Raw genomic sequence first — 144,179 nt, 5'->3', positions numbered from 1 at the left:
ATATTTTCGACCGTAATGGTCTATCTTATGATCGTCTTCTCCAAGAATATAATTGGACTGTTATTAAGTGTTATCTGTGGTTGTCGTCGTCGACGCTGTGTCCTTTAATTATTTACTTTCACAATAAGCACTGTGTAACACATTTTCCTGTCTTGTCGATTACACATACATACTGCTTGTGATCATTGTAGAGTCATATTGCTAGAATTTCTTCCGTCTACGAAGAAGAACACACTTCGTATACTGATTCCAACTGTGTGGATTTAAATTACTTAAAATTGTACTGTAGTTCTTGTTTAACTATTGATATCGACGTTCCTGTACAATGATGTGTTCTGCCGTCACCGAGGTTGTGCTTAACGTTGGTCACAGAGTTCGCTAACAACCTTCCTATGACATCTTAGCCGTGGTGGACCGTTGCGTAGCAGTTACATCCCTATTCTCTCGAGTACTTACAGTACCAAAACGAATTCGTTCTGTGAGTTATTGACTAAAACGATGTTTAATTTTGATTCATGCTTTATAGTGTTGGATTTTGTTTTATCTGTCACCTACTTATTTTTCATATACTTCTGCATTTAGAATATCGAATAAGCATTTAGGTGAATGTGTATGTAATGGAAAAATACTGGGAAACTGAAGCATAACGGCATAGTGTGATATGATTTCGCAACATGTTATTAGTAATAGGACTGCATTTGAAAAGGGAAACACTCTTCGCTTTAGATTCCAGGGCGTTGTTTTAATATTTAATGCAGCTTCAAAAGGTTCCGATAATGTATGATATGTAGGGACAGATTTCTCTATTGAGTTGACAACGTTCAAGTGCTAGAATAGTGTATTCTCAAATTTATAGCTTAGTTTCACGATGAGAACGGCGTCACCTCTCCCTCGTTTTCTATTACATATACGCATGGTATGTTTCATTGTTGGTTCGTGCTACTGTTATTTTCTGCCGTCTGCGAAAAAGAAAACTCGTAAATAGGTTCTAGTTGCGTAGGGTTACACTGAGTTGACATGGCAGCCGTAAAAATCGTATTCTAGTCATACACCGCGGAAGAGTTTCTAATATAAGCCACGAGATTGCATCGCAGTTTATTAATTAGTGACTGTATTCCACCACCAACACAGTGATGTACATACATGCGAAACAAATTTCTGTTCCTGCCTCAGAGTAAGATAGTTATTAAATCAAGCTGTAACAGCTGACAAATCCAAAGTTGTAAAAACTGAACTAGGTATTTATCTGAAACTAATGGAGTTTTGTACTGTCTGGCTAATTACTTTTCCGTCTAATAGCGATGCTTTCAGATAGCTGCTATGAAAACAAGTTTATCCTTTTCAGAATAAATATACCACATAATGAACACGCCTTTGCCGACTGCAAAGAAATGTTGCAGGTCTACAACTTTGCTTCCGCCGTTTTTCTCGAAGTTCGGGGCTTTATTGTGAAAAACTTACAAAAAAATTATAATTCGTAGTATTTCCCATAGCTGGCCACTACATTCTCCTATCTTTCGGATAGCATACGAGTCCCGTGGCGATAGAACTGGGCGTCTTTTGTGGGGATCTATGACTCGACTCAATTTGCACTTGTTCGTATGATCGGAAGTGCTGGTCAGCCAGACTGTACGCAACTGATCGAAAAAGGTTATAGTCAGACAGAGCAACGTATGGAGAATAGGGCGGGAGGGATAGGACTTCTAATGACTTCTAATTTCAACGTTTCCATGGATATTTTGACGGGTTTCGCGACATGGGGTCGAGCACTGACCCGCTGTAAAATTACCTTTACGTGTCTATCGCTGTATTGTGGCCGTTTGTGTTTCAGTGCTGGGCTCGAACGCATCAATTGCTTTCGATAATGGTGTCCTGTGACTGTCTTTGTCTGTTTCAGTAGCTACGGAAACGTTCTGTCTTCCACCGATATGCCTGTCTTTGACATCAAAATCACCGTTATTAAGGCGTTGAAAACATTCTCTGCACGTTCTTCCACTAATAGTTCCCTCACCATTGGTCCTACCCAGCATTTTAAGAGCCACAGCCGCAGATTTCTTTATGTTAAAGTGGAAAATTAAAACTTCCCGCAAATGGCGAGAAATGAGTATTTAAGATGACGTTATTAATCGAGAATAACCCTATGATGCAATGACAAATCGACTAATATTTTTATGGTATTATGTTTACAGATGCCTAAGCTTATTGTATTACACCTATGACCAACCACCCGAACCCCATATGCCGCTGCTACCGTCTATTGCAAAACGGTAGAAGCAAAGTTGTATACCTAATATTTTGATTCATCCACTACGTGTTACTGAAAAAAATAATTAAAATAACTAATTCTCGACTAGTGACCAATGTATAAGCGTAATGAAATGTATGGACTGCATATGTCGGTGATGTCAGTGACAGCTGCTTTTATTACAAAAGTTAAGTTTACAGAGATGTCGTCACGGTCCCAGGTTTTTCTTGCGATCCAGTAGCGAGATACTGCTGTAAGACTTACTCGTGGACACAGTCTGGCCAGATCTAACGTGCTGTTTGTTATCGTTACAGCAATGTTCCGACGCATGAAGAAGTTTTTCTCCCAGTGTGTTGGAGGGGAGAAAGACGATCTGCGACTGGAGGAGAACTTGGTCGCTGTTCGGGGTACTGTACAGGTGAGCCACGTCACATTTCATCACTGGTGACGTAACATGCAAAGCAGTAAAGTCTGAGAGCTATCTGATTGTACATAACATGGTCATTAGATATTGCAGACTGTCACGATTTACTGTAAATGAATATTTGGTTCGCTACAAACAACCCACGTGACACGTCATTGTAAATAGCACGCCTCAGGTAGGCATCTCTGCTCGAGTGATGACTGTGACGATTATATAAACTACCAGCTAACTACCTAACTCCGTCCAAACAGGCCTCTCAAGTTCCAAAGGTACCGATCGACCGCCTCGTCATCATCAGCCGACAGACGTCACAGTATGGAGGCGCATGTGGTCAGCATACTGCTCCTCCGGACATTGTCAGTTTTCGTGATCAGATATAAATACCGGCAGTTATGAATGTCACTGGTGGATGGATGGATTTGTTGATCACTGGAGCATAAACGTCTTCATCCTAAAACTTGACCTTGTCTCCAGACCTACATAAAATCTTTAAAATTTGCCATAGTCGTTTCGACTTCAAGTAAAAAAAAGAGCTGGAGTCCTCTTAAATTTACTTCTGATTTCGCAGAAGCGCCGTAAAATATGGAGCACAAGAATTCTAACACTACATGCGTCACAGATCTAGTGGTCGTTTAACATTAGTATGAAGCCATTAGAAATGTGTCCTATTCGGATGGGGGCGAGGCTGACTTCAGCATGTCAGAGTCGTATATTCTCTGACCTGCCGGGTAGCCTCAAACTGTGTGTCTCGCTGTGTTCCCTGCAGGCCTCCTTCGCTACGTTATCTACTGGCTCTTTTCCCCAGATCCCATTGGCCCAAGCTCTTCTCCTCCGTGTTATTATCAAATTGTATCTGGTCTTGTCGCATTAGGTAACATAATGTTGATAATCGAACCTGCAGGCTGATTAAACAATTCTGACAACTATATTGAGGCCCATTAAAATTAACACTGACCTAAGACATGGACAGTTGATTCTAACCATTAATCACTCCGGGAAATTAGGTGTGGTATTTGTTAACACTGGACAAATAACTATGAGAGAGGCTTGAGAATGGTAATATCCCTCTCAAGTTATAGATAATTATGCTGAAAAATATTTTAGGAACAGATCTTCACTTAATATACTTCCAACACTATCGACTGGTTGAAGATGACATTTCAGACCATCTGGTTGCTCAGCCAGTAACCTGCTGACCGTGGTTAATATGAGACTGACAAAAGGAAATGTACGGTGTAGTCAGAGAACAGAGAAACAAGAACTGTTAGCAAAACTTGTTACAGTCCCATTTAATATCATTTTCAGAGAAAGAACAAGGAGGAGCTCGTAATAGAAAGACCATGGCTCAAGTAGTAACATTGTAGGCCTCTGTCATTCCAGTCTAACTCATCGTACGTAGGATAATGGTAGCGAATATCGGAAGAACAGAATTCTAGATGATACTACAGATAGTCGGTGAATACTCACTATCACTATCTCTAGTCCAAAAATTCGAAATAAATGTAATAATTTGTAACATATGTATATGTAAAGAGCTAGCGCTACCTCTGAATTACTAAGCACACTCTACCACTCATCAAACTAATAAGTTCTTTTCCAACAGGAACGTCAGTTCACCCTGGACTCGTTTTTTGAGGAGGTGCTGCAGAAGCGGCTGCAGGAAGAGAGAGAAGTCCGTCCTGCTCCGGTTAGTATAAATTCGAACAGTACAAGGAATAGTAGCATTTGGTTTCAAAGTGAATTTTTCGCTTTCTCACTACATGATAACCTACTCTCGAAGATGGTACTAGTTAATGGTCTGCTTCCGGTTGTTAGGCCGAATTGTTGTGCTCATTTTGTGCATAATATTTCAACGGACGTCCCAGCGATCAGCTTCATGTGCTGCGAACTTTGCGGTAATGTACTCTCTGCTTGACCCAAATCAGTCAGGAAACGTCTCACGGTCTGGAGAAGATGACTCGGTTAGTTGTTGAAATTTTGACCATAAAGCAGGGACAACAACACGGCATAACCTCAGAAGCACACCATTAACCAGTCGTATCCAGAAAATGTTAAAGATAATGGGATATTAGTTATTTGTTAGTATTAATAGTATCTGAGAAGTGAAACGAATTGTGTTAGTTGGATACTAAATTGAATTACTATATTCTTAATTTCGATACCTGTACCATGCTAAATTGTGGTAAATATATGATAGCAACTAGCACAAATTCAGAATCATTTTACATGTTAGATAACATGAAAGTAATAAGATATTTTCCAACAGGAGCGTCTGTTCACGCTGGACGCTTTTTTTGTGGAGTTGCTACAGGAGCGGCTGCAGGAGGAGGATTAAAGCCGTGCTGTTACGGTGAGTGGTACTTCGATCTGTGTAGAGAACAACAGATTTTGGTTTCTAAGTGTATTACTCGTTTCATGACCACATGGTAGCTCTCTTCAGAAGGGGAATCTTGAAGATATTTTCCGAGTCTACAGTTTTACTATTTTTAATATAAATGAGATGCTATCAGCTTAGATATATCACCATGGCTACCAAATTCTATGGTCGACCCATAAATTTTGTCGTTACCCAGAGACTGCCCTTGTTTTATACCAGTTGTGAACTATGACCAGATACATAATCCTTTCGCGACCTACATATCTTTTCGCTCTAGTATTGGTAGGATATACTTAATCTCAAGAATCAATGGTACATACAGTACGGTTGGCTACCCTTTCACATTACGGAGAGCCTTTCAGAAAACATTCTCCTATGTCCCCTCCTACCCATAAAACAGTTATTAAGTTTTCAGCACAGTGTAACCTTGAGCGTCCCACGATTATGCTTGGTATTTTGATCCGATTTCTTATGTAGCATGATCGTTTATTTTTCTGTTATCCTTGAAGCTCTCCGAATTTGAACTGAACATTTACACTACTTGTTTTAAGAAACTCTACTATTTTGGTATGGATGGATTTAGCAACAGTCACAATTCTCTCCGTTCCTTAATGAATATAGTTCAGGTGAGGATAATACATGCGTCTGCGTGAGATATCGACTAACTCACAAATATTCTGGTCCATGTAACAACTATCTACCATCATGATGCAATAATTTAGTAGATCATTTCACCACAATAGACCACACTCCGGGAGGAGTAAATAGGCGAACATTCACTGTCGGTAGTTTTCATATTTTCGATAATTAGTATTCTAGGGTTCATGAGTTGGCGCGATTGAAACACCCCTTCTATGGATACAGAAAACGACCATTTATTAGCGTGGAGAGGGGAGGGGGGGGGGTCCTACGATAATATATCACTTTCCTTTACAGATGTCGTATCAACCCACCATAACAGGATGACGTTTATAATTTTGAAATTTATTTTTGTCGGCAGATCACTCCAGTGTCCTCCGCGCCCACCTTGGAGGTCTGTACATCACACCGCGCAGCTCTTGAGAGCCACCATGCCAGACGCTGGATGTGTTCACGCGTGGCCACCAACGCGACGTCTAGAGAAGACCGTCTGGCTGCTAAAATGTGCGACCGCCATATCGTGGCCAATACCACCTGAAACCACAGTTACCAATCCAATAAATCTTTGGATTAATAAAACACCTCGTTATTTCTTTTATTTGCAACAGTCGGCGTTGTGGTAATGCAGTTGACTCGCATGACGGTGGTTGAAGTTCTCTTTCGACCAGCAAGTTCTAGGGGTCGATGGCTTCTCTTAGTAGATTAAGGCAAACACAATAATGGTTCCTTATGAATAAAAATCATTCGATTTTCTCTCCAATGCGAGCCCTGTCTGACATTACCTCTCCGTCGATGAAAGTGGAAGTTAGACGTGCAAAATTCCCACTTGTTATTTTTATTAGAGTTACAAAATGAATATAAGCAATAACAGTAATAAAAAACTGTTGTGACAATGGCAATCTAATGGAAAAATCTGGAAGCCACAGGACTTCTCTTTCAAAATTTGAGTATGAAGCTTAACAGGAATATCATTGACACTAATGATAACACACAAAAGACTAGAGTGACTACAAAATGTCTGCTCCTAAGAATAACAAAGTAGCCCATATAATACCGATATTTACTGTTCAACTAACTGAGCCACATATAATATGGCCCTACACACGCAGGAACAAAAACGTAATCAAAATTTGACGCCCACAGCATACATTGTTCACTCATTAACTACTGTCTATACTTGTACATAGAAAACTAATCTGATCAGCCAGAACATTAAGACCATCTACCTAATAGCCGGTATTACCATCTCTGGGACGGGTATCAACGGTGACGTGTCGTGGCAATGATGGAATGAGGCATTGATACGTCGCTGGAGTGCGTTGGCGCCACATCTGCACACACAGGTCACCTAATTCCCGTAAATTACGGGAGGGATGCGATGAGCTGTGACATCACGTTCCGAGATGTCTTCGATCGGGTTGGGAGGGCCAACACATCAACTGGAATTCAGGACTGTGTTCCTCGAACCACTCCACACACTCCACTCCATCAGACTCCTAGCCTTGTGATATGGCACCTTCTCTTGTTGCAAAATGCCACTGCCATAATGAAACACGATCGTCGTAAAGGGATATCCGCGGTTTGCAACCAGTGCACGGCACTCCTTGGCTGTCATGGTACCTTGCACAAGCTCCACCGGACCCATGAATGTTCCCCAGAGCGTCATGGAGCCGCGTCCAGCTTGTCGCCACCCCACAGTAAAGGCATGAAGGAACTGTTGCCCTACAAGAGACGGATTCGCGTCCTCCCATCCGAGTGATGATGAAAGTATCGAGATTAATCAGACCATACAACGCTCTGCGACTGCGCCAATGTCCAGTGCCGATGGTCACGAGACCAATTTAGTTGTAGTTTCCGATGTCGTGGTGTTAACATTGACACATATATGTGTCGTCGGCTATGGAAGCGCTTCGTCACTAGCCATCGGTAAGCTGAGTTCAGACACACTTGCATTGCACTGCGTCCAGCAATAAACTCTAATGTTCGTTTTGCGATAGTTAGTCGTCAGTCCTATTTTACCAGTCTGCCCAGCTTAGATCTCCGACATCTGTAAAGCGTAGTGGCCGCGACAATTCCTGCAGTTTCAGAAACGCACGAACAGTCTTGCTCAAAAGTATCCGAACGACCTGGATTGCATTTCACCTGATCGTCATAACACAGCTGTCTAGCAGATACTCTAATCGCTCCTTGGTACAGTCGTTTGACTATTGAAGATGGTTCCAACAAATCACTAGAAAACAATGCTCTGTTTCACAATAGCTCAAGATGTAAAGTAATACCACGATACGACAAATATCAGGGAACACCTTATCACAGATAAGACTGTCCTTAGGGATTGTAAGCTCACATTTATTACAATAAATGACATACCTGAAAGGTTACCACTCTCATTATTACGTCAGATAGGTAATGCACGTAGTAAGTTCGTCCAACTCATGATTTCCTCTTCAAAGTAACATACCGTACTTATTATTTCATACAAAATGACATTAAAAATTTAAGTTGTTCACGAGCTGCTAGTTGAGAATATGTATGAACTTGAAATGACACGACGAACCGTCTCGTTCAGCATATGGATTCAAACCCAGGTCATGCAGACTAAGCAAAGATTTCGTGACTGGCGAAAACTAACAGTCATTCCTGACTAGGCATACAGAGAGTGATAGACCTCGATTTCAGACAGTATCAGTTAGCAAATATCAACTATAAATTACATAACGTAAACATTTTTAATGGACGCGAATTCCTACCCAGCATCTGTTGTCCCTGTTAACGAACTACGAGAGATGTTAAATATTGCTTCTTCACAAGTAACTTACTTGAAATGCCGCGAGGTAAAGCTTTGTGTTGGACAGGGATTCGAACTCAGAACCTAATCGGATTGTTATCGAAGCACAATCAACTGTGACATGTCGGATTTTCTCGGCAGTACCAAGATGTTTTAACTGAAATGACGAGACGAAACATTAATTTTTTCATCCCAGGACTCCAACCCGTCACCTATCGCTTTTATATTCTCGAGAAAACAAATGTTAAATATGGGTTTGTTACACCAGCAGCGACATGTGAGCATGTTTGAACTAGAAATAATGCGACGAAGAGTTCAGTGCTGACTGGTAATCGAACCCCACACATATCGTTGTTGACTACACACAAAGAGACGCCAGCTACCCAATTTTTCTCCACCAGCAGCTCGGAATAACATTCTTGAACTTACAGTGCTCTCGCAAATAGTTCTGTGTCTCACTGGGAGTAAAAAACGTCAGATATCGTTAATGTTGACAACGAATGAAAATACATTAAATATAAAAATTATTATACACCAGCAAATAGGTATTCTCATGCTAGCGCCTGGTCAGGATTCGAACCCATTCACATACAGTATGTGGAGATGTTGAGGAATATGCAGTTTTGAACAAACAACAAATTGTAGTCGAGCTGTATTGTCAGGAAGGGACCAAATTCCGCGTTAAAGTCGGTCTGAGTTGCATTCCCAGTTCAGAACCAATTTTATCGACATACAGAAGCTCAAATAAAAGGTGGAGTAAGTGTCCTGTGACCCTACAGAGCGTTTGTTTCGTCACTAGAGATAAATAACTAGTGTAAGAGAGGTTACTGGTGATAGAGATTCTACATGTCGCCACTCCTGACTTTATTGTGGTTCAACCTAATGTCTACTTGGTAGAGAAGGAATATCATGTTTAATGTGAATTTCAGACCACAGTGCCACTATGCCTTCTTCACTTGACGCAGCCAGATGAGAATAGAACCTGTCGCTCCCTATCAAATGTCATTGGCAGAAGTTGGAAACGAACCCAGACCCTGCGTATATGAATCTACCAGCAATCCAACAGCCCACCAAATCCTCTTGTCTGTGTCTCATTTATCTATTGTAATGCCGTTGCGCCACACTGGGTGACAATTGTTACACACAGGCTTCCTGTAGTGGTTTGCAGTATGTTCAGTACATTCATTTACTTGGTTGACCGAATCGCCATGAACTAGCTGCTATAACATCCACGAGATATATATATATATATATATATATATATATATATATATATATTACGAGTGGAATATGAATGTGTGGATAATATTCATTCAATTATGTAATTATTTGTTGAAAAGATTATAATTATGTAAAACAGAGACAATATTTGTCTTACATTCTTTCTTAATCTATGTCGTACTTTTCTTTTGTTTTGTACCCTTTTGTCGTCTTCTTCTGATGTACATCGCAAGACGCGAATCGATTTGAGGTCTGTTAAATGAAAAACATCTAATGTAAAATTATTGTACTTTTATGTTCATTTGCTGATAAAAACAAATAGAGCCAAATACGTTGAAACTATTTATGATTAATTATTGAAAATTCACTTCCTGTTTTTATTATAATTTTGTATTAATTGTTTTATCATAGCTGTAAGAAGCGCAGCCATTGTTAGTTGCGATTATATAGCAACTTCGTCTGCACTTCTAGTTGAAAATAGCAGGGGTTTGTGGTAAAATAATTTGAAAAACAATTTAATCATTTTTCTTATTCGTAGCATCAATTTAAATGATTTAAATGATTTATTGGGAAAAGAAAAATCTTAATTAAAAAAGAAATCCTCTATCTTTTGTTGGCCGCCATCTTAACTTTTATCATAGCAGCAAATTTAAATTACTTGAAACTGCAAACTTTCAATATTCGGATGTGTAAGAAATAACTGTGCACTGGTGATACTGAACTCTATTTATAAAAGAAAAAATTAATCGAATTAGACTGCATTTTCTAAGAACAGTGCTGATGGTATTTATTGTTGAACAAGACTAAATTGCCGATGTATGTGGCCAAAATTAAACTACGCACGAATCACGGAGAAAATATTTCTGGTAGCATACGTCAGTGTTGTGTGCGGGTGGTATTCTGTGGTTCCATTTCATGATCTACTTGCTAAGAATAATTAAATCCATAGAAGAAAAAAAAATTATAAAGGCTCTGATGTACGATCTGTAATTTTGGTGATATGAACACAGCTTACAGTCAACATTATTCCACTGCGTCAGGTGGAGTTCTTGTGCAATTTGAAGAAAATAATTATCCGAGAGAAATTGTAGTATGACTAATGCATTATATGTGTGTATAATATTGTCAGTATCATTTACAAAAACAAATCAATGCAACTGCTAAAAAAATAGAGTGAATTCAAACCGCAGAATACCATAGAGTATCGTATCATACATATTCATTGGACTTGTCGATGTTGACGATACACAAAAACCGTCACACTGCCTTGGAACCCAGTGCATACATTCGACTCTACTTTGTAATCACCGAAATAAAATCACGTAACTGCCACCTACACAGAACTGCCAACATTGTATGATGCAGAAATTTAAATAGGAAGTGTTCCTTTGCACTTCAGCTACTCTATTGCGCTATCTGTTTGTTGAAAACGTCGTGCAGTCCAAAAGAAAAGCTGTAACTGTGTCTCTCAGAAGTCTACATCCGGCCATATGAATTGTCTCACAACACTGTGGAATGCGGAAGATCTGGAGGAATTGTTGTTGACATCTGGAGGTGCAGTAACTATGGTTCAGCTAGTAGTGTAATGGTCAGTGTAGTGTACTATAGACAAAACGTCACGAGGTCAAATACGTTCACTGTATCATTTCTTAAACGCAATTCTGCTGTCTGCTGAAGTTATCAATCTAGTGGAACTTCGAAGATAGTTCCCTTCACTTGTCAACCCAGAATTGTTGCATGTGGAAAAAGGAACAACTACTGCGACATTTTGTTCTTTTCATGTTTAATAGATGGCCAGGTAGCAGATGCGTCTCGAATCTTTTGTATTATGTATGAGGAGAGGGCATCGTACCAAAATACGTCAGAAAAGTATTTTCTACATTAGCTGTCGTGTGTTAGTGGCATTTTATTCTTCTTCAAACCTTGTTTGACAGCTTTAACTCAGAATAAGTTTTCTACATGCATGTGCATTGTCAGACTGTTAATAGATAACATCAATGAATTCGCATTTATCGTTGATGATTACTTTCTCTCTCATCTTTACTATTGTTTAAACAACACTAAAAGAAACCCTACGAAAATTATGCACTGTATTATAAGAAATGAAATAAAACTACCCACGATAACCTTACGACGAAAGTCTGTTTTAATAAAGCTGAGTATCTGTACACAAGCGTGCCTCTATCGACCGAATTAGTAAAATACTACTCACTTAGATTTCGATTGGGACGGTGTTTAATTGGTACGCTGTGTCATTCTCAAGAGGTATGCAAATGTAGCATTTCATAAATAAAGTTATGTATTCCTAGAAACCCAAAATTTGCTTGTCAGCAACGGAAAGAGGCATTACCTGTTGTGCAGCACTGTACGTTTTTCACCATTGCACTATGAGCCGAAAGTATTTTCTTGCGTTTTCTTGTCGATGTTTGATCTGACTGCTTGTAGGTCTTTCGCAGAAGGGATAAAAAGGTCTCTGTCACCGAGAACCAGAACAGACGCTTTCTTTACACGTCAGTGTGTTACCACAAAGCTAGCGAATAGGTATGTGTCTGGGATTCCTATTATGAGGCTAATAGTGGCTAGAACTCGTAAAATCGTTATTTAACGGACAAGATTAGTTGCGATTTCCACGTGCAACGACTTTCCTGGGCTGAAAACCGTAAATTTACAATCTTTTGTTACAACTCAAGTGATAATAACTCAGATTATTCAATGGAAATGACAGGAAAAATCAAGTGAACTTCGAGGCTTAATTCTGTGCACACCAGGAAGTAACTCGTCGATCACAGAGTTGCCAAACATACCTTGCCTTGTTGCCAAATCTCAGCTACAGTACCAGCAAGCAGAAGACGAACCGATGTGTTCCTACAGAGGGCTGAGAAGTGACCATAGCTGGTATCTCAAAGACGCGGCTAGCACGGCCTGGAATACCTAATGCATCTGTTTCTTGTTTCTGTAACTAGGTTTAGGGACTGGAACGTAGTTACTAATAATACTCAGAACTGTCTGCAAACTAAGCATCATAAATCAGTAATTCTCATAGTTGTTTCTATATTTCTTTCGTAAGTGTACTCGAAACTAAGAAACTCATTCATGGACGTTTCCGTGCCTGGCCGGTAGTCGACAACAGCAAACAAATAAAAATAAAAAACAAAGTGCGTGTGTATGTGTATGTATGCGCGCGCGCGCGCGCGCGCGCGTGTGTGTGTGTATATGTGTGTGTGTGTGTGTGTGTGAGAGAGAGAGAGAGAGAGAGAGAGAGAGAGAGAGAGAGAGAGAAATATAAAAATAATGAGAGAGAGAGTAAATAATTGTTGTAAAGAAATTGCATCATGGTATGTAAAGAAATCTTTCATTAAAATGACACGTTCTACATCCTTACGAAATGTCATATTCATGATCTATGGAACAAATATTAATCTAACTAATCTAATCTAATCATACTGCTGACCATCCATGAAGAGACACTTCACAGTGGATTTTCTCGAACTAAGAAATTTGCTGAATTATTGAAAATTTCAAAATGACTTTACATCGAGGCCACGGTTCTGTTGACATGAGAATAGCATAATGTCCGCGTCATAAGCTTGCTTCGGCTTAAACATGTAATAGACTCGCATTTTTTCCAGCGTGACTAATCTTGTAAAGCAAAGCATATCATCCGTTACAGCACACACCTAGGGGATGGAAAATGTGGCCACAATGGTCTGGTAGAACGAACTACCTCAGGTGCTATGCGTTGGTAAAGGCATTTACTTTTAAGAGGCACAGACAGATTTACTTTACCTCTGGTAACCTCAAGAGAAGGACGTTATAATTCAGAATCTGCATTAAACACCACGTTCCTTGATTACCAACTGGGCAGATCTGGTTTACGCTGTGAATTGACACAGGCGGAAGTTATGGTAAACAGAAATACTGTCACCACCGTAAACTTACTTACATTAGGAAATTTTATTTTATTTGATGAACCGCAAGCCATTGAAAGGAACAGGGCTCTTATTTTACCTGTACTTCATTGAACTACAGATGTTGAAAAATTTGGTGCTGGACTGTGATTTGAATACGTATATCCTCTATCAAGGTTCTGAATCTCTGGGAACAGTAAAGTTCAGTCATTTCGTAACTTTTACCAAACCTGAAATATTCTCTAGGTCTCCTCGAAAAGTAAGTATGAGGGTCCGAATACTGATCAAGTACAAAAATGCTCATAATTTCATTTCAAGCCCTATCACGTATACACCGGTCTGCTAATTAAATTGACGTGCATTTTTAATGTCTGTTCATGTGTTGCCAACATTCACAATACGTGTCGTTATTTCTGGTCAAACACGCACACCTCTTACTGTTGGTGAGTAACCAATTGATGCTTAAGCTATATTCGTGGATGATACAGAAGGACGGCAGGTGTGCGGTTCGATTGTCGCTCAGGCACAGAAATTTGTATCCTTATTTTAGATTCAAACACCTACCAGCAGGTAAGAAAAACCGATGCATAACATTTGATTTTACTTAGTTAACAATCGGTTTACGAGTTGGGTTCTTATCTCCATCACAGAACTTCACATCATGCGCTTCATCTTTAAATGGATGCACACTTTGTGACTTCTGTATGGAGGTATATAAGACATATTTCGTGGTTAGTTAACAGGGACGAAAGCGTGTTGACAGGAGTCCCGGTTTATTACAAAAACTGTGGTCTTTTATTTTCACGTTTAGACGTGGTTACTGATATTGGCGAAAATTTCAGTAATTCATGTCTCTTCATGGCTAGTAAGCAATATGATTAGATTAGATTAGTTTAATATTTGTTCCATAGATCATGAATACATTTCGTTATGATGTAGAACGTGTCATTTTAATGAATGACTTCTTTACATACCATGATGCAATTTCTTTACAACAATGATTTACTCTCTCTCTCATTCTTTTTTATATTTCTTTCTCTCTCTCTCTCTCTCTCTCTCTCTCTCTCTCTCTCTCTCTCACACACACACACACACACACACACACACACACACAAACACACACAGACACTTTCACACACACAGACATACACATACACTTTGTTGTTTATTTTTATTTGTTTGTCGTGCTCGACTCGACTCAAAGTTGACTTGATTTTTCTTGTCATTTCCATTGAATAATCTGAGTTATTATCACTTGAGTCGTAACAAAAGATTGTACATTTACGGTTTTCAGCCCAGGAAAGTCGTTGCACGTGGCAATTGCAACTAATCTTGTCCTTTAAATAGCGATTTTACGAGTTCTAGCCACTATTAGCCTCGTAATAGGAATCCCAGACACATACCTATTCGCTAGCTCTGTGGTAACACGCTGACGTGTAAAGAAAGCGCCTGTTCTGGTTCTCAGTGACAGAGACCTTTTTATGCCTTCTGCGAAAGACCTACAAGCAGTCAGATCAAACATCGACAAGAAAACGCAAGAAAATACTTTCGGCTCATAGTGCAATGTTGAAAAACGTACAGTGCTGCACAACTGGTAATGCCTCTTTCCGTTGCTGACAAGCAAATTTTGGGTTTCTAGGAATAAATAACTTTATTTATGAAATGATGCATTTGCATACCTCTTGAGTATGACACAGCACACCAATTAAACACTGACCCAATTGAAATCTAAGTGAGTAGTATTTTACTATTTCGGTCGATAGAGGCACGCTTGTGTACAGATTTTCAGCTTTATTAAAACAGTCTTTCGTCGTAAGGTTATCGTGGGTAGTTTTATTTCATTTCTTATAATACAGTGCATAATTGTCGTAGGGTTTCTTTTAATGTTGTTTAAACAATAGTAAAGATGAGAGAGAAAGTAATCATCAACGATATATGCGAATTCATTGATGTTATCTATTAACAGTCTGACAATGCACATGCATGTAGAAAACTTATTCTGAGTTAAAGCTGTCAAACAAGGTTTGAAGAAGAATAAAATGCCACTACCACATGACAGCTAATGCAGAGAATACTTTTCTGGCGTATTTGGCACGATGCGCTGTCTCCATACATAATACAAAAGTTTCGAGAAGCATCTGCTACCTGGCCATCTATTAAACATGAAAAGAACAAAATTTCGCAGTAGTTGGCCCTTTTTCCACATGCAGCTATTTGAGGTTGAGAAGTGAAGGGAATTATCTTCAAGGTTCTACTAGATTGATAACTTCAGCAGACAGCAGAATTGCGTTTAAAAAATGTAGTAGTGAATGTATTTGAGCTCGCAACGTTTTGTCTATGGTACACTAGACTGACCATTACACTACTAGCTGAACCGTAGTTACTGCACCTCCAGAAGTCAGCAACAATTCCTCCAGAACTTCCGCATTGTACAGCGTTGTGAGACAATTCATATGGCCGTATGTAGACTTCTGAGAGACACAGTTACAGCTTTTCTTTTGGACTACACGACGTTTTCAACAAACGGATAGCGCAATAGAGTAGCTCAAGTGCAAAGGAACACTTCCTATTTAAATTTCTGCATCATACACTGTTGGCAGTTCAATGTAGGTGGCAGTTACGTGTTTTTATTTCGGTGATTACAAAGTAGAGTCGAATGTATGCACTGGGTGCCGAGGCAGCTAGTTCATGGCGATTCGGTCAACCAAGTAAATGAACGTACTGAACATACTGCAAACCACTACAGGGAGCCTGTGTGTCACAATTGTCATCCAGTGTGGCGCAACGGCATTACAATTGGTAAATGAGCCACAGAGAAGAGGATTTGGTGGTCTGTTGGATTGCTGGTAGATTCATATACGCAGAGTCTGGGTTCGTTTCCAACTTCTGCCAATGATTTTTGATAGGGAGAGACAGGTTCTATTCTCGTCTGGCTATGCCAAGTGAAGAAGGTATAGTGGCATTGTGGTCTGAAATTCACATTAAACATGATATTCCTTCTTTACCAAGTAGACATTAAGTTGAACCACAATAAAGTCAGGCGTGGCGACATGTAGAATCGCTATCACCAGTAACCTCTCTTATACTAGTTATCTATCTCTAGCGACGAAACAAACGCTATGTAGGGTCACAGGACACTTATTACACCTTTTATTTGAGCTTCTGTGTGTCGATAAAATTGGTTCTGAACTGGGAATGCAACTCAGACCGCCCTTAACGAGGAATTTCATCCCTTCGTGACAATACAGCTCGACTACAATTTGTTGTTTGTTCAAAACTGGAGATTCCTCAACATCTCCACATACTGCATGTGAGTGGGTTCGAATCCTGGCCCGGCACTAAAGTTTTCATTATGTGTTATCAAGCTCTAGCATGAGAACACCTTTCTGCTGGTGTATAATAATTTTGATTTTTAATATATTTTCATTCGTTGTCAACACTAACGATGTCTGACGTTTTTGACTGCCAGTGAGACACAGAACTATTTGCGAGAGCACTGTAAGTTCAAGAATGTTATTCCGAGCTGCTGGTGGAGAAAAATTGGGTAGCTGGCGTCTCTTTGTGTGTAGTAAACAACGATATGTGTGGGGTTCGATTAAAAGTCAGCACTGAACTCTTCGTCATATTATTTCTAGTTCAAACACGCTCACATGTCGCTGCTGGTGTAACAAACCCATATTTAACATTCGTTTTCTCTAGAATATAACAGCGATAGCTGCCGGGTTGGAGTCCTGGGAGGGAAAAAACTAATGTTTCGTCTCGTCATTTCAGTTAAAACATCTTGGTACTGCCGAGAAAATCCGACATGTCACAGTTGATTGTGCCTCGATAATAATCCGATTAGGTTCTGGGTTCGAATCTCTGTCCAACACAAAGCTTTACCTCACGACATTTGAAGTACTTTACTTGTGAAGAAGCAATATTTAACATATCTCGTAGTTCGTTAACGACAACAGAGGCTGGGTAGGAATTCGCGTCCATTAAAAATGTTTACGTTACGTAATTTAAAGTTGATATTTGCTAACTGATACTATCTGAAACCGAGGTCTTTACCTCTCTGTATGCCTAGTCAGGAATGCCTGTTAGTTTCGGTCAGTCACGAAATCTTTGCTTAGTCTGCATGACCTGGGTATAAATCCATATGCTGAACGAGACGGTTCGTCGTGTCATTTGAAGTTCATACATATTCTCAACTAGCAGCTCATGAACAACTTAAATTTTTAATGTAATTTTGTATTAAATAATAATAACGGTATGTTACTTTGAAGAGGAAATCATGAGTAGGACGAACTTACTACGTGCATTACCTATCTGACGTAATAAGGAGAGTGGTAACATTTCTGGTATGTCATTTATTGTAATAAATGTGAGCTTAGAAGCCTTTAGGACAGTCTTATCTGTGATAATGTGTTCCCTGATATTTGTCGTATCGTGGTATTACTTTATATCTTGAGTTTTTGCTATACAGAGCAGTTTTTTCTAGTGGTGTATTGTTGGAACCATTTTCAATAGTCAAACGACTGTACCGAGGAGCGATTAGAGTACCTGCTACACAGCTGTGCTATGAGGGTTGTATGCGAATCAGGCGAAATACAATTCAGGTCGTTCGGATACTTTTTAGCACGACTGTACATGGCCATTTTGCACCTTGGAACAGTTTTGCACATTTGGAACAACCTTATTTTTTCTGGAGAAATATTTGCAATATCAGATAAAGGCTTCAGCACACGTGAAGTAAATGTTATCGTTTCAGTATGAGATAAGAAAGGACATTTAACTTTTATGACAAGGCTGATTAGAGGAAAAAAACTAAAAAGTTTTTCCAGATAGAACACTCTCTTCTACTATTTAAAAATAGCTTCACAAACATCCTACCAGCTTTTGGTAAGATTTGATAGTGGTACGAAGATTGGAAACTTGATTTATAAGTTTAAAACGCAAAACTCTGCGCTTCACAAAAAGCGGGAAAGCAGTATACTACGATTAAAATATCAGCTACTCTCAACTGGGATCAGTCAACTTAAACAGCGAGCATGGTGTTGCCTTTTTTAGGAATATGAAATAAAACAAACGCATAGGGTGAATCGCAGGCTAACTTCATTACATCGGTAAGACACTGGAAAAATTCTGTCTACAAAGGAGACTGTTTCCAAACCTAAGACTAGTGCTAAGTGAATAATCAAGAAATATACGAAGCTCCCCGCTTATCGCTCCTATATGGATCTCGAACGCTAGGCTAGATACGAGGACGGAAAGGGAAGAAACCCTAATAAGTAGGACAATGGGAAGTATTCCCTGCCGTACTTTCACTTTGATAACAATGCAGACCTAGGTAAGTGGTTCACCCATGAACTATTTCAACATGAAGTACGCCGTGTGGGGCGGCGGATGAGTTTGTAGAAAATAAACTAATGCTGTATAAACGTTCGCATGTTGAATCAGTTTCTGGCTTTTAGAATGTTGTTAATGCTGTCTTTCGCCGTTCTCAACACTGGCTCTCTATTTACTTTTTGGCACCCAGAAAGTGATTTAATAAAACATGGAACCAGTAATTAGAGATCCTAGTGCCCACTTTATCTGAGAATGTTATTATAGCTGCAGCTTATAGCTCTGAGGAATTAGGAGATTGTCCGGGATTTCTAATCAAAAACGGTTTTCCAAAATAGTTGAGTATATTCTGAAATTCACTGATAAAAACCACAAGTATCCCTACAACCTAACTAACAGAGCAGTTCAGAGTCTAATGCGCTGATGCAATTATAAATGTCCGAATTAAAAGTTAAAAAGAATGCTCGCCATAATTTGATGAAAATACTTCATCAAACGCCACGCTAAATATTTGGTAGAATGTCTGTCCCGCGACGGCACGTGAAAATACGACAATACGCAAACTGAAACTAGATAATGAAAATCATCCCAGAATTAACACTTCACATGAAATGTTTTCATGGTTCCGCGTATCTCTAGTAACTTAATATGGCACCCGAGGCTGTTTGTAGCAGTGACACTGATGCGACGCGGCTCCCGACACAGATGGCGTGTCATTCAGCGTCTGGAGAGAACTGGGGCCTTCCTTCCTCGCGCAGCGTTCTTATATATAAAGCCGCGGTGCGGACGGCTGAGGGAACGCCTGATCAAATCCGCTCTCCCGACTAGCCGCTGGGCTAGTAACGCACCACTTCAAGTTACATAATAATTTATAGCTTCTTTTGCTGATGGCCGAGGAAGCTCTTAATTCAAACGTGCATTCAGCACGCAGGTAAGTATTGATAATAAAATTTTGACGTGGCTAAGTTAAATATTTCGGGCGAGAGAATTAATTAAATTACACTGCACGCAGCAGATGAGCTCTGAACTGTCCCTTTTGAGATCCGCTATCGCTATAATTTCATAGGTATTCAAAAGAAACTTTTCACATTTTCATAGTCATAGCGGACCTCCAACCTATTTAAATCTAAACATCCTAGCCTTATTTATTAACCTACTTAATCTATCTTGCTTCCTTCAGTTTTGAGACGAAAACCAGAAAATCATGAATTTCCACTAAAGTCTTAATTTGTGAAATCCAAAGTACTGTTTTTATTAAATCATTATGAAAGATGAATCTAAATATAAATTTTGAAGTCTCTAGCTCTTTTCTGTGGTGCCAATGATTTTTTTAGAAAAACGTCCAAATTTCGAAAATGGCTGAAGTTATCGAACTGATATTTAACACACATTAATTTAGTATTATTCCTGACATGCTAGAAAAGTTTTAGGTCATTTGCTTGATTTTTAAGGTATTGCGCAACATTTATGATGTCAGAGCTAGTTACAGCAGACTGGCTGGCACACAATGGAAACTGATGTGAATTTACTACAGCGTGAGTAGGCTGCTTCCCTACATCACCCTCTACTTAAATTTTTTGTTTATGAATGTTAATGAATGAAAAAAAAATTTAATTACAGAAAGGGAAGCAAGAGTACAGTTTAACTCCCTATGAAAATCAAAATTGAAATATAAACCTGTAGAAACATTAAAGAAAACTGATTACCTACATTAATTATTTAAATTGTAGGCATGTTCACTGCCTTTTAAACAATGTCATTACTCAAATTTTTAAAGCAAAGTCATGAAATATTTTGGCATACATATTACCTTAGACAAACAAACACATACAAATTGAAAAATTATGAAAATCTTGGATCCATTAAATACATTAAATACATTTTTACATACACATATTCAAAGAAAATAACATGATACATAAACAGATGATTATCTCTTAGCAGTCTTTTCTAAACCTGAAAGAAAAGTTCACAAATAATTTTTACACATGTGGTTGTAGCCGCTTTGGCTGGCGTCCTACACTTCCATTCACAAGGGTAGAGGAGGGGAAGCTGCTATGGTGTGCGTCCTTCACGTTCACTCTAAATTACATGTGGGAAAGGGGAGGGGTCACTGTGAGTTGTGTCCAAGTCACTCCACGCTTTCACGCAGCTACCAGGCCGCCATTATCTGGTTTGTCCTGTAGAACAAACAAAAAGAGTTCCTCAGACTCTGTTCACTTAACATCTATGGGTGGGTCACAATGAAATGGGGATATATACATTTTATCCTTTGATATTTTGTTGGAACAAAGTTAACAGAACTTTTTCAATATCACTCTCGTGGTTACTTAATTGTCATAAAATCGTTAAACAAATGGCTCAAAACGCCTTTAGTCATGTATTAGAAAAAATTTATGCTCCTAAGGCATATAATCATAAATCATATTTAATCTGAATTTATTATTTCTGGGCCGGAACACTGAACCAATGCTCGGTACATTCCTGATACATTTGCATTTTAAGCACTTAACTGACTCATCTTTGATTACCTTATTCTTAGAGATAGTATGAGTATGATTAGTGGTTGTTTTCTCAGCTTCTTAGTACATGTGAGTAACTTTTGGTAATAGTACAGTTCTGAGTGTCCAAATCACACTACGTTTAGTTGACTACAAAATCCACTTATTGGTCCTCTGCTGTTGTCAGTTTCACATCTGCAATTAGGTACTTACTTACTTTGAAGTGTATTTAAGCTGAGCTAAAATAATGTTTCACGTCTGTCAGTATGTTATTTATTTATTTTGCTAGTGTATGTACTTATTTAACTCTCACTCTATTAATATTTAAAGCATAGGATAGCACATTTATTTCATATTCATAGTGTATTGCAGCTGATTAGTTTGCTCACGTGGCAATCCATTTCCACTCGATCGGACGCTGAAACCTCAGGTAGTCTCTCTCAGACCTACCACTAAAGTGCATCAAGTAATTATGGACGAGCGTAATGCTAAATTCCTTAAACCTATAGGACACCATGAGCTGCTCTGTCTCATCTAATATAAGGGTACCTATGGTCGCATTCACGCCTCCAACTCATAACCTCAATACGTGTAGGTGTATCCTGTCACACACTACACTAAAATAATGGCCAGCTCCAACCTTATAAATACTTCAGGGACGTGTCCTTCACGTCTCAACCACAAACACTGCTCAATTCTATTACACTGCCTTTCCTTGCTACACCAGGTGAGTTTAATCTTACAACTTATCTGCATAATTTTCATAACACTAAGCAATCTCTTTCTTACTATTAATTAGTTAGCTCTACAGCATACACTAGGTTTCACTACCACTTCAGATCCTGCTTGTACATGAATTCATATATCTTTTTAAATTACTGTTGGTGGACCATTTCCAATAAAACAACACTTTGTACTTATTATATTACCAGGGTACTATACATACTTGTTACTCAAATACATTTTATATCTTAATTACGTCATACTCCTCTATTGTTTGTCACTATTAGGTTTGCCACTTTAGGTATTTTTCTTCACTAATCGGTAGATAGAATGGTTACATAACTCATGGCTTGATAGCCATGACAGAAAATTTTCATGTCTGGAAAGAAGAGGTCGAAATTTTTGTGGATAGGAAAGATGAAGAATGAGTGAGACCTGAAATGGAAAGAAGATCTCACACAGCTGGGACTGCACAGCTGCCACCCTGTGTAGAGGTTACAGAACAACCTCCTCCCTACAGCATTCATTGGTTTAATGCTGTAAAGAAGAGTTAGCAATTTTAGGTGGATAGAAAAGATGAAGAGTGAGTGAGACCTGAAAGGGAAAGAAGATCTCACACAGCTGGGACTGCACAGCTGCCACACTGTGTAGAGGTTACAGAACAACCTCCTCCCTACAGCATTCATTAGCTTAATGCTGTAAAGAAGAGTTAGAAATTTTAGGTGGATAGAAAAGATGAAGAGTGAGTGAGACCTGAAAAGGAAAGAAGATCTCACATAGCTGGGACTGCACAGCTGCCACACTGTGTAGAGGTTACAGAACAACCTCCTCCCTACAGCATTCATTCATAACCTTTGACCACGCCACGTCGATCTGAAAATACTTTATGATGCCTTTTTAGAACCTGTCTCAGTTCTTCCTTCTGATTGGCTGAAATCCTATCGATTTCCTGCAATTTAGCTTCTATTTTGTCTAAAATAATTGCTTCTTCTTCTTCTTCTGTGTTCAGCTTATTGTTATTAAGATTAACACCTTCGTCCCAATATCTCCTGTTTTTCAGAACTCGTATAGGCAGCTCCCAAGTTTCATGATCAGTTACTACATGTTTATCACTAAAAGGTACTATAATTACTCCGGTTATTGGGAAGACCATTTTTAACTGGCTTCTTTCAAAGTCAACAACACTCTGATATTTTGACAAGAAATCTATGCCAATTAAAACCTCAATACTGAGATTGTTTACAATTAAACATGGATGATCAATTAAATTATCATTAATGTTAAAGGGTAGTAAAGCTTCTTGCTTTACCGTTTTTGAAACCTTGCCAGTAGCACCAATTATTCTTAGTCCTGATACCCTCATTACTGTAAGCTTGTCTTTACCAGGTAATGCATCAAAGAAGGACTGAGATATTGCACTCACCTCACTTCCACTGTCTAAGAGACAACGTACATTGATACCCAACATATTCACTATTATTATAGGGTGGCTTATTCTAGGTTGTACAGGTGGTTCCTCAAATTCATCTAGTAGTTCCTTTTGGATTTGTCTCCAACTAAAGTGATCGACATCTGTCTTCATTACATTTAGGTCACAGTGTGTAGGGGTTTCCTGAATTACATTTTCAGCTGCCTTTTCCAGTCGGTCTATTAATTTTAAATCGAAACACCGCACGACTTCATTACATTTAGTTTGCTGAACATGACCCAAATTACTGTAGTCTGAGCGATTCTGCGCCTCCAGACCGGGCATAACATTAGTTACAGCTAAACCACTTTCACCATTATCGTCGGTTTCCTTCTCAAGTGACAACTGGTCACAGCTACTGGGTTCATTGACCCTCAACAGTCTACCCTCTACATTCTCACTTACCTCCTGTCCTAAATCTATTAGTACATTATCAACATCCTGCACAGGCACTTTAGATAAGAGCACATCATTCTCATCGTAAATATAAGCATGAATTTCTTCTGCTTCTTCACCTGACAATTCAGTATTTTGTAGCTCGTCCCTATCGTTACACAGCTGCACCTTCTCATTCTCTTCCCACATAGAAAGCGTCTCTAACACGGTATCTATCAAATACTGTGAGTGATCTAATATTTCTGTTGTATCCTTAGATGCTACCGACACTTCATCCACCTGTTCAGTTTGAGTATTCTGATCTGTCTTACCAATTCCCTTAACTACTGGCATAGGAAAAGTAACCGCCTGGTGAGCGCCAGTGTCCTCATAGACGGGAACTAGTTTTCCTGCCTCGGCCTACTGCTGTTTCCTTTATTTTCATTATAGTTGACTGGTACAGCATTACTTTCCGTACTGTTGTTTACATGCATATTTCTGTTTGGAACAACATTATTATCCTTTGGACACCATTGTTGGTTCTGATAACTATTTCCCCAATTCCTACCTCTCTTAGGATGGCGAACACCTACTGTTCTGATGTTTACATTGCCATTTTGCTCGTTCCTAAAATTACTATTATTGTTATTGGCATTTCGGTTATTATGTGCTTGCTCCTCATTGGCAGTAACACGTTCTACACGTTCCAAATACTCAATGAAACGATCCAGATTGTCTCTAGGGGCAGATATAATTCTAGTTTGCCAGTACCATGGCAGTGTGGCTTCAAGACCTAGTATATTCATTTCTGGTTTTAGCTTTTCCGCCAAATGTGACAAACGTGAAATCCATGACCTAGCAAACTCTTTAATTGATTCCTTGCCTGCATTGAAGCGTTTCCCACTCCAAAATTCTCTCAACACTTCATTTTGCTTATTGCTAGACCAATACTCATTAATAAAAGCTGTTTTAAATTCCGCTAATGTTTTACACTTTAACATAACATCAGCTGACCAACGCATGGCGTCACCTGCTAAATGACTTCTAATAAATGAGATTTTCTCTCGTTCAGACCAAGTTGGTGGAATCACATCTTCAAAATCGTTCCAGAAATCTAGCGGGTGGATATTTTTATCTGGATCGAACCGCAAGAACTGCCGACACCCGATAAAAGCGGCGTTTGCAGCTACAACTTGTTGTATATTACCATTACCAGAAGTTACTGAAGCTACTTTACTCTCAATGTTAGTAGTTATATTTTCTACTTTCGTTTCAACATTATCTACTCTTTGCACAATATGAGTAGTGTCAGTTTTGATTGCTTCTACTTCTGCTTGACATATGTTTACTTTTATATTAACATCTTTAAATCTATCTGAGCACAGTTCAGATCCCGCCTCGATCTTTTCTGTTAACGTGTGCTCCATCTTCGCATCTTCCATTTGGAAGTCTTTGCGAACCTCAGCAACTTCGGATTTAACTGTTTTATACATTTCAGAAAACTGTTGAGCAACCTTTTTCTTAATATCTTCATGATTGTAATCAATTTTATAATTCAAACTGTCTAGATCCTCTTTCAACTTATTGCAACCAGCCTTGAAGGTATCGTCCATTACCTCCAATCGTTTATTAAAATTTGTTTGGCTGGCCACAATTTCAGACTTTAATTCAGCATGTTGAATCAGTTTCTGGCTTTTAGAATGTTGTTAATGCTGTCTTTCGCCGTTCTCAACACTGGCTCTCTATTTACTTTTTGGCACCCAGAAAGTGATTTAATAAAACATGGAACCAGTAATTAGAGATCCTAGTGCCCACTTTATCTGAGAATGTTATTATAGCTGCAGCTTATAGCTCTGAGGAATTAGGAGATTGTCCGGGATTTCTAATCAAAAACGGTTTTCCAAAATAGTTGAGTATATTCTGAAATTCACTGATAAAAACCACAAGTATCCCTACAACCTAACTAACAGAGCAGTTCAGAGTCTAATGCGCTGATGCAACTATAAATGTCCGAATTAAATGTTAAAAAGAATGCTCGCCATAATTTGATGAAAATACTTCATCAAACGCCACGCTAAATATTTGGTAGAATGTCTGTCCCGCAACGGCACGTGAAAATACGACAATACGCAAACTGAAACTAGATAATGAAAATCATCCCAGAATTAACACTTCACATGAAATGTTTTCATGGTTCCGCGTATCTCTAGTAACTTAATACGGCACCCGAGGCTGTTTGTAGCAGTGACACTGATGCGACGCGGCTCCCGACACAGATGGCGTGTCATTCAGCGTCTGGAGAGAACTGGGGCCTTCCTTCCTCGCGCAGCGTTCTTATATATAAAGCCACGGTGCGGACGGCTGAGGGAACGCCTGATCAAATCCGCTCTCCCGACTAGCCGCTGGGCTAGTAACGCACCACTTCAAGTTACATAATAATTTATAGCTTCTTTTGCTGATGGCCGAAGAAGCTCTTAATTTAAACGTGCATTCAGCACGCAGGTAAGTATTGATAATAAAATTTTGACGTGGCTAAGTTAAATATTTCGGGCGAGAGAATTAATTAAATTACACTGCACGCAGCAGATGAGCTCTGAACTGTCCCTTTTGAGATCCGCTATCGCTATAATTTCATAGGTATTCAAAAGAAACTTTTCACATTTTCATAGTCATAGCGGACCTCCAACCTATTTAAATCTAAACATCCTAGCCTTATTTATTAACCTACTTAATCTATCTTGCTTCCTTCAGTTTTGAGACGAAAACCAGAAAATCATGAATTTCCACTAAAGTCTTAATTTGTGAAATCCAAAGTACTGTTTTTATTAAATCATTATGAAAGATGAATCTAAATATAAATTTTGAAGTCTCTAGCTCTTTTCAGTTGCGCCAATGATTTTTTTAGAAAAACGTCCAAATTTCGAAAATTGGTGAAGTTATCGAACTGATATTTAACACACATTAATTTAGTATTATTCCTGCCATGCTAGAAAAGTTTTAGGTCATTTGCTTGATTTTTAAGGTATTGCGCAACATTTATGATGTCAGAGCTAGTTACAGCAGACTGGCTGGCACACAATGGAAACTGATGTGAATTTACTACAGCGTGAGTAGGCTGCTTCCCTACAGCTGGAAGAAGCTGAACAGTCACAATAAGGACGTATGCTGGAGATAACATAGAGGAGGGAACCAATGACCACAAGGCGGTTACAAAGTTAAATGGAATGGTAAAAACGCAAGAGAATATTTGTGCTCAGCGTGTGTTACACTAGGCATTATGGGGAATATCTCACCAGTCAACATCAGATGTTCATCTCCAGAGGTGACGGTCTAGATTATCACCTGAAAGAGCTCAAGAGTACTGCATAATGTGTTTAGTCAAGTATAGACCAAGGGAAGTTGGGTGGCACGGAAAACGTGGGCCGTGTTTCAATAGCAATATTAGAAAGTTGCCATGAAAGCAAAGAGAGCGCCATCGCAGATTTAAACCAAGTTGATCTCTTGTTACCAAACGGAAACTGAACACCCAGCAGAACATAGCACTATGTACAAGGGAATGTTGGGATCAGAAGAATGGGCAAAGACTGCCCGTACTGACGTGTTTCCGTTCAGCACCAATATCAATTAGCAGAACAGCAATGTAAAGAGTACTATTATATTGCAGTCAATGAATTATGCATCATGTCACCAAAAGGTGAAAAGAGACCCTCTTTTACTAAGTTACAGTATGATTTATGATTCAGTGACTTATTTTTACCACTTCATGACGTCCAGAGGGCACAATTGCGCAACTGTTACTGAATTAATCACAGCTGAAGGTGGTAATAAACAGCCCAAACCACTGCAGTGAAATCGTAGTAATAAGGAGATCTTGGCGTAATAAGGGATTAAATAACATTTATTAAGTTATTTCTTAAAAAAGTATTTATCAGTTTTACAGATAATGGATGTCTGAGTAAACAACCCTCTGAGAATACCGTTATCATTTGTTAGGATGAAACAATGCAGTGGCTGTTGTAAATTAATGTTGAGATTGTTGAACACGCCAGTCAACAAACCGGATCTGTGCTAAACGACATAAAAAGCTAACTGCTGAATATTGTCAAAGAGTGCAACTCGCGTTTTGCGACTGGGCTAGGAATAGGGTAAGCGCCGTGCCTCATGTATTTAGTTGGTAGAAAAATATTTAATTTTACTGATGTATGTTATACCAGTTTAGTAACAGTGGCCTATGATTCGTGAAATGTCAGTTAATCTGATGACATGAAGGAACAACGTATACGAAGCAAAAATCGCTTATATTACTGGTGGATTCGTAGCTGATGATGACTCCATTCCCCTTCCGCAAGTGTTTCTCCACTGTCATGTTGGAGGGAAGCTTCTAACATGGCGCCTCGCATCTGGATTCGTGCCATCGAGACAATGTTCGAAGACGAGAGATGCAGTAGAATGACGAATGCAACAGCATCAGTGTCGTTGCACGTCGAATGGAGGATCGAGTCATCACAGGAAAGAACTACAGAAAAGATTAGAAAATAGATCAGGATCAGAAATCAGTTAGTAATTTTGATGTATAAAGTGCTGACTGGATTAAGGGCAGATGGAGTTGATGTTTGAATCAGGGCATTTGAGAGTCTTAAAGACAATCAAATAATACTGTGTTTATTCCCATGATATGATGTTCAGTGGGACAATTCAAGAAAGATGAGGCCATAAAGAGGGCCAGTCATGCTAATGAAGAGTAGTAGAAATAGCGGAGGCAAACGGCTGAATGTTCTGCAGGCAAGACTGCAGCAGAGGCTGAGTGAGATAGGTAGCTTAAAACATCTGCCCTTTGGCAGGAGTATGCTTTAGGGGAGCGTCACTGTCTGTCTGCAGGCAGACGCGCGAGGCAATCACGTGGCCTCTCTCCCACGCCTCCTTATTGGTTACTGAAAAAAGGCTGGACTCTTCTGCGTGTTCCTATGTGCTCTATACTGACCCTTGATTTTGTTCCATCAATTCAAAAATTGCGTAGCAGCACCTGTATCTTTGTATCTGACTCCAACAATTTGGCACACGACGTAAAATCTGAGGACAAACGTAAGAATAATAAAATTTATAGATTTCTAAGGATCAGCATTGAGACTGACGACTGCGGTTACACGTAATTCACAAATCTGATCATCTACGACGGAAGAATCAGCAACGTAAAAGTATAGGCACGTTGCTTTTAAAATTGCACAATGTAGAAATTGCACTTCATTTTGAGGTATCGCAAGAGAATGTACACTGCTGGCCATTAAAATTGCTACACCCCGAAAATGAAGTGCTACAGACGCGAAATTTAACTGATAGGAAGAAGATGCTGTGATATGCAAATGACTAGCTTTTCAGAGCATTCACACAAGGCTGGCGCCGGTGGCGACCCCTACAACGTACTGACATGAGAAAAGTTTCCAACCGATTTCTCATACACAAACAGCAGTTGACCGGCGTTCCCTGGTGAAACGTTGTCGTGATGCCTCGTGTAAGGAGGAGAAATGCTTACAATCACCTTTACGACTTCCATAAAGGTCGGATTGTAGCCTATCGTGATTGCGGTTTATCGTATCGCGACATTGCTGCTCACCTTGGTCGAGATTCAATGACTGTTAGCAGAATATGGAATCGGTGGGTTCAGGAGGGTAATACGGAACGCCGTGCTGGATCCCAACGGCCTCGTATCACTAGCAGTCGAGATGACAGGCATCTTATCTGCATGGCTGTAACGGATCGTGCAGCCACGTCTCGATCCGCGAGTCAACAGATGGGGACGTTTGCAAGACAACAACCATCTGCACGAACAGTTCGACGACGTTAGCAGCAGCATGGACTATCAGCTCGGAGACCATGGCTGCGGTTACCCTTGACGCTGCATCACAGACAGAAGCGCCTGCGATGGTGTTCTCAAAGACGAACCCGGGTGCACGAATGGCAAAACGTCAATTTTTCGGATGATTCCAGGTTCTGTTAACAGCATCATGATGGCGACATCGCGGTGAACGCACATTGGAAGTGTGTATTCGTCATCGCCTTACTGGCGTATCTCCCGGCGTGATAGTATGGGGTGCCATTCGTTACACGTCTGGGTCACCTCTTGTTCTCATTGACGGCACTTTGAACAATGGACGTTACATTTCAGATGTGTTACGACCCGTGGCTCCACCCTTCATTCGATCCCTGCGAAACCGTACATTTCAGCAGGATAATGCACTAACGCGTGTTGTAGGTCCTGTATGGGCCTTTCTGGGTACAGAAAATGTTCGACTACTGTCCTGGCCAGCACATTATCTAGATCTCTCACCAATTGAAAACGTATGGTCAATTGTGGCTGATCAACTGGCTCGTCACATACGCCAGTCACTACTCTTGATGAACTGTGGTATCGTGTTGAAGCTGCGTGGGCAGCTGTACCTGTCCACGCCATCCAAGCTCCGTTTGACTCAATTCCCAGTCGTATCAAGGCCGTTATTACGGCCTGAGGTGGTTGTTCTGGGTACTGATTTCTCAGGATCTATGCACCGAAATTGCGTGAAAATGTAATCACATGTCAGTTCTAGTATTAAATATTTGTCCAATGAATACCCGTTTATCATCTGCATTTCTTCTTGGTGTAGCAATTTTAATGGCCAGGAGTGTAATTCGTGAATTGATACGGTCATTTTAGAAACAGCGTAACTTTATAAATGCGTATTATTCAGGAAACAAAAAACTATTTTTAAAAAGAAGTTCAAAACATATGAAAAGTTGATTCATCGTTTTTAAAGAGTGTAGTTAGCTGAGTAATTTAATATACGATAAAATCTCCAGCTCCCAGTAGGCTCAACCAAAGCAGAGACCAAAGTGATTCGAGCTACGTTTTTTCAAAAATTAACTCAAATTTTTCTCAAACTTTATCACTGAAACGTGCTATTGTAATCAACTGATTAATAATTCTGCTTTCAAAAACTATGAAACATATAAAAACTCATTTCTACAGCAAACTTACACAAATGTGTGACATCGTTGATATATTGCTTCAACATTAACACGAGTTTGAGACGTCTAACATTTTTTAAAATTATGCAATAAAAATAATCTTACAATATTTTGACTTGTCAGTGCAAATGCATGACTGAAAACAGTTGCTTCAGATTATCAATGATTGTCCAAAATTTCAAGGTAATATACTGCAAGATCTTACTGCAGGTCGTCACGTTTACCTTCAGTGATTGACAGCTGCCTGTCGTATACCCCTGTTTGCCGTAAACAAACATCTCGCTTCCGAGTAGCCCGCAGGATATGTTGCACTGCCGTGTTGATGAATGGTGATGCAACTACTGACCCTGGATGCCGAGATACGTATGCGAAATGCCTTAAGCTTGATATCTGAAATACAGTAGGCTTGTCTCTTGAGGACGTTCGCTTTCTAATGAATTTACTATCTTCTTATGAAGAGGCGGCTATCAGTCCTTGAAATTAATTACATCTTAAACGTCTACCGTAGTAACCATGAACTTCCCAGGGAGTCTTGACTTTATTATTATCTCACATACTTCTTTTGAAGTATCAATTCGACTGTCCTTTGATAAAAGCCTCTTTACAACACCAAAATCAAGGTCATTATGGCGAAATGAATGTTCTCTCAGGAGAAGGAAGTGCTGAATTTAATCAAGATTCTCTGTTTCTACAAGAGCCTTTAAAAATTTTACTGTAGTATCATTTCTGTTTTTACCATTACAGCTATCACTAAGGAGGCGCAATTCCACCACATCCTCCGGAAATCAATTGTCTGTGTGATGCAGAAGAAAAGAAGCTACTTCACTTGGTCCTTTGTTACCCTGGGCTTAATTATAGAGGTAAAATGACCTTCTGCTGATTTTGCTTTAAGAGTTTCAAAAATAGTGAGGGTTAATTGTCGAAGATAAAACCACTCTGCACCGTAATGTTAGCCAATGAAATGTTCTGCGTGTAGTCAGATGGTGTAAGATCCTTCCTTCTTTGCAGAGATTCGTTGTAACATGATGGGAAGAGTAAAATTTTTTGACTGTTCTTTTGTGGATCATTAATTTTCCTTCAGCAACCTTCTTTTCTTTCTCGTTAAGGAATGGGGGCTTCAGTTTCTGTTCCAGAACGTAGTATGTACAGCAGGCATCTACTTGAGGCCCCCCAAACAGAGGTGCAAATAATCTTCGAAGTAATTATCGTAGTACTGATATGTAATGTTAAAGTCGGAATGTTTTTCCTTAAACGTCTGAAACACGATTTTCACATATCACTTTGCACAAGATAATTTTTCACCTTGGAACAATAGTGAGTCTGTTTTCTTTGAAAAGACTCAATATCTCAATGAATGAGCATCGTAATTTCGGCAGACTTTGAACTTACCGTGGGGTTTTCCCTCTTACATCAGGTGGAAACTTACCGGCTCTCAACGATTCTCTTAGACGACTTAGTCTACTGTCAACCTTAAGGCCATGAAAAGATATAAATGCCATTTGGCAGACCTCTTTCTTTCATCACTGAGTATGATGAAGTACTTGAAACGGTGACTACGCTTAATGGATGACACATTTTTAGTCGGATGAGATCTTTGTACATTGTTACAGGCAATGAGACACTATAAGTATACATCCCGTTCGCCTTTGCTCTTGAAATTATTAAATCTATCTTACAAAAATGTCTGATGAAATATATCAACATTAGCAAAACATACTTCCTTACAATTGCATTTCTCAACTGTTTTTCTTTCCGGATTTTTTTCCCTCCATCACTAATATATTTACTTCTACAACACGTGCTCTTTTAATTACTTCAGTCTTGTATTCAGATTCATTCCTCACACACACACCTCTTTCGTTTTGTGAAGTTTTCCATTATCACAGAACTTTAAAACAAAACTTCTATCATTCTGCAGCTTGTAATCACATAAGATAACCAAGACAAATAATGTTCAATTCTGTCTGTAAAACAAACAACTCTTCAACAATGAGAAATCTTATTACTAGAATCAACAGTGCTGTCACGTTAGGATTAGAAACACCAGAACTGCAGGAGTTACGTTGTTTCTAAAATACCCGATTCAGTTAAGTACACTAGTAGCGTAGTGAATAATGAAAATTACAAAGTCCGTAAGTTGCCGCGAAGTGGCAATAGGTGCCAGTAATGATGTGTTAAAGCAGCCTCTGCAACATTTGAATCGAAAACTGACAACACTTAAACCAGTGATTACGAACTTAAATATTAGCTTACTGAGGCGTTAAATAAGGTTAATAGAGAGCTTCGAGAGGAATATTCTACTTCTCGCAGGGAGAATTGAGAACGACATCGCAAACTTCAAGAAAGAAAACGAAGAACACAAGGATCCAGTTTAAGATATGATCACTAACTTAAACGGGGAAGTGAGATGGAGATCAATGTCGCTCTCACGGTAGTAGTACTACTACAGTGGCACTCACCTGAAGATGGCCAGAAGACTCTGCGCCGAAATATCGTGGCAGGACGTTACTGATATCCGGCAGTCCTCCCGTGTTTTTATGGAACGATCAGTACGCAGGGAAAGCTCTAAACATATTCATACAATTATTCACCGAACGTAAAAGATTTAAAAATCTGTCATAATCTAATCATTAAAAGCTGTAATCTTACGTTAAGAATGTAACACAAGAAGTCGAGTATTACAGATAGAAAATGTGTACATGTTTTGAATGTTCAGAATGTTCAAATGTGTGTGAAATCTTATGGAACTTAACTGCTAAGGTCATCAGTCCCTAAGCTTACATACTACTTAATCTAAATTATCCGAAGGACAAACACATACCCCCATGCCCGAGGGAGGACTCGAACCTCCGCCGGGACCAGCTGCACAGTTCATGACTGCAGCGCCGTAGACCGCTCGGCTAATCCCGCACGGCACATGTTTTGAACAATGTAACTCAAGACGTGCAAATTACACGAGCTGTATTCACCCAGTATTTGGGAGCGAGGGCACCTAATGACTTTAACAAACGCTACACATGATTTCAAACCATCATGAAACTTCTTGTCCCAGCCTCACTCAAAAGTCTGTCGCTTACTACACTTCCGCTGTTCGTACATAAAACTGTAGCATCAGTATGACGTTTCGGGAAATTTGTGGTAAGGACTATGGGACCAAACTGCTAAGGTCATCGGTCCCTAGGCTTACACATCAATTAATCTAACTTAACCTAACTTACGCTAAGGAAAACACACACACTCAAGCCCGAGGGAGAACTCGAACCGCCAACGGAGGGAGCCGCGAGAACCGTGACAAGACGCCTCAGAGCGCACTGGCTATGACGTTCACTGGTAACTTTACTCGCATCGCATTTTTCAGGCAGTATTCACATATCCCTACCAAATTATATCACTGAACGACAAATAGCGAAGACATTTTACACGTGAGAGTTCGGTTCTTTAAAGAATCGAATGTCTAGGTTTAATGGTTGTATTATAAACGACTACCTCTTCTTTGTCGTCGTTCTGCCTACTGAGGACCAAGGGACTCGAATCTACTCTCAGTAAAAACTTTCTTCTTTTCTTCTTCCAGTACTCCTCCGCTTTCTGGCCGTGAGCCAGATTGTTCTCCTCCGTCAGTTTACTTGCTGTGGTCTTATTACTTGTAAGGGACTTAGGGAAAACTTCCTGTCAGATGGCTTGCCGGAACCTCGGTCGTCCTTGTGTTTTCTCCGATGAGATCTCCAGTTGTTCCAGATCGCAATTACTGATGCGATCCACTTGTTACTGGCAGTATTGTTCCTACCTGTCACTGTGAAGATCCCGTTAGCGACTCTTTCGGGATTCATATAGGGCAAGTGTCCTTAGAAGGCACAGTAATATTATAATTGGTGCAGTAATAAGTTAATTATTTATTTACACTACCGTGGCACAGATACGTGAGAGAATAACGGATCTGAAGCGACTGTTCTCGTTCATTCAACTTTAACAATACACACTCAGTGAGTTAAATGCACGCAGTTAATAAATGAAATGTCACACTCCTGAAAGGTCCTAGTAGTTAATGATTATAAGCTGTTTATTTTAATTGCAGTGAAGGTACAAAACACAACCTTTGTGAATTTGCTTAGCTCTTATGGAGAGCACTCGCTGTATGCTTACAGAGCAGGCGAATGTGTAGCACTGAACTGTACGCGTTGACGGTGCGAGATAGGTGCGTATAACGTTTCTGGGGGGATAATGGATGGCAGGCGTATTTCGCAGACTGTTGCTTACGCTAAGTAAATTAACGTCGAAATGCACTTGGCTCAGAGCTCGTAACTCACTAATGGGTCGGAGCGCTCGTTAAGCCATTGCCATTACCGAAATGCGTATTCTAGCGAGAGCGGCCCAAAACGCTCTACAATGGATCTACATTCCTCTATGCAGTGAACACTTCCGACTATCGCAGTCTGAGAATATTTTTAAAATATCATATCCGTATACTTAGTTACACTTTGATATTGTCTGGGGTATTTGACTGTTTTCTGGAAACTGTCTTAAATGGTTAATTATGTCATTTTATGCTCATTACATACTTTTTCCCCCTCTTGAATTTCAGTATTTAAAAAACCGAATACAAAATGCAAACAATTTGAAAATCCGCTAAAACGCTCCATTTGAGTCATGTGATGTCTGTGACGTCACTGGCTAGCTGTCTGCTCCTACTCTCGTGAAGTGCATTCAGATTGATATCTTATTTTGGAATTTACGTTTCGGAAAATGGGTTATAAATAGTGTGCAGTGCCACGTTGTGCAATTACGTCAATAAAAGCTTCTGAAACATTGTTTTTGAATGTTCTAAATAATGACAAGACGTCTGAAATATGGTTGGAGCTCGTTTATAGAGATCCAAATGTGATAGTTTGTTTATTTACGACAGGATCATTTTGATGTAAGTAAGCACTCCATAAGAAACTTATTGTTCCTTTAGTTCACTTTAAAGGATTATGCTCTGCAACTGTAGAGATATAAAGCATTCTTTCGTACAGTTTCGTGTGCTTATGATTACATTGACAAAGTAGCATTTCCGATTTGACGCGGCAAAGATTTATGCCTCACTAAAGTCGTTTCATAATGAACTTGGCGAAAGTGCGAATTTCATGTTGTTTAAGTTCACTATAAGGTGATCGGTCTACAGTGGATAAGCTTCGTACTATACTGTATGAAGCCAAAACTTTCTGGAGGCAGCAAACAATCGTTGCAAATTTTAGAACGAAGAAATATGTCAATATGATACCAAAACGTGAAGTGGTGCTGTAGCTAAAAAAAGTGTTTTACAGTCCAACATAGATCGTTGTTGTAATCTCTACAGGAGATGCACTTGTTTTCTAATTTGTAAATCTGTATAAAATGACTCTGGTTATTATTATTTTCAATATAAAACACTGAAAGAACATCTGTGTTTCTACTAGAATGTGGAATTTCTTTCCTTGATAGCTCCTTCACAGTACTGTGTTTTAGTGACGTCCTCACACTAGACGCTGTTGGCTTTTGCCAGTAGCATTCCACTCAAGTACACAAAGGTTCTTCACTTCATCGGTGTGATCACATCGGGAAGGCCATTACAGGCAAACAACCAACAGCAGAAGCCGCACAATCGAAACTATATGGGCCATAATTCATAGTTTTCCGTTTGTTACATCTAGCTATGAATATGCAAATATGTACAAATGAACAGAACGAATATGCAACCTACTGAACGAACAGTCTAATTTCAAGTCCCTTGACACATATAGTAAGTGGAGAAATCAAGACTGCGACTTACGCAATTTAAACAGACAAGTTTCTTTGTAATCAAGCAGCACAAAACGAAAAACGTTGCACATGTCATTTGTGAAAAGACAAGATTAATTAAGGCATACACACGATTTAATCTGAATCTGAACTGTAAAGGTATAGGCGTGCGCATACTATGTAATTTTTACTGTGACCATTGACGATGCTAGTGGGATAAGGCAGGTCCTAGCTCAGTTTGTTTGTGTGGGTTGCATACATTCAGGGGAAAATTAAGCTATTGTTATGCTAACTGATATATGATTCCCTCAGGATTGATTGATGTCCCTCTGGGTATAATCCATCGTTCTGAGAAACCCCCACCCACCCCCCTCCTCCCTCACCCCTTTGCAAAATCTCCAACCCTCTCCCTCACTGATACAAACATACAAATTAATTGAGTAATTAATTAAATTCATCAATTAATTACCCATCTCTCTCTGGGAAATACCCCAGCCCTAACTTCCATACTCCCCCTCTCCCTCCCACCATCTTGTAATTGGTGGGAAAAAAACTCAGTCTGTGCTGAAGAGGAAGACTCTCATGACACAAAATTCAGAGCAGTGTCAATAATAACATATTGTTCAATTCAGTTTGCATATTCTCTATTTAATCAGTTTGATAGAGACAGCGCTCCCCACTCTGTTAGAGGTCATGTCTGAACCCTCTGTCCTACTTCCCATGATGTAATAGCTGTAAGCATGGAGGAATGGAATTAAATGTGACACTACCTGCTGTTTTGGGTCACCTATGCATATGTCTGTCGTCAAGGCACTTGGTGGGCCAAAGGCAGGTACTGGGCACAAGCATCTGCTCGCCACAGACGTCAGACCATGTCTGCTGGCCAGGAACCACCAGACACCAGGCAGAGTGCCAAGCACTGATAACTTTGTTTGCTGTGGAAGCCTGCAGGCTAGGGGCATGTACACACAAGTGCATGCCTCTTGTATAGCCGTGTGCAGACAGCAGAACTATTGTGAGACTGTGAATGCACAAGGCACCTATCCTCCAAACCGTGCAGAGAAACCACTATCGGGAGCTACAGGAAACCATTGTCAGAGGCCCTACAGCCAACTGTTGTGCAGTGACGATACCAGTCTGAGTGGACAAACGCCCCTGCCCTCTCGAGGGATTAGCTGTTGTTCTCCGGGCCCAAAACAAAACTTGATCTGCTGCCATTTCTTTGATATTAAATACCTGGGGAACTCCTACCACACCACCACCACTATCTCTTAAGTGGCTGCTTCGGTACTCTATGTGATCAAAGGTATCTGGACACCCCAAAAACATACGTTTTTCATATTAGGTGCATTATGCTGCCACCTGTTGCCAGGTACGCCATATCAGAGACCTGAATAGTCATTAGACATCGTGGAGAGCAGAATGGGGCTCTCTGCGGAACTCACTGACTTCGAACGTGGTCAGGTGATTGGGTGTCACTTGTACGTGAGATTTCCACACTCCTAAACATCCATAGGTCCACTGTTTCCGATGTGATAGTGAAGTGGATAGGTGAAGGAACACGTACAGCACAAAAGAGTACAGACCGACCTCGTCTGTTGACTGACAGAGACTGCCGACAGTTGAAGAGGGTCGTAGTGTGTATTAGGGAGACATCTATTGAGACCATTACACAGGAATTCCAAACTGCATCAGAATCAAGTGCAAGTACTATGACAGTTAGGCGAGAAGTGAGAAAACTTGAATTTCATGGCTGAGCGGCTGCTCATAAGCCACACATCACGGCGGTAAATGTCAAACGACGCTTCGCCTGGTGTTACTAAGCGTAAACGTTGGACGACTGAACAGTGGAAAAACGTTATGTTATTTTTTATTTTATTTACATGTCAGTTCCGTAGGAACAAATTGAGGAGCAAATCTCCAAGGTCATGGAACGTGTCTGTACATGAAATTACAACATCAAAGCAATAACAGATGAAAATAAATGTTCACGAACCCGAAAAAAGTCAGTCCACTAGTTTAAGTAAACGCAATCAACAATACAATAAGAATCAGCTTAATTTTTCAAGGAACTCCTTGACAGAATAGAATGAGTGACCCATGAGGAAACTCTTCAATTTCGATTTGAAAGCGCGTGGATTACTGCTAAGATTTTTGAGTTCGAGTGGCAGCTTATTGAAAGTGGATGCAGCAGTATACTGCACACCTTTTTTCACAAGAGTTAAGGAAGTCCGATCCAAATGCAGGTTTGATTTCTGCCGGAAATTAACTGAGAGAAAGCTGCTTATTCTTGGGAATAAGCTAATATCGTTAACAAGAAATCACAGTAAGGAATATATATATATTGAGAGGCCAATGTCAAAATACCCAGACTCATGAACAGGGGGTTGACAAGAAGATCGTGAACATACACCACTTATTGCCCTAACCGCCCGTTTCTGAGCCAAAAATATCCTTTTAGAATGGGAAGAGTTACCCCAAACTATAATACCATATGATATAAGCGAATGAAAATAAGCAAAGTGGACTAATTTTCGTGTCGAACGATAGCACACTTCTGATACCGTTCAAATAGTAAAAATGCCAGTATTAAGTCTTTGAACGAGATCCTGAACGTGGGCTTTCCACGACAGCTTACTATCATTCTGAACACCTAGAAATTTGAACTGTTCAGTTTCACTCATCATATGACCGTTCTGTGAAATTAAAATTTCATGTTTCATTGAATTGAGTGTTAGAAACTGTAAAAACTGAGTGTTACTGTGATTAAGCGTAAGTTTATTTTCTACAAGTCATGAACTTAGGTCATGTACTGCACTATTTGAAACCGAGCCGATGTTGCACACAACATCCTTTACTACCAAGCTTCATCAGCAAACATAAATATTTTAGAGTTACTCATAACACCAGAGGCTATATCGTTTATATACATAAGGAACAGGAGTGGCCCAACACTGATCCCTGGGCACCACCCCCCCCCCACCCCCCTTGACAGTACCCCACTCAGACCGCACATCACAGCCGTTATCAACATTGTGAATAATGACCTTCTGATGGCTGCTGCTGAAGTAAGAGGTGAACCAATTGTGAGCTACTCCCCGTATTCCGTAATGGTCCAACTTCTGGAGCGATATATCGTGAACAACACAATCAGATGCCTTAGTTAAATAAAAAAATACGCGTAGCGTTCGAAATCTTTTGCTTAGCCCATCCAGTACCTCACAGAGGAAAGAGTATACAGCATTTTTGGTCGTTAAACGACTTCTAAAGACGAACTGTACATTCGATAGCAAATCATGCGATATAAAATGATCAATTATCCTTACATACACAGCCTTTTCAATAACTTTTGCAAACATTGATGGCATAGAAACTCTGCTGTGCTTCAAGACTGCTTGTGCCGCAGTCATATGTTATTCGACACTTTGTTTGAGTTGACAAGGCTGTACGACTGGTTCATTAGGAAGGAGTTGAAGTTTGTGATGAAGATGGGTGTGATCCTGAAACGCGTAACATGTTCTAATAAAAGAGTCAATTGAACATCTCATGACTTTATTGCGATTGTACAGCACTGGTTGCCAATTATTATTACAGAGGAGTATTTTAGATATCAATATCGGAAAGGCATATGCCAAGAAAGTTATATGATTTCCTGTAGAAACTAAATTTTTATTTAATTCACCAGCAATGCTTAGAAAATAATTGTTAAATTCTGTACATATATCTGATTTATCAGTAACAGAACTATTTTTACTGCGAGCTGTGCTGCTGACCAGACACTTCCTTCACAACTGACCATATGGTTTTAATTTTATCGTGTGAATTAGCTATTCTATTTGCATACCACATACTCTTTGCCTTCCTAATAACATTTTAAGCACCTTCCAATACTGTTTGTAATGGGCTACTGTAGCTTGATTATGCACTACTTCTAACATTTTGATATAATTCCCGCTTTGTTCTATAGGATATCCTTATCCCACTAGTCAGCCACCCGGCCTGCCTATTACTGCTAGTACCCCGTTTAGAACGTTCTAATGGAAAACAACTCTCAACGAGCTTGGAGTGACGAATCGCGGTACACAATGTGGCGATTAGATGGCAGGGTGTGGGTATGGCAAATGCCCGGTGAACGTCATTTGCCAGCGTGTGTAGTGCCAACAGTAAAATTCGGCAGCGTTGGTGTTATGGTTGAAAAATAGTTCAAATGGCTCTGAGCACTATGGGACTTAACATATGAGGTCATAAGTCCCATAGAACTTAGAGCTACTTAAACCTAACCAACCTACGGACATTACACACATCCATGCCCGAGGCAGGATTCGAACCTGCGACCGTCGCGGTCGGGCGGTTCCAGACTGAAGCGTCTAGAACAGCTCAGCCACACCGGCCGGCAGGTGGTGTTACGGTGTGATCGTGTTTTTCGTCGAGAGGGCTTGTTGTTTTGCGTGGCACTATCACAGCACAGGCCTACATTGATGTTTTAAGCTCGTTTTTGCTTCCCACTGTTGATGAGCAATTTGGTGATGGCGATTGCGTCTGTCAACACGATCGAGCTCCTGTTGATAATGGACGGCTTGTGGCGAATTAGTTACACAACAATAACAGCCTTGTAATAGACTGGCCTGCACAGGGTCCTGACCTGAATCCTATAGAACACCTTTCGGATGTTTTGGAACGCCAACTTCGTGTCAGGCTTCACCGACCAACATCGATACCTCTCCTCAGTGCCGCATTCCGCGAAGAATGGGCTGGCATTCCCCAAGAAACCTACCAGCACCTGACTGAACGTATGCCTGCGAGAGTGGAAGCTGTCATCATGGCTAAGGGTGGGCCAACACCGTATTGAATTCCAGCATTACCGATGGAGGGTGCCACGAATTTGTAAGTCATTTTCAGCCGGATGTCCGGATAATTTTGATCACATAGTGTATTTCTGTGTGAACAGTGTCAAAAACATAAATGGAGGTTTTCATTGCTCCCCAGAATACTATTGGCTAATGCTGAATCAGTGAAAGTATATAAAGCCCATGCCCTCCATTCTTGTCCTGATTCTGATATCGTCCGTGGTTGCATTAGTTTGATTGTCATTTCACCTGTTCCTGTGTTAGGTTGCTTGCAAGACGAAACATTTTTCAGTCAGCACCAGCAGCAGCACCAGTTGTAGTGCCATAAGCCAGAGGCAAGGAGAATTGCCAGGTAAGCATATATTTAATTTCACAGCATGATATCAGATTTAATGGTGTACATTTTCGCGAAAATGTTTGGTAGTACCAAGTCACACTGTGTTCAGGATTCAGTACCACAGCATTTGTTCGGGTGCAGGTGTCATAGCATGAGATTAGATTTCGTAGTGCTTACTTTTTCAAAAAACTTTCATAGTATCAAATCACATTGTTTTCAGATTCGAAGTACACTTTTGTAAAAAAGCTTCGTAGCATCATATCAGGGTGTGTTCAGATTTCGCAGTTAAAAAAGTTTCGTAGTATCAAATCACTGAGTGTTCGGATTTCATAGGTTTTGCAGCGTTTGTTCAGATTTCATAGCATTTGTTCAGATTTCGGTGTTAACTTTTTTCTTGTTGTTTCAGCATACATCCACCAAGTGAGGGCTCAGCTGGAAGCTGAGAGGGAACAGCAACAGCAGCATCTACATCGTAAGTATATTTTTTCTTTTCTTCGTAGTACTTGGTTCAAATGGCTCTGAGAACTATGGGACCCAACTTCTGAGGTCATTAGTCCCCTAGAACTTAGAACTAGTTAAACCTAACTAACCTAAGGACATCACACACAGCCATGCCCGAGGCAAGATTCGAACCTGCGACCGTAGCGGCCTCGCGGTTCCAGACTGCAGCGCCTAGAACCGTACGGCCACTTCGGCCGGCTTCGTAGTACTGTGTGTATATGCTGGTCGACATATCACTATTTGGTTAAAAAAATTAGATCATTCTGAGGAGCAGGGATGGACAGAGGTTGTGATACCATCTGCATCACAACTATTAGGTAAGTGGATAATCGTCCATTTTAAGTATTTTTCTTAGTTTTGTGTGTACACATTTTCTTTAAATCAGTATGTTGTCGAAGGCATTGGAGCGGAGCCGAATCGATGGATGCATGGTGGTTTAGGCGAGGAGATGACTGAGGATGGAGGAGATAGAGAGGGAGCTGTGTCACCATGATGAGGTGCTGGGTGACCTGAGGAGTATAATATGGAGCCAGAGCAACGTAGGTTATATGTGTACTCTCTCTGCTTACAAGTAACCAGTGTTCCGTCCTCTCATTACAGCAGCAGGTGATGCCTGGAACAATGTACTTATTTTTCATTATTCCTTCTCTAGAGCACCACCACCCATGCAGTATGCAGTGGCGCAGGTAGTGGGGCAGTGAAGGAACAACTGTGTAGGTGAGGCCCTGTGCAGCACGTCCCACCGTGTGAGGTGGGTCTCATCACTGCACGGCAAGCTGCAGCAGCCACAGTTGCGTCCGCCCGCCCACCAGCTTCACTCTGGCGTCCAAGGGCCAGTTTCTCTCGAGCAACTGCCTCGGTGTTGTGCCAACAACCATCTCAACAGGTGCAGGCGCAGCCATGCTGCTCAAACTGAGGAAAAACACCATTTCTTCCACTCCCACATTCTCATCCAAACTGCAAGGTACGTGCACCTCCCTGCTCCTTGTGGCAGCCAACAGCAGCAGCATCGTCGTCATCTAGTTGTAGTTACGAAGCAGTGGCAAACCTGCGACTAGGGGCAGTTCCCTCTCCCCTTCTTTTAGTGAAGAACATCGAAATAGTAACATCATATCGGAATTAGAATACTCAGTAATTGCGGATGCCTTTGAGTAGCGAACTCATTCAATAGGATCGAGAATCCAGCAGAAGGGTACCATGACTCCATGACCCTGTAGAGTTTCTGAAAGCATACGTTCCTGTTCTGGAAACAGAGCTCCTCAAGGCTCTTAATGATCTGCGGTATCCTACCTTTAAATGCAGCGCTGTGCTGTGCATCCAACTGTTGCACCCTCTACCTCCAAATAGAGACCAGCCTTCATTATCTTTGGGGGGAAAATGGCGTGATGTCATGGAACGCATCAGTCGCCTGGTTGTTTCATGAGCCACCTTGAGTACTATGCCGGACTGGTTTTCTGAGATGGAAGTTAGAGGGTCAGCTGAAGCACTCAGCTGAATACCACACCTTGACATCCATACGCATGTCTGTGATGAAGTAAATGGACGATACAGCTATATCAAGCTCCCTAAGAATATAGTGGATGAGTAGGCAGGTGTTAATGTCAAAAATAAAATCGAGCAGGCCTGTTTTGTACGGTCAGTCCGGAATTGTGAAAAAAATTACATGAAAAATCCGCAGTGCACATCCCGATACGGTAGATACCTTGACATTCATAAGTGTTATATTTTCGGTTTTGTCGAGCTTCCCGTCAGGATCCAGGACATGCCCAAATTTGAGGCGCAGAACATTGGGATACTGGTGATGGTAAGTTCCTATGGAACCAAACTGCTGAGGCAATCGGTCCTTAGGCTTACTTGATCTAACCTTAAACTACCTTAGGCTAGGGACAACACACACACCCACGCCCGAGAGAGGACTCGAACCTCCGACGGGGGAGCTGCGCGAACCGTGGCAAGGCGCCTGAGAACCCGCGGCTACCCTGCGCAGCCACTGGGATACTGGTTTATGTTTATGGTCTGGAGAGACGCAAGTCGGATGAGCAGAAAAAGCAGGATAAATATATAGTTGTCAGATCCATCTATTTCTCAAAATTTGCCTGCGAGCATAACATGCGTGTGAACATCCTACTATTCTCTGACGATACAGACATCATTATGTTTGGATCAAGGACATGTCACACCTACTTTCATCTCAAATTAGTAAACAAAAAGGTAGACAGCATATTTGCTGAAGGTGCCTCAATGCATTATCAACTAGAGAGTTTCTAGCAAAGCATCTAGTAGTATGCACATCCAAGGACTCGGTGTGCATTATTGTACCCACTGAGGAAAACAAATTCATAAAGTTTAAAGATGCTCACCATTAGGAACGATGCCCAATTTGCAGCGTATGCTGACTTTGAATTCTTCCTTGCTCCTGTGACCCACTGTGAAGGTGACCCTACATCGTCACATACTACCTTCACAGAAAAACATGTACCATATGCAGCAGCATACCAAGTTGCATCATCCTATGATTCTAGTCTTAACAGATACAAATCTTATGTCGGGGATAATCCTGTGAATTGGCATGTCTCTGAGCGTGAAAAACTATCGTGGGAGGTTGATAAGCTTTACAGTGACAACATTTCCAAGACCAGTTCGAAGGAGAACGAAGATTTGTATAGTAACGCCGTTGAATGCCTTATTTTTGTGCTGTAGTTAGGCAGAAAAGTAGAAACTGTTCGTAGAGACCACATTCATCTTATGGGGAAGTTCTGTGGCACCGCCCGTAACACACGCAATTTGAAATACTAGTTACCACGACACATACCCGTTTTTTTCATAATTTAAGCGGGTATGACACTCACTTTATTGTTGAGCACTCGTCTAATTTCGGTATGGAGAAGGACCGGTCTGTGTCCTGTCAGAGTGCTGAGAAATGCATTTCATACTTCAAACGAATGACGCCAAGAATTGCACTCCGCTTCTTTGACTCGGTACGTTTTATGCAGGCACCACACCACATACTTGTTGAAACTCTGCCTCAGAAGGACATGCATATCACACGAGCTACATTTCTTAAGAAGGAAAGGTTTCAACTGCTGACTAGGAAGGGCGTTTCTCCATACAAATATGTGGATAGTGTGGCAAAGCTCAACGAAATCAGGCTCCCCAACATAAATGCATTCTCCAGCAACCTTACTGGCGATAACATAATGGATGCAGAGTATGAGCTTGCTGTGAATATCTGGCAGGAATGCAGCATCTCCATTTTAGGAGAGTTTTACAACTTTGAACATAGCTGTGTGCAGCAAACGTGAAAATACTTTTTGTAGTAATGACAGCCCACTGGTTGCAATGGATTTTATAGTCGAATTGACCATGGTTTCGACTCCTAAACTAAGGGAGTCTGTACAGCATTACATGGACACAGAAGTGTGCTTGCTCGCAGATGTTTTCGAAAAATTCTGATGTATGACCACATATTCTCTGGATCCCACCTTTTATTACACAGCACCTGGCTTGTCTTGGGATGCTATGCTCCAGAAAATGAAGCACAGCATCAAACAGTTTACTGATGGTAACAGGATTCTTTTCTTTGAGCGAGGGATCTGTGGGGGTCTTTGTCAATGTGTCCATAGACACGCCAAGGTAAAAACCCCGCGTGAGCGAGAGATTCAACACAGTTCTTGACTTGAGTTACATCATGTACTTGGATGTCAGTAACCTGTGCTGGTACACCATGAAAGAATCACCACATATTAGCTAGTTTCTTTGGGTGCCCAAAGAAGAATGCAAGGGATTAGGTGAAAAAATCGAGGGTTTGGCGGCTGATTCTGATATTGGGTATGTGGTGGGGGCAAAAATCACATAACCTATTAGTTTGCATCATGCGCACGCCGATTTTCTGTTGTGTGTAGAGTAACTAGTTCCACGAGGTGGTTCCACCCCAAAACTGATGACAACGCTGGGGAATAAGTGGAGATACATTATTACTCATCGTAATCTCCACCATGTCTCAGGTTATGGATGGAGTTGGTTAGAATCACCTGGGCTATCTCCTTCAAGCATTCCCCCTGGCAGAAGGAGTATATTCAAAAAATGTGTATGAAATCTTATGGGACTTAACTGCTAAGGTCATCAGTCCCTAAGCTTACACACTACTTAACGTAAATTATCGTAAGGACAAACACACACACCCATGCCCGAGGGAGGACTCGAACCTCCTCCGGAATCAGCCGCACAGTGGGAGTACATTGATTTGAATATGACACTGAGGGCTTCTGGGACTTTCAGAAAGATTTTTTTTTTGAAATTAATGAATAATTCAGTTTTTGGTAAAGCACTGGAGAATTTGTGCCAACATCGTGCAATTTTGATTAGAAGCGAATGGGATGGGCGTTGGGGCATAAGAAAATGCATCGCCAGCCAAATTTTAAATGGGTCACAATATTCAATGAGAACTTTGTGGTTGTGGAGATGGCGAAGGTTGCAGCAGAGTTCACAAAACCTATCTATGCAGGGATGTGCATACTAGACCTATCCAAACTCCACATTGTCTACCCCCGGTAGCTGAGTGGTCAGCGCGACAGACTGTCAATCCTAAGGGCCCGGGTTCGATTCCCGGCTGGGTAGGGGATTTTCTCCGCTCAGGGACTGGGTGTTGTGTTGTCCTAATCATCATCATCATTTCATCCCCATCGACGCGCAAGTCGCCAAAGTGGCGTCAGATCGAAAGACTTGCACCAGGCGAGCGGTCTACCCGACAGGAGGCCTTCGTCACACGCCATTATTATTATTATTATTATTATTATTATTATTAACTCCACATTTACCATTATGAGTTTGCGAAGCCCCACTTTGCTGATCTAAATTACTTTATATGGATAGAGATAGCTTTGCCTAATGGGTGAAGGACTGCAATCTATTAGGATGATTGGCACCAGGTTCTTCAGTTTCCATAGGCTGGAAACTGAAGCATGGAACCTCACATACGTGCCATATGACAGACTATATACATTTTCATCCCACAGCAAGTATAAATTATCGTATGGTAGAATTCGGAGTTCAGGTAGGCTCTGACATTAGCTAACGTGCAACTGCGAAATTTGGTGGAATCGTTTGCATTATTCCCTCTTCTATTGGTCTGAAACGCAAGCGTGATGAACATGGGCATCTCAAGTTGTGCAGAAGTTTTAATAGGCCATGTATCTCTCCTTGCAGTCGGTAGCACTGGGTGGGTACTCGAAAACCTCCCATGAATGGAAAGATAACTGTAGAAATACACCTGCATTCAGAACCTTCAAAAGCTTCAAATGTTGGTCATTAGATACAGTGATGTCTGGCATTTTCCCTCCTCTTGAGGTCCTCGAATGTGTGAGTTGTTATCCGTTGCACTCCTTACCAGAATAAGTTCCTGTTTATCATTCAGAGCAGTTCGCCGCATGTCCTCAGAGTATCCCACAAGCAGTTTTGGTGGTATACGCACAGTAAATTTCTTGTACTCTTCCAGTGTTCTGTTCACTGGCTCGTCTATGAACCATCCAGCATTTTCTAAATCGTTCAAAACCAAGGAAGAAGGAGAGACATAGGTTTTAAGAGTTGATGTTATGCCTACACTGCGTGTGTGGTCAATCTCTACCACGTGAAGTTGATATCGTATCTCTTGAAAGAGGAATGCTAAAGCATTATTTTTAAGGTTCGATACCACTTAGCAGTACCATCCCTTTTCGTAAATGATCCATCAAGATACCTGAAACTCCTGCAAGAGAGGGTTAAACCATCTTGTTGTGGAATGACGATCGCAATTTCATTGTTATTGTTAAATGTTGTTGATGTCAGAAGCATTCCTGGCATATAATGCACTTGTCATACTCCAGCGGGCAAGTTATATCGGACGACGCCATTGCGAGGTTTCAGACTTACTGATTTAAGAAACTCGCAGTTTGCATGTGTTATCAGCATGCTGGTCTGTTGTGAAGTGCTGCGCTGTGCATTGTACACGTTGGTCTTATACCCTACGCCCAACCTGTCTTCATTGACAATACGAGGACGTGGGCAGCTGTTACAAACCCTGTCTGGTTGAAACTCGCCGCCAAGTTAAAGACCATTGCTTCTGCCTTCATCAGGTCTCGGGGGTTTGAAGGTCACCATCGTCACTTCTGGGTCTTTCCTCGTTCGAGGTCACTGTTGGTTCCAGTTTATATGTAATCATACAATGATTTCCTTGCCACGAAAGTCGAGAAGTTGATTATCCTGGTCCAAAATACAGAGTTCTAGATAGTTCAACATCTGAACTGTTACTGGGAGGTATGTAGTATTGGTAGGGGTCTCAGCAATATGACATCCTGTTCCAGGTGACGGGAAGAATTCGCCAATTGTATGAATCAGTCTATTACTGAGAGAAGAGTATGTTGCAATATTACACTCGACACAGTTTGTACTGACAGGAAGTATCACCAGAAATTTATTAGGATATTTCTTCAAAATCTGTCCTTTTGTGAAACCAAGTAGCTGTGCTATTGAACCATTCTGTCTTTATTTCGGATTTAAGAGTATTCCAGTTTGTACACAGCAAAATCCCCTTTCCACATTGTTTTAAAAACTCGTTTAAATAGTCAATACCGCATGCAGCAGTTTCTATTTCCACACTTGCTTTTCCACCACTACTTTCCATATGAAGTTTATTGTTTGCCTGTGTGATATACGGAATGCTGTTATATGTCTCCAGTCCACTCACCGCAATGCTCCACTCTCCATTGCTTAAATCAATCGGTGGGAAGTAATTCTCGCATAATACTGACGAATTTTTTTAAGGTTAGAGTATATGACATTGCATCTGTAGCTCAACAGATGAATGGATGTTTAATGCACCTCCTTATGTATTCTTCTTCGTAGGCGTTAGGACGAACATGATGCACAGATGCCCACACAAGTAACTATTAAAGTCCTCGTAGCGATAAAAATTGTAGGACACACGTCTCCTCACGGTCAAGTATCGATGTAACTCTTCTGGTGATTGCAGGTCTTCAAATGAATATTTTTTTCAGTATCATTCTTCTGATTGGTTTGTTGCCGCCCGCCACGAATTACTCTCCCGTGCCAACCTCTTCACCTCAGAGTAGCACGTGCAACCTACGACCACAATTATTTACTGGGTGTATCTCAATCGTCCGCAGCTCGTGGTCGTGCGGTAGCGTTCTCGCTTCCCGCGCCCGGGTTCCCGGGTTCGATTCCCGGCGGGGTCAGGAATTTTCTCTGCCTCGTGATGACTGGGTGTTGTGTGATGTCCTTAGGTTAGTTAGGTTTAGGTAGTTCTACGTTCTAGGGGACAGATGACCGTAGATGTTAAGTCCCATAGTGCTCAGAGCCATTTTTGAATTTCAATCTCTGTCTTCCTCTTCAGTTTTTGCCCTCTACAGCTCCTTCTAGTGCGATGGAAGTAATTCCCTGATGCCTTAACAAATGTCTTTATCATTCTGTCCATCCTCGCTGTCAGTGTTTTCCTCATATTCCTTTGGTCTCCGACTCTGTGCAGACCTTCCTCATTTCTTATCTGACCGCCTAATTTTGAACATTAGCCTGTAACACCACATCTCAAACGCTTCTCTTCTGTTCCGGTTTTCCCACAGTCCACGTTTCACTAGAATACAATTCTGTGCTCTAGACGTACATCCTCAGAAATTTCTTCCTCACATCAAGGCCCATACTTGATACTAGTAGAGTTCTCTTGGCCTGGCATGCTCTTTTTGCCAGTGCTAGTCTTCTTTTGAGGTCCTCCTTGCTCCGTCCGTCATTCGTTATTTTGCTGCCTTCGTGACCATCAATCCTGATGTTAAGTTTCTCGCTGTTCTCATTTCTGCTACTTCTGATTACTTGCGTCTTCCTTCGATTTACTCTCAATTCTAATTGTGTACTCATTAGATTGTTCATTCCATTCAGCATATCATGTAAGTCTTCTTCACTTTCACTCAGGATAACAATGTCTTCAGCGAATCGTATCACTGATGTACTTTGATCTTGACTTTTAATTTCACTCCTGAACCTCTCTTTTACTTCCTCATTGCTTCTTCGATGTACAGACTGAAAAGTAGGGGGGGGGGGGGGGGGGGGGGGAAGACGACATCCCTGTCTTACACCGTTTTGAATCTAAGGGCTTCGTTCTTGGTCGTCCACTATTATATTTCCTTCTTGGCTTTTGTACATATTATATATTATCCGTCTCGTCCTATAGCTTACCCCTATTTGTCTCAGAATTTCTGCACCATTTTACATTCTTGAACGCTTTTTCCAGGTCGACAAATCCTATGACTATGTTTTAATTTTCCTTTAGTCTTGTTTCCAATATCAATCGCAACGTCTGAATTGCCTCTTCTTGCCTTTACCTTTTCTAAAGCCAAACTCATCGTCATCTAAGAGATCCTCAAGCTGATTGTGCTATAATTGTCGCATATGTTAGCTCTTGCAGTCTTCGGAATTGTGTGGATAATATTTTTCCGAAAGTCGCATGGTATTTCGCCAGACTCTTACATTCTATACACCAACGTGAACAGTTGTTTTGTTGACACTTCCGCAATGATTTTAGAAATTCTGATGGAATGTTATCGATTCCTTCCGCCTTATTTGATCTTAAGTCTCCCAAAGGTCTCTTAAATTCTGGTTCTAATACTGGATCCCCTATCTCTTCTAAATCGACTCCTGTGTCTTCTTCTACCACATCAGACGGATCTTCTACCTAATATAGGCCTTCACTGTCCTCTTTCCACCTATCTACAATCTACTATGTTATCGATTCCTTCCGCCTTATTTGATCTTAAGTCTCCCAAAGATCTCTTAAATTCTGGTTCTAATACTGGATCCCCTATCTCTTCTAAATCGACTCCTGTGTCTCCTTCTACCACATCAGACGGATCTTCTACCTAATATAGGCCTTCACTGTACTCTTTCCACCTATCTACAATCTTCTCTACATTTAACAATGGAATTCCCATTGCACTCTTAATGTTGCACCCGTCGCTTTTAATGTCTTCACATTTTTCATGTAGCCATTACATCCTAGCTTCCCTGCGCTTCCTATTTATTTCATTCCTCAGCGACTTGTATTTATGTATTCGTGAATTTCCCTGAACGTTTTTGTACTTCCTTCTATGATCGATGAAGTGTTGCCCATGGTTTTTTCGCTGTTACCTTCTTTGTACCTTTGTTTTTCTTTACATCTTCTGTGACTGCCATTTTTAGAGATGGCCATTCCACTTCAATTTTACTTCCTACTGAGCGGTTCCTTATTTCTGTATTTATAGCCTTAGAGAACTTCAAGCGTATCTCGCCATCCCTTAGTACTTCCGTATCCCACTTCTTTGCATATTGATTCTTCCTCTGTTGAACTTGAGCCTACTCTTCACCACTACAGCTGAGTCTGTATCTGCTCCTAGGTGCTCCCTACAATCCAGTATCGCTGATTTCGGAATCTTCGTCTGACCATGCTGTAATCTGACTGAAATCTTCCATATCACCCTGTCCTTTCCAAGTATACCTCTTCTTCTTGTGATTCTTGAACAGTGTATTCGTTATTACTAGCTGAAATTTATTAAAGAATTCAATTAGTCTTTCTCTCCCATTCCTTGTCCCAAGCCCATATTCTCCTCTAATCTTTTGTTCTGCTCCTTCCCCTACTACAACATCCCAGTGCCTCACGACTATTAAATTTTCTTCCCCCTTTATGTACTGTATTATCCTTTAAACATCCCCATATACTTTCTCTAGCTCTTCATCTTCAGTTTGCGACGTCTGCATGTATACCTGACCTATCGTTGTCGTTGTTGGTTTGCAGTCGATTCTCACAAGAACAACCCTACCACTGAACTGTTCACAGTAACACACTCTCTGCCCTACTTTCCGATTCATAATCAATCCTACTCCCTTTATACAACTTTCTGCTGTTTTTGATATTACCCTAAACTCATCTGACCAGAAAACCTTGTCTTCTTTCCACTTCACTTCACTGACCCCTACTGTACGTAGACTGAGCCTTTGCATTTCCATTTTCATATTTTCTAGTTTCCCTGCCACGTTAAAGCTTCTGACATTCCACGCCCCGATTCGTAGAACGTTATCCTTTCGATGATTATTCAGTCTTTTCTTCAAGGTAACCCCTTGGCAGTCCCCTCCCGGAGGAATGGGGGACTATTACGGAATCTGTTGTCAATGGAGAGATCGTCATGACACTTTTTCAGTTACAGGCCAAATTTCCTGTGGGTAGACGTTATGTGTCTTTAATGCAGAGTCTTATATTGTGTGTTGTGTATTAAACCAGGGACATATAAACGACGGAGAGGCTCCGTACCGCCGTTGCCCTCAGTGGTACACAACCCCACAACAGGCCACAGCAGTCCACCCACCTCACTGCCGCCTCACACCGAACCCAGGGTTACTGTGCAGTTCAGCCCCATAGCCCCAGTGGTACGCCCCCCCCCCCCCCCCCCCCACTTCCGGGAACGTTTCATACAAGACGTGTGTAACTCCAAATGTTTGCGTGATAATTATGGTGTATGCGTACGTGGAGACAGTCGTTGTGCAGCAATCGCCGACATAGTGTAAATAAGGCGAACCAGCCCGCATTTGCGGAGATAGATGGAATACCGCCTTAAAAACCATCCATAGGCAGGCCAGCTTATCGGGCCTCGACAGTAATCCCGCCTGCACGGTTTCCCGCTCGAGAAGCAGCGCGTTAAACCACGCGGCTACTGGGCGGGCTTTAATGTAGACGTTTCCATTGCCTTCTGCATCCTCGTGCCCTTGATCTTTGCTGATTATTCCCCCTTTTAGGGGCAGTTACCCACCCCTAGGACATGAGAGAGCTCTGAACCTCTGTCCACTCCTCCGCCCTCTTGACAAGGCCGTTGGCAGAATGAGGGAGACTTCTTACGCCGGAAGTCTTCTGCTGCCAAGGTTGATTATTAATCAAAATTTAAGCGGTGGCGGATTTCGAACTCGGGACTGAGGATGTTTTGATTACTAATCAAAGGCGCTACCCTAGACCACGGGTGCCACAGTCGAAATAGTGGACGTAATTTGTATTTCTTTTTAATGTACACCACACAGTGGGCTTCTGGTCCACCAGAAATATCTAAATTCACAATTCTACATTCTCAGGATTTCTTTTTGTATGGTTTCAGGTATTGTCTTTTCCCGATGTCTGCTGCTTCCGTCATGCGGTTATGTCTACCTGCCTTCCCTAGCTGCTCCTGGTGGTTCTGTGCGTTCTTGCAAAAGCTCCAGCACCACCAGCCAGTGAACCGATGGCTTAGAGACCTTCGAGGGCAGGAATGAGGAAGGGGTAATTCCGCCTGAGTCTTGGGTGTCGACAGAACCTGAGGTGCTTTAATCGGTCCTTTATGCTTCAGGGCGCTTTTAGATCCATACATCGCTGTCAGGATACAGTTTTTTAAAGATCCCTGGTTTGGCTTCTTATTCTTCTTCATCGTTATCTTCAACTTCTTCATAAATTTCTTGAAATTTACAGCCAAGCCCAACTCAATTTTATCACTCGTGGTTTTATCAACTACAAATTCGGCATGCGGTGCCCTATACCAACAACCCTTCTCACACGCATTGCCGTGGTTTTATCGGCTAAAATTCGATCTACAGCCTGACCTCCTGAAAAATCTTGTGTGTATGCAATGTCGTGTTCCAAACACGCCTTGTCAAGCAGGTTAATCCCCTAATCACCACAAGCTTTGTACCATATCCCCAATAATTATAACCCAGAATGTACAATGCGACTGGAAGAGTGTCGAGAATACTACCACCTCCAATAATGTCTCTCCTAATGTGCATGTTATGCTACTGTGCTAGTTGTGCTCTGTGCACCCCATTATATAAAAAATCGTCAGTGTAAATCCACCTGTTTTGTGTTGCAGCAGAACCAAGCCATTTACAAAGTGTTCTATTCCCTCGACGTCTTATGACACGCTCTCTGAGAAACACATGTGCTTCTGAGCTCTTCTGCATTTCTCTGTGTAAAAGCATTCTGAAATTTCAGTGCCTCTTCTGTCCTTTAAGACATGCTTTGGATCGGAGGAGATTCGCTCTGGTTATGGGCGGTTAGCGGAAATGGTAAAGACTGCCAGTCTTGCTTACGAGATGAAGGCGGAGCTCACCATCTGCAGCATAATCGACAAAATCGACTGTGGTTCTTTGGTGCAGAGCCGAGTGGAGGGTCTGAATCAAAGTCTCAGGCGGTTCTGTGATCGTGTAGGCTGCAGATTCCTTGACTTGCGACATCGGGTGGTGGGTTTCCGGGTTCCACTTAATAGTCCAGGAGTCTACTACACACAGGAAGCGGCTTCGAGGGTAGCGGGGTCTGTATGGAAGGGACTGGGCGTTTTTTTTGGGTTAGAGGCTCTCAGGAAACCACAGAAAGGGTGTCCGTCTAAAAGGGGACAGGTAAATCACAGTAAGGTAGTTGTGAAACGATCGGTATTGAATTTGTAAATTGTCGTAGCTGTGTTGGGAAATAACCAAAGCTCCAAGCCCTAATAGAAAGCACTGAAGCTCAAATAGTTGTAGGTACAGAGAGCTGGCTAAAGCCGGAAATAAGTTCAGCCGAAATTTTTTCGAACGACCTAACAGTGGTCAGAAAGGATAGATTAAATACAGTTGGTGGTGGAGTATTTATTGCTGTCAGAAGTAGTTTACCTCGGAGTGGAACTGAAGTAGATAGTTCCTGCGAAATAGTATGGGTGGAGATTATACTTGACAATCGGAGTAAACTATTAAGTGGATCGTTTTACCGACAGCCCGACTCAGAAGATACAGTTCAAAGAAAACTTGAGTCTCATTTCAAATAGGTACCCCACTCGTATAATTATAGTGGATGGTGACTTCAATCTATCCACGATACGCTAGGAAAATTATACGATTAAAGCCGGCGTCAGGCATAAAACGTCCTCCGAATTTGTACTGAATGCTTTCTCAGAAAATTACTTTGAACAATTCGTTCATGAGCCCATTCGAAGCGTAAACAGTTGCGGAAGCATACTTGACCTCTTAGCAATAAATAATCCTCGACAAATAGGGAGTATCATGACGAATACAGGATTAGCGACATCAAGGCAGTTGCTACTAGGCTGAATATCGTAACACCCACGACCATCAAAAAGAAACACAAAATACATCCGTTTAAGAAAAGCTGATAAAAATTCTCTTAACGCCTTTTTAAGAGACAGTCTCCACTCCTTTCCAATCTGATCATGTAAGAGTAGAAAAGATGTGGAATGATTTCAAATAGATAGTATCAACGGCAATTGAGAGAGATATACCACATAAATTAATAAGTGATGGTACTGATCCCCCATGGTACATAAAACGGGTCAGATAGCTGTTGCAGAAGCAACGAAATAACATGCCAAATTTAAAACAACGCAAAATCCCCAAGATTGGCAAGTTTTGCAGACGTTCGAAATATAACGCGTATTTCAATGTGAGATGCTTTTAATAATTCCCACAACGAAACTGTGTCTCGGAATCTGGCAGAAAACCCAAAGAGATTCTGGTCAAACTTCACTGTGCGATAACAACGGTGAAGTCACAGACGACAGTGACACTAAAGCAGAGTTATTACACACGGTTTTCCGAAACTCCTTCACCAAAGAAGACGAAGTAAATATTACTGAATTCCAATCAAGAACAGCTGCCAAGATGAGAAACATAGAGGAAGATGTCCTCGGTGTAGCAAAGCAGCTTAAGTCACTTAATAAAGGCAAGGCCTCCGGTCCAGATTGTATACTATTCTGGTTCCTTACAGATTATGCTGATACAATAGCTCCATATTTATCAGTTATATACAACCGCTCGCTCACAGAAGGTTCCGTACCTGAAGACTGGAAAATTGCTCAAGTCACATCAATACCCAAAAAGGGAAATAGGAGTAATCCGCTGAATTACAGACCCATATCACTAAAGTCGATTTGCAGTAGGGTTTTGGAACATATACTGTGTTCGAACATTATGAATTACCTCCAACAAAACGATTTATTGACACATAGTCACCATGGATTCAGAAAACATCGTTCTTATGAAACACAACTAGCTCTTCATACTCACGAAGTAATTATAAAATGACTTTTATCTTAATAATATGAATAATTATATATGTGTTTGGAGAGAGAGAGAGATTGATGTTTGATTGAGATTTTTACTTTACGTCGTAACTGGTACCTGAATTTTGGTTGCTGCCTCCTTGAATGATCATCTTCTGCACCAGTTGGTGACGTATTATAAGTTGGGGGACGTTACTGTTCTTTAAGGTTTAAAATACGACTCTGTTGGTTACTTTGCCGTATTGCGGATAGCTTTGAGCCCAAGTTTTCGTAGATTTTCATACCTAAGGGACCACTGTTGTAAGTAAATACGATCAAACAGCAATCTGCTTTTCGTGAGATAAGGAGATTTCTTAGCACACAAACTTCCTTCAAACTACACGTCCTGCTGCATCAAAATTGGTCAGTGGAGTTCAGCGCCATACTGTCATACAAGAACATAATGCAATTACTGCAATTAAGAAATTATGAGAAGGTGTTACGTATTGAATGAAAACTATAGAGAATGCATTTCCTTTCCTGTATTTTAGTGAACTTTGTACACTTACAGTTCTGAGTTCTGTCGGTTGATAGCCGGCGACGACAATGAAGTTCACGTCATTAAAAAAAAAAAATCTATTCTTCACTTACAGAAAATTTGTATACATATATGTTTGGCAACTATTACACATACTTTCCTCGGTTTTATCACTTAAATAAATAATTTTCTTTTAGAGTTCGTACTCAAAGAGTCACAACTACTATCGTTGCGGGGATTGCGCGCTTAAGAGTTTGTTGCTACGCTTCACTTCACTTCAAGTAATTTTTGAATCAAATTTACATTTACGGTATCTACATACATTAATGAGCTTCTCAGAATAAAATTAGGCACAAATTACTTTAAAAAAAGGGCAGTGAGGCTCACATAACATTACATAATGAGTGTTGTCGACAGGAGATGTCAAATTGATTCCATATTTTTAGATTTCCAGAAGGTTTTCGATATTGTTCCTCACAAGCGTCTTCGAACCATAGTGCGTGCCTAAGAAATATCATCTCAGTTGTGCGACTGGATTTGTGATTTCCTGTCAGAAAGGTCACAGTTCGTAGTAATAGACAGAAAGTCGTCAAACAGAAGGAATATCCCGCGTTCTCCAAGGAAATGTTATAAACCCTCTATTGTTCCTGATCTATATTAACGACGTAGGAGAAAATCTGAGTTGCCCTATTAGATTGTTTGCAGATGGTGCTGTCATTTACCATCTTGTAAAGTCATCAGATGACCAAAACGAATTGCAAAATGATTTAGATATCGGTATGATGCGAAAAGTGGCAATTGACCCTGAATAAAGAAAAGTGTGAAGTTATTCACATGAGTACTTAAAGAAATCGCTACATTTCGATTACGTGGTAAGTCACAGAAATCTTAAGGCTGTAAATTCAACTAACTGCTTAGGAATTACAATTACAAATAATCTAAATTGGAAAGATCACGTAGATAATGTTGTGGGTAGAGCAAACCAAAGACTGCGATTCATTGGCAGAACACTTATAAGGTGCAACAGGTCTACTAAACAAACTGCTTACACCACGCTTGTCCGCCCTATTCTGGAGTATTGCTGTGCGGTGTGGGATCCGCATCAGGTGGGACTGACGGATAATATCGAAAAAGTTCAAAGAAGGGCAGCTCGTTTGGCACTATCGCGAAATAGGGGAGACAGTGCCACAGACATGATACTGGAATTGCAGTGGCAATTAAAAACAAAGGCTTTGTCGTTGCGACGGGATCTTCTCATTAAATTTCAGTCACCAGTTTTCTCCTCCGATTGCGAAAACATTCTGTTTGCACCCACCTACAAAGGGGGAAATGATCATCACGATAAAATAAGAGAAATCAGGGCACATACAGAAAAATTTAAGTGCTCATTTTTCCAGCGCGCCGTTCGAGAGTGGTACAGTAGAGAGACAGCTTGAGGGTGGTTCATTAAACCCTCAGCCAAGCACTCTATTTTGAATAGCAGAGTAATCACGTACATGTAGATGTTGATGTAGATGCAAGATGTAAGTTGTGGGATTTGTTCTCTGCACTTTGGAAACTGCGAATATCTCACTCGACCGTTTTGGAAGGTGTGACTTCTCAAATTCTATCTAGTATTTTGAGATATCTAACAAATCACCCACATTAAATTTCTGTTTACATGGATCCAGCGTGTTAATACGGTATGCATGAATCCATTATCACAAACACAGATTGGTTTCATTTTTGTTCTACTGTGTTTGGTGCGATTATGCTGTGCAATTATTTCTAGGAATATGTCCATTTGTACGAGCCACAGAGATTAAAATGCAGCTACATTTGACCTTCTATTGTTCTTTTCAGACTATCAACGATACTCGCCTTCAGATGTGTGAATGTTGTGTTGTGATATATTCAATTTCGCTGCAACACAGTCTTGAAATACTTATTGCAAAACTCTCCACCAAGGTTGATATGGAGGTTGTCTGAGCATCTGTTCGTCCCTGTCTGCAACAAACGCTCGAACACCTCCATGGTCTCTCCCCCAGATATTATTTTAACAGTTAATGCCCAGGCAAATTTCGATTATGTATTGACAACCATTAAAATACATTTGAATCCATTATTGGAATCTGAATATTCCTGCATATCTACGAGATCAGCCTCTATAAGTCATCTGAACCCTTAATCATAACACGCCTATTTGGGTATGTTTTTCATGCTGGTGTTGTGGAGTTCTTGAAGTACTGATTCCATACTTATTCCATTATATCTGTCTCCCTAAGCTCGGAGATTACTGGAACTACCTCATTCAAATGATAAGTATTACCAGCAGCAGCTGCTGCCATGAGCAGTCCCATTTGATGTATTACCAAATTGGGATAGTCATAGTCTATATACAGGGGCGGCCGAATGGTGACTCTTTTATGTTAGATATCAATACCATCACCAATGCTATACTGAGAACCCTTTATAGGTTTTATAACGGTTTTGTATTTTGCATCACACTGGTGCAAAATGGCTCTGAGCACTATGGGACTCAACATTTTAGGTCATAAGTCCCCTAGAACTTAGAACTACTTAAACCTAACTAACCTAAGGACATGATACACACCCATGCTCGAGGCAGGATTCGAACCTGCGACCGTAGCAGTCCCGCGGTTCCGGACTGCAGCGCCAGAACCGCACGGCCACCGCGGCCGGCGCATCACACTGGTTTCCTGCTTTCACAAGTACAGTCATTTGCAGTATTTCGCCATACATCTCCATTCTTTCGATGAATAATTTGCAGTTTTGTGGGATTTAGGAAAATTTCATTCATTAGACGAGTTATTCTTTGAAATTCGCTATCGCCTATATGTGTGGTTTTTCTTTTAAACTTATAGACTGTGTACCCAACCTGTTTGGCTTTTCACCCCTAACACCGAATGTTTATCTATCGTATTATTGGTGTGATGGTTAATGAAATCAGTAACGCCGTCATCATTGTCTAATTTCGCTGAGAGTTTATCAAGAGATTCAGTAACTGGTACGAATTCTCGGTATTTGCCTTCCATCAAAATGCCCTACCCTCAGCAATGGCAACTTCTCTCAAACAGCCTTCTGTACCATGACAACATATGCTCAATCGACATCTTGTTACATACTAAGCGGACTCCATCACAGGACGCACCTTATATACTTTCTTTTCAATTCTATTAACCTTTGCAGTTGCATCACGTACTTTCTTTTCATTTCCGTCACCTTTTATGGCTAAGTCGTCTACTTGGTTTCTCAGGATGATCTGCGTGTATGTCTTTAGTTCCTTAACCCTAGCATCTGCGTCATTGATCGGTCTCAAAAGGGTCTGGGAATACGTCTCTACATCTTTAACTTTCCATTCAAGACGTTGAAATTTTCCATCTATGTACAGATGCATTTTCTGTCTATGCATACCTTTCCTCTTAGGCTGAGTGCCTGACAGACGTGTGAACTTGTCCATAATGTGATGTAAACTAACTAACTCATTATTTTTTATTTTATATATATGCAAGTTCCGTCCACACTTACTGTCATTCAGTTTTGTTGATGATTCATTAACAGTGAGAAACCCATACTGTGTCTAATTCCAGCAATCTGTACTTATCATTACAAAATCATTGAATGGCACATTGGTTCATACATGTGACCAGCAGATGTGTTTTAAATCCAAATTGTCTTGTTTGAAAGCTATAGTGAAATTTGAATTATCCCTCAACAACTGTTTTGGGATCCTGGAGTAAATTTGACTCAAATGAAATACCATATATCAACACCTATAAAACAACCAAAACAAAAATACTGTAGAATTTGATCCTGTTTTTCCACAGCAACATCGTCAAATATGAACATGGTATTTGGCTTTACTTTTTCTGAGGAGTGGTTTTATTGCTTTGATTGTATGTCGCACATGCTACATCATCTAAACCTCGAAGTATCTTTTGTAGAAACTGGTATTTGGGCTTATACAGCCTTTTTGAAAATACACATACATGCTCAAAGTTTATTCAACCTACGTGTGTTAGCAGTGACATGAGAACATTTGTCTTACTACAGTTGGATTATCTCTAATATATTATTCGGTAGGAGTACCCCATTCCTCTTATTCTTCTGGTCTTTTACCGCACCATCATAGGACTAGTCACTTACAACAAAGTCCTGATGTTTCACCCATCCTGCCCTTATACTGACTACATTAGGTTTTGATGTACCGTGGGCTTCTATAGGAAAACAAAAAAAATTAATAATATGTGTAGCCTCTATAGCACAATAATCTTACTGACTGAACTAAAATGATTACACCTTACATTATTTAATGATAGGGTATCGAGGTAAGAAAAACAACAGAGACTTTCGATAATATTTTTTTACACATTAGCAAGGGTATACATCAGTAGAAATTCACTGATTCAGTCTTGACAAAGGTAAGTATTTCAAAATTAAAGCTTTACTGCATGAGTAGAATTCAGCATATATTTATCTCAAACTGATGGGTGTTCCCTTAGCTTCTTTTGAGACTGTATTGATGCAGTGCTCTAAATTTTCTGCATGCACACTATACATATGGAGATGGATCAAAATGTTTTTATCCGCAGTTTGAACATACAGCAGTCCACAGTTCAGCCTTTCCAACACAGGGGACAGCACCATCCACAGACCGAACAAATTTGTAACAGTGGAGTGTTGCAGATAAATAGATGGACCCGCAGATCTCACCAAGAGTCTCAAGCCATTGTACAATGATGTTGTAGATAAAATCAAGCCAGCACAGTAAACCTCTGGGAGCGGACGAGATGGAGGATAGTAGGTCATCTGTTGATTGATGTAGGATTCTGCATGACAGAGTTCATCTCATTCCAGCTCCGTAAACTACACATTAACACTTCTCAGTGCATTTTCAATCGCTAACACAACACGCCAGTCACTGTCCACTGATGTTGCTATACCAATATTTAAGCACTTCGTATCGCTAGCTATTAAATCATAAGTTGAAGTGAGAAGCAGTAGAGCAGTGAGAGGAATCAGCAGATTCTCCTCCAACACGTCAACACACTACCCTTGCAGTAACGCCGCAAAGTTGAGGGACGATGCGTTATGTTGGAGACAACTACTGATCTGCACCATGTGGTTTACAGCCTCCAGTACTCTTATGGGAGTTAGGGCTGGGTGTGTGTGTTTATTATACAGATTGGTGAGTGGAGTGGAAAACAGCAGCTCATTGTCCTCCTCCAACATGCTAGCCACACAGCAGAAGGTAATGAATTGATTAATTTAATGAATTAGTCAATTAATTTGATATCAAGATCTTGCTTGTATCGGAGAGGTCGAGGGGAGAAAGGTTAAGAATTTTCCGGAGAGGTAGGGGTGGAGGTGGAGGGGTGGGGGTTTCTCAAGAGGACCTATTCCCCAGGGTAACATAAATAAATCCCCAAATTCAATTAGCATAACAGTAGGTTAGGGGGAGGCGGTAAGGGGGTAATTTGCTCCTGAATGAATGCTTTCTGCTGAATGTACGAAACCTACACACACACATTCACACACACGCACATACACACACACACACACACACACACACACACACAAAGTGACAAGACCTGCTTTATCCCATTTTGGCTCTGAGCACTATGGGACTTAACAGCCACAGTCATCAGTCCCCTAGAACTTATAACTACTTAAACCTAACTAACCTAAGGACACCACACAACACCCAGTCATGACGAGGCAGAGAAAACCCCTGACCCCGCCGGGAATCGAACCCGGGAACCCGGGCATGGGAAGCGAGAACGCTACCGCACGACCACGAGCTGCGGACTTTATCCCATTACTCACGAAAATGTTCATATAAAAGCGAAACGCTTTTATCAGAAAAACGATGACGAATTCCAAGTAGCAGTCCTTATTTACACACACGTTCATGGTGTATAACAGTTTGTAGTGAATTTAGAGACAGTCTGTTGACACCAACTACCTTTTCTTTGCCGGCCGCGGTGGTCTAGCGGTTCTAGGCGCTCAATCCGGAACCGCTGGACTGCTACGGTCGCAGGTTCGAATCCTGCCTCGGGCATGGATGTGTGTGATGTCCTTAGGTTAGTTAGGTTCAAGTAGTTCTAAGTTCTAGGGGACTGATGACTACAGATGTTAAGTCCCATAGTGCTCAGAGCCATTTGAACCATTTTTGAACCTTTTCTTTCAAATTGCATAAGAATATCCCAAGAAACAATTAGCTTAAACATTTAGCTACATGTTACTGAAAATGTAGTTTTCACGTTTCTTATTTCTGGAACATAAAAATCCATTTTTTTTTAAATTTTTTAATTTTTTTTTTTGGGGATGAAGAGACAATAAATCCCTGAATTTTCGGAAGGTTTCCAGTCTCAGCCGTCAAAAAATTCCGTTGTATTGGTACTTAAAAGCTATATATACGTCTATTATCACTAAATAACTAAACTGTTTGCAGAAAATGTACGGACACACACTGGTAACTTCTGCCAACACTCTTATAACACACATATAGCTTCGTCTTACTAGTAGCCTGTGATGTCACCAGAGCAACAGCCAACAACAGAACGCTCTGGATAGAGTGACCAAATCTTGAAATTTAATTATTTTTAAGCTTTAATTACATGAAAATGGCGTATTATGTGAGCATATTGACCAAAAATGCTACTTGAATTTTGAAATCTGAACCTTATTTTTACCGTAGGGAAATACACTCCTGGAAATGGAAAAAAGAACACATTGACACCGGTGTGTCAGACCCACCATACTTGCTCCGGACACTGCGAGAGGGCTGTACAAGCAATGATCACACGCACGGCACAGCGGACACACCAGGAACCGCGGTGTTGGCCGTCGAATGGCGCTAGCTGCGCAGCATTTGTGCACCGCCGCCGTCAGTGTCAGCCAGTTTGCCGTGGCATACGGAGCTCCATCGCAGTCTTTAACACTGGTAGCATGCCGCGACAGCGTGGACGTGAACCGTATGTGCAGTTGACGGACTTTGAGCGAGGGCGTATGGTGGGCATGCGGGAGGCCGGGTGGACGTACCGCCGAATTGCTCAACACGTGGGGCGTGAGGTCTCCACAGTACATCGATGTTGTCGCCAGTGGTCGGCGGAAGGTGCACGTGCCCGTCGACCTGGGACCGGACCGCAGCGGCGCACGGATGCACGCCAAGACCGTAGGATCCTACGCAGTGCCGTAGGGGACCGCACCGCCACTTCCCAGCAAATTAGGGACACTGTTGCTCCTGGGGTATCGGCGAGGACCATTCGCAACCGTCTCCATGAAGCTGGGCTACGGTCCCGCACACCGTTAGGCCGTCTTCCGCTCACGCCCCAACATCGTGCAGCCCGCCTCCAGTGGTGTCGCGACAGGCGTGAATGGAGGGACGAATGGAGACGTGTCGTCTTCAGCGATGAGAGTCGCTTCTGCCTTGGTGCCAACGATGGTCGTATGCGTGTTTGGCGCCGTGCAGGTGAGCGCCACAATCAGGACTGCATACGACCGAGGCACACAGGGCCAACACCCGGCATCATGGTGTGGGGAGCGATCTCCTACACTGGCCGTACACCACTGGTGATCGTCGAGGGGACACTGAATAGTGCACGGTACATCCAAACCGTCATCGAACACATCGTTCTACCATTCCTAGACCGGCAAGGGAACTTGCTGTTCCAACAGGACAATGCACGTCCGCATGCATCCCGTGCCACCCAACGTGCTCTAGAAGGTGTAAGTCAACTACCCTGGCCAGCAAGATCTCCGGATCTGTCCCCCATTGAGCATGTTTGGGACTGGATGAAGCGTCGTCTCACGCGGTCTGCACGTCCAGCACGAACGCTGGTCCAACTGAGGCGCCAGGTGGAAATGGCATGGCAAGCCGTTCCACAGGACTACATCCAGCATCTCTACGGTCGTCTCCATGGGAGAATAGCAGCCTGCATTGCTGCGAAAGGTGGATATACACTGTACTAGTGCCGAATTGTGCATGCTCTGTTGCCTGTGTCTATGTGCCTGTGGTTCTGTCAGTGTGATCATGTGATGTATCTGACCCCAGGAATGTGTCAATAAAGTTTCCCCTTCCTGGGACAATGAATTCACGGTGTTCTTATTTCAATTTCCAGGAGTGTAGTACCAAGAAAGGTGAAATAATGTTTTATACCTTACTGAGGACATGAATGACTATTAAGGGTTTGACTGTATCAGACGGAGGTAACATTCACATGCCAAAAACGACTGAAACGGTATTGTTGTTGAAATGAGTTTGTGTGACCATTTGTATCCTTTTTATAGTTTGGTAGCTATGTTTAGTTAAGATGAATAGCAAGCAGAAATTAATTTTTAACTAACAGTTTGGCATTCTCTTGATCCCATGGGCAGCAAAATTATCTCTTGATCTAAAAGAGATGTTCAAGCCAAGTTACCATAGAAATTCCACCGGACATTAAATGGGAAAGGTGAAACAATAGGGCAAAAAATCAGCTGTCTCTGTGATGTGATATTGATAGTGAAATACCAGCGTGCAAATGAATCCACTTCGCAAGCCAGTTTGTGGATCATTGCTATCGATATTTTGTATGTTACTGCCTTCCCTTTTCCACCAACTCTATTCTGTTCGCAAATGATACACGGGATGAGCCTCTTTGTTATGTATATCTGTTGAGATGTTAAAACTAGCATGTGTTTATAATGCAGTTACGTCGCGATTTTCTTATGTGGAGATTTTCCAGTTTCCTTGTGTTGCTTACATGCCTAAGTCGACACAACTCTGCTGCACCATCACCAGTGCCTTTAACGAAGTTAGCGGGCACACTGTGATAGCAGTATATACTCATTTGCTGTCTCAGCATCTTTCTGTTCTCTTTAGTACCACCCAGTCACCTGAGAAAACTGCGTAACTAGTGGTAAAGACACCAAAAAGACATGAATTGTTGGGGGAACGTTTCAGCGAGCACAAAGATCAGTTAATCGAAAATTATTCGATACTATTTCACACTGATAATTTACGATTTCTCTCTTTGCGACTTATCTCTCTGTTTGAAGTATTCAACAACTTTGAAAGCTGTGCGTCGATATTACACCGTATAAACTATGAATTGCACGAGCCAGTCACATGAATGTGACGACCTCCTATGTTAAAAGTCAGCGTGCAGTAACCACTCGCAACGAGAGGATACACAAATACATTATCGGCTGCACTGCTCATTTTTAATTACATCATAACGCACCTTCCTCTGAATCACATCCATCTTTCATCACTTTACTGTAATAGCACTTGCAGCAAGACTTGAACTTCCATAACAACAATGCCTCTCACATGCAGAGCTACCCACAACACAACATAACAGTTCCGTTTCCCGTGCTCGACTGTGCAAAACGCGCTGCCCGCAAAGATACTCTGCAACTAAGCCAGCGATATGACAGTGCGCTTACACAGTCCAGTCGTGGTTGTAATGCGAAAACGGAGCGATTTATCTGACGTCCAATAGAGGATGATCGTTGGCTTTCGGGGCAAGGGTGGAAACGTTTCGGAAACACCCAAGTTTGTAAACTATTCGCGTGATGCCATGGTTAAAGTATACCGTGCATAGCAAAATGACGCTTTCCAAAATCGGTGCCGAGGCAACTGCGGTGCACCACAGGCCATAGATGACAGACAGGGGTGAACGACGGTCGAATATTGAATAACTGACCACCCAGATGAACCAACTGTTTCCTCGACGACCGTTCAGCGAACGTTGCAAAGTATTGACCTCCGCAGTAAGCTTCTGGTTGTTGCACCCATGCTGACTTAGGATCTACATCTACATCCATACTCCGCAAGCCAGCTGACGGTGTGTGACGGAGGGTACTTTGAGTACCTCTATCTGTTCTCCCTTCTATTTCAGTCTCGTATTGTTCGTGGAAGGAAAGATTGTCGGTATGCCTCTGTATGGGCTCTAATCTCTCTGATTTTATTCTCATGGTCTCTTCGCGAGATATATGTAGGAGGGAGCAATATACTGCTTGACTCCTCGGTGAAGGTATGTTCACGAAACTTCAACAAAAGCCCGTACCAAGCTGCTAAGCGTCTCTCCTGCAGAGTCTTCCACTGGAGTTTATCTATCATCTCTGTAACGCTTTCGCGATTATTAAATGATCCTGTAAGAAGCGCGCTGCTCTCCGTTGGATCTTCTCTATCTCTTCTATCAACCCTATCTCGTACGGACCCCACACCGGTGAGTAGTATTCAAGCAGTGGGCGAACAAGTGTAATGTAACCTACTTCCTTTTTTCGGATTGCATTTCCTTAGGATTCTTCCAATGAATCTCAGTCTGGCATCTGCTTTACCGACGATCAATTTTATATGATCATTCCATTTTAAATCACTCCTAATGCCTACTCCCAGATAATTTATGGAATTAACTGTTTCCACTTGCTGACCTGCTATATTGTAGCTATATGATAAAGGGTCTTTCTTTCTATGTATTCGCAGCACATTAGACTTGTCTACATTGAGATTCAATAGCCATTCCTTGCACCATGCGTCAATTCGTTGCAGATCCTCCTGCATTTCGGTACAATTTTCCATTGTTACAACCTCTAGATATACTACAGCATCATCCTCAAAAAGCCTCAGTGAACTTCCGATGTTATCCACCAGGTGATTTATGTATATTCTGAATAGCAACGGTCCTACGACACTCCCCTGCGGCACACCTGAAATCACTCTTACTTTGAAAGACTTCTCTCCATTGAGAACGACATGCTGCGTTCTGTTACCTAGGAATTCTTCAATCCAGTCACACAGTTGGTCTGATAGTCAATATGCTCTTACTGTGTTCATTAAACGACTGTGGGGAACTGTATCAAACGCCTTGCGGAAGTCAAGAAACACGGCATCTACGTGGGAACCCGAGTCTATGGGCCTCTGAGTCTCGTGGACGAATAGCGCTAGGTGGGTTTCACACGATTGTCTTTTTCGAAACAACAGAGTAGATTTACAGTCTCCAGAAAAGTCATTATACTCGAACATAATACGTGTTCCAAAATTCTACAACTGATCGACGTTAGAGATATAGGTCTATAGTTTTGCACATCTGTTCGACGTCCCTTCTTGAAAACGGGGATGACCTGTGCCCTTTTCCAATCCTTTGGAACGCTACGCTCTTCTAGAGACCTAAGGTACACCGCTGCAGGAAGGGGGGGCAAGTTCCTTCGCGTACTCTGTGTAAAGTCCAACTGGTATTCCATCAGATCTAGCGGCCTTTTCTCTTTTGAGCGATTTTGTTTCTCTATCCCTGTGTCATCTATTTCTATATCTACCATTTTGTTATCTGTGCGACAATCTAGAGAGGGAACTGCAGTGCAATCTTCCGCTGTGAAGGCTGGAATTTGCACGCCAGTACCACAAATGGACGTACACTGAGTGTCGATAGGTGGCGTTTTCAAATGAATCAAATTTTATGCTCCATCGGTCAGATGGCCGTTGGCGTAAATAGCGTAAACCACCTAATTGCAAACTCATTGCAACAATCGTTGGAAGGGCCCAGGCTGGAGGAGGGAGCGTTATGATCTGAGGGAAGTTTTCTTAGCATTCGCTCGGTGACCTCATCATTCTGTAAGGCACAATGGATCAACACGAGTACGAGTCTAGCCTGCAACGTGTCACACAGCTCCCAGTGTACGTGCGTGGTTCAAAGAGCACAAGAATGCGTTTACCGTATTCCCCTGGCCACCAAACTACCCGAATTTAAACTGTAGCTCTCTCCATGTGGGCGAGAGTGTTTGCGACTTTCAATGAAGTGGAGGGCTATACCGGCCACAGGGTAGCTGCTGGCAGGGATTCCCAAGCCGACCAGGCCGCCGTGTAGGAACAAGGCGAGGAGTGTCCCACAACGTCCCATCTTTCCCACACCCAGTCCCGATGTTTTCTTTCCTATTTTGTCGGGCGGGCAGAGCTCGAACCCTGGGAAGGCTGTCTGCCTAGGAAATGGCAGTAATAAATATCTGCCTGACCTTCCAGGGTGGGGGTTAAATCTTTAGGTCTGCTCCCCAGCATATGTAAAAATAATTTCTCAGCTCTACATCTCATTCAAAAGCCCCGGAAAAATAACGGATGTATCTTACATGCTCAGGAAGTTGTTGAAAGAGTTTAAAAATGAGGTTTGAAAATTAATTTTGTAAAGACAATGTCTATGTTGCGGAGAAGAGGTAAGTAATCTGGACATTGACCCACATCTTATTCCAGTATGTAAAGAGTTTGAATATCCTATAACGTGGTGGAAGATGTGACAGAGATATCCAACATTGGATCAGGCAGGGAAGGGCGGCCATCCCAAAATTAAACCCTGTACTTTGGTCTTGACAAGTACCTTTAAAGATTAAAATTAATTTATACAAATTCCATTGGGGAACCAGTAAAAACCTATGAGGGTGAGTGCTGGGAAGTCACAGAAAGAAATAAAAAGAGACTTAGAGATTTAGAAATGGACCACTTGGGAAGACTTGACCATGTAAGAAATTAGGAAATAAAATGACTACGGAAAAGGTCGCTGCTTATAACAACAGGAATGTACAGGGTTTGGGTACAAAGAAAAGGGAAGTATTCCAGTAACTAGGTGGGTTAAAGGTAGATTTGTGTATCCTCAGCGAAACACAGGTCAAAGAGAAAGGAAATGAAAAGATTACTTTCATTTTTACAGAGACGTTGAAAAGAGTAAAGGGCCAAGAGAGGGATTTCAACAGCTATCCGTAAGAAGTATAGAAGAGATATCAAATGCTGGAAGGGAATTGTTTAGAGGGTAGTGACCATAGAAATATCAAAATATGGCCACAAACTGATCTTTTTCGGGGCTTATGCGCTCACAGATGACACGGACAGCAAAGTCAAAGAGGAGTTTTATGAGAAACTGACAAGTGTGCTAGAGAGCATAAGCGCCCGCAAAGAAATAATTGTAATGGGAAATTTTAGTGCAAAAATAGGGGTTTCCGCTGATAGTGGAGTAGTGGGAAGATACGGAGACGATTAAGTATATGACAATGGAGAAAGATTACTGGATATATGTAATAAATCGTCCTTGAAGATTTTAAATGGTTTTTTTCCTCAAAAGCAATTGCACAAGTATACATGGAAGAATCCTTCCAGAAATGTCGCCTCGCGGTCAAAGGCGCCTTGCCACGGTTCACGCGGCTCCACCCGTCGAAGGTTCGAGTCCTCTCTCGGGCATGGGTGTGTGTGTCGTCCTTACCGTAAGTTAGTTTAAGAAGTAGTGTGTACGCCTAGGGACCGATGACCTCAGGAGTTTCGTCCCATAGGAACTTACCACAAATTTACAATTTCTAGAAATATCACATCAATAATATACTATATTATTCAAAATAAAAATTCCAACATAGGAACAAATTATGTTAAGAGTCTACAGGGGTGCACAATGTGGCTCATACCACGGCCAAACTGCCAAAGACAAACTAAAGACACAAATATTTCCACGAGGATAGTGGACACTATGAAATAGAAATCATATAGCTTGAAGCAAGAGTTAGTACAATTTCTTTATAAATTACGGTTGTCAAGCAAACTTAGACACATAGAAGAAGAAACGGTGGAGCATATGTACCAAGAAATTAAATAATGCATGCATGAAGCAGAGTTTGAAGCACTGGGGGAGCAAGAGGAAGAAAGAAAGGGGCGCCCAAAATGGTGAACTCAAAGATTTGAAGAAAAAGTGAACTTACGAGGGATGTTCTATAATAATTTGTTGAGAACATTGGAGACACATCGTAGAGCCTCGTAAGTCAGAATGAATAGAGAAGTAAAGAAGACACCTGCAAAAAGGAAAAAAACGAAACATGGGATGATAAATGAAAAAGTGGCAGCAGCATGTAAACTGATTGGAAAGAAGTAAAAGAAAGAGCAAACTTGCGGATTATCAGTCTGGTAGAGTGGGAGAGGTATTTTACGGTAAAGGAAACAAATTGGGAGGTACATCTACATCTACATCGATACCCTGCAAATCAAATTTAAGTGCCTCTATTATTCCAATTTCGTATAGCACGCGGAAAGAATGAACACCTATATCTTTCCGTACGAGCTCTTATTTCCCTTATTTTATCCTGATGATCGTTCCTCCCTATGTAGGTCGGTTTCAACAAAATATTTTCGCATTCGGAGGAGAAAGTTGGTGATTGGAATTTCGTGAGAAGATTCCGTCGCAACAACGGGAGTATCACGAGGCTGAACAGGTAGAGAAAATAACTGCGACCACACAAATGGAAATTGGGAAATCATCAGGGCCTGGGAATGTACCAATAGAATTAGTGAGGTAGGAGAAGGGAAGAGATTTCAGCAGAATGGATCTTAGCGTATCTAAGTTCCATACACAGAAAGGAAGCAAGAAATTGAGTAGCAGTTATGATGGCATAAGTGTCGCAAGTACAATTAACAGAGTGTACAGGTGGATTTTAAAATCAAGAATGGAGAAGTGTGTAAAAGAAGTGGAAGAACAAAGTGACCTTAGAAAAGGTAGGTCATCCTTACCCTGACATAGATCATGGAGAAGAGATTGGATAGGAATCCAAGCAGTAATTTGGTTTTCATAAATCTCGAGAGAGCATATGACACAGCGCCACTGGAGTTATTGTTCGATGTGTGCGGTCGCGGGAATTACCAACGCTTAATGTAAGAAGCGTCATGAAGCTCTACAAGTCAGTAGGATATGTCATTCAATTAGGGAGAGAAATTTCTCTCATGATGTGCGCAGAAGATACTGCATTTGTGGTGTAAAAAGTGCATGGGCATGAGAACTGAACTAGGGAATCAGTGTATGCACACTTTTCTATGCCGATTATCAGATTGTTGCAGCAGACGATGAAGAGAATGTATCTTACATGCTCAGGAAGTTGTTGAAAGAGTATAAAAATGAGGTTTGAAAACTAATTTTGTAAAGATGATATCTATGTCGTGGAGAAGAGGTAAGTAATCTGGACATTGACCGACGTCTTATTCAAGTGTATAAAGAGTTTGAATATCCTATAACGTGGTGGAAGATGTGACAGAGATGTCCAACATCGGATCAGGCAGGGAAGGGCGGCCATCCGAAAAGTAAACCCTGTACTTTGGTCTTGAAAAATATGCTTAAAGAATAAAACTCCTTTATACGAGGTGCGGCTAGAAAAAAACCGGACTGATGCTGGAAAAAACATTTATTTACAATTATTTACAATTTCATGTTATCTCCTTCAATGTACTCTCCTCCTCGGTCTCTACACCGCTCCATACGAATTTTCCACTGTTCATAGCAATGCTGCAGACCATTTTCGGTAAGTCGATACATTACTTCCGTCGCTTTTTCTTTTACTGCTTCAACAGTCTCAAATCTAGTTCCTTTCAAAGCTGACTTGACTTTAGGGAAAAGAAAAAAGTCACAGGGGGCCAAATCAGGTGAGTAGGGTGGATGATCTAAGATGGGAATGTTGTGTTTTGCCAAAAACGTCTTCACTGACAACGCACTGTGAGCTGGGGCATTGTCTTGGTGAAGGATCCATGACTTTTTTCTCCACAAATCGTTCCGTTTTCTCCGTACTCGCTCACCTAGGGTAGCCAGGACGCTAATGTAGTAATGCTGATTCACTGTTTGTCCCTCTGGTACCCAATCAATGTGCACAATCCCTTTGATGTCAAAAAAAAAAAAAACAATCATCATTGCCTTGAATTTCGATTTTGACATTCGTGCTTTTTTTTGTCGTGGAGAACCAGGAGTTTTCCAATGCATCGATTGGCGTTTAGTTTCGGGATCGTAAGTAAAAAACCACGATTCATCGCAAGTAATAACATTTTGTAAGAAGGTAGGATCACTTTCAATGTTTTCCAGGATGTCAGAACAAATCATTCTTCGGCGTTCCTTCTGTTCAATTGTGAGACACTTCGGAACCATTTTTGAACACACTTTGTTCATGTTGAAACTTTCATGAAGAATCTGCCTAACACTTTCCTTGTCAACTCCTGTTAACTCAGACACTGCTCTGATTGTTAAACGGCGATCTTGTCGAACAAGTTTACCAATTTTTTCAATGTTTGCATCAGTTTTTGCTGACAATGGTCTGCCAGTGCGAGTGTCATCACTGGTGTCTTCGCGGCCATCTTTAAATCGTTTAAACCACTCAAACACTTGTGTTCGCGATAAACAATCATCGCCGTACACTTGTTGTAACATTACAAACGTTTCACTTGCAGATTTTTCTAGTTTGAAACAAAATTTTATGTTAACACGCTGTTCTTTCTGTACACTCAACATTTTCCGACGCACAAACAAAACGTCAACTACTTAAAACAGACGCCACGCGCAGACTGAGTGCAGGAGGCAGATGAAACTCGAGCAGTAGGCGGAGCGAGAGTCACGTGACAGGCCACGCGACTTTCAGCCTTATTGCATTCGTTTTATTGTTTCACCAGTACTAGTCCGGTTTTTTTCTAGCCACACCTCGTACAAATCCCATTGGGGAACCAGTAACAACCTACGAGAGTGAGTGCTGGGAAGTCACAGAAGGAAATAAAAAGAGACTTAGAGATTTAGAAATGGACCACTTGGGAAGACTTGACCATGTAAGAAATGAGGAAATAAGAGAAAGGTCACAGGCTCATTGTAGTCTTACAGATAAAATAGAAGAAAGATAGGATGGTTTGGGTATGTCAAAAGCATGGATGAAGGCAGATGGCCAGAGACACTAACTTGATGGCCACCTCCTGGGAGGAGAAGAAGCCGACGGAAAGCTGGCTAAGTGGTAGCCACGAAGCGATGGAGAGAAGAGGACTGAAGCAGGGCGAGAAAGAATGGTGAGATAAAAGCATTTGGTGACAGAGATGCGAGTGTGTGGGGGGGGGGGGGGGGGGTATGCGGCTACAGCTGCAAGACCCCCTCAACAAGGAAGGAAAGGAATGTGTGGGACAACCCCGACCAGGATATTGGCGCCGCAGATGCTCAGCTGAGAAACCCAGCGCAGCCAGACACGGTACTGGAGACGGCAGGGCTCCACACAGCTGCCGGTACCTTCTAGAACCTCACTGACTCTCTTCCTGCAACTATCACAGCTGTCCGTGCTGCAAAAGATGGTAACACAGGTTTCTGACAGGTGGTCACACTAACGTGACAGGGTAGTGTTTATACTGCATAAACTACCTAGCATTAGCTATGCAGAGCGAACTTCAGTGGTATTATAAAACAAATAGCAGGAAAAGCAGATACCAGACTGAGATGCATGGGAAGAATCTTGAGGAAATTTAACTCATCCACGAAGCAAATGGCTTATGAGGCGCTTGTTCTACCAGTTCTCGAGTACTGTTCATCAATATGGGACCGTTGCCATGTAGACGTGATAGAAGAAGAGATAGAGACCATGCAGCGAAGAGCGGCACGTTTCGTCACGGGATCGTTTGGCCTTGCGCGAGAGCGTTATGGAGATGTTCGACAAACTCCACTGGCAGACGTTACGAAACTGGCGTTATACATCACGGAGATATTTAGTACTGAAATTTCAGAGAGCACTTTCCGGGAAGAGTCTGACAACATACTACTTCATCCCACTCACATCTCGCGAAGTGACCACGACGAAGAAATTCAAAAAATTAAAGCTGATACAGGGGCTTACCGACAATATTTCTTGTCACACACTATTCCCGGATGGAGCAAGGAAGGTAGAATAAGCTAGTGGTATCAGAAGTACCCTCCGCCACACACCGTTAGGCGTCTTGCGGAGTATAACGTTGATAGATGGTGTAGATACATTATCACCTCGCGAGTGTGAGTCGCTCATCTTAGCACGGCGCCACCTCACTCAATTTTACGAGGCATTGGGTCTCAGCTGGCTGATGGGGGAGTTGTTATCTTTTAACAGGACATTGGAGGTTGATGGAGTCTCACACTGAGTGAATGTTACTACATTCTCCAAATTACACAGGTGTTCACCACTTGGTCAATTAGGCGAGTGGCAAGTAGCCCCAGTTTCAGGTAACCGTGTGCCATTTGTTTTTTAAAAACTTTAGAAACCTACATTAGTGATACTTGCCGTTCCTTATTTACCTGACTCTGATATGAACCACGCTATGTAAAGCAAATCGTAAGAACATTTTAGAATACAGGCGGCAGCGTCGTGCCGAAATATGCCAGTGTTTGCAGTTGGTTGCACCCAGCGCACTCGGCAACTGATCTCCACGGCATGGACGAGAGCCCCCCCCCCCCCTCCCCCCACCACCACCGGCAAAGACAGCTTCATCACAGATTCAAATAAAGTCAAAGTCTTCTTGACAAACAAAGCTGAATGGAGCTAGAATGAAAGTCAAGCAATACAATGCAATACAATTAGTAAAAAAAATTACATTATGATATGACGAAAAATCCTAAGAACTTTAGGTCTAAAGTACAATCAGTAAATCAGTCAAAATCATATATACAGACGCTTCGTTCTCAAGCTTGCTGCAGAACAATTCAGTCATCACAAGAGAGCCAAAACGACAAATACTGAAATTAATTATAAACCCATACAGATCACATAGGCACGTTGATTTCAAGGTGACCAGTTTAGATCATCTGATCAGCTTCAGACCTTCATAACTGTATTAATGGACATGCCTGTGCACGGAACAGCTGCCATTGTCCATCAGTTTGGTTCTGAAAGTCTGAAGATGATCATGTGATAATCGAAACCGGTCACCTTGTAATCAACGTGTCTTTGCGATCCAGACGATTTTATAATTGGGGCTTTGATATCGAAAACGGGACTAGTCATCATCTTTACGGTATATGAGGTATTTTCACATGATTTCGCATGTGTTGGTTCTAAAATGGGACACGTTGCTTGATTTTTATCAATATCTAAACAAGTACTGAAATTTCATTTCGAGCAGAGAGAGGATTTGCCACGGAGAGAAGTCCCTATGTCGCACGAAAGAATTTAAGGCGTGATGAGAACACTGTAGCGGGATGCAGTAAACAGCTGTGAGATTTCAAAACGGCTTCGGTGATGGAACAGTCACGCGAGTCCGGATACGATTTATATGAATATAGATGGAACAAACGACGAACTGAATTGTTGAAGAGAGATGTGATAAAACAAAAGAAGGTCATGGGTTGGGAACATACCACCTGGAGGGAAAACATTGTTCCTAAAAGGAAAACAGATGCAGAGTACTAGCAAATAGTCTTACGATGTTCGTTGTTTGCATTCTCTGTACACTGATGGAAACAAAATCGCAACACCAAAAATAATGAATGTAGAGTAATGAAAATCAGGGATACATTTCCCTAGGTAAGATATGTAAGTGATTAACATTGTAAGATCACAAGTTAATGTAAGCGCCTGATAAGCCGCTGCAAATGTGAAATGCTGATACATCAATGACCGGTGTAAGCGCCAGAATGTTGAATTCTGGGTATGCAAGTATGATCAATATGATCAAGAGGAAGTCTACCGATATCAGTGACTGTATGCTGACCACTATTTCGATTGTGCAAGAGGTGCGATTCATCCTACACGTCGGTCAGGGGTCGTAGCATAAATAAAATGAAACTGGAAAATTAGGCGGCTGGAGGTGTGATTTGACATTTTAGGCCGGCCGAAGTGGCCGTGCGGTTAAAGGCGCTACAGTCTGGAACCGCAAGACCGCTACGGTCGCAGGTTCGAATCCTGCCTCGGGCATGGATGTTTGTGATGTCCTTAGGTTAGTTAGGTTTAACTAGTTCTAAGTTCTTGGGGACTAATGACCTCAGCAGTTGAGTCCCATAGTGCTCAGAGCCATTTGAACCATTTTTTTTGACATTTTAGCTCCTTCATGTTACAAGCCAAGGCATTGAACAGAATATTGACTTCCATTAAATGTTCAAATGTGTTTGAAATCTTATCGGACTTAAGTGCAGAGGTCATCAGTCCCTAAGCTAGCACACTACTTAACGTAAATTGTTCTAAGGACACACATACCCATGCCCGAAGGAGGACTCGAACCTCCGCCGGGACCAGCCGCACAGTCCATGACTGCAGCGCCATAGACCGCTCGGCTAAACCCGCGCGGCTAACTTTATAATGGAAGTTAGCCGCGCGGGATTAGCCGAGCGGTCTATGGCGCTGCAGTCATGGACTGTGCGGCTGGTCCCGGCGGAGGTTCGAGTCCTCCTTCGTATGTATTGTTTGGATATGAATGTTTATACAAATAGTACGAATGTGTATGAAGATGTTGAAATGATTAAAGAGAATATTTTGCTTGAAACTATATTATTTTTTTAGTTACATGACATCTATGATAAAATGAGTGTCGTTTAAATCAAAAAGGGGATGTTTATAATCATTTTCGGATATTTTTATTTTATGATTACAGATTTTGGTACAAGTCTGTATTTTTCCTGATGAGCAATAAATATTATATTTTGCTCGCTGACTTTCTCCACAAGTGTTTTAAAAAATGAAAAATATTGAGATACATCAAACAATAGAAAATCTACCAAATATTGTAAGTAGACTGTTTAGGTTTTTATATTGGTAACGCCATGTAGCGCTCTGTATGAAAATCACTGACTTTGCTGTGTGAAGGCTGTGATTGGTTTGCATTGTTGTAATATTCGCTATTGTAGTGTTGGGCAGTTGGATGTTAATAGCGCTGCGCAGTTGGAGGTGAGCCGCCAGCAGTGGTGGATGTGGGGAGAGAGATGGCGGAGTTTTGAGAGCGGATGATCTAGACGTGTGTCCATCAGAGACAGTAAATTTGTAAGACTGGATGTCATGAACTGATATATATTATTATGACTTTTAAACACTGTTAAGGTAAATACATTGTTTGTTTTCTATCAAAATCTTTCATTTGCTAACTATGCCTATCGGTAGTTAGTGACTTCAGTAGTTAGAATCTTTTACTTAGCTGGCATTAATGGCGCTCGCTGTACTGCAGTAGTTCGAGTAACGAAGATTTTTGTGAGGTAAGTGATTCATGAAAGGTATAAGTTATTGTTAGTCATGGCCATTCTTTTGTAGGAATTTTTGATAGTGAGATTGTGTTGCGCTAAAAATATTGTGTGTCAGTTTATTGATGATCTGAATTAGTAAAGAGAGAAATGTCTGAGTACGTTCGGTTCTGCTCAGCTGTTTGAAAATCAAATAACGTAAGGGGTTTATCAGCACAGTCATTCATTAATTTTTCTAAGGGGATGTTTCAATACACCCAACGAAAGAAAGACAACTGAAAAGTGACAAACAGTTACCTCGTAATATATCAGCAACATGAGGCACCCAGGGTCAGATGGGAAGCGGCAAATCGTGACAATAAGATTATTTGCTCGTATTTGCTGAAAGTGTTATAATTACAAAAAAAGAAAAAAAACGTTAAATTAGGTTGGCTTAAAGACTGTTCCTATGCCTACTAAGGAACGAAGCGAACTATCTTCTTTTCGATATCCCCATGTTTTGAAAGCAAATTCTGCAAAGTATATTAATTTTCCTAGTAATCTGAACCTAATATTGCGGAAAACGAGCACCACAGGCAACGAGTCGCATAGCACTTTCACAGCATATAAACGCTGTGCTGTATCGCATGTAATTAATGCCGCCGAGTATCAACATTAATTACGGAAAATCTCTGCCGAACGGAGGCACACGGAACTGCTGCAGCGCGCCAAGTTGAGCTCGCGCTATGAAATTCCATTTCGGGCCGGGAGACGGATCGTCAAAGGAAGCCCCCAATCGTTGCCGGCGGGTGGGGAGGTAATCACGTCATGCTGCCCCGGCGCACCGACTATCGTGGACCGATCGGGACTGGCGGGGGCAGTGCAGTGCAGTGCGGGGCGCACAAACGGACGCGGAGCGGCCGCGCTCCTTTGTGAAGTCGCGTCCAATTAAATCGAGAGGCTCACTAATTTATACCGGGATCCGGCGTGTGTGAACAGAAACGTAGCTCCTCTGCAGGTGGAATTTTTGAAGAGGCCTTGCTGGAAAGTTAGTAATTTGAGAAGCTACTGTTAGTGGGTGCAAGGGCACATCGTCGTCGATGCCCGACATATCAGCGTTTCAAACTCCTAGTCATTAAATATAACCCGTTAATCCTCTACATTAACCAAAAACTTGTGAAACTTTTCCGTCACCATTAAGAACGTAGATGCGTTTCTGGATGAGGTATCGAATATATTGATTCCCCCTACTTATACCTATCGAGGAGATCACGAATGAAAAATTAGAGAGATTCGAGCGCGCACGGAGGCTTTCCGGCAGTCGTCCTTCCTGCGAACCATGCGCGACTGGAACAGGAAAGGGAAGTAATGACAGTGGCACGTAAAGTGCCCTCCGCCACACACCGTTGGGTGGCTTGAGGAGTATAAATGTAGATGTAGATGTAGAACTGGTTGTCCCGTTCCATATTTTTCTCAATAAATTCCGGTACCGGAGAATTACAGCGAGAGTTTTCTTTTCTTTTTTTTTTTTTTTTAAAAGAAGTAAGTCTGTGGGTAACAAGCAGAAGAGAATGGACCAAGCGGTGTTTGTTTATTTACAATTGACTTTTATTTCGTGTGTGCCACGTTTTCCTGTATCCCTTCCCTTGTGCAACCTGGGCTGTATGAACGAGATATTGTGGGAAGAAGCAGAAAGTTTTGGTCAGAGGTCGTGGCATTGCACGAGTAGGGTGAGTCTGTGCTAGGGTAGTACCAACCGCCTAAACGCGAAGAAGTTTGTCAAAGATAGTGTGCAAGTCAGATCAGAGAGATCACAAATGAACGACTATTGGCTCTGTCAGGTTGGTGAACCATCCCCTTCACCACCTTTTGTACGAACAACGGTTAGGCGAGGTGTCTGCAGGTCCACCTGTTACTCGGTAGCGGCGCTGAACGGATGTGGGGACGCAGCTCTCGATTTTGGTAATGTTAATAAAAGTATCAGAATGTCTCAAAACTGCTCCTTAGAATCAGGTGTGAGATTACCACCAAACCCCCATAATGGAGTTTATTTTCATAATTTAGTCAAATTTCAGTACGAACTTTGCGTTTGTGCCTTGGTCAGGCCACGCACCATGGGCCTTAAGCTCACAGTCGTATTATTGTTCTGTGTTTGACAGAAGTACTTAGGTGTTGCGAAACAACTCAAATCACTTAAGAAAAGCAAGCCTTCGGTCCAGATGGTATACCGATCAGGTTCCTCTCAGAGTATGCAGACACAATAGCGTCTTTCTTAGCAATCATTTACAACCTCTCTCTTGACGGAAGGTCTGTTCCTAAATGCTGGAAAGTAGTACAGTTCAAACCAATATTCAAGAAAGGAAATAGGAGTAATCCATTGAATTACAGACCCATATCACTGACCTCATTTTGCAGTGGGATTTCGGAGCATATACTGTACTCGAACATTATGAATCACCTTGAAAAATGACTTATTGATACATACCCAACACGGATTCAGAAAATATCGTTCTTGTGCAGTACAGCTAGCTCTTTATTCCCATGAAGTAATGAGTGCTGTCGACAAGGGATCTCAGATCGATTCCATATTCCTAGATTTGTAGAAGGCTTTTGATACCGTTCCTCACAAGCGACTATTAATCAAATTCCGTGAATATGGAGTATCGTCTCAGTTTTGTGACTGCATTCGTGATTTCCTCTCAGATAGGTCACAGTTCGTAGTGATAGACGGTAAATCATCGAGTATAACAGAAGTGATATCTGGCGTTCCGCAAGGTAGTGTCAAAGGCCCTCTGCTGTTCCTCATTTATATAAATGATTTAGGTGATAATCTGAGCAGCACTCTTAGATGGTTTGAAAATGACGCTGTAGTTCACCGGCTAGTAAACTCATCAGACGATCAATTCCATTTACAATATGATCTAGAGAAAATTTCTGTATGGTGCGAAAATTGGCAATTAGCACCAAACAAAGAAAAGTGCGAGGTCATCCACATAGGTATTGTATTGCATCGTATTGTATGTTAACCGTGGACCTAGAAACGACGGAGAGGCTCCGTCTCCGATCCACATAGGTACTAAAAGAAATCCGATAAATTTTGGGTCTACGATAAATCGCACAAATTTAAGGGCTGTCAATTCGACTAAATACCTAGGAATTACAATTACGAGCAACTTAAATTGCAAAGACCACATATATAATATTATGGGGAAGGCGAAACAAAGAATGCGCTTTGTTGGCATAACACTTACAAGATGCGACAAACCCACTAAAACGACAGCCTACACTACACTTGTCCGTCCTCTGCTGGAATATTGCTGCGCGGTATGGGATCCTTACCACGTAGGAATGACGGAGGACATCGAAAAAAGTGCAAAGAAGGGCAGCTCGTTTCGTGTTATCGCGCAGTAGCGGTGAGAGTGTCACTGATATGATACGCGAGTTGGGGTGGCAGTCAATGAAACAAAGGCGGTTTTCTTTGCGGCAAGATCTATTCACGAAATTTCAATCACCAACTTTCTCTTCCGAATGCGTGAATATTTTATTGACACCCACCTACGTAGGGAGAAATGATCATCATAATGCGATAAGGGAAGTCAGAGCTCGAACGGAAAGATTTAGGTGATCTTTTTTCCCACGCGCCATTTGAGAGTAGAATGGTAGAGAAGTAGTATGAAAATGGTCCGATGAACCCTCTGCCAGGCATTTAAGTGTGAATTGCAGAGTAACCATGAAGATGTAGATTTAATGAATTTTAGTGTGGTCTTTCTTTTACAGTAATATTTTGGGGATTTTTATTTATTTTTCATATGTTTTCTTTGTGTACTTGCTTACCCGCCACGTGGTCGGTTGGAGCAACCGCCACATTGGTAAAGGGCAGTTTCGATCTGAAAATGTATAGTAGTCGAGTGAATAACCATACGGTAGTGGGCGAGTGTAAGACAGGGAAGGAACAATCTTGTGTCTCCGTATTTTTGCATTTCTGTTGGCTACCCCCCCCCCCCCCCCCCCCCACCAATAACTCATTCGCCTACAATGAAGGGTGTTACTTAAAATACACGGTTTAAACTCTTGTATCTAGGAAAGTTGAGATTTTAATGCCCATTGATGAAATAAAGATTTGCAAAATTTTCTCGCCATATCATATGATAGTAAATGTTCTCTCCCCCCCCCCCCCCAGCTCAGTAACGTGGTGTTTTTTCTGGCAGTCATAGTTAAGTGCACCATTAGCTACCCTTTCTCTAGCGTGCGTTTCAACGAAAATTGAAATATTTAGGCAAATACTCTTCCGCCCTGACCGATTTCGGTTGTAAGTCTTTGATGTACTTGCTCTGCATGACCATAGTAATTGAGTGTAATAAGCATGGGTTTAAGTATAATTGTGTGCCTGCAAAAAATTACATTGAAGCCAGGTCTGCACTCCCCTCTCCCTTTCCATAATTACGTGGCAAAAGTGAAGCATGTTAACTAGAGAGACCAGATGTGATGATGTATATTCCAACAGACACACGGCTAGTTATCGAAATGCCATCGGTATTGAATAAATATAAATTAACGTATACCGTCGACTGATTATTTCCTCCCTTCATCATAAAGAACAGGTGAAAGTCAGTACCACATTTGAATGGCTCTATGCTCCCTATTAAGTCCTGCATATGTGCCTTCTGCAGTGGTTCTAAAAAATATTGCGTTATCCGTTGCGTCCAAATTTTTACCGGTTGGTTAAACCCTCCCGCTAGATATTATTAATACCCGGCAATAACTCGCAGGGGTGTGTAATTTCGTGGACCACAAAAATTTGTTAAGCCATTACTACAGAGGGTAGCTCGCAGGAGCTGTAGGACATGACAAGCAACGGTAATCTTCTCACCACGTCGAGTTACAACACTAACTAAACCAGCGATAGTTATGAAGATTACGTTGCAATCTGTATCTGTATCTACAGATATACTCCGCATGGCGGAGAGTACCTTGTACCACTACTAGTCATTCTCTTTTCTATTCCTCTAGTAAATAGAGCGAGGGCAAAACGAATGTCTATAAGCGTCTATACGAGCCCTACTTCCTCTTACCTTCGTAGCCCTTACAGAAATGTACTTTGGCGGCAGTAGAATCGTTCTGCAGTCAAATTAAAATGCTTGTTCTCTAAATTCTCTCATCAGTGTTCCGTAGAAAGAACGTCGTCTTCGGTCCAGGGATCCCCTGAGTGCACGAAGCATCTCTGTAAATGGCCGCGTGTTGATCGAACCTGTCAGTAACAAATATAGCAGGCAGCTTCTCAACAGCTTGCCCTGGTGCGGATCACAAACACTCGAGCTACTCAAGAAAGGGCTGCACTTGTAATCTGTACGTGACCACCTTCGCAGATGAACCACGTTTTTAGCGAACAACGGAAAACGATAATGGACACTCTCTTATACATTTTGGCTCAGGTAATGGACTAAAAATTACTAATTCCTTTTTTAGGAAGAGAGATGCACGTAAGTACACTAGGTGAACCAGGGAACAGAGATAAATAATAAATTAAGTGAAGGCCAACAGGAAAATATGCAAGAAAGTTCAGGATACTCGTGTTTTCAGATGTATTGACATTTACTCGGGCCTCGTGGAGTGGCCGCGCAGTTAGAGGGGCCATGTCAAGAACTGCGCGGCCCTTCCCGCCGGAGGTTCGAGTCCTCCCCTTGGCACAGGTGTGTGTGTTGTTCTTAGCATAAGGTAGTAGTGTGTAGGTATAGGGACCAATGACCTCAGTTGTTTTGTCCCTTAGAAATTCATACACACACACACACACACACACACACACACACACACACACATCTAGTGGTAACAAAAATGGTTACGCTCTCTGGATGGATGAAAAGAAAAGGAACTGAAACAAAAGGGAAGAAGGTTTTAACGTCGGTAAATTTTTTTTGTTTATTTACAGACGCAATCACATGTTTATGACATAGTCATAACCGGTTTCGGGGTTGTCAAATGCATGAACCTATGTTCAGTGTATGCCGCCTTTAAAACCTGAAGATGGTCATTGTATGGCCGAAACCGGTTATGACCGTTTCATAAACATGTGATTACGTCTATAAACAAACAAAAAAATTTCACAACAGAATGAATCAAGCACTCCATAGACAAAATGTCGTTTTTTTCCAAAAGTTTTAAAGTCTTCCTGTTACAAGAGCGCAAAACGTCTATATCAAAACAGACTCAATCATTGCCTAGACCAGACAGATGCAAATGATAGTTTAGAAACTGCATGGCACAGTATGAAGCTATGTACTCAACAGGCCGAAAGTGTGTTGCTGAGAAAAAATAATAAGAGTAGATATATGGACTTAGAGTATGGCACGAAGATTCCGGAAAAGCAGTTGAGGAAAAGAAACGAGCATTTATTTACAGACGAAAACAGAATCTGCGAAACAAAAATATAGAGGGAAGACAGATAAAGTAACAACTATTTGCAGGAAAACAAATAGAGGATCGCGGAATAATTTCAAGAGGAGAACTGAACACGATGTCCGTGGAAGACAGTATCCAGCTTACAAGATGATAAAGCATTTAAATAAAACTGAAAAAGAGACGACAAACCGAAATACACTGACGGAAAAAATCACAGCACCAATAAATGAGTAATGTAGAGTAATGAAATTTTTGTGATGAGTTTGTCTAGGTAACATCTTTAAATGACTAACATCGCACGAATATAGGTTAATGTAAACTCAAAATAAGCCATTGCAAAAGTGAAATGTTAGTACATTAATAACCGGTGCAACTGCCAGAATTTTGAATGCGGGCACGCAAAAGTGCATGCATTGTGTTGTCCAATAGCCGGATGCCAGTTTGTGGGATGGATTTCCATGTCTGTTGGACTTGGACGGTCAATACGTGGACTGTTGCAGCTGTTTGTGGATGACGCTTGAGTTATCGCCCAATGATGTTGAAACCTCCCCTTACGTTATTTGATTTTCAAAGAGCTGAGCAAAACTGAATGTACTCAGACATTTCTCTCTTTTCTTATTTTGATCGACACTAAACTGACACATAATATTTTTGGCGCAAAGCAGTCTGACTTTCAATAATCCATACAAAAGAATGTCCATGACTAACAATAACCTATACCTTTCATGAATCACTTACCTCACAAAAATCTTCGTTACTCGAACTACTGCAATACAGCGAGCGCCAATACTGCCAGCTAAATAAAGGATTCTAACTACTGAAGGCACTAACTACTGATAGGCATAGTAAGCAAATGAAAGATTTTGATAGAGAACAAACAATGTATTTACCCTAATAGTGTTCCAAAGTCAATATATATATATATATACGAGGGCGGTTCAGAAAGTAACCTCCGATTGGTCACAGTGCGGGTTGTGGGGGGAGTAGCGACGCCATCTGTGCGTTCACGCACTCAACAGGTCAGTCGGCATCAAGCCGTGGTCGAGTGAACGTCGTACCTGCGCTAGTTTAGTTTTTGTGGCAGTTTGAAATGTGTGCTGCAATAGAAAACCCCGCCAAATGTGAAGTGCGTGCTGTCATAAGGTTTTTTACAGCCAAAGAATATTCTGCAGCAGCTATTCATCGTGAGCTTTGTGCCGTGTACGGACCAAGAGTTATGAGTGAAGGAGTTTTCCGTGAATGGGTACGTTTATTTAAAAGTGGACGAGAAAACGTTCATGATGAAGAGATGAGTGGTAGACCATCATTGGTGACTGACGAACTCGTTCAGACAGTTGATGCAAAAGTTCGTGAAAATCGACGTTTCTCAATGTCGGAGTTGTCTACTGGTTTTCCACAGATTTCTAAGACTCTCTTGTACGAGATAGTGACAGCAAGATTGGGTTACCGTAAGTTCTGTGCACGATGGGTGCCCAAAATTCTTATCGACCACCACAGAACTCAAAGAATGGCCTCTGCATTAGACTTTCTGTCACGTTATGAGGACGAAGGAGAACCATTGTTAAACGGAATCGTGACCGGTGACGAAACCTGGATTAAGTACGTGAACCCTGAGACAAAAGAACAATCAAAGATGTGGGCACATTCAAATTCGCCTACCAAACCAAGAAAAGCCTCGCAAGATTTTTCTGCCAGAAAACTGATGGCAACGGTGTTTTGGTATGCCAAAGGGGTGTTGTTGGTTGAATTCATGGAACGTGGTACGACCATTAATCAAGACGTGTACTGTGAAACAATAAAAAAGTTACGACGGGCTATACAGAACAAACGCCGTGGTATGCTGACTTCCGGTATCGTTTTTTTTCACGATAACGCCCGTCCTCACTCTGCTCGCAGAACAACGGCCCTTCTTGAGTCCTTCAAGTGGGACGTTATCAACCATCCACCTTACAGCCCAGACCTGGCGCCAAGTGATTATCACCTCTTCATGCATTTGAAGAAATGGCTCGTGTCACAGCGGTTTGATGACGACGAAGAGCTCAAAGATGCGGTCACAGGCTGGCTCCAGGCACAAGCGGGTGATTTTTATGCAGAAGGAATTTCAAAGCTTGTGAAGAGATACGATAAGTACCTCAATCGCTATGGAGACTATGTAGAAAAATAGTGCAAAGATGTAGTTGTAAGATGTATATATTAAAATATTTTTATTTAACTTGGTGTATTTTTTTAAATCAACCGGAGGTTACTTTCTGAACGGCCCTCGTATATATATATGACATCCAGTCTTACAGATTTACTCTTTCTGATGGACACACGATCAGAACGTCCGCTCTCAAAATTCTGCCATCTCTCTCTCCACATGTACCACTGCTGGCGGCTCACCTCCAACTGCGCAACGCTACGCTCTGTTCACATCCAACTGACCAACACTACAATAGCAAAAATTCCAACAATGCAAACGAACTACAGACTGCACACAGCACAGTCAGCGATTTTCATACAGAACGCTGCGTGACGTTACAAAATAAAAACCTAAACAGCCTACTTACAATGTCTCATACGTCCTCGACTGTAGGCAGATCTGGTGATCGAGCAGGCCAAAGCAACGTGTAGATACTCTGGAGAGTATGAGGGATTACAACAGCTGCATATTGGGCGAGCGTTATCCAAGTGGAAACCACGTACTGGAAAGCTGTTCATGAATGGCAGCACAAACATCGAATCACCAGACTGGCGTACAAATTTGCAGTCAGTGTGCATGGGATAGCGACGAGTGTGCTCCTGCTGTCATACGGAATCGTACCCAAGCCCATAACTTCAGGTGTAGGCAGAGTGCGTGTAGGATGCAGACAGGTCGGCTGCAGGCCCTCCACTGGCTACAACACACGACCATACTGCACCGAGGCAGAACCAACGTTAATCAGGAAACATAACAGACCTCCATTCTGCCCTCCAGTGAGCTCTCGCTTGACACCACTGAAGTCGCTACAGAACTTCTGGCTCGGAGATACCCTTTAAGTAACCGATTTGTAACAGTTCGTTGTGTCACTGTAGTGCGAAATGCTGCAAAATTGCTGCTGCAGATGCAGACGTTGGATGTTCCTTCTGTGATACTGCGTGATTGCTGGCAGCAGTAGTCACGAGAAGGAACGGTCACCAGAAGACCGAACTCCAAACGGCCACGTACCGACAGGGAAGAAGACCACCGTGTTCGGCTGTGCAGCGTGTGCTGTTACAGGAGAGTCAAAGTCAGTTTTCTGTTAGGTTGTAGCCGACCGTTGTGGCCGAGCGGTTCTAGACGCTTCAGGCTGGAACCACGCGCTAATCCTGCCTGGGGCAAGGATGTGTGTGATGTCCTTAGGTTAGTTAGGTTTAAGTAATTCTAAGTTCTAGGGGACTGATGACCTCAAATGTTAAGTCCCATAGTGCTCAGAGCCATTTGAACCATTTTTATGTTACGTTTTCAGTAACATTATGTTTCCCTGAAAAGCGCAATGTGAAACATTTTGAACAGATGTTGAGAAGAAGAACTGGATTAGTGAATAAATAAAAGAGACCACTTTTTTTTTTAAAAAAAAGTATTGCTGTTCATATCTTCAAAACGAACGAAGTTACAAATGGCGCAGTCATGCTTGTTAATGTCCCCATGATAGCTAAACAACACTTGCACGACATACTTTTTATTTACCTTCTAGTCAAAAAGTTATTTGGTGTGGTCAAGATAAATGGACTGTTTCATTTTGTGCTGGAAGAATGTCTGTTCATTTTCTATGTACTACTCAGATTCAAATGCTACGTTAGTGTGGCGACACTCTCGAATCAGTGATGTCATTTAACACAGAAGTGTGGTCCACAATACCTCTTTAGAACGCAGTACCTTCTATCTTATATCTGTTTACTTAAACTCTTTAGTTCCAAGTAATACTTTATCAATTCTGATTTTGTTACAAATTATCATATTGAATAAGGAAGATTTAACGTGGCCGTGCGGTTATAGGCGCTACAGTCTGGAACCGAGCGACCGCTACGGTCGCAGGTCCGAATCCTGCCTCGGGCATGGATGTATGTGATGTCCTTAGGTTGGTTAGGTTTAATTAGTTCTAAGTTCTAGGCGACTGATGACCTCAGAAGTTAAGTCGCATAGTGCTCAGAGCAATTTGAACCATTTGAAGAATTAACGTTATTTCACGCTCGACAATTGTGATTTAGGAGTGGGACTGTTAGATGCACGTGTACTACTGATTCACATTAGAAACATTTATAACTCGCAAGTATTCGATGAACTTTATGTAACTGAATGACAGCTGTTGCTACCTCCAGAGAAACTTCCAAGTAATGCATTTGGCATAGTTTCTGATAAAAAGTGAAAACGCCTTGGTCCCTTGCTGCATTTAACTCAGCGATTCACAATGGTATGCGAGGGTAATCTAATGGCTGTTGTCACACAAGATGTCTCACAGACAATAATTTGTGAGCACATTACTGTCATAGGAAATCGCTCACAGCAAAACACTCATGGATTCAGTATTAGTTCTAGAAACTGTGTAAGTAGGCTGTTTAGGTTTTTTTACTGGTAACGCCACGTAGCGCTGTATATGAAAATCACTGGCTGTGCTGTGTGCAGTCTGTGGCTGCTTTGCATTGTTGTAATACTCGCCATTGTAGTGTTAGGCAGCTGGATGTGAACAGCGCGTAGCGTTGCGCAGTTGGAGGTGAGCCGCCAGCAGTGGTGGATGTGGGGAGAGAGATGGCGGAGTTTTGAAATTTGTCATGAACTGCTATATTTATATATGATGATATCAAGGTAAATACATTGTTTGTTCTCTATTAATATCTTTCATTTGCTAACTATCCCTATCAGTAGTTAGTGACTTCCATAGTTTGAATCTTTTATTTAGCTGGCAGTAGTGGCGCTTGCTGTATTGCAGTAGCTTGAGCAGCGAAGATTTTTGTGAGGTAAGTGATTTGTGAAAGGTATAGTTTAATGTCAGTCAGGGCCATTCTTTTGTAGGGAATTTTGAAAGTCAGATTGCGTTGCGCTAACAAAATATTGTGTGTCAGTTTAAGCACAGTCATGTATAATTGTTCAAAGGGGAAGTTTCATATGGCGACCCTGCCAGGATACCTCACTGGAATCTTCTGATTTTTCTTGTAGTTTGTGTAATTAGTGTAGATTTTGTTTATTGCTAGCGCATAACTGTAGGGAGAATCTCCTTTGTAGTTGCAGTCTTTCATTGTTGTACAGTAAAACAGTTGTGGCATGCATGTAGATTTGCAGCAAGTATTTCGCAGCTGCAATTAACTAGATATTATTTTCAGTGCTATTTTAATGTGTTCTCTTATTTTTGATCTTCAAATTGTGTTTTTCTGTGTTGTCGTGTGAAATACAGTGACAATAATGGCGTGTGAAAAACGTAATACTAGGCTCCAAAGTAAACTGAGAAATGACAGTGAAAATGAAAGCAGTATGTTAGCGCCACCGAGCAATGAATTAACTGATGTTCAAAGTAGTAATTTGATAATTGTGCATAGGGAAATGGAGCGGGCGGCAAACAATGGCGTGGACAGTGAAACAATTAGTGAAGAGATAAGCATTATCGATCGATCGGTCGGCAATAGCTCGCCTCAGGAAGCCGAAATGACACGACACGATTTCGCAAATACTTTAGATTCAGGTTTTGGATCCTCACCGTTTTCTCAAATAAGTCAAGACACATTTTCTGCTTGTCAAAATGTGAATGTTTCCGGTGCAAATTCACTGCCGAAAAGCACTGAGGAACATGTTTCAGACACCAATGCATTGTTATTACAATTAATACAACAAATGGGACAAACACAGCAAAAGCTTCAAAAGTTAGACACAATGGACCAAAATCAGAGACAAACACAGCAAAAGCTTCAAAAGTTAGACTCAATGGAACAAAATCTTAAAAAGTTAGACGCAATGGAACAAAATCTTCAAAAGTTAGACTCATTGGAGCAAACTCATGAACAAACACGTGAGGATTTAACTACTGAGTTACATCACATTGAATCGAAATGTCAAAAAATCTGTAATGACGTAAAAATACAAATTTGTGAGCATTTTTAACCTATTTTTTCGCGTCATGAAAATGCACTACAGAATCACGAAGCAGCCATAAAAGAACTGGAAACTACTGTTCATGAATATCATGAGACCTTGCAAGCTAAATTTGAATCAGTTGCATCTACCGATTCGGTTACGCAACTTGCAAAAACTCAGGAAAACTTGAAGGACACAGTAGATTCGATTTCAACACAAATGGACACTCTGAAACTTGGTTCAGAAAAACACACTGAGGAAATAAGTACACTATCGGAGAAAGTAGCCGAACTTTTGGATCAGTTCACTAATTTATCTACGAAGGTAGATGATAATCTGATTGACGCAAGACCGGTAGTCTTTAATGACACAGAAGAGTACGAACAAATTAGGAAATTCAAACAAAATCAGAATCAAATTAATACACAACACCAAAGAGAAATCCGGGAAGTACAAGATCAGCTGACACAGGTAATACAAGAATTACGTATTTCAGAGGACACTCGCGCTCCAACACGGGAAGAGGGACTTAGAAATACGGAAAAGCCGCAAAATAATAACACAGGGCATTTCGGAAGTTATGAAAGAAATTGGCAATGTGCACCGAATTTTGAGATGGAACGGCCGACACGACCTAACAATGACCGATATGCGACTCGCCGACATGATGATTTTGACTATAAGCTGTTCATTACTACACGTAAATTCAAAACATTTAAGAATTCTGGCAACGACATTCATCCACAAGCATGGCTCCATCAATTCTCTCATTGTTTTCCTCCCAACTGGTCGTTGGAACACAGATTAGAATTTATGTGTGGCTACTTAGAGAATGAACCAGCTGTAAGAATTCGATCGGTCATTCACGATTGCCACAGTGAAGGAGAATTTTACCATGCCTTCCTCTCAGCATATTGGTCTCAAGCCACACAAGACCGAGTAAAACATGGTATCATAATGATGAAACACTTTGAACAATCTGAATTTTCCAGTCTTGTCAAATATTTTGAAGACATGTTGCACAAGAATCAGTATCTTTCAAACCATACAGCCCCTCAGAACTCATCCACATTTGCTTAATCAAATTACCTGAACATATACGGCATATTATTTTAGCAGGACGTTGCAAAGACGACATTAAAGCTTTTCAGGGACTGTTACAAGAACTTGAAATTGACACTGATAATCGTGGAACGCGAAAACAAGAACACAACAATTACAGGTCACATACGTCGCAATTCCGCGATGAAAGAAATAATAACTGGACACGACAAGGCTATTCTCACAACTCAATTCGTGACCAAAACAGACACCACCCATATGACAACCACTGGCAGAGTAATAATAGTTACAGAGAAAGATCGCATTTCCGTAGTAATGAATATGACAGAGATTACCTTAGAAACAGACAATATGGGAACCAAAACAATTATTATCAAGAGAGACAGAATAACTTGAGACGCAACAGTTCAGCACGCAGTTACGATTCAGGAAGAAATTCTCCACCACATGACCGACAAGAAAGAAACTATGTAAACTACCGACATGACGACAGACGATGTGATCGTAATGACAGACCTGAATTTTATCAGAACTGGTGGGATTGAAACAGTGCAGGGCACTATCGACAACGTAAATTTGTAGAAGCTAGGTCTCCTAATCCCAATAACGACGCGCGCCAACAAAGGAACAGACAATGACTCGCACCGCAGGCAGCCGCGTGCACCCGCTGGCTCCGAGAAAAATAACATAAGACGCTAACCTTGAGAAAAATTTTAGCACTCCTCACCGACGTATACCGCATGATAATTGCTTTTCAGTTGAAACTCTGTGCACTAGTAAGAGTAAAGGTTTACACCACATTTCACAAGTAAAACCGTTTATTGAAAGATAATCTGGTTTTTAACTTTGTCTTTGCCATTAAACTTTTCACTTCACATTTCTAGTATGCTTTGTCAGACTTAGAATCTGTTAACATACAACAATGTTTGAAGTTAAATATTCAATCAAGAACCAAGAGAACTTATTTAAACAGAAATGACGAATGCATTGTTATAGTGAACAGACGTAACAGTGTTATTGTGTGTGTACATTCTTGCTTGGTAGTTGCACGATTACGTAACGACTATAAGGCTTACATACTTAGAACATTTACCAGTACTGCTAATGAGATTTTAATGCAACATTTTGGTTTACTTGAAAATATATTCTGGATTTAAAGCACTTTCAGTGAGATACCAGATGGCACAGTGGTTAGTTTATGTGACAGCTACACGATTTTATCACGACGCTACTAATGAGTGACAATTTACAATGTTGATTTTGCAGTGTTTCTGTTTTATATCTGCACAGTTTTTCTGAATTCTTCTGGAAAGTAAAACAGGTTTTAGTAGTAACTTTTGTAGTATAGCTATAATGAGACAGGGTTTTCCGTAGCACAACAATACGTTACAGTACAGTACTTTCTTCATCACAACAATAAGCGTAATAACTACGATATCTATACACAAAGCATTTCACTTTTGTTTATCATGAGGTAAGTACATTGACTTCTGCAGAACTTAGCTTTCGGAGGACGATAACTACGACACTTCCACAGAGATTATGTTGCAACAAGACGCACATTTAGCGCTACAGGACACGTATTTGAGTGATTGATTTTGTACTTAAAATATTTATTTTTAAAGATATTTGGAGTACAATGATACAAAGGTTTTCCGTGATACATTTCATTCCATTGCTGTAATCTGTAACACCTGAGGGTATAATTACATTAATCCTCAGGGGGGGTACACGCTTACTTTGTGTACCATGTGTGTGGCAACCACAAGGAACCCTAGCTAATATGGTATTTGCTTATACAACTTTACACATCGGTACCATATTTCTCTAACACACAAATTACACAGCTATCTGATCATTTAACTGAGGGATAAACACTTTTTTTACTACATCAGTGACACATGTTTACACAGTTACACAGATGGATAACTTCACACTTATGAAATTGTATTTTGTCAGTACTTTGTGAAATGTTCATATTTTTTCGGAACCATTGTGATAGTATGAGAGCTTTGAATGATGTATTTGGTATGAGATCATGATTTTTAAAGTACGTTTGAGGTAGATGACACTATTGAAATGAGCAGAGAATTTTCTTTAGGTTCTGAAATTATTGCAAAAAGCTACGACGTTTTTGAGAGTTGACTGAGGTGTTATGATATTATTACGACGAAGATGTGTATTATACTGCTGAGGTATGTTTATGACCAATAGGCTGATGCTATATGAGTTATTTGATTAAGCCACGTAGCTGTTATGATGAAATATTGAAGAAGTGTCGACGAATAAGGTAAGCAATAATAAGTACTGTTTAGGGACTCTGATCTGTGGAAAAGGATGTTGGACACCAAGAATCGTACTTTAAGAGTTATGAAATGCGTGAATGTATCACAATGCCGGCGAAAATTTTTTGGACTCTGTTATATTTACAGGATTTTTCTTCTACAGATTTGTAACACAAATTCTCGACCTGTGAAATTTTTATATGAGTCTGTCACTGTAGCGGAAACTGCTGTCGTAAATATTTCCGTAAGAAAGTTAAGTGACCACCTGCACGTAATGTGTCGCGGGCACCCACCTGGGCGACAGCCGCCCGAAAAAAAAGCCATTAGCCTTTCAGCGGCACAGGTAGAAAAAAAAAAAAAAAGCGGGAGGCCATTATCCTCGCTATCGACATTCCTTTGTAGAAAGCATCGTAAATACGACACCCTCAAACTTGAAAACATGATTACACTGTAGGTTATTAATTTATGATATTTATTGAAATGAAACGATGAGAAACATTTTATGTCTATTGTCTTGTTAGTTGAAAGATTGTTTACTGCATTATGAAATGCCATATGGCTAGTGAATGACGTTTGATGCCTTGCTTTGCCTATTTTTTTTAATATCTAGTTTCTAGCTGCAATGCAACATTGGTTAAAATATAATTTTGTAGATGTACTAATATAAATATTTTCTGTCTACAGATCGAGTAAATAATAATTTTTTTTCAAAAAAATGAGGGAGCACAAAACGACATTTACCTTCACAGGAACTGCATTCATAATTTTCTTTTCAAGTACTTGGTAACTTTTTTGGTAGAATAACTTCTTGTGGTGCACCACGTTAATTACTTAGACATTAAGATGTGATTATACATTTCCCTTATCTGCATTGTTATTTATAGTGTACTATTTTTTCTGCTTGAGCTATGTCATGTTTAGGTATAAGCTATTTCATTTTCTGCTGCTGTTTGCCAGGCATAGTGCTACTAAACTTTAATTTGTGTTACTCTGCTAAGCCAGATTTGTTTTTTTTTTGTTTGCTGCGCATTGCCTCATATTAGTTGTAATGTTGAATTGATTGGTAATTTAGATTTACTGTAGCTTGCTTTGCGATTTTCCATTTTTTTTTCATTGCTGTTTATATTAATTGTTTTATGTGCTGCTGCATTGCCTCGTCCCTTAGTTTAGCATCTGAGCTCAGTAGATTTAAGTTAGCTTAAGAGGGGGTAGACTATATAAGAAACTGACTATGGAAAATAGGTAAAGAATGCATTGCGAAGTTATATGAAAAAGATTTGGGCCCAAATGAGTATTGTACAATCAGAAATAAATATTTTGAAAGAAATATGAACATAATTCCAAAAGCAGGCTTAGATAGGACTTTTTGGGAATAATGATGAACAAAGGGAGATCTCCATGCAAAATACTGCAGTAAAACAAACCCTGTCCTTTCCCTTTTGTGTTATCCCACTATATGTTTGTGTACCCTTGTGTATTTGTTTTCTTCCTGTCTCTGTGTACTGTTTCATAGAACTTTTTTCTCCTCTAATACTAAGTTACATTCACTATGATGAGGAATACTGTTATCCTCAAATACAATTGGCATTAATAATGTGTTATTTACTTTGTAGAGATGTTTAGACATTATTTACTTTGTTTTGTGTTAATGCTCATGTGTGAAGTTGATGTTTCGAAAGTTATTCTGATCTTTTATGTATGTACTCATGTCATAATTCCTGTAACACTGACATTTATGTCTATTTCTATTCTTTTGTAACGCCTGTATTACTACAAATGTTATCTGTATTGTTCCATTCTTTAATGATGCATTTTGTACCTTTGTAATTTTATTTTCATGTTGTAAATTTATAATTGTATAGACACCAGTTCTTCAAATTAAGTTACATTTCACTGCACACGTTTCTGTTGGTCATAGTATATGGACAATATGTGAGAAGTAGGGACTGTTAGTGTTTGCACGTGTGTTAATAATTCAGCAAGGGACTGGATAACAGCATTGTTGGTTCTAAGGATAGTTCCGAAAACTTTGTGAGTGCACAAGTGGTGGTTTATGGACTTGCTATATTATCCGCAAGACTCTTCAATGGTGATTTTGCACCTGCACAGTCACAACAGATGGCTGCTGGTCATCTCTACCAGGACTACAGTGGGCCTGTCCACACTTTCTACAAGGACTGCAGTGGGTCTGCACCTCTGGTGGCCCACCAATACCATACTCTCTACCAGGACTACAGTGGGTCTCCTCTGTGATGACCTACCTACCAGTATTCTTCAAAACGTCGAATGACTCTGCTGTGGGTTTGCTCTGTTATGGCCCATTATCTGTCAGCATGTCAAGAGTCAGCACTGTCTTTCCGTTGGAAGGACAACACTACTTCTTCAAGACTGCATGGAAATCCACTACTTCTGTGTGCATTTTCTTTTACTGCTCAGACTTTGAGAAAAACTCTGCATTTTTACTGTGATGAACAATCTGGTCTGTCTTTATGGACTGTGAGAAATTTTTAGCTTTTGACCAACATTGTATCAATAAGTGTGTGCATTTGATTTCTTTGTTATTGTAATTATGAAAAAAAATTTTCAAATCTGTATTGGCCACTGCCCAATCCTATTTGTAAAATTTTTTGTGGGGAGCATGGGGGCTATGTAAGTAGGCTGTTTAGATTTTTTTACTGGTAACGCCACGTAGCGCTGTATATGAAAATCACTGGCTGTGCTGTGTGCAGTCTGTGGCTGCTTTGCATTGTTGTAATACTCGCCATTGTAGTGTTAGGCAGCTGGATGTGAACAGCGCGTAGCGTTGCGCAGTTGGATGTGAGCCGCCAGCAGTGGTTGATGTGGGGAGAGAGATGGCGGAGTTTTGAAATTTGTCATGAACTGCTATATTTATATATGATGATATCAAGGTAAATACATTGTTTGTTCTCTATTAATATCTTTCATTTGCTAACTATCCCTATCAGTAGTTAGTGCCTTCCATAGTTTGAATCTTTTATTTAGCTGGCAGTAGTGGCGCTCGCTGTATTGCAGTAGCTTGAGCAGCGAAGATTTTTGTGAGGTAAGTGATTTGTGAAAGGTATAGTTTAATGTCAGTCGGGGCCATTCTTTTGTAGGGAATTTTGAAAGTCAGATTGCGTTGCGCTAACAAAATATTGTGTGTCAGTTTAAGCACAGTCATGTATAATTGTTCAAAGGGGAAGTTTCAACTGGAACACTTAACAGGAAATTAAGGGGCAAAATTTCATTAATGAACACGTCGGAAGTGCGCTAGCGGCATTAACGCAAAAAATAAATATTCGACCAAATGTAGATATGTTATGTTACTTCCGTATGCAACATTTTCTACTACGCTTTTCTCAGATGCGTGAATAATCTGAAATTTAACTGCTTCCTGCGAAGGCTTCTGGAATATCAAGGCTCACATTACTGGAAGTAAATATATATTAATTTAGTAATACGTATTCAACAACTGTTCCGTGGATAGAATTTCAATCGTTTTTAACTGCAGGGAAGGAATCGGACGCAAATACATGAATATTCAGTAGTTCACGCCAGCGCGAATCATAATTCCATCAATGTAAATCTATCCAACGGTTAACAATGCCAATAAATTACCGTTACGCATCATGATTACACTGACAGAATAATTGATACTGGATGGATAAATCAATAAATTCTTTCTCGTCAGAAAAGCGGAAAAGAATTGTTTGACTGATGAAACTAAAGCAATAATATTCGTGAATCGCTAGTAGCACCGATTTCGGATAAAACGGGGCAGCTTTCTTCGAGTTTACTTCGTCGGCATGGAAAACAAAAAAACCTCTAATAATAATAGTAATAATAATAACGATAACAATATGCATAATATAATGTTAATCACAAGTAGCTCTGTGAAATGAAAGTAGTTATAATGTATATAAAAAGAAAGACCTAATAGCGAAACGAAAAGAATCAAATCACAGGCCCCGCGCGGGGTAGCCGCGCGGTCTCAGGCGTCTTGTCACGGTCCTGGCGGCTCCCCCCGTCGGAGGTTCGAGTCTTCCCTCGGGCATGGGTGTGTGTGTTGTCCTTAGCGTAAGTTAGTTTAAGTTAGATTAAGTAGTGTGTAAGCTTAGGGACCGATGGCCTCAGCAGTTTGGTTCCATAAGACCTTACCACAAATTTCCAAATTTTCAAATCACGGGCAGAGGTTTATTGACATGAGGGGATGGAGAAATGACAGGGGCAACTCAGTAAATGTACTGATGAAAGAAGAGATGTTGATGACGAAAGCTGTATGAGATGCTGACAATGGGACGGAGATGTTTGAAACGCAGAAGATACTGTCAGCGACAGTGAAGAACGCGGTTCGTAGGAAAGTGGCGGCGAACGGAGTGACGTGGACGTCGTCTAGCGAGGGTAGAACGCGTTGTTCTGAGAGAGGTCTGACCGATGTGAATAGTGCCTGGAGAAAAAAAAAAAAAAAAAGGTGAAGTACTCATGAGACATAGTTGGAGGTCAAATTAACTTCGTACAGGTACGCATCACCAACAGATAAGTAAAATGATTAGAGCCGAGCTCGCGGGGCCGCAGACTATAAGTACCTGGCGCGCCAACGTCCGAGGGCTTCTCCGCGGTCATTTCCGGTGCGGTTCTCCTCTTGCTACCTGCGACGGTCGTTCGCTGCAGTACGGGAAGCCAGGATCCGTTTACCTTAAGGCTTTCCTCTTTCTTGTTGAAACTGTTCGCGTGTTTTTGTATTTCTACAGCTTCTCTAAACAAGCGCGTGTGATAGTGCTTCTCTACAGCCAGAACTTCCGTGTCGGCGAATTTTATTACGAGGTCGGTCTCATTCAGTGCGTGTTCTGCCACGGCCGATTTCTCCACCTGCCCCAGCCTGCAATGTCGCTTATGCTCTTTGATCCTGGTGTTAATGGATCGTCCAGTCATTCCGACATAAACTTTTCCGCATGTGCATGGTATACGGTATATTCCCGACACTGCAAGTGGGTCTCTTTTCTCCTTCGCCGATCTAAGACACTCTTTGATCTTCCTTGTCGGTTTGAAAATCGTCTTTACGCCATGTTTGCGCAATATACGGCCGATTCTGTCCGTCACTCTGGGAATGTATGGCAGAAAGACCGTACCCGAAATTTCTTTTTCTGGTTCCTTACTTCGCCTAGTGTTTGGCTCTGTTACACTTCTAATGTAATTTGTGGAGTACCCATTGCTCCTCAGAACAGTTTCCAGGTGTTGCATTTCTCGTTTGAGGTTTCGCGGTTCACATATTCGTCCTGCTCTCGTTACGAGCGTACTAATCATGCCTCTTTTCTGGCTCGGGTGGTGGTTTAACAGTTTGTGCAGGTATCGGTCCGTGTGTGTCGGTTTTCGATACACGCTGTGTCCCAGATTTTCGCCGTCCCTTGTGACCAGCACATCTACACTCCTGGAAATGGAAAAAAGAACACATTGATACCGGTGTGTCAGACCCACCATACTTGCTCCGGACACTGCGAGAGGGCTGTACAAGCAATGATCACACGCACGGCACAGCGGACACACCAGGAACCGCGGTGTTGGCCGTCGAATGGCGCTAGCTGCGCAGCATTTGTGCACCGCCGCCGTCAGTGTCAGCCAGTTTGCCGTGGCATACGGAGCTCCATCGCAGTCTTTAACACTGGTAGCATGCCGCGACAGCGTGGACGTGAACCGTATGTGCAGTTGACGGACTTTGAGCGAGGGCGTATAGTGGGCATGCGGGAGGCCGGGTGGACGTACCGCCGAATTGCTCAACACGTGGGGCGTGAGGTCTCCACAGTACATCGATGTTGTCGCCAGTGGTCGGCGGAAGGTGCACGTGCCCGTCGACCTGGAACGGACCGCAGCGACGCACGGATGCACGCCAAGACCGTAGGATCCTACGCAGTGCCGTAGGGGACCGCACCGCCACTTCCCAGCAAATTAGGGACACTGTTGCTCCTGGGGTATCGGCGAGGACCATTCGCAACCGTCTCCATGAAGCTGGGCTACGGTCCCGCACACCGTTAGGCCGTCTTCCGCTCACGCCCCAACATCGTGCAGCCCGCCTCCAGTGGTGTCGCGACAGGCGTGAATGGAGGGACGAATGGAGACGTGTCGTCCTCAGCGATGAGAGTCGCTTCTGCCTTGGTGCCAATGATGGTCGTATGCGTGTTTGGCGCCGTGCAGGTGAGCGCCACAATCAGGACTGCATACGACCGAGGCACACAGGGCCAACACCCGGCATCATGGTGTGGGGAGCGATCTCCTACACTGGCCGTACACCACTGGTGATCGTCGAGGGGACACTGAATAGTGCACGGTACATCCAAACCGTCATCGAACCCATCGTTCTACCATTCCTAGACCGGCAAGGGAACTTGCTGTTCCAACAGGACAATGCACGTCCGCATGTATCCCGTGCCACCCAACGTGCTCTAGAAGGTGTAAGTCAACTACCCTGGCTAGCAAGATCTCCGTATCTGTCGCCCATTGAGCATGTTTGGGACTGGATGAAGCGTCGTCTCACGCGGTCTGCACGTCCAGCACGAACGCTGGTCCAACTGAGGCGCCAGGTGGAAATGGCATGGCAAGCCGTTCCACAGGACTACATCCAGCATCTCTACGATCGTGTCCATGGGAGAATAGCAGCCTGCATTGCTGCGAAAGGTGGATATACACTGTACTAGTGCCGACATTGTGCATGCTCTGTTGCCTGTGTCTATGTGCCTGTGGTTCTGTCAGGGTGATCATGTGATGTATCTGGCCCCAGGAATGTGTCAATAAAGTTTCCCCTTCCTGGGACAATGAATTCACGGTGTTCTTATTTCAATTTCCAGGAGTGTAGAAATGGCAGTCTGCGGCCGTCAGCTCGGCTCCAGTTCACCACCGGCAATGGAGGGTGAAGCTTTGACAATGCCAGCCACTCGTGCTGGCGAAACGTCAGAAAAATCATTAGATGAACGTCGGCCGAAGAACCCGAGACAGAAGCCAATGGGCAGTTTGTCAACAAGTGGCCACGAAAGCCTTAACAATTTTGTAAAATGATTAGAGTTACAATTCTCTGTGACAAGTAGAATGGCTGCCACACTGAATTAGTATTGTTCGCGTTTAGTGTTGTCGCCAGAGCTGGTAGAGTATTCAAGGGAAGTGAACGGCATTAAATGCTAAGTGATCTTTCATTTTATCGTTAAGGTACCGGTCGACCACGACTAATCACCACGAGTATGAATCGCCGTATTGTGCACCGAACACAGCGTTATACCTTCACATGTGTCCCTGACATTCGAGAACAAGTGACAGACTTCCTTCGACGTTTGTATCATCCAATACCATTGGTCAAAGGCTAGCAGCAGTCGGTCTAGGGACTTACCGCCCCATGCACAGTAGGGGTGTTGCTACAATACCGATGTAGAAGTATTTTGCCAAAGAATATCGATTTATATCAGCGATACATTATTTCCCGATGTATCGATATTGAAATGGAAAAATCGAGTGCCGATATTTTTATTTTCTATTTTTTCCTATTATCGGTAAATATGTGAAATTTTTCTTTTGAAACATAAGTCTACTTTCACTGTGTGAAGGACCCTTATTACTTTTTGAGCTTTCATCACGTCCACTCTTTCTCTTTGGCTGTGAGACGCAAGTATATGCGGCACAAAAGAAGAAGTCGAATTGCACTGGGAAGTGGCGGTCTGGATGGGATAACAAGATTTTCGATGTGAAAAAATAGCACACAAGTTTCGTTAAAAACAATTTTTTAAGTAACCACTGTTATTTCTTCACTCGGGCTATTTTCAAAAACATAAATAATGAACGAAAATCTAAATGACATGTTTGGTCTTTGGGGTGGGCGGAGACGTATGAGGAGAAATGATGACGTAATCGGTGCTACCAACAGACACTGCAACATTTAACTACACCATGCAGTTTTGACAGAACAACTGCTAGATAGCTTTCGTCATCAACATCTCTTCTTTCATCAGTGGTCTTGCTGAGTTGTCCCCGTTATTTCTCCATCTCCTCATGCCAATAGACCTCTGCCTGTGATCTGATCTTTGCGTTTCGCAGCTAGGTTTGAGCCATGTTGCGGCTCGCGTTGGTGCCGTTGGTAGGTTGTAATAGGGATAGTGGCGTCTCGTTTTCATCTTGTGTTTACTGGCACCACTATGTTTGCTAGCGTTGTCGGTCCGTGAGTGGCAGCAGCGGTGGTTATCGATATATAGTACCATGGTACTGTCTTTCAAAAGACGTCAAGTGTTTTACGCTTCGGAGTGTGTCTTGGAGTTCGGCTGGGACGGAGCAGCAGTGAGGTCCAGCTAGAAACCGACAATGAAGCATTAAGTTGGGTGATAGCGAGGCTGCTTAAAACTGGCCGTATCGCCAGGTGGGCAGTGCGCATTTCAGCGTTTCAATTCGACGTTAAACGTATTAAGGGGACTGAGAATGTGCTCGCCGATGTCCTCAGCCGCATGTTCACTGAACATCCATCCAGTGAGTGCACCCAAGAAACGGAGGAAGGCAATTTTAGTTGTGTCGTGTTAGGCGGTATTCCTCATTTGTTTGGTGACGTTGCCGACCATCAGGATCAGGAGCCCACTTGGTGATCGGTTAAGGGGGGTAGGACGTCAAACAGGCCGACTTGAAGCAGGAGAGGCACCACAGGACGTTTTAATTTCCAGTGTCTATACTTTACAAATAAATTCATAAAACTTTGTCAGCATCACCAGGAAGTATTAGGATTCACACTCATTGCAATGGAAGTTCGAAAACATGACAAATAAATTTTTTTACATGTGAAATTTCATCACTTTTTCACTTACTAATGGCTGCATTTGTTACTATAGGTACACTTTTCTTCATAAGCTAGAGAGATTCTTCGATGAATTTTGCACATCATACATACCATATTCACAGTTGTATGAAACTCCAGAATTTATTTAATTTATGAAAAAACGAATGAACTGTTACATTTTAAACTTCATGTTTAGGAAAAACACAAATTTATATTGTTAATTACCTCAATTTTTACCACAGTTTTTAATAGGTTTCGAAAATTCAAGCGATTCATACACCTTTAAGTATCGTTTGTATGCTGTGCATAATTCATCGAAGAATCTCTCTTACTTATGAAGAAAAGTGTACCTATAGCAACAAATACTGCTATTAGTGTAGTGTCGGCAGACTTGCCAACACTACGCACACTAATTGAAAGAGGCGGCCACGATGCACGCTATAAATCACGCAGGCGGGCGTTATGTCTGAAACAGGATACGTAATGAATGCTATAAAGAAAAGTACGTAGCTGCTGGAATACTTAACTTTAATCCATCATTTGTATACAGCGTTCTTGATGATACAAGTGAGACTCTCTCTAGATAAATGCAATATAATGCTAATGGCGCTTGCTAGGTCGTAGCCATGGACTTAGCTGAAGGCTATTCTAACTATCTCTCGGCAAATGAGAGAAAGGCTTCGTCAGTGTAGTCGCTAGCAAAGTCGTCCGTACAACTGGGGCGAGTGCTAGTCCGTCTCTCGAGATCTGCCGTGTGGTGGCGCTCGGTCTGCGATCACTGACAGTGGCGACACGCGGGTCCGACATGTATTAATGGACCGCGGCCGATTTAAAGCTACCACCTAGCAAGTGTGGTGGCTGGCGGTGACACCACAATTAGTAAGTGAAAAAAATGATGAAATTTCACATGTAAAAAAATTATTTCGTTATGTTTTCGAACTTCCACTGCTATGAGTGTGGATTCTGAATCCTTCCTGGTCATGCTGACAAAATTTTATGAATTCTTTTGTAAAAGTATAGACAGTGGAAATTAAAATGTCCTGTGGTGCCTCTCCTGCTCCAAGTCGGTCCGTTTGACGTCCTACCCCACTTAAGGAACGGCTGTCGGCGGGAGAACCTTTGGATGCATACGTCATCAGGAAAAACATTTTGTGTAAAAGGGTGGGACGTGCCAAGGAGTTGAAGATGTGCCTACCAGCCATCCTGGTACGTCCCGTTTTTCATTACTTTCACGACTCGTTGATTGGCGGGCATTTAGGAACCTATAAGACCGTGTAGAAAATTAAGGAGCATATGAATTGGTCGTCTATGGACCGAGACATTAGACAGATAGTTTCTCGGTGTCGGTTGTGTCGTGTGGCCAAGCCTAAGAACACTCTTCAACAGGGCTTCTTGAGTTATGAGCGCGAATCCTACCCCAAGGATAAACTCTAAATCGATTACGTGGGGCCATTACCTCGCACGAAAAGAGGCCATCGATACGTATTGACGCGTTTTCGAGTTTTACCTGGCTTCTTCCGAGTCGTAACGTGACTGCTGTTACTACTATTGCGCATTTGACTAACGTATTTAGTGTTTTTGGATCCCCTAAGCAAATCGTTAGTGATAATGCTCCGGCCTTTTTTTCGGCTCCCTTCAAGGCCTTCTGTTTACAAAGTGGTGTGGAGCACGTGACTACCACTCCGTATTACCCGCAGGGCTCTTTCGGGGAGAGGGTCAATCGTAATCTTAAATCCGCACCGATTATCTTCCATCAGAAGACCCCCAGTAAGTGGGATTCTAGTCTCTCCTGGCTTAGTTTTGCCCTCAATACCACCAGCCATGAGGCTTTGATGGTTACTCCACTATTCTTGATCTTTGCTTAATCTGCTAATTCCCCCTATCGAACTTGTGGGGAATTCAAGATCTAATAAATGTGGATTTACCCCTCAGATCGTCAAAGAAATCTGTAATCGTGCCAGGCACAATATTCTTAGGGCCCACAACAAACAAGCTGATCGTTACAACCGTAATCGACGAGTCTTTAGGGGTAAACTAGGAGATCAGGCGTATGTCCATAATATTACCAGGAGGGAGGTGCGTGTTGGAAACGTTGGTAAGTTCACTCCCCGTTTCCTGGGTCCCTGTTCTATTATGCGTATTTTAGGCCCAGTTAATCTTCTGGTTAAGGATAACCGCACCCGTAAGCAATACCAGGTCCATCGTAATCAAATTAAGTTTGGTTAGACCACTTGTTGGGTTACCCCCGGGTTGGTGTTTAACGGGGGGGGGGGGGGGGGGTGATGTTGAACCGTGTTGTGGCTCGCGTTGGTGTCGGTATTGGGTTGGCATCGTGTAATAGCGATAGTGGCGTCTCGTTTTCGTCTTGTATTTAGTGGTGCCACTATGTTTTCTAGCGTTGTCTGTCCGCAAGTGGCAACAGCAGCTGTTATCGATATCTAGTACCGTGGTACTATCTTTGGAAGGACGTGAAGTGTTTTCTGGGTTGGAGTGTGGCGTGGAGTTCGGTTGGGACGGAGCAGCAGTGAGGTTCGGCAGCGTGAGGACATGCCGGATCGCTGGCGGCACACGAGCATCGCCCGATCGAGGGGCTGCAGTTGCGAGGGCCGCAACCTCTTTGTCCACCGGACCCAGGACGTCTGAGTTGAGTGAACATTAACCTAGTAGGGAAACCTCCACTATTTTGCGATCACACCGTTTGTTCGTGCATTGCTGCTTACAGGGTCACTGAGACGAAGAGCAACGAGTGGAATGTTTGGAGTTAGCGAAATTAATTAGCCGTCCTCCACCCTTTATTAATAAACATTGAATTACAGAATGAGATTTTCCGCTCTGCAGCGGAGTGTGTGCTGATATGAAACTTCCTGGCAGATTAAAACTGTGTGCCCGACCGAGACTCGAACTCGGGACCTTTGCCTTTCGCGGGCAAGTGCTCTACCATCTGAGCTACCGAAGCACGACTCACGCCCGGTTCTCACAGCTTTATTTCTGCCAGTATCTCATCTCCTACCTTCCAAACTTTACAGAAGCTCTCTTGCAAACCTTGCAGAACTAGCGCTCCTGAAAGAAAGGATATTGCGGAGACATGGCTTAGCCACAGCCTGGGGGATGTTTCCAGAATGAGATTTTCACTCTGCAGCGGAGTGTGCGCTGATATAAAACTTCCTGGCAGATTAAAACTGTGTGCCCGACCGAGACTCGAAATCGGGACCTTTGCTTTTCGCGGGCAAGTGCTCTACCATCTGAGCTACCGAAGCACGACTCACGCCCGGTACTCACAGCTTTACTTCTGCCAGTATCTCGTCTCCTACCTATTACAGAAGCTCTCCTGCGAACCTTGCAGAACTATCACTCCTGAAAGAAAGGATAATGCGGAGACATGGCTTAGCCACAGCCTGGGGGATGTTTCCAGAATGAGATTTTCACTCTGCAGCGGAGTGTGCGCTGATATGAAACTTCCTTTCTTTCAGGAGTGCTAGTTCTGCAAGGTTCGCAGGAGAGCTTATGTATGGTTTGGAAGGTAGGAGACGAGATACTGGCAGAAGTTTCAAACATTGAATTCCTTGTGTTTGTTAATGAAATTCAACCAGCGGTATTTTTCTGCCTAGTGGCCGCTAGCTCCCCAGTTACATGCCCTGGAGGTTAGCGTATTTTCGCAGAGTGTGCCTTTACTCGCCTTGCCGCTGCTGTCCGGTAAGGCGTGTACTTCGACAGCGTCCTTGATTGTGATCCGGATATGTTGTTTCTTTTGGACTTTGATCGTAGTGGTTCCTTCTGCTTCTGGATGTTCTAATCACTGGATTCTGAAGACGCAGTAATGTCCGCCGATTCCGCCTTGCCTGGGTTGTTCCATCGTTGTATTAGTTATCAGACGTTAGGTAGATTTTGCAAGAGTGTTGCTCTGCGATTAAACTGTCACTAGTTTGAGTTGCCGTCCAGTCAAGTGAATACAACTCTTGGCGGCCTGTCTCATTGGTTACGAAGTTGAGCGACTTTCCCAGGTCGATCCTTGGAGCATTGTTTGAGGCCCACTTCTCTCTTGGTTTGGTCAGATTGTGATGATTGTTTAAAAAAATATTTTTACTTTTGGGGCCTTCAGCCGACAAGTAAGTTGAATTTCTTGTCAATAAGGCCTTCAGCCATGAATGCAAATCTTAAGAATGTTTAATCAGATATTGTCTCTTGTACTGAAACTTTGATGATTGTGTTTTTTTAAAATATTTTAGTAACTCTTGCAGAAGTTTAACTGTTTTTAAGAATTTGCTATCCAGGCCTTCAGCTGTTAAATTGTTTTGGAGATATTACTTTTTTGAGCCTCCTGCTGACAAATAATTTGAATTTCTGGTCAATAAGGCCTTAAGCCGAGAATGCAATTTGGCCAAAGAATTTTTAATCATATATTGTCTCTTAATAGTTAAATTTTTATGTGTCTTTTTTTTTTAAATATTTTAGTATCTCTTGGGGAAGTTTAGCTGTGTTTTTTTAAAAATATTTTAGTATCTCTTGCAGAAGTTTAGCTGTTTTTAAGAATTTGGTATCCAGGCCTTCAGCCGTTAAATTGTTTTTGAGTTATTGCTATTGGGGCCTTCAGCTGTCAAATTTTTTTTAGTTATTACTGTTCGGGCGTTCAGCCGACAAATAATTTGAATTTCTGGTCAATAAGGCCTTCAGCCGTGAGTGCAACTTGCTTAAGAATTTTTTGTTAGATATTGTGTCTTCGTCAACCTCATTTGCTTTTGGTTCCAAATAAAGTGTAAGTCATTTTTTTTTTTCTAAACCGAGCAACCAACGGTAACTGAGTAAGGCTCTGTCCACACCGGATGCTGCCTTTCCCCAAGTCCCATGTTTCAAGGTTTTACTGTTTATGTGCAATTAATTTCACTTGAGAGGGACTCCCGTGATTAATATTATATGATTAATATTGTTATCGTTATTATTATTACTATTAGTGCAGAAATGAAAAAACAGGGAAGTCGACATGAAGTGTTCCATATAAATCCGATATGTGTCCGTTGGACACTGTAGACCGGCAGTATACCCGTGGATATTTTGATTATCAAATACGCCGGGAGATTATCATTCATATGGGCTATCGGAGCCGATGGTTCACTCGTGTACCGTTGATGACTGCACGACACAAAACTTTACTCTTCGTCTGGGCCCATCAACACCGACATTGGATTGTTGATGACTGGAAACATGTTGTGTGGTCGGACGATTGTCATTTCAGATTGTATCGAGCGAAAGGACTTGTACGGGTATGGAGGCAACCTCATGAATCCACGGACACTGCATGTCAGCATGTGACTGTTCAAGCTGGTGGATGCTCCATAATGGTGTGGGACTTTTGCACTTGGAGTGTTACTCGATTCCTGATACGTCTAGATACAGCTCTGACAGATGACATGTATGTAAGCATCCTGTCAGATAACCTGCATTCATTCATGTACATTGTGCATTCCGACGGACTTGGGCAATTCCAGCAGGACAATGCCACAATCCACAAGTCCAGAATTGCTACAGAGTGGCTCAAGGAACACTCTCCTGAGCTTAAATACATCAGCTCGCGATCGAACTCACCAGATGTGAACATTATTGAGCATATATGGGATGCCTTGCAATGTGCTGTTCAGAAGAGATATCCAACCCCCTCGTACTGTTACGGATTTATGGACAACCCTGCAAAATTCATGGTGTCAGTTTCCTGCAGCACTACTTGACACATTAGTCGAGTCCACAACACGTCATGTTGCAGCACTTCTGCGTGCTTGCGGGGGCCCTACACGATATTAGGCAGGTGTACCAGTTTCTTTGTCTCTTCAGTGTACAATGGCCAGACGATATTTTTATGGGCTAGTACTTCCATATTTTTTACGTCGATATATCGATATATTGATACTGCAATAGGATGACCGGTGCGGATGACGTGGTCGGGGTTGTAGGGCGTGGCTGGGTAGAAGAAGGTGGCTGTTTTTAGCAGTCTTCCTCCAATACATTTTCCGGTAGCTCAGTCCCACCGTTCGTGTCATGGTGGAGACGTGCTGATGCGTGCAGCCTGGGGAACGTGACGCCGTGCTCGGTCAGCGGCTGCGCAGGCGGTAGGAGGTTAGCAGCACGAGGGCATATTGTTTGTTTATAAAAATTCAGTTTGCCAGGGTTGGATTTATGTTGCTCATCATTCTCTGCTGTTTGGAGGGATGTAGGTCTTGTAAGAGATAATTGCCTCGATGGCTTTTCTTTTTTTGTTCCGATCCCACAAGGAATAGTCTTGAAACTCCTATCACACGTAATTACACTGGCAAATCTTTCACTCATGAAGCAAGCACTGCCCACTACCCCCTGTCCACTGGACCGTATAGAGCGGTCCCAAGCGTCGGGATGCTATGGCGGCCCCCGCGAAGTGACGATGCGGCCGTCAGCTGCCGAACCACGTACAGGTGTCAGTTCAGGTCCCGCAAGGATGAGGCGGTGGCATCCCTTTGATACAGGACACCTGAGAAATACCTGCCGAAATACGTGTTCACCTAGGCGCTGTTGCTAGTGATGATGCAGAGCTCCCGGTCAGTGCTATAGAAATCTGTTCCAGTGCTTCCCAGAATAGCACAGGGCACATTGTTCCTAGCGATTCTAACGGGACGTGCGAGCTGATGCAACGCGGCAAAATGTTAGCACAGGGACTCATCATTTAAAAGGTTCTCAATGTTGTACTGACGTCACACGGCTATGTAAATAAGAGCCAAGTCGACCTCTTGGAAATTAATACTGGATGAAGTAGAATGAGATAATTAAGTATGGACCTATAGATGTATGAATTTGAATCTTAAACAAATGTCCCAGAACGCACTGCGGCATATGCTCTAGTTATACATGACCGTGTGATCACTACTGCCCGTTCACTGATGTTGTACAACGATATGAACAGGTGCTGCACCATACCTAGAGCATTTCACAGTGCTGTCTCAAGTTGTGAACATCACTGTGGACGCTCAGGGTTTCTATGATGGTGAGCGTAGACAGCTCATATTTAAAGATGTTGCGTTTGTAGCATACACAGAAGATGCAGGAATAATAGAGGCATTCTCAGCAAACATTGCATCACCTACGTTTTACAAGTATGTGAAGTGTGCTAAGACACCGATGAGTTCAAAGAGGTTAACACATTTCTACCATGGAATTCACTGGAATGATCCCGGCATATTCTATAAAGATATGGTATCAGCACTTCTATTATTCAGCCACACAGAGACCACCATCTACATGAAGGGGAAGGAGAAGATCTCATGATGCGTAGAATCTTAATCTTTAGGTTCTCTGCTATTCAAGACATGGAATTCTACGGATGTCCTTCTCTCCATCGACTCAAGAATAAGAAGAAGATGTGTAAAAATAGTGTTGCTGTGTCTGCTTAAGAAAATGTAAAATTTCTTTTAATGTGGATGAGAAATAAATGAATTTTTACCTCACATCTGTGTTCTTGTTTTCAACCCTGTCTCTGCTTTCACAGTGTACAGTTTTAACCACATGCTATATCTGTGGTTTTCTTCAAGCATAAGACACATAATTTTAGACAGGGCTTTGGAAAGGGACATGGTCATTCGCCTTCTGCTCCCATAATTTAATGTGTGCTGCACGATAGGCGTAATTCCATTTAGATCGTCCTGGGATGGGCGATCGTCCACCTTTACAGAGGCAATATCCTCTGTCGGCGCTGCACTGTGGCAGGGTGAGTACCTGGGATGTATTTGATGACTTATGCGGGGTTTATCTGGTTGGTTGGTTTGTAGGGTTGAAGGGATCAGACTGCAAAGGTCTGTACAAAATTGGTTTCTCCGCTGAAATTCTCGTCTGCAGAAAAAGAAAGACAGACAGTGCTCCCACACTGGCAGCAGCAGGAGTTTGATGGATAAATTCAGTGACGGACGGGCTCTCTCGTTAGGATCACGAGGAAGAATACAACTGGTGTTGTTCTGGGGGCTGGCCCGTGTGGCCGATCGGTAGTAGGCGCTTCAGTCTGGAACCATGCGACCGCTACGGTCGCAGGTTCGAATCCTTCCTCGGTCATGGATATGTGTGATGTCCTTAGGTTAGTTAGGTTTAAGTAGTTCTAAGTTCTAGGGGACTGATGACTTCAGACGTTAAGTCCCATAGTGCTCAGAGCCATTTGTTATTCTGGGCTATTTTCGTAAACAGTTCCTGTTAGGACAAGAATTTCCATGCAAGCTTCTGAGACATCACGAAAGCTCCTACAAAAGCGACTGTAAACTATTTCTACGACACTTTACAATTTCCGAGAGGTCGACTTGGCTCTTATTTACATAGCCATGTGACGTCAGTACAACATTGAGAACCTTTTAGATGACGAGTCACTATGCCAACATTTTGCCGCGTTGCATCAGCTCGCATGTCCCGTTAGAATCGCTAGGAACAATGTGCCCTGTGCTATTCTGGGAAGCACTGGAACAGATTTCTATAGCACCGGACCGGGAGCTCTGCATCATCACTAGCAACGGTGCCTAGGTGAACACGTATTTCGACAGGTATTTCTCAGGTGTCGTGTATCAAAGGGATGCCACCGCCTCATCCTTGCGGGACCTGAACTGACACCTGCGCGTGGTTCGGCAGCTGACGGCCGCATCGTCACTTCGCGGGGGCCGCCAGAGCATCCCGACTCTGGGAGCGTGTGCGGTGGCGTTCTATACGGCCCAGTGGACGGGGGGTAGTGGGCAGTGCTTGCTTCATGACTGAAAGATTTGCCAGTGTAATTAATTGTGATAGTTGTTTCATGACTATTTCTTGTGGGATCGGAACAAAAAAAGAAAAGCCATCGATGTAATTACTTCTTACAAGACCTACATCTCACCCAACAACAAAGAATGATGAGCAACATAAATCCAACCCCCGCAAACTGAATTTTTATAAACAAACAATATGCCCTAGAATTTCCTGTCATGAGAACCTTCATCTCCACCATGTTGTTGTTGTTGTGGTCTTCAGTCCTGAGACTGGTTTGATGCAGCTCTCCATGCTACTCTATCCTGTGCAAGCTTTTTCATCTCCCAGTACCTACTGCAACCTACAACCTTCTGAATCTGCTTAGTGTATTCATCTCTTGGTCTCCCTCTACGATTTTTACCCTCCACGCTGCCCTCCAATACTAAATTAGTGATCCCTTGATGCCTCAGAACATGTCCTACCAACCGATCCCTTCTTCTGGTCAAGTTGTGCCACAAACTTCTCTTCTCCCCAATCCTATTCAATACTTCCTCATTAGTTATGTGATCTACCCATCTAATCTTCAGCATTCTTCTGTAGCACCACATTTCGAAAGCTTCTATTCTCTTCTTGTCCAAACTATTTATCGTCCGTGTTTCACTTCCATACATGGCTACACTCCATACGAATACTTTCAGAAATGACTTCCTGACACTTAAATCTATACTGGATGTTAACAAATTTCTCTTCTTCAGAAACGCTTTCCTTGCCATTGCCAGCCTACATTTTATATCCTCTCTACTTCGACCATCATCAGTTATTTTGCTCCCCAAATAGCAAAACTCCTTTACTACTTTAAGTGCCTCATTTCCTAATCTAATTCCCTCAGCATCACCCGACTTAATTAGACTACATTCCATTATCCTTGTTTTGCTTTTGTTGATGTTCATCTTATATCCTCCTTTCAAGACACTGTCCATTCCATTCAACTGCTCTTCCAAGTCCTTTGCTGTCTCTGACAGAATTACAATGTCATCGGCGAACCTCAAAGTTTTTATTTCATCTCCATGAATTTTAATACCTACTCCGAATTTTTCTTTTGTTTCCTTTACTGCTTGCTCAATATACAGATTGAACAACATCGGGGAGAGGCTACAACCCTGTCTTACTCCCTTCCCAACCACTGCTTCCCCTTCATGTCCCTCGACTCTTATAACTGCCATCTCGTTTCTGTACAAATTGTAAATAGCCTTTCGCTCCCTGTATTTTACCCCTGCCACCTTTAGAATTTGAAAGAGAGTATTCCAGTCAACATTGTCAAAAGCTTTCTCTAAGTCTACAAATGCTAGAAACATAGGTTTGCCTTTCCTTAATCTTTCTTCTAAGATAAGTCGTAAGGTCAGTATTGCCTCACGTGTTCCAGTGTTTCTACGGAATCCAAACTGATCTTCCCCGAGGTCGGCTTCTACTAGTTTTTCCATTCGTCTGTAAAGAATTCGTGTTAGTATTTTGCAGCTGTGACTTATTAAGCTGATAGTTCGGTAATTTTCACATCTGTCAACACCTGCTTTCTTTGGGATTGGAATTATTATATTCTTCTTGAAGTCTGAGGGTATTTCGCCTGTTTCATACATCTTGCTCACCAGATGGTAGAGTTTTGTCAGGACTGGCTCTCCCACGGCCGTCAGTAGTTCCAATGGGATATTGTCTACTCCGGGGGCCTTGTTTCGACTCAGGTCTTTCAGTGCTCTGTCAAACTCTTCACGCAGTATCGTATCTCCCATTTCATCTTCATCTACATCCTCTTCCATTTCCATAATATTGTCCTCAAGTACATCGCCCTTGTATAGACCATCTAATATACTCCTTCCACCTTTCTGCTTTCCCTTCTTTGCTTAGAACTGGGTTGCCATCTGAGCTCTTGATATTCATACAAGTCGTTCTCTTATCTCCAAAGGTCTCTTTAATTTTCCTGTAGGCAGTATCTATCTTACCCCTAGTGAGATAAGCCTCTACATCCTTACATTTGTCCTCTAGCCATCCCTGCTTAGCCATTTTGCACTTCCTGTCGATCTCATTTTTGAGACGTTTGTATTCCTTTTTGCCTGTTTCACTTACTGCATTTTTATATTTTCTCCTTTCATCAATTAAATTCAATATTTCTTCTGTTACCCAAGGATTTCTACTAGCCCTCGTCTTTTTACCTATTTGATCGTCTGCTGCCTTCACTACTTCATCCCTCAAAGCTACCCATTCTTCTTCTATTGTATTTATTTCCCCCATTCCTGTCAATTGCTCCCTTATGCTCTCCCTGAATCTCTGTACAACCTCTGGTTCTTTTAGTTTATCCAGGTCCCATCTCCTTAAATTCCCACCTTTTTGCAGTTTCTTCAGTTTTAATCTACAGGTCATAACCAATAATTTGTGGTCAGAGTCCACATCTGCCCCTGGAAATGTCTTACAATTTAAAACCTGGTTCCTAAATCTCTGTCTTACCATTATATAATCTATCTGATACCTTTTAGTATCTCCAGGGTTCTTCCATGTATACAACCTTCTTTCATGATTCTTAAACCAAGTGTTAGTTATGATTATGTTGTGCTCTGTGCAAAATTCGACCAGGCGGCTTCCTCTTTCATTTCTGTCCCCCAATCCATATTCACCTACTATGTTTCCTTCTCTCCCTTTTCCTACACTCGAATTCCAGTCACCCATGACTATTAAATTTTCGTCTCCCTTCATAATCTGAATAATTTCTTTTATTTCATCATACATTTCTTCAATTTCTTCGTCATCTGCAGAGCTAGTTGGCATATAAACTTGTACTACTGTAGTAGGCGTGGGCTTCGTATCTATCTTGGCCACAATAATGCGTTCACTATGCTGTTTGTAGTAGCTTACCCGCATTCCTATTTTCCTATTCATTATTAAACCTACTCCTGCATTACCCCTATTTGATTTTGTGTTTATAACCCTGTAGTCACCTGACCAGAAGTCTTGTTCCTCCTGCCACCGAACTTCACTAATTCCCACTATATCTAACTTCAACCTATCCATTTCCCTTTTTAAATTTTCTAACCTACCTGCCCGATTAAGGAATCTGACATTCCACGCTTCGATCCGTAGAACGCCAGTTTTCTTTCTCCTGATAACGACATCCTCTTGAGTAGTCCCCGCCCGGAGATCCGAATGGGGGACTATTTTACCTCCGGAATATTTTACCCAAGAGGACGCCATCATCATGTAATCATACAGTAAAGCTGCATGCCCTCGGGAAAAATTACGGCTGTAGTTTCCCCTTGCTTTCAGCCGTTCGCAGTACCAGCACAGCAAGGCCGTTTTGGTTATTGTTACAAGGCCAGATCAGTCAATCATCCAGACTGTTGCCCTTGCAACAACTGAAAAGGCTGCTGCCCCTCTTCAGGAACCACACGTTTGTCTGGCCTCTCAACAGATACCCCTCCGTTGTGGTTTCACCTACGGTACGGCTATCTGCATCGCTGAGGCACGCAAGCCTCCCCACCAACGGCAAGGTCCATGGTTCATGGGGGGGATCTCCACCATAGGAAACCAAATTTTCAGGAGGGATGGTGGGAGATTCAAATGGTTCAAATGGCTCTGAGCACTATGGGACTTAACTTCTCCGGTCATCAGTCCCCTAGAACTTAGAACTACTTAAAACTAACTAATCTAGGGACAGCACACACATCCATCCCCGAGTCAGGATTCGAACCTGCGACCGTAGCGCTCCCGCGATACCTGACTGTAGCGCCTAGAACCGCTCGGCCACCCCGGCCGGCGATGGTGGGAGGGGAGGGTGTTTACCAGAGGGGGAGAGGTTCATTAATTGATCAATTTAATCAGGTAGCGCAATGCTTCGCACACTGGACTCGCATTCAGCAGGAAGACAGTTCAAACCTGCACCTGGCAATTCTGATTTAGGTTTTCCGTGATTTTCCTAAACCGCTTAAGGCGAATGGCGGGATGGTTCCTTTGAAAGGGCATGGCCGATGTTCTTCTCCATCCTTCCCTAACCCGAGCTTGTGCTAATGACGCCGTTGTCGATGGGACCTTAAACACTGGTCTCTTCCTTCTAATATCGTGGTGCAAGTTTTCGACAGATCTGTGCATGAAAGTTCACGAATTGACTGCCTGATGTCGATGTACTCACGTGGCCAGCAAGAACCCCAGATCGATCCACAATTTGTGGGACCAGATCGTTCGGCAATGCCGTCTAAGTATCGGTATCGACGGGATCAGTTAACAATAGTTGTGCGCTCACTTACCTCAGGAGAGGACACATCGGCTCTACCACACTTTTCCTAAATGCACCACCCCTATGTCCTGGACAGACGAGGTACTATGTTACTGTGATAGGTGGGTTTATACTGGCAAGTATTTTCTTGATTTTACATGATTTTGTATGATGATGATGATGATGATGATGATGATGATATTTGGTTCGTGTGGCGCTCAAATGCATGGTTATAAGCACCCGTACAAACTCCCAATCTTTGCACTGTCTAGTTTTCCCACTTTCCCGAATTAAAATGGAATATTGAGGGAAACAAGAACACCGAGGCTCCTAGTGCAGAAAATTCCTGACCCGGCCGGGAATCGAACGCGAGTCCCCATGCTTCAGAGGCAGCGACTCTAGCTACTACACCGCGAGCTGCTTACGCGATTTTGTAATTACTGCAATAACATCAGACAACCTCTCATTTCATTAACTCGCCCCCTTCCGAATGTTGCACTTTTTTGTGAAGCAGTGTATATTAAACCGTCTCATATCTTCAGTACACTAATATTCAAGAAAAAAAAATAACGATCACATTCCCCATTTGTGCACATCGTATCAAGACCGGTTGCATCGATAGTTTGCACATGCTGATACTGCACACACCAAAAAAAGTTTTGCATCACCGCAGTTCACAGAACTCCTGAAGATGGACGTTGGCTGTGGGTATTGTATCACAGACACTGTCACTTCGACTGTTCAGAGATGTCACTAAACCTGCCCAAAGATGTAAAGAACCATGGATGAGCAGCGCCTATTAGACGGACGGGGTCCGACAGCCGATCAGTTGCCGCCATTGTTACAGAGAGGAGGTGCACCGCCCGTGCGGCTGCTACGGTCGCAGGTTCGAATCCTGCTTGGGGCATGGATGTGTGTGATGACCTTAGGTTAGTTAGGTTTAAGTAGTTATAAGTTCTAGGAGATTCATGACCTTAGCTGTTAAGTTCCATAGTGCTCAGAGCCATTTGAACCGTTTTTTTTAGGTGCACTGCTCGTGTTGTCTGTAGTTTAATCATGCCTGGACGGTCAATACCGCGGTTCGATCGCGCCCGCATTGTTACTTTGTGCCAGGAAGGGCTCTCAACAAGGGAAGTGACCAGACGTTTCGGAGTGAACCAAAGTGATGTTGTTCGGACATGTAGGAGATACAGAGAGACAGGAACTGTCGATGACATGCCTCACTCACGCCGCCCACGGGCTGCTACTGCAGTAGGTGACAGCTATCTACGTATTATAGCTGGAAGGAACCCTGACAGCAACGCCAACATGTTGAATAATGCTTTTCGTGCAGCCACAGGACGTCTTGTCACGACTCAAACTGTGCACAATAGGCTGCATGACGTGCAAAAATGGTTAAAATTTTTCTGAGCACTATGGGTCTTCTGAGGTCATCAGTCCCCTAGAACTTAGAACTACTTAAACGTAACTAACCTAAGGACATCAAACACATCCATGCCCGAGTCAGGATTCCAACCTGCGACCGTAGCGGTCGCGCAGTTCCAGACTGTAGCGCCTAGAACCACTCGGCCACCCAGGCCGGCGCATTATGTGCAACTTCACTCCCGAAGTCCGTGGCGAGGTCCATCTTTGCAACCATGACACAATTCAGAATGGTACAGATGGGCCCTACAACATGCCGAATGGACCGCTCGGGATTGGCAGCACGTTCCCTTCACCGATGAGTGTCGCATTTGGCTTCAACCATACGATCGTCGGAGGTGTGTTTGGAGGCAATCAGGTCAGGCTGAACGCCTTAGACACACTGTCCAGAGAGTGCAGCAAGGTGGAGGCTTCCTGCTGCTTTGGGTTGGCATTATGTGGAGCCGACGTACGCTGGTTGTGGTCATGGAGGGCGCCGTAATGTTTGTACGATAGGTGAATGCCATCCTCCGACCGATAGTGCAACCATATCGGCAGCATATTGGTGAGGCATTCGTCTTCATGGACGACAGTTCGGGCCTCCATCGTGCATATCTTGTGAATGACTTCTTTCTTGATTACGATATCGCTCTACTAGTGTCGCCAGCATGTTTTCCAGACATGAACCCTTATTGAACATACCTGAGGTAACTGAAAAGGGCTGTTTATGGAGGACGTGACCCGCCAACCACTCTGAGGGATCTAAGCCCAATCGTCGTTCAGGAGTGCGACAATCTGGACCAAAAGTTCCTTCGTGAACTTGTGGATAGTATGCCACGACGTATACAGGTGTGCTTCAATGCAAGAGGACGTGCTACCGGGTATTAGAAGTACCTGTGTGTACAGAAGTTTAGTCCACCCACCTCTGAAGGTCTCGCTGTATGGTGGTTCAACATGCAATATGTGGTTTTCATGAGCAATAAAAAGGGCGGAGTTGATGTTTATGTTGATCTGTATTCCAGTTTTCTGTACAGGTTCCGGAACTGTCGGAACCGAGGTGATGCAAACTTTTTTTTTGATGTGTGTATTGTCCAGCTACTGTAATGTGGCTTTTCGTTTTATTCAATTAAAACATAGCCATGGTAGGATTCTCTCGTCCCTTTCTTGCTTTTAATGTGAGTGTAAAGCACGCCGCGCGTTCAAGTTTCACTTGAATGTTCCCTTTGGGACTGGAGCTGTAAATAAAGAAATGGAATAAACTAAGAGACAATAAGTGGAAAATAACGGCAGGTGATACATAACAAAGCCGAGAATCTAGTCTATTGTTGAGGCAATAGTTTTCAGACGGCCAGTAAGTCTGTTGACAGTCGCGGGCCGGAAGGGAGCAAGGAGAAAGAGAGCATCGCCGTTCCGTACCCTACCCCTTGCAGGCGCCCTTCTCACTGCCTACTGTAGGTTGCTAGACTAGTGCACAGGACGACCGTGCAGCGGACTTTGTCCGTGAGGCGAACGGAATAGTATTATTATTGTATATTCAATTCGATCGCTAGGATACCGGGCCAAGACTTGTATCCAAATCACATGAAGATGGTTTACTGTTGTAACGTAATGTGAGAGAAAACTAGGCCTTGGATTTATCTAGATGTATTCCCAATTCTTTGAAAAAAACGTTATGGCGCTTCCATTGTTATCCGCTGGAGGACTAGAATTACCACCTGTATAGGAAAGAGTGAGGGAATAAAGTTAAAAATCATCCAGGTGGTACGCTCTTTCGCTGTTGTGATCATACAAGGAAATATTATACCAACTGCTATGGTGGTGGTGGTGGTTAGTGTTTAACGTCCCGTCGACAACGAGTCATTAGAGACGGAGCGCAAGCTCGGGGTAGGGAAGGATTGGGAAGGAAATCGGCCGTGCCCTTTCAAAGGAACCATCCCGGGATTTGCCTGAAACGATTTAGGGAAATCACGGAAAACCTAAATCAGGATGGCCGGAGACGGGATTGAACCGTCGTCCTCCCGAATGCGAGTCCAGTGTGCTAACCACTGCGCCACCTCGCTCGGTAACTGCTATGATGTGAGTTAGTTTTTCGTAATGACTTTCAGTTCACCTACTCGGTGAATAGATGTGCTGCTCTCTCCTTCTGAAAACAGTGTTGCATTCGGTCCCACGAGAGTCTAGTGGGGGTCCAATTCACTACAGTTTACTTACGTCATTATCAAAACTCTCTTGTAAGGGTACTTGTTTAAAAGTAAAAGGCTGTAACCAAGTTTTATAAGGAAACAAACCAATTAATATCTGACTAATGAAATGAAAGTAAAGTTTACTTACATTCAGTTTTATAATTCCAGTTAATTAGCACACATTCGTTGTTTACATGTTCTCGTAAGTTTTTCAATGCTCAATGCTCTTTCCTTCTTAAAATTTCACAACAAAACCTTTTTCGTTTCTATGATTTCCCAGGAGGCAGCTTGTTTCATTCCTCCATCCAAGAAACACTAGAACATTCTTAAGAACGAGAAATTCATACACTGCCGTATCAAATAATAATTGTTGTTTTTGTAATTACAACTGTCACTCATTTAAAAAACTCAATGGCGCTGGCTAGGTTTTCACTCTCGTACTCCGTTGTCACTCTGATAGACAACTCATGTTCTCTCTATCAAGTTCTCCTTAATTCCAACAGATGGCAGTAGTGTCGTCTGTCCCGGAGTCTCTCTCTCTCTCTCTCTCTCTCTCTGCCTCCATCACTTGCGCCATGAAAAACTAAATAAAACCCATTTTAATTACTACTTTCCCTCTAACTGTCTCATTTAAACATTTTATTTAAACAATATTTCATTTCTGTGCTATGAGATATTATTTGCATTTCATGGGGTATTGCAAACACACTGCCTGTGTGCGAAATTCCCGTAAAAGTATGTACTCGTGCACGAAAAAGTCTTACTTTACGAGGTACCGAGAAGGAAGAAAAACTAAATGTAATCTCTCCGTGCACTTAGAGCGCTAGTGGACGTCACACATGTACTCGGTAGCTTGTTCAATAGACACATGCCTGATAAGGAGATGGATATAGGCTTACATTACAGGAGCGGAACTGATGTTTGTTGTTGTTGTGGTCTTCAGTCCTGAGGCTGGTTTGATGCAGCTCTCCAGCTACTCTATCCTGTGCAAGCTTCTTCATCTCCCAGTACCTACTGAAACCTACATCCTTCTGAATCTGCTTAGTGTATTCATCTCTTGGTCTCCCTCTACGATTTTTACCCTCCACGCTGCCCTCCAATACTAAATTGGTGATCCCTTGATGCCTCAGAACATGTCCTACCAACCGATCCCTTCTTCTGGTCAAGTTGTGCCACAAACTTCTCTTCTCCCCAATCCTATTCAATACTTCCTCATTAGTTATGTGATCTACCCATCTAATCTTCAGCATTCTTCTGTAGCACCACATTTCGAAAGCTTCTATTCTCTTCTTGTCCAAACTAGTTATTGTCCATGCTTCACTTCCATACATGGCTACACTCCATACAAATACTTTCAGAAATGACTTCCTGACACTTAAATCTATACTCGATGTTAACAAATTTCTCTTCTTCAGAAACGCTTTCCTTGCCATTGCCAGTCTACATTTTATATCCTCTCTACTTCGACCATCATCAGTTATTTTGCTCCCCAAATAGCAAAACTCCTTTACTACTTTAAGTGTCTCATTTCCTAATCTAATTCCCTCAGCTTCACCCGACTTAATTCGACTACATTCCATTATCCTCGATTTGCTTTTGTTCATGTTAATCTTATATCTTCCTTTCAAGACACTGTCCATTCCATTCAACTGCTCTTCCAAGTCCTTTGCTGTCTCTGACAGAATTACAATGTCATCGGCGAACTTCAAAGTTTTTATTTCTTCTCCATGGATTTTAATACCTACTCTGAATTTTTCTTTTGTTTCCTTTACTGCTTGCTCAATATACAGATTGAATAACATCGGGGAGAGGCTACAATCCTGTCTTACTCCCTTCCCAACCACTGCTTCCCTTTCATGTCCCTTGACTCTTATAACTGCCATCTGGTTTAACCTATGGCTTCTTGTTGTTTAATTTACCGATCTTTAAATTGAAGAAACGTCATTATCGTACATGCTTGAGAGGCCAGAAGCGATTTTCGTAATTTTGGCACTTACTGACAAATGGCTGTCCTTTTACAAGAATGTAACACATGGAGATATAATTAACAAACAGAAAGAATGCCAATGAAACAAGGTGTGAACACAGATATCTTCCGCGACTACTTTCCCATGTGAACCTGACTCACTGCAATGTTTCTCAGCTGGCTGTCTTACCACGTGTGCATTTTTTTTGAGAAATACAAGAATTTCGTTCTCAGAAGTAAGGTTTCGTAATCAACTCTATGAAAAGAGTTCCTGAAATCAGACAGCCATGCGTCTGTCTTGGTGCCTGGTATGAGATCTAGTTCTCTATCGTTACTACACACAGTATGCTGCTGTGTTTTGGAAACCAGACTTACAAGTAGGTCAGCAGAAAAAGCCATGCCCGAACTACACTTATGGTTGGTTGGTTGATTTGGGGGAGCGGAACAACAGTGAGGTCATCGGTCCGCTAGGATTAGGGAAGAATGGGGAAGGAAGTCGGCTGTTCCCTTTCAAAGGAACCATCCCGGCATTTGCCTGAAGCGATTTAGTGAAATCACGGAAAACCGAAATCAGGATGGCCGGACGCGGGTTTGAACCGTCGTCCTCCCGAATGCAAGACCATTGTGCTAACCACTGCGCCACCTCGTTCGGTAACACTTATGGATGACGTAGCAAATGAAGTTAAGGGTAGCACCCAAAAACTAGGGATGCTGAATTCCGTTTTTAGGTGTTCCTTTACAAACTAAAGTCCAGGAGTACTGCCCAAGGTCAATGCTCGCACTACTGCGCGTCCAATACAAAATGAAACTGAAAAGCTGTCATGTCCTGTGGCCTTCCTTCTTTCGATGGAGCTTTCAGTTTTGGACTCACTTTTTCTTCTGTGTCTATAATTTTAGCATTCCTGCGGCTGCCTAATGTAGGAAATGCGCTGTGATATTCTTTGGGGAAACGATGTAAGAAGACAGAATTTAAAATGTAGTGCTTCATTTTCTCATCTCCTCTTTCGGCATCATAATGGTCAATGAGCATTTGGACAGACGACTCATTCCATTGACCGATTATACATAGGAGTGATTATAAAATGAGACTACTAACTTATGTCCATACAGTACAACAAATGATGGATATGAAAGCGATCTGAGCTGTGATTAGGAGAATTAACTTAGCTACTAAAAACCTCTGAAATAAAGAAAAAAAGTTCCATTGATATTGGGCTATTGAGATGGACTTCCTAAAGATAATCATGTACCAGCTACGAGCTATGGCATCGATTGTTTGGCCTTAAACAACTTTGTAATGTTAATGTGATATATTATTGCTTATTAATACGTTTATTAATGGCAACTGACAACAAAGTTCCAACGATAAATTACAGTATCTGGCTATACAGTAACGACAGCCAGTGGTATGTCGAGATTATGTACACACATCAAAAAAGGTTTTGCATCACCTCGGTTCCGAGAGTTCCGGAAACTGTACAGAAAACTTCCGCACTTTTTATTGCTCATGAAAACCACACATTGCATGGTGTACCACCGTACAGCGAGACCTTCAGAGGTCGTGGTCCAGATTGCTGTACACACCAGTTATCTCTCGTACCCAGTAGCACGTCCTCTTGCGTTGATGCATGCCTGTATTCGTCGTAGCATACTATCCACAAGTTCATCAAGGCATTGTTGGTCCAGATTGTCCCATTCCTCAACGGCGATTCGGCGTAGATACCTCAGAGTGGTTGGTGGGGCATATCGTCAGTAAACATCCCTTTTCAATCTATCGCAGGCGTGTTGGATTGCGTTAATGCCTGGAAAACAATCTGGCGACTCTAGTCGAGCGATATCGTTATTCTGAAGGAAGTCATTCACAAGATGTGCACGATGGGGACGCGAATTGTCGTCCATGAAGACCAATAGCTCACCAATAAGCTGACGATATGGTTGCACTATCGGCTGGAGGATGGCATTCACGTATCGTACAGCAGTTTCGGCGCCTTCCATAATCACCAGCGGCGTACGTCGGCCCCACATAATGCCTCCCCAAAACAGCAGGAAATCTCCACCTTGCTGCATTCTCTGGACAGCGCGTCTAAGGCGGTCAGTCTGACCGGCTTGCCTCCAAACACGTCTCTGACGATTGTATAGTTGAAGGCATACGCAACACTCATCGGTGAAGAGAACATGCTGCCAGTCCTGAGCGGTGCATTCGGCATGTTGTTGGGCCCATCTGTACCGCACTGCATGGTACAGATGGAAAGATGAACCTCACCATGGACGTCGGGAGTGAAATTGTGCATCATGTAGTCTGTTGCGCACAGTTTGAGTCGTGACACGACGTCCTGTGGCTGCACGAAAAGCATTATTCTACATTATGGTGTTGCTGTCTGGGTTCCGCCGAGCGGTCATCCACTGCAGTAGTAGCCCTTGGGCGACTTTTGCGAGGCATGTCAACGACAGTTCCAATCTCTCTGTATCTCCTCCATGTCCGAGCAACATCGCCTTGGTTCACTCCGAGACGGCTGGACACTTCTCTTGTTGAGAGCCCTTCCTGGCACAAAGTAACAATGCGGACGCGATCGAAGAGCGTCATTGACCGATCGGCTGTGGAATCCCCACCGTCTAATAGGCTCTGCTCATGCATGGTTGTTTACGTCTTTTGGCGGGTTTAGTGACATCTCTGAACAGTCAAAGGGACTGTCTGTCATGCAATATCCTCAGTCAACGACCATCTTCAGGAGTTCGGGGAACCGGGGTGATGCGAAACTTTTTTTGATGTGTGAATATGGCGTTGGATATTTTGTAGTGGACATTTACACGCTGAGGCTTCTTGGGTCAGAGGTTACATTTAACTTCAGAAGATATACTGTATCTAACTACAGGGACTAAGCAGCACCGCTACGTGTGTTTTGTTACACCGGAAGTAAACGGCCCATCTCATTTAACCAGACACCCAAGCGTCATTTGGCAATGCCCTATTCTTAAGCGCATCACTATCTGAATGACCGCGGGAGGTTTCTGCGTCTTAATGGTGTGTGCGGGAGGAAATGATTTCTTGTATAGCAGTCACACACTCACTCATTTAGACAGGCGACTCCGTGACAATGTGAGCCCTTTACAACCAATTTGGATACTCTGTTGTGCCTGATTCCCACTTTCGTTAATAATCAAATGACTGGAAGAGAAGGGAAGAATCTCTTTGTTTGAAACAAGTCATTTACAGAAGACCATATTCCCTTAGAATTATTGAGATCCTTGGAGAACGAACTGTGACAGACGTATTACTCCTGTTATGCAAAATATATGAGCTAGGCGAAATACTTCGAGAAGAATCTAATAATCCCAGAGATTATAAGACGAACACCAGCAAAAGCAATCAACAGCAATGGAATCCATGTATATGTTTAAAATGTAGACTTGTACCGAAGTGACACTTGGAGTATAAACTGTGCAAATAAGAAAAAAAGTAGAGATTGTTGAAATGTGGTGCTAAATATCAATGGTAAAGATTATATATATCAGATATATATATATCAGATATATCAGATATATCAGATAACTAACCAAGAGGCAGAGAATCGTATCGGAAAGAAAAGAAATCTGTGGAACCATTTGACTAAAAAAATGTATCCGTTTACTGGACACATCCCAAGGAATAGCGTAGTTGTTTGTGGAGGTTGGGGGGAGAGGGCTTAAACTGTAAAAATAACCCCAAGGTTTTACTAAAGTAAACTAATTCGATGTAGGCTGCAAGAGTAAAGCAGAGACGGAGAGGGTTACTAACATGATTCCATGCGTCATACCCATATTCGGATTAAAAACCACAAGGAAAACAACAACATCCTCTGTTTGATACTTCTGTCAGATATCCTGAAGTTAGTTTAGCATGTATGAACAGATTACAAAATCCCTGCTCTGATATGGTGCCCTCATTTTCGAACAATAGAGTATCTTTTTTCCTGGAAAAGGAGATAAACAACCAATAGAGGTTTTTTCTTAGATTCCACAATTGAAACGAATACGGAAAATGAGTGTCTGCTTGAAATTGTGAGAAATTTGAAGTTTACGATGAAGCGTGGAATCGAAGCGTAAGCAATAAGCTGCAACACAAATGTTCAGTTTTTCCCTGTGAAATGGCGTGTATGCGATTTGTACCTGCTCGTGCGAGGGTGCTACTATACCGAATACTTATTGATCTCACAACCGGCGACTAGTTTAGAGAAAATATGTCTATTGATTGCTGGGCAGCCGACTAACAGCAGAAAATGCAGCAAGTAGTTCCAAAAAGAGTAGTGACTTTCGTATACGAGCTGTAAACGGAACTTTAAGCTTCCACAACCATTCAAATTCTCTCACTCTACTGATTGTCCAAGTCAGTCAGAAGTTAAACCATACACAGTTTTATAATCAGGCCGAGGCGTATTCTTCCCTTGCTTAGCCCAAGAGAGTGATCAGTTATATGTGTCCTTTTGATTCTGGGGTCTTCGGCTGCGGCAACAAAGTGAAATGTTGATTACATAAGAAGTATCGCTTCGGCTGGCTTCTCACAGCTTTTGATCTGGTGGCCAGGTATTAAGTGGCTGTGGTGGTCTGTCGGGTAGAGCACTAGAATCTGGCATCAGAGGTTCCGACTTCAACCATGGATAGTGTCACAGACTTTTCCTCGTTCCAGTCCTGAAAGGATGGCTCCACGTCCACTCAACCTGCCAGGAAATGAGTACCGGGGCCTATTCCCGTGAGTACAAGGAGGCCCCTTCCCACTTCTGCGGCGAAGAAAGGATGCACCCTACCTGCAGTCAAGCCAATGGCCAGGTCGCGGGCTTGCACCAGTGACTTTCCTTTCTGTTATCTAGTTATTAAACTGTTCATTGTTAACCCTGAATTATGACACCTACCTCTGCGATCGCTATGTTATCTACATTGCGTCAGTACTGAGTTCTGAGAACACTGTCTAGTCCTCATTCATTTTTCGTCCCGTTGGAAGAACTACACAATAACTTCACTTGTTTCATTTCTTGCGTCTCAATTAAGCCAGCCCCCGCCTGATAACCGCGTCTTCTGTAGTTCACGTGCTGTATACGCTCCTTTCCATAAACCTATAGCGACCTTTCATTTGTGAGAAAGCTTATTTCAGATTCGATATTGCAGTGCCTGTGTTATGCTGAATCACGATTAAAAGTTCCTTTGGACATGCGTGCGTCTCCAAAGGAACAGTCTCTGCGGTGACTGCAGCTGATGGTTCTCCATATTCGCAATTGTGAATACATTTAATGTGATAATTTGAGATAGCCATATCCTCAAAACGTCTAACCATTCTGATTATTGATACAACTGTACAATATACGGGCAGTTCTAAAGTAGATGGGAGTGGTGGACCTAGATGATAGTGTACCTGAGAACACATTATGTTTGAGCCATGCCGGCTTTGCAGCTATCGATATTCGTTCAGAGATGCTAACTTTGCGGCCCTTGTGAGTCGGTCGCGAGGTGGCGTGGCGGTGTGGGCGGATCGACGGGCTAGCGCGCGGGAGTTTTGTTTTGGGAGGTGGGGACAGGACAGTGCGATTGCCCGAGGAGGGGAGGTAACCCGGTCGGTGAAGAGGTATTTTGTAAAGGATTGTACAGTTGTAATGACTTTGTCTTGATATGTCTGCGCAGCCAAGCAGTCGGTTGCCGGTAAACGATTACACCTTATTAGGAGATTGTAGTGGCGACCGACTTCTCTGATGCTGTTGGACGATTATTACGCTGAACTGATAAGGTGACGTCACTCTCTTTATGTCTTTCACTGGCCACGCGCTTTCTGCCTTCTGTATTGCAAGTGTACCTCACCTGAGACAAACTATTAGCGAGTGCTCAGTTACGAAAATCTGTTAGTAATCCATGTAGTGGTAGAACGCTACGCAATTTGTTGCGCCATTCTGATCGAACTGTTGTTGCTTGGTGTCTACTAGCGTCAGCATTCTACCTTACCATCCAAGCCGTGGGGCTTATTGTGTATAATGTTTTAACACTGAGTGGTTAGTTTGGTCCCGACCATATTATGGATCTTGAACTGTATGAAGTACCAAAGTACGCTATCTCCGTGACATATTTGTCACCCGGGAAGTGAAGTCGGACGCACCTACAGTGTACAATGGAGTCTTTTACGGCCGCTATTGTCTTCACTTAAAACTGCAGTTCGCCGCTTTACCTCGGAGGATGTCTCTTGCTGTCGGAGACGAGACGTCACGGGGCCTATCAGCCCGGAAGTTTAAAGTGAAGGCACCTATTGTAAATCGGGCCCGTGGGCACAACCAGGTGTGGCCCGTGTTGGCCGCTCCGGAGGACGTTCATGTCCACACTTGGCCGGTGCCGTGAGCTGAGAACTATCTATAAGAGAAGTGTCTGGTCTATATCATTGCCTGTCTAGTTGGGAGTATGTATTCTGAATGAAAGGAATTTGTTAACATCGAGTATATATTTCAGTGTCAGGAAGTTTTTTTCTGAAAATTTGTATGGAGTGCAGCTATGTATGAAGATATACATGGACCAAAAACAGTTCAGACAAGAAGAGAGTGGGAACTTTTGAAACTGGGTGCTATGAAAATGTTGAAGACTAGATGGATAGATCACGTAACTACTGAGAAGGTACTGGATAGAGCTCTGGAGAAATGAAATTTCTGCCACGACGTGTCTAGAAGAAGCGATCGGTTGATAGGATGCATTCTGAGGCATCAAGGGATCATCGATTTAGTACCAGAAGGAAGTGTGTGTGTGTGGGGAGTGGGGAGTGCAGGTAAAAATCTTAGAGGAGAAGCAAGAGATGAATGCAGTAAGCAGATTCAGAAGAATGTAAGTTGCAATAGTTATTCGGAGATGAAGAGGCTTGCACAGAATAGAGTAACATGGAGAGTAACATCAAACCAGTCTTCGGACTGAAGACCACAATAACAATAGCTATTGCCGTCAGATACAAGCTCTGTTTTTTTTTCTCATTTGTGGTATTTCGAATATTTCTTTGTATCATGAAAAGTTACTTTAATTATATTTCCGGATACAGGTAATGCAGTGTGTAATTTGAGGAACTTCGAAGTCACACGCTTTTGCGATTTAGTTATAGTGTGTTTGTTTAATGTGTTTTATTTATATGTTTTAGAAGTGTCAGCGACTGGGTTGTTTGACTAAATCCTGTACGATGCATCCAGTACTGTGAACTGGTGCCAGGTTTGCGTCCTACCCACATTCGGCTGATTGTAAAAGTAAGCTAGTTGGACACCTGCTGGCATTCGTAATTGTACTATAACGCTTTTGGAAATCGTTTGTATTTTGTTACTTACGAGGGCAGTGCTGGCTTATTTTCATGAACAGTTACTGTGCGAATTATGTTTGTTTGACAGCCTAGCCCTACCAAACACCTAGCTCACCAGCCCCTCCTTGTCACTACAGCCAGGTCTGGTGGCTTCCATGTCATTCTTTCTAAAGACAGCAACACGCATTTCCGAGGTGTTTTGGATCTGCGCAACACTCTAATGCATCTCAAAAGCGTTTATGCTAAAACTATTCTCGGTTCCTTACAAGCTACAATAAATTCGGTAACTGAGACCTACGATTCCAGGCCAGTCGGCATTTTGCTTTCCTTCCATACTCGGGGTAGGTGGAACACAGTTTACAATCGCTCACACTGATGGTGATACGGGGGCTAATGGAACACACAGATGGCTCTTGCGGTCACTGGTGGTGTTCACAAAGTGAACGAAGTCGAGAGTGGAATGATTGTCGTAAGTCTGTGTCAACAGTTCTGGGAGCGATGCGAATCGAATTGCGTAAACACAGATAAGGCCAGTCACTTTACTATCGATGGCAGGTATCAAAGGCTTCAGGGCACGGTCGGCCACAGCGTACCTGACCTCAGGCTTGGAGCAGGTGTGGGCTGCTCGCAGCCGAGGCCCCTGCTCGGTCCTTCTCGGAAGTACCGGACAGCGCGACGTTCCATTTAGCACTGCCGTCGGCCATTTTTCGGCCGGAAAGTCTCTCTGAATTCGGCAGAATCGTGGAGTCATCGCTGTTTACCCTTCGCTGCTTTTTCGTAGTATGAAGGACGTTCACAGATCCAGTGGCTGTTTGCACAAAAAAAGGCATCCTAGCGATCTGTCATGACAATACTTCAAAACGAATGGGAATGACAGAAGAGAGGAATGAGAATTCTCAATTTACTTAAGCGATGTGTAGGCCTGTTGCTTATATCTGGGAAACGACATTACAGTACCACGCAGAAAGAATTTAAACGTTTATACGGCAACGAAAGAACAAAAAGTTACAACTATCGGCCGACGGGTTTCATTCTTTTGTACATTAACAAGCACTTCGCGTTAAACTGGCAGGCATGGAGCACTTGAAGAAACTGATGGTGCAAATAGTAAAATTTCTGAAGTCGCACCCATTATTCAGTTATCAGCTACAACAGTTTTCAGTGGAAATGAACGAAGAGTATGGAGGCTTCATATATTCCTGCAAAGTATGTTGGCTAAGTCAAGGGGCATGCCTGGAACGAATTTTCGATTTAAAACTTGCTATTGTTGAATTTATGAAGGAAAAAGGAGAGCATGAAAGAAATTTAGAACATTCGCAATGGATTGGAGACTTCTCATTTTAAGTGGGCTGCACACTCCTCTTAGTAAGACATTGCAAGGTAACTTCTTCTGACTTGATGAGAATGCATTGTAGAAGGGACACATTCTGACAAAGACAGTCCAGTTCCCTAAGCTCACAGGCGTTAAAGAAAGTGAGAAGTTAACAAATTCATTATGACCTTGCAAGAATTACAAGGATAGCTTCAGAGAGGTTTTGAGGACACTGTCAGTCTCACATCTGGTTTTGAGCTGTTTTCGGTGCCGTTTGCCGTTTCAGTTGGAAGCCCCCCTGCGCTTGTGCGGAAGCAACTGATTGACTTTCGTGATAATACCAGTTTTAATAAAAAATCTTTTTACGTTAAAACTGTTGATTTACATTGATTTACTCAGACAGATTTTCCAAGTTTCCATAATGAGGTTGCAAAAATACTATAGTATTTTGGTCGACGTTATTGTGTGAAACACCTCTTCTCGATTATGAAACTAAGTAAGTCACGATAATGTGGCAACTAGAGTGAGAAACTCTGTGTAATTGTATGTGTCTGCCCGTATGCTGACAGTTCGTACCAGACAAAAATTACATTGTGTTTTGAGTACGCCAATATTAATTATTACAGAAAACTTGTTTTGTGATCCGTGTTATTAAAAAAATTGGAGATATAAAACGAAGTCGTTTGCAGTGACTGCACTGCCCTTTAAAAGCGGCACATTCGCTGCTTTCGCCTCTTCCCCCTCTTTGCGCTCAGACAGTGTGGCGTGGCGGTGGGGGAAATGTGAAGTGAGGCTGAGCGCTTTGGTACTCGGATCTGGGCATGGCCTGCGAGCCGAAATCTTGACCACCCCTGCCTTAGGGAATAGCGAGAACTGCTGGACAAGAGGAGGGCTGCGATATTTACAGACACTGTTGCGTCAGTGGACGGGCTAATGTGATATGCCCACGGCAGCAGCGGCTGCCTCTTTAGGAGCAAGCTGAGGCCGTAGTATGAAGCCCAAATATCGCTCACGCTGGGTAGGGATTCCGAATAACCATCGAAAACTAAAGTTTGCACCAGTATCCACAACTGAACCGGTTCGCCTGCAGTGTTACGTCCAGTTGTATTTCATTACGGCAAAATGCATGGGAGAGGAATCCCCCCACTGTTCCACAACTTTTTGATAACAACAAGCATTTGAGCATTCACCAGGTACACCGACTTTACAGTGGAGTGTTTATTAAAAATTTCTGGCATTGGATGTCAAACCCGCTTCACTGAGTGTAATCATTGGAAAGGTTCTCACTAGGGAGAAGTTACTCATCATCATTGTAACAGTAGCTCTCTACAGAATGACAGCTACAGAACAATGTCGTACAGAGATTCATTTGTTCTGACCTAACTGCAGTTTAGCCGTGGACAAGGAAAGAACTGGTTATAATCACCAGAACGATCCCCACCACCACAGACTTGAATATTTTCCAGCCGGACTGGCACACTGGCCGCGTACTTGACACATGACTCATTTCACTCACTATTCAGCCACAGCCACTCCATCCAGAGCTACTATACTTTTCTACAATTGGATACGCTAACAAGCTCATTACCTCCCTCCGAAATATCAATGCTAGATTTTCAGTTTCCTATGTGGGGGGTGTGACTATAATATATATATATATATAAATTTTCGGTGCCTACAGTGTCACGTCTTTCAGTGTCACACAAATTTTTATTTTTAAAGGGGATTACTTAAGACTATTTCCATGGGTCCGCCCCTCAAATTTCTCCCCCATATCACAAAATTGTCGTCTGATGTAGTACAAACTGAAAAAATAAATTCCTTTTAAAGCACAGTTTCGTATATGATTTATATTCAAAACCTTACACCTGTGTCACAGAACAAATTCTACATCGAGAATACTTTACACAAGTTTAAGGGAAGAAATGCTGCTGATAATTATTACAATATTTAAAGAACATCAAAATATGAACAGGCTGAAATGAACAAACAGTACATGAGACTATGTTAATCAATTCAACTGTAAAAAGCTAAGGAGCATATTATTAGGAAAATGTCCGCCCCAGTAGCTGAGTGGTCAGCGTGACGGATTGCCGTCCTCTGGGCCCGGGTTCGATTCCCGGCTGGGTCGGAGATTTTCTCCGCTCAGGGACTGGGTGTTGTGTTGTGTTCATCATCATTTCATCCCCATCCGGCGTGCAGGTCGCCCAATGTGGCGCCGACTGTAATAAGACCTGCGATATGGCGGCCGGACCTGCCCCGCGAGGGGCCTCCCGGCCAATGACGCCAAACGCTCATTTCCATTTCATTTCCATTAGGAAAATGAGAAATATGCAAAAGTGAAATGCCAAAATGAGCACTTCTCAATTGGGAGTAAATCAAAACAATCAGAATGACTGAAAGAGAGCACAATAACACGAGCCATAAACGAATAAGAGCTAAGCAACTAAGCAAATAAGAAAATAGGCAAAAATGAGATGCCAACAAAGTGAGAGCTGGCCGAACTCCGTCGGCACCAAGCCCCTACCACGCCGTAGCGGAGAACCGAGGCAACTGTCCACCAATTGAAGTAGCTGATCGCCGCCATTTGCAGGGACGAATTCTAGTACTGGGGTTGTGATTTGACGTATATGAGACGCAACAAGAGCAAATTGAAGCACAAATTAAATACATGTTTGTTTAAAAAACTACTGAGTATTCAAGTCTATTGTAAAAGTACACTTAAATGAATGAAGTTTCCTAATTTCCGAAATACGTCTGCACAGAGACGCGAAATTTAAGAATGTAAGGCTCTGGCCTGACAAGGTGGAGCGAGTTTACATCGAGTTATTTGCATTAGATAATTACATGAAACTTTTAAAGTAGCAGACAGTAGGATTATTATTTAATTTACGTAATTTTCCTGTCAGGTCCTGTTTGCTTTTTGCCGACTACTGTGTACATTTTGCATGCTCACTTTTGTTTAGCACAGTATTGTTTACACTAGAATTTTGGTATGATTAATTGCAATAACCCATATCACTTTAAATAAGATAGGAATTTCATTCGCACATTAGTTTTTAACACTGATAGTACCTCTAAAAGTGATTGAGTTTGCAACATTTGATCAAATATTTGACCATTTAGGAAGTATAATCACCACCTGACAACACATGTTACGTATCTAAACGCAATTATTCGAACTACCTCTGATTCATACTTAATATATATTTGATTGTCTTGGAAACCTGGAAAAGGAACGTTCAAAATTATACACACTGACAGTATGTCCACACTATTTAACCTAGGCATATATTGCACGATTTCCAGGACACTATACCTTTTTCAAATGAGTTGGAAATCCAAATACTATCGATATAGCATCGTCCTTCAGTTGACGTCTATTTACATAATTTTCCATGTAACTATTCTCTTCAAAATGAAGAGAGCACAGCAAATGATTTGCTGTCGGTTGGAAGTTCTCTCTCCGAGTAGCAACTATCCATTTCCGATTTAGAAAATCGTTTGTAAGGGGAAACCTAAACAAAAACAAACGCTCATGATTTATTATTTCTCCATGAACATACTATATACAAGTAATAGAAAGTAACCAACAACCAGAAATGACTGACCTGTGAAATGTAACATTGTTTCCGTCTTCGTCTTTGCTTCAATTATACTGTTACATTTAAAAGCAGCATACGAACGAACCCTGTTTAAGCACTGTTTTCCTGCAAATGGCGGTTTCTATCACGTTCATTGTGGCGACGTGACACTAGCGCCAATGCACGGTCTAGTTTGTCGGCACTTATATACAGTTGCGCTCGTGGCGGCACCTCGCGGCCCTTACGGAATACGCTCGCCTGCGATCGCAATGCACTCATAGCGCTCGCGGCGGCGTCTAGCGGCCCGTACGCAAGTTGTGCGATTGCTGTCGCAGGTCGACTCTTAATCTATGATGTTACAGGGGGGAGGGGGGCGGGGACCTGGGTTCACTTCCCCAGTACTAGCACGATTTTTTTCATTGATCAAATACTGTCCACCTCCGTATCTGCGTGGTGAATGCGTCTGACTGCCATGACGGGCGGAAGGGTGGGGGGTACCTGGGTTCGCTTCCTCAGTACTGTCAGGGTTTTTTTTATTGGTGAGTGGAATGGTGCGAGGTGCAGTCAGCTTCGTGAGACCAACAGAGCAGCTATTTGACAAATCAGCAGCGGTTACAAGGCCAAGAAACCTGATAGCAACCAAGAGTGCGGTGTGCTGACCACATCAGATAACGCCATTGGCGTAGGTCGACACAGCGGTCGGTCGAGCGCAAGTGGCTCGTTAGGGCCGGAATACGGAACTTGCTTTACCTTTCCTTACTGGTGAGTACTAAGATCAGACATTTCTAAACGCTTTGCTACTTTTATACTGTATGGTTTAGTCCTATGGACTGTATCATAAATTTTTTGTATCTAGTGTATAAGTGGGGAACCAATGTCTTATGAGATTGCTGAGAAACGTGATAAAAATTGGATAGGTGCATATCCGATGCATCACTCTCTGTTTTTGCAAAAATGTCCTTTTATGACGTGTACGTTTTGACTAACGGGTAGCTACAGTCTGGAACCATGTCTCGGGCATGGAAGTGTGTGTTGTCCTTAGGTCAGTTAGGTTTAATTAGTTCTAAGGTCCAGGCGACTGATGACCGCAGAAGTTAAGTCGCATAGTGCTCAGAGCCATTTGAACCATTCTAACGGGTAAATATACTGGTGCATGTGCCAGTGTTCAATTCTAGTGACGTTGATGATGATGTTTGGCTTGGTTGGGCGCTCAACTGCGCGGTCATCAGCGCCCAAATTCTAGTGACGTATTACTGTTCTAATGCACACGTGTTTTTTAGGATTCTTCCGTTTTGTGAAAAGCGCAACTTAGGCCTAACGCTTATCCAGCCCACCAGTGCATAGATGGGTGTGGATGATCACCTGAAAACGACAGAGTGAGACTTAACAACAGAACCGACTCGAAACGACCTAGTTTCGAATCACATCTGCTCAGTGAGAACTGCTCCTCACAGCAAGCTTGATCCTCACCTGGCTGTGACACCAACGGCGGGCTGGGCAGCTTTGAGCGGCTGATGACTGAGTGCATCGGCCCGTAAGGCGATGAGTGGGATGCGAGGCGACGGCGAAGGCGTACCGTGAATATCGCACGCGACTGTACTGTACTCTACAGGCGCTATTCACATTCCGGGGGAAGCAGAATCTAATGAGGTTACAGCAGTCGTAGAAGAATAAATAGCGTCATGTTTACTTTTCTCATAAACCAGCGATGAACAAAACGTAATCAATGTAACACTACAATCTGCTGACCGGATACGTCGACTCTTTGGCTTTCAGTTGGGAGATTTAAATATCTGAAGCTGTTCGCTCATACTGTAACTTCCGAAACTAAGAGTATTTCCCTGGAAATCCTTGTAAGGTTCCGAAACCTGATCCATTCGGTCATCTCGTAACCAGACGATGCAATAAGTGGCACAAACATCGATCGGTGGGCTTACACAAACTTGGGAAAGCCAATAGGATCGGCGCCTGACAGAATGCTGAGGATAAATTAAGTCATAATATTTTTCTGGAGATACTCATAACTGGCAGCAGTTAACAGGCTCTATCTGAATCTACCTGTAAGGGCCGGCCGGGGTGGCCGAGCGGTTCTAGGCTCTACAGTCTGGAACCGCGCGACCGCTACGGTCGCAGGTTCGAATCCTGCCTCGGGCATGGATGTGTGTGATGTCCTTAGGTCAGTTAGGTTTAAGTAGTTTTAAGTTCCATAGTGCTCAGAGCCATCTGAACCAATTTACCCGTAATCTTTCCAGTGTTTTTTTTTAATTTTTTAATTTTTTTTCGTGTTCCATATTATGTTTAGTTTGGTGTTTATTGTTCTTGCGTTTTTTCTCCTCAAGCTGAAGGACTATGGGGAGCTCTGGAAATGACGATTTTAACATTCACAGTTCGCCAGCTATATATTCAGATTTTTAAAAAAATATTACGTGTTTTACAGACACAGAACTTGTTGCGTTTGAAGCTTAAGTACTTTTCCATTCATGTAGAATCAATTCTGAATGCTACTATATATCAGGTCTGGTCAAGATTAGCGCTCGCAGGACGTGTTCCAGTTCTGCGAGTGGAGGCAAATCTCGTCAGCTCGCCGGCTATCCCCACCACTGCGTTATTCCGAGCAGGTTTACCAGTGAGACGTCTACATGCTGAAAGCTGCGCACGTGCCAAATTTAGGAACACGTGTTTGCAGCGCAGTCTGATTTCTTCCAAGGCGCGAATAGTGCAGCATACTTTCATAAGCTGGTTTCTGTCACTACTTTTTATTTTCAGCTTTTTATTTTTCCACCAAAACAATAAATTAATTAAATAAGTAAATTACACAGAGCTGATACATGGAACAGAACTACGAAATCTTTACATAGAGAGCACTTAACGTTAATTTGTGATGTTTACAAATTTATACACATTTCGATTTTAGAATGCGTAATATATGTGAAACTATGGTTCGTGATCCAAGCACATCGTCTTATGCAAATTAAAATGTCTTAAAAGGAATATTAAGAGACTTTGACAACTTCATAAAAGAAAGGTTGACCCACGTTTGTTGAACCAAATATCGGAATAACTTAAGCGATTTGACTGTGCAGTCGCAAGTATTGCTCTTGGAGTAACATTGATGAGAATCATGTAAATTTCTGGATTGGACAAACAGGTCATCAAGCCAGCTGCTACACAGTTCGCCTAGCAGCTCAAATTGTGGGTAATGTGAAGGTACATAAGCAGCCAAAAGCGATGACAGGCTGACAGATAAGTCGAAATCAGTCTTCAACGTGCAAAATCTTCGAATCTGTTTGTAGAGTCACAATGAAATGTTTCAATTACTGAAAAGCAGTCAGTCATGTCTGGTCCATAAAATGTCATGAACCTGAAGCCGATTTTTCTACAGGATTAATTTTTATTTTATGGTATCAATCTTGCGCGCCATATCTATTACCAAATGATTCTCACCTTGCATTAAAAGTCTTCATGAAAGCAAATAAATGGAGATGTCCAGAATAAAAGATTTTGTTATTGCTCCATTTATTCCAAATTTAGTTTTTTTCCCTAATGACCACTTTAGATTCAGCCAGCATTCCTTCTTCGACAGAAGACAAATACGTAATATGGTCTTTGTGGCTGGTACTGTAATGATGTTCCAGTGAACGTATTTCCACGTCATAATAGTCTGATTGTGTATAAATCAATTTCCAATACGCAATGAATGTTGGGGGTTCTCCATTTTTCATTTTTTTTTACAGGTGTGTAGACGGTGGGCAATGGCCTTGCCGCAGTGGATTCATCGGTTCCCGTGAGATCACCGAAGCTAAGCGCTGTTGGGCGTGGCAGGCACTTGGATGGGTGACCATCCAGGAGCCATGCGCTGTTGCCATTTTTCGGGCTGCACTCAGCCTCGTGATGCCAATTGAGGAACTACTCGACCGACTTCGGTCGTGAATACCGTCATAATGACCGGGAGAGCGGTGTGCTGACCTCACGCCCTTCCTATCCGCATCCTCCACTGAGGATGACACGGCGGTCGGATGGTCCCGGTAGGCCACTCGTGGCTAGAAGTCGGAGTGCTGCTGCTGTGTAGACTGTGACAGGCCGACTGTCTCGCTCTGGTTGCGTCCAGCTGTAGCTTCTCCCTGCTCCTGCTTACAGCTCCCACTCGCCGCAGCTCTCGGAGCGCTACGTACAAATGTGGCCAGAGCGCGTGCCGGTCTGATGACAGACATAGCAGAAACTTCACTCAGAGTAGCATACTCTCCTGTACAAGCCATAGCGGGTTTTGGTGCTTGAGTCTCTTTAGATGGGTGCGTCATTTACATTGGCTATTTCGGTCTGACGGAAAGAGTGTGGTAAATATCGGTGGCTATTTCAGCCTGTGAAATGTTCGTTACAGGCCTCAGGCGAAAAGCTGTACTTCTGGCTAAAGACCATCTCAGTGATTTTGGGAAGGAAAGAGCTGCATCACATCTGAATGTAAAATTATTAAAGTCAGGCCAAATTGTATGTCCAAAGATAACATGGAAGGCGACCATTTACAAAATATCACCGTTAACAGTCTATGCATTGTAGGCTTCCCTCAAATGTTTCTTGGTTTCTTCTCTTTTACTAAATGCACTTAGTAACACTCTTTCTATGGGAAGGTGGCCATTGAAGCTTGATTAACCCAGACGTAAACTCGTAGTTGTTAACTGCCAGAAATATCGTAAAATTTAAACTTTATATTAAACGTTGTATCATAGAGTGAGCTAAAGGGCGGTGATATTAGTTTTTTTGCTAAGCTAAAACAAATCTCTATATAAAAAAAGAAAAAAACCTGGCCAAGTGTGAGAAGGACTACTACCAAACCTATATTCTCCCATAACCCTTTCTTCTACTTCTTCCCCGACACCCTCAGTCCAATGCCCCATGACTATTATATTTGCAGCACCCTTTACGTGCTGAATTACCCGCTCAGTATCCTTATATACTTGCCCTACTGTTCATCTTTTGCTTGCGCCTCCGACTGAACTGATGTGTTCGATGTTGGTTTTCTGTCGATTTTGGTGAGAACAACCCTGTCGCTAAACTGTTCACAGTAACTCACCCTCTGCCCTACCTTCCTGTTCATAGACGTTACGTGTCTTTAATGGATTGTTTCCGGTGCCTTCTGCACCCTAATGTCGTTGGTCATTGCTGAGTCTTTCGCCTGTTAGGGGCTGATTCCCACCTCAAGAGCAAGAGAGTACCCTGAACCTCTGTCCGCTCCTCTGCCCTCTTTGAGGAGGTGGTTTACAAAGCGAAGATTACTTCGGCCGCCGTTTGCTGATGATTTTTATTCAGAACTTAAGTACTTGTGACGTTCGAACTCGGGACCGAGGGTGATTTGATCACTAGTTAAAGACGCTACCTCTAGACCATGCTGTGTGGAAATCAGACCACCTTAATAACGTATACAGATACTTCATCCAACTGAGGAATCAAGAATGTCGATGACTTTTTTCGTTTTTATCGGTATCGATACTGGTAAGATATCGGTTCCTGCAATTCCGAGATCGTATCAAAATCTGTACAATAGTTCCTGAGAATAGTTCGGACATACAAAAATAAAAGAGCAGGACATTTCAGTTTATATATCTAGATTTAATGAAACATTTTTATTTATTTACTAAAACATGATTTCAGGCTACACTTTTAAATTGGTATGTAATAATGTTTTTCTGTTATGCTTCTGATGGATGATGAATACGATGTAACTTGTAATATGTGATTGAAATTTAACAGTTTTCGGAATTTTTCCTTTACTTGGACTGTGAGATCTAGCATCTTGCCAAATTTCAAGATTTTGGATCAATGGGAAGTAGCCTATGACTTTTGGTGAGTAAGTTTCCAAATATCAAAATGTGTGGCATTAACGGCTGTATCTTTTGACTGCGTTGACACAGAAGCGTGAAGCTTTCACACCGCCATGAAACCGTATACCTTAGTAAGTGACACAAATATCAACGTGATACTAATAGTCGTTCCTGAAGGAAATGTTCTTAACTGTCGGACAGACAGACTGACAGACACAAACAGACGCCCAACAAAGCTGTTCTCTAAAGGTTCCTTTTTTTACATCCACCTGCTTAGTTGACGCCGGCACGGTAGCTCTGCGTGTTCGGTCAGAGGGTTAACTGCCCTCTGCAAAAAAAATAAATAAATAAATAAATAAATAAATAAATAAAAAAAAAAAATCTGAGTGAACGGATCATCGATGAACGTGAATGGGTGTCATAGGTCGCCCACGCCGAAAAAATGCAACGAACAATATCGAACAAAATGAAATGAAAGAAAAGAGTGGTTACGTGTTTACCTCCCGTGCAATGGGCCCGGGTTCGATTCCCGGCCAGGTTGGAGACTTTCTCCGCTCGTGGACTGGGTGTTGTGTTGTCGTCATCATCATCTCATCCTCATCACCAGCAACCGAGTCTCCCAGTGTGGGGTCGACTGCAATAAGACCCGCACTCGGCTGCCGAACTTCTCCGGATGGGGCCTCTCGGCTAACGATGCCATACAATCATTTCATTTTTTCTTTTTTTACCGACTGAGGTACGGAACCGTTAAAAAAAGCTAAAATTAAGCTGAGAAATATGCAATTTTGTGAGGTAAAAATGGTTAGCGCACACTCTGGGTTGGCAAGCCTGCCGCTACTGTATTACACTTCAGCACTCGTGCACGGCTTTGTCTGAGAAGGGGTTTGTTCCACACAACCGTTTACGAGCGAAATGATCGCCAAAAGGAATAAGAAAAATGATGAGCTTCTTGATGGATAAGTATCATTAGTATTTCGAAAGTTGACATTAATGGCTGGGATAGAAGTGTGCTTACTAGACAGTGGAAGACGGAGTGGTTGTTGAACAGAGAGTGGGGCCATTGAAACGTCCCCTTAGAAAAATTATACATGACTGTATTTAAACTGACACACAATATTTTTAGCGCAACGCAATCTGACTTTCAAAAATCCCTACAAAAGAATGGCCCTGACTAACATTAACCTATACCTTTCACAAATCACTTACCTCATAAAAATCTTCGTTACTCGAACTACTGCAATACAGCGAGCGCCACTACTGCCAGCTAAATAAAAGATTCAAACTATGGAAGGCACTAACTAATGATAGGCATAGTTAGCAAATGAAAGATTTTAATAGAGAACAAACAATGTATTTACCTTAATAGTGTTGAAAAATCATAATATACATAGCAGTTCATGACATCCAGTCTTACAAATTTCAAAACTCCGCCATTTCTCTCCCCACATCCACCACTGCTGGCGACTCACCTCCAACTGCACAACGCTACGCGCTGCTCACATCCAGCTGCCCAACACTACAACGGCAGACAACAATGCAAACCAACCACAGACTGCACACAGCACAGCCAGTGATTTTCATACAGAGCGCTACGAGGCGTTACCAATATAAAAACTTTAACAGCCTACTTACACCATGAATACTGCCGCTCAAATGCATGTAACGAATCTTACTGCATTCTGTGTGGAAAAATAACAGGATCTCACATTAAGGATTGCAATAACCTTATGGTGTAGCAGTTAAAAGCTCACTGCAAAAGATCAACGTTCATGCGGTCCAGGAGCAACTTACTATAAAGTGGAAATAGAATGATATCAGCGTGTTTCTAACACAAGGTTACAGCCAATCACGTTACAAGTGTCGCACCGAGTGGAAACAACAGCTTTTAAAACTATCCTGAGAACGACGTTTAGACATAGTGACTCCAGCTTATGCGGCAGTATCGAAACAGTATTTCCTTTCATGTGTGGCGATGCAAGCTTTTTGCGTCATTGCCGTAGGAGTATCAGGCGAGAAACAGAAGAGAGCAAAAACCGCAACTGGGAGAACAAAAGCGAATTGCTTTTGTGTGTGGAATTTTTTGTGGCATTCTCTAGAACAATTCAGTCGTGCAAAAACTCTCTCTATTGAACTGATTATGAATTAATCTTTACAAAGCACATACATCCAGAAAGGTTGACTGCGTTCATTGTTATGGATACAATACTTCAGGCTGAACATGAGATGTACGATACTCATAGAAATATGCAGTTACAGTTAAACGGTGGAAAGAGCATAACATAAAAGTCCTAGTTCTTTAATGTGGCCGACTGTGGTGTAATAGAGACGGTCGTATTAGCTTAGGAGATCCTATGACATGTAATGCTATATTTTGCAAACAGTAATACAGCGATGCATGAGTTGAACTAAGTTTAGTCCAGGCATTTGTGGGTGATGTCCCACAGGTTGTACAAACTTGAGGGACACCTTCCTAGAATTAGTGTAGCTAGTTGTTTGATTATCATATGGGATGGTTGACAGGAATATCTCGAAGGATAGGTTCAGCTGTCTAATTGGAAAGGTTTCCTTCTTTCATTCATAATGGCACCTTTTTTTCTCTAAGGCCCAGAAACAGGGGATAGTTAAATCATTACCTTAATATTACGTTTTCAGACCACCTACTGATTACCTTGACATATTTTCATTCTTCCTGCACTGTCCTAAGGCCTTAGACGACAATAGTCCAAGACCAGCTAACGGACTACCTGACTACAAACAACCTCTTAGACGAATACCAGTCAGGTTCCTGTAAACATCGCAGAACAACATCAGGCTTACTGAAGGTAACAGATGACTTGAAGCTTGCCATGGATGCCTACGTACAGGTGACTATCATGTTCTTCCTTTACTTTAGCGAAGCTTTTCACATCGTCGTTTCGACATTTTACTTTCCATACTTAGAGCAAAAATCTCTCGCGGATAACAATGAAAACGTTTCCGTCATACCTAGCTTCTCGACAGTAATGCGTCGTGTACGGCATTATGAAGTCATAACAGAGGCAGGTAGTATCAGGTGTCCCCCCACGGTTTTAATTGTACATAAATGATGTGTCTTCAGTTTTGTTGTACTGGAAATAGCACACTTACGCTGATTACCTTCAGTTGTATCTATGTGCAAAGCCAACGTACCTGAAGACTGGTATCGAGAATTTCAGTACCGACCCATGTGTGCCACCAAAACTGGCGTAGGATATAGGGTTAAAGCTCAAAACATCAAAAACCCAAGTCATTCTAGACACATTAACCAGAAATATCGGGAATCTCTACCATATTTAGCCTTAAATGGAACAAATATCATATTCTCTCCCACAGAAAAGATTCTAGCACTAATAACAGATGAAAATATAAATTGAACTGTGGACGCAACTGCAATGTGCTAGAAGGCATCAGCATCTCTTCATGGCCTACAAAAATATAAAAAACTATCCCGTTTTGACCGGAAAAAAAAGCTTTCACAAACTCTTATACTTCCAATCAAATAGACTGCAGTGATGTTACCCTGTAAGGCCTTTCTCAGGAAAGCTCACAGCACCTGTGTTCGTTATATCTGTGATGTTCGACTGTTTGATCATTTTTCACCAGCACATGCACAGCTATACACAGCAGAGGTTTTCACACCCTCTGTCTTCTCTATTGTCTTATCAACAAACAATACCCCTCATATCTTTTCTCGACCTTAACGCTTCTATCTGAACAACATGGCAGAAACACCCGTTCCCTGCGGAGCAAAAGCATTTCTGTACCACTCCACCGTTCAGCCACTTCCTCTAAGCCCTTTTCAGTGGCAGGACCCCGACTGTGGTATAACCTCCAGAATCATATTAAAGAACAAAATAACATTTCCAGCTTGAGAAGACAGCTGATGACATCTAAGCCCTTCTCAGTAACAGGAATCCCACTCTGGAATAACCTCCAGCACTATATTAGAAAACTGAACAACATTTCCAGCTTTAGAAGACAGTTGATGAAATATCCAGTAAAGCAACACTCAGCATCTCTTCATGAGCCAGTATTACCATTGTCCCTGTACTCACTCGTTACCCTTGCACATCTTCCAGTTTTTCAAATATTCTTAGTTGATGCAGTCTCCTACATTTCCAGAATTGGCATATCAGAAAATATCTATCTTGTAAACCTATAAATTTTTTCTGTGTCTGCAACTATGATTATTATTATTATTATTATTACTAGTGGCAGCAGCTGCAGTAGTACAAGTACTGTCAACATTAACTTCATTAGTTCATAGTCTGTATTAATTATTCACGTTGCCACTTCAACCCATCAAATCATTTTAGTCTTACATGTCATATCAGAGTTGTTTTTTCTTAGGAAACTGTGATAAAAAAAACGGTAGTTTATGGGTGGATCCTCAGTCCGATTAAAAAGAAGGCCTAATGGCCCTAACCTGATCAAGTTAAATAAATAAATAAGTAAAAATATAAATGAGTGGATTGGGTCTTTGGTCTATCCTCTGATTGTAGTTGACTGTGTGTGTGTGTGTGTGTGTGTGTGTGTGTGTGTGTGTAGTGTGATTTCATGTTTGTCTTGTATGATGATGGGAAAAGGGTTAGTGTGAAAGCCGATGTCAGAACGTAGTTTATTACTCTCGAACAGCCGTCATCACATGGCCACTCTTTCTGAGACACCGCGAGATATTGGCGGAACGTCTGGTGTTCTGGGTGCTCTCCTCCTCTTGGCGGCCAAACACTAGGAGTGTACATATCTTCCACCATCAGGATTCGGTCAGTACTCAGTGGTGCAGGCTGCATTTCCCACGACGACCATTGCTCATTTGTTATTGGTTGTGTCTGTTTGTATACTTAGACTTCTGCGATGCTGTGGTGTACATTAGCCACTTGGTAACATCATTTTGAAGTTATACTTGCATCAGCAGAAGGCCGTAGATTCCTCGGAATATTAACATCGCAAAAGATCAGTTGGAGTCCTGTTCGTCCACGCAGGAAACTGTACACATGATATCCTGCTAAGGTTTAGCAAAAGGTTCAAAGGTATGTACTGGAGCACACTTGTATGTGGCATCCGAATATAATAATAATATTAAAGTAAACTAAAATGAAACTATGATACT

The 144,179-nt window shown here is 42.1% G+C and overlaps 1 pseudogene; it reads left to right on the top strand.

The window, feature by feature from the left end:
* Positions 1–136,983: 136,983 nt before the first annotated feature.
* On the top strand, positions 136,984–137,100 carry LOC124623242 (annotated as a pseudogene).
* The last annotated feature ends 7,079 nt before the right edge of the window (positions 137,101–144,179 follow it).

Source organism: Schistocerca americana, chromosome 7 (genome assembly GCF_021461395.2).
Source record: "Schistocerca americana isolate TAMUIC-IGC-003095 chromosome 7, iqSchAmer2.1, whole genome shotgun sequence".
NCBI lineage: Eukaryota > Metazoa > Arthropoda > Insecta > Orthoptera > Acrididae > Schistocerca > Schistocerca americana.
This window is presented reverse-complemented; position numbering and strand designations above follow the sequence as displayed.